The 121,635-nt window shown below is 38.4% G+C and overlaps 4 protein-coding genes across 6 annotated transcripts; 2 read left to right on the top strand and 2 right to left on the bottom strand.

Moving 5' to 3' along the window:
* Positions 1 to 1,074: 1,074 nt before the first annotated feature.
* On the bottom strand, positions 1,075 to 2,771 carry LOC110000726 (GTP cyclohydrolase 1-like). The gene is made up of 6 exons (XM_020656070.3): positions 2,410 to 2,771; positions 2,207 to 2,316; positions 1,998 to 2,053; positions 1,887 to 1,918; positions 1,707 to 1,791; positions 1,075 to 1,437 (listed from the first exon to the last, which is right to left on the bottom strand). The coding sequence occupies exons 1-6, from the start codon at positions 2,678 to 2,680 to the stop codon at positions 1,308 to 1,310; spliced, it is 684 nt and encodes a 227-aa protein (XP_020511726.2). The 5' UTR covers positions 2,681 to 2,771; the 3' UTR covers positions 1,075 to 1,307.
* A 6,113-nt stretch (positions 2,772 to 8,884) lies between these two features.
* On the top strand, positions 8,885 to 24,166 carry LOC110001052 (phosphatidylinositol 3-kinase regulatory subunit gamma-like). 2 transcript variants are annotated; one of them, XM_065955755.1, is made up of 12 exons: positions 8,885 to 9,863; positions 11,982 to 12,745; positions 13,927 to 14,064; positions 14,353 to 14,458; positions 14,600 to 14,698; positions 15,607 to 15,787; positions 15,981 to 16,106; positions 16,287 to 16,429; positions 16,547 to 16,723; positions 17,624 to 17,695; positions 18,023 to 18,184; positions 18,346 to 24,166. In XM_065955755.1, exons 2-12 carry the CDS (start codon positions 12,457 to 12,459, stop codon positions 18,533 to 18,535), a joined length of 1,683 nt encoding a protein of 560 aa, XP_065811827.1. In that variant the 5' UTR covers positions 8,885 to 9,863; positions 11,982 to 12,456; the 3' UTR covers positions 18,536 to 24,166. The 2 variants fall into 2 exon arrangements, with proteins under 2 accessions (XP_065811827.1, XP_065811828.1); XM_065955756.1 differs by having other exon boundaries at positions 8,886 to 9,863; positions 15,984 to 16,106.
* A 3,701-nt stretch (positions 24,167 to 27,867) lies between these two features.
* On the top strand, positions 27,868 to 31,909 carry ifi30b (IFI30 lysosomal thiol reductase b). Its single transcript, XM_020655525.3, has 7 exons — positions 27,868 to 28,101; positions 29,484 to 29,672; positions 29,758 to 29,829; positions 29,914 to 30,003; positions 30,456 to 30,608; positions 31,453 to 31,521; positions 31,752 to 31,909. Exons 1-7 carry the CDS (start codon positions 27,955 to 27,957, stop codon positions 31,809 to 31,811), a joined length of 780 nt encoding a protein of 259 aa, XP_020511181.2. The 5' UTR covers positions 27,868 to 27,954; the 3' UTR covers positions 31,812 to 31,909.
* A 125-nt stretch (positions 31,910 to 32,034) lies between these two features.
* pde4cb (phosphodiesterase 4C, cAMP-specific b) lies at positions 32,035 to 121,367 on the bottom strand. Of its 2 annotated transcripts, XM_020655513.3 has the most exons (17): positions 121,243 to 121,367; positions 113,447 to 113,497; positions 104,584 to 104,786; positions 50,323 to 50,514; positions 48,203 to 48,239; positions 47,809 to 47,882; positions 47,081 to 47,130; positions 46,659 to 46,771; positions 44,075 to 44,168; positions 40,277 to 40,449; positions 40,091 to 40,189; positions 39,734 to 39,898; positions 39,408 to 39,507; positions 38,888 to 39,042; positions 38,039 to 38,161; positions 37,192 to 37,374; positions 32,035 to 37,011 (listed from the first exon to the last, which is right to left on the bottom strand). In XM_020655513.3, the coding sequence occupies exons 2-17, from the start codon at positions 113,459 to 113,461 to the stop codon at positions 36,442 to 36,444; spliced, it is 2,346 nt and encodes a 781-aa protein (XP_020511169.2). In that variant the 5' UTR covers positions 113,462 to 113,497; positions 121,243 to 121,367; the 3' UTR covers positions 32,035 to 36,441. The 2 variants fall into 2 exon arrangements, with proteins under 2 accessions (XP_020511169.2, XP_065811826.1); XM_065955754.1 differs by lacking the exons at positions 104,584 to 104,786; positions 113,447 to 113,497; positions 121,243 to 121,367 and adding an exon at positions 102,605 to 103,046.
* Positions 121,368 to 121,635: the final 268 nt, after the last annotated feature.

Genomic DNA, 121,635 nt, shown 5'->3' with positions numbered 1-121,635 from the left:
AAGATATACAAAAAAATGAAAATAACAAGGGGAACACTGTACAATGAAATGAAAATATAAATATGTTTTCTTATTGCACTTATTATCTCTTATTGCACCTGAGGTTATTGCACACATATTTTTCACATTATATAATTGCACTGTTTTTTTGTTTTTAAGGTTAATATTGCACACTTGTATTGCACTGTGAGGTGGTCAACTGTCCATTGAGTCTGTGAGGTGTGGGGTGAGGTACTTCCTTCTCATCTTAATGTCCTGTGCTACAAGTCTCACGGCAGCAGGGAAAAAGCTGTTGTGGTAGCGGGCCTTTACACTTAGTACAAGTGCATTTACAGGTTGCAAAAGTTTCAATCATATACAATCGGTCTCGTGTTTCTTGTAAAAGTCATAATTAAACCCACAAAGAGTATCAAATCCGTTATTTATGTTCTTTTGGATTCATTCAGGATCTACTCCTGGTTTGTGACTGTGTGCAGGTTTGGTTATGTAATGCTCTCTGGATGGATTTGATTTCCACCCTTTGAAAAGAGCTGATTTATTGGTCATGGCGTTAATGTAAGTCAACAAGAACAAAAAGTTAACCATTAGAATGAATTTAAAAAAAATAAATAAAGCTGTGACTGTATGACTTTGATTAGTAAAAACACATTGTGATTCAAAGGAGAGTCAGCAGTGTGAAATTTGAATGTAAAATATTTCATTTCAGAATAACCTTAACATATTTGTCTGACTTCTGCGATCGAAGAAGCCTAAAAAACATTGTCTACAATCAGTTATGTTAATTCATAACCATACAAATGCAGCGAGTTGTGCACTTGATGAATCTTTCTATGATGTCCTTTTTTAAGTAGTTGTATGGGGGGATAGATTGCCTTTAGATTTTCCTGCATTATCAGCATTTAACAGACAAACTATGACTAGGGGACATCGTTGTACATCTTTTATACATCATAATGTACATGCAAAGTATTTAGCATTCCAGGATGTTAAATAGCATCTATACAAATTTACTCGTTGTATGTTGACTTAAATAACTTGGTAGTGATTGGCTGATGAAAACAGATGAACACACAGGTGAAAATAGAAATGATCATGTTCGTTTTTATTGTAAATTTTCTTTTAAACTGGACTTAAAGCACCATGAAGACATTACATTATTTCAAAACACCCACCAATGTTCATTTCCCACTGTGTGGTTTCATATTTCAAAGTATGGTTTGCCAGACATTCAACAATCAACAGCAGTTGAGTTATACTTTTTTTTTAACACGTTTCCTTCAGTTGAACTGCCTGCTGAAGAAATCTGTTCACTTCCTCAGTGTAAGGTCAAGGAACTCCTTTCTGGTCTTGGGATCATCTTGAAATTTTCCTAGCATGACACTTGTAACAGTGCTGGCATTCATCTTCTGCACACCTCTCATCACCATGCACATGTGGCTAAAACACACAAAGAAATCTTTTTGAATCACAATCAAACATGCATGCTTTACAAAGAATTCAATCATTTCTTGAAGCAATGACATTTTCAATAAATCTAGGCAATGATAAATATATTATTGTAATTGCAAAACAATAATGTGATGTAGTTTATTGCCTTACTCCTATTAAAGTAGCCATGAAACAGTAAAAAAAAACTGCTGTGTAAATCTTAATTAAGAAGAAAAATTCATCTTCAGGAATATCAATAAAATATCTGTAATACTCACGCAGCCTCAATCACCACTGCAACTCCAGTCGGCTCCAAAGCCTCAGAGATGGCTGAAGCAATCTGTTTGGTGAGACGCTCTTGGACTGTGCAGACAGTAAAACACAACATGTTACACAAATCTTAAAATAAATAATAAAGAAACTGAATGAAGAAATACATGCAAACAGTAGTGTTGTACCTTGAAGCCTCCTGCTGTAGATCTCCACAATTCTAAAAGAAAATGATGAGAATGACACAGACATCTATGTGTGTGCATGACAGCATGTTTATGTGAGTTTTTAAAACCTACCTCGCAAGCTTGCTGAGGCCAACCACTTTCTTGTTTGGGAGGTATGCTATGTGAGCCTGCAACATTCAAACATACTTTCATTATAATCAAAACTTGTGTGATCATATACAGTGAAATACTTGATTATCAATGCTATATGGTGTTTTAAAGACAAAGAGTTGTTGTTGTATTACTTTTTTAGGATTTTTTAAACCACTTTAAAAGCTTACCTTTCCAAAGAAAGGCACAAGGTGATGCTCACAGAGAGAAAACAAATCAATGTCCTTGACAATCACCATCTCTTCATGGTTTTCATCAAAAATGGCGTCATTCAGGATATCTGTGAGAAAATTTTAAGTTTGGTCATCATATATTTATGTTGGATCAAACTAAAAGTCCTAGACTGACAAACAATGCACACTACTGTACTCACCTCGAGTAGTTTCTTTGTAGCCTTTGGTGAGGAACTGCATGGCTTTGGCTGCACGTAGTGGTGTTCGCCGAAGTCCATCCCGGTCCACGTTCTCTCCCAGCTCACTCAGTATGGTGCTATAAGCGTTTTCAATGCGAGGCAGCTTGTTTGTGTCTACAGAGTCCTTGGAGTCCTTCTGTTCTCTGCACAAATCATTTTGTTTACACTGGATGCACATGTTCAGGTACTTGGTAACTACACCATTCATCTCTGTAGTATGGTGATACTCCATCCTGGATCTTTGCCTTAATTTAAGAAACTGCAGGATACAATGACACACTCCTCAGCGTACAGGGTTGGCTCAGTGGTCACTGAAAGTGCATCTTCTGGCTTTTAAAGGCTGATGTGAGGCCGTCAGACGACAGCATTACTTATGCCTCAAGACCCCTATGCAGGACAAATCAATTCCATATTATCTTGCAACAAATGTCACAGGCCAGCATTCGACTTATCTTGTGATATAAAATGAAATACCTAGAAGTTCCATGCTTTGAGTCAATGTCACAGAAGAATACAAATCAATCAACCTATAACTTAGATTTATATGATTTTCCATAGGTTGCTGATGTTGAGGTAGAAAAATAAAGGTCACTTTGCCTGAAGTCAAACTAAAACCCCGACTGGTCAAAGTTATGTGAAGTGACATTTAAAGTTTCAGATTCACATGTTCACATGAGCTCTTTCTTAAGTTGAATTATTAATGCCAACATGGCGACAGTCACCAATCTGGACCTAAAAGCCCTGCCTACACATTCGTTTCTAATGCCATGCAATGTTAAATAAAATACTGCTATTTGACTTGATATATATATCAGAATGCAGAGGCGCTATCTGGAAAAGTCATGAATGCTGTTAAAGAGCACAGGAGGACAAGATTGAATGTTAACAAGATGATATTCCTCTTAATATTTAAACCTTGTTTGAGACAGTAGAAGTAACTGTTCATATAAAATTTGTATGTAAGTTTGAAAAAAAGGTTGTGTAATATATACAAAGCCAAAATGTGAAGTTTAGAGAAACAGATTCAATTGATCATTGAAGGAATAATATGTAGATTCATGAAACCCCTTTACAAAAACTCTCGTAAGCAGAAAATTTGCCAATCGAATTTCTTGAAACAAATAAAAAAGAAAATTAGCAAATTAAACTCTTGTACTCTCCCACAGCACAAAAGACCCTCGTCCAGCACTGCTTTCCCCCTTTCTCCATGAACTGGAGAGAGAGGGTAGACTTTGAATACAGTTGTAATTAGTTAAACAATTAGTCTGCTCATTCACTAATTCAATATGAACATTTCACAGTATTTCAAGCTCATAGTTTATCATTTAGAATTTCTGATATATTCATAATGGTATTTGTGCAAATATGGGAAATATGTTCTGAATATATTCATCAGTAACCGACTTAAAGTCTGCACTGATTTGAACTTTCAATAGTTTTGGTCTTATCAGAACATCTCTCGCACTGCAGCCCTCATGAGTGTCTGGTGACAGACACACATTATTTACTTCACACTTATATAATACATAGTGATGGAGCATAAGTGCATTATTTGGTATAATAGATGATTATAGTATCCTATCCTTGATCAGAGTTCTGGGCAGTTTCCTCGACTCCTTGGCTGAGGAACGACCTGCCTGAGGATCTCATAGCTACATCCGTATCTTTTTAAATAACTTTTAAAGACCTATTTTTATCGAAAGGCCTTTTTGTAATCCTTGTTTTATCCATCAAGTTTTATATATATTATTTATTTTACTGTCAGCTTGAGTCAATCTTTGTCTTAGTTTCTGTTTTATTTTTACATTGTTTTTATTTTCATAGTTTTATTGTTGTGTATTTTACTGTTAGGATTTTTATATTTTGTAAAGCACTTTGTGACGTTGGTTTTGATACATGTTTAAGTTAAATGATAAGTTTGATGATAACACTATTATTATATAAAATAAGATAAGATAAACTTCGTTGTAAAGGGGACAGTTGTCTCAGACTCTGTCCTGCAGTTACAACAGGACAGAGCTCTGAACAAAGTCCTGTTGCAATTATCCTTTTCTTCCTTTCAATTTCAATATACAACCCCCTGGATTGTCTCAAAAATGATAAAATTGTAATAATGATCCTGAAGCGAAGCTGTACGTGAAGAACGTTTAAATGCCTGCTTGAACCTGATGTGCTCACACAGCGTTATCCAGGAACATTTCTTGAAAACCTTTTAATTAATAATTCAATAATGAAAATGAGTTAGAAATCATAAAACCAAAGTGACCATTTAGTTCATTCAGATTAGTATGTTTGTTAATGGAGCGTTCTGATATGCAGGGTTGATGTTTAACAAGATATGGGGAGATACCGGCATTCTTCTGAAGCACTAGACAGACAGCAGGAAAAGTTAACTTGTGTTCAATTAAACACTAGTGGGGCAAGTACCCAAACACAAAGAGTATATCCATCCATCAATATGACCTTCATAATACTCCCTGTGTCAGGACTAAATGTTGCCAATGAATATACACTGAAGGTAGGGAGACACAGACTTTGAAATCCAAGGCTGATTATTGTCTGAACATTGAGTTGTGATATTTTACTCTTCTGGTACATTTCCATATCTATCCTTACCACATTTTCCCCAAACATGAACCAACATTTAGAATAACTCTAAAACGACTACATCAAGAACTTAAGAATAGCACAACAATGGGCCTCAGGATCTCATCATCATGGTGTCTCAGTCTATTCAAAATACCAACAGTAAAATTCACCTGTGTTTTTTGTCTGTAGCACATGCCTGCCCATACCATAATCCCACTTCCACCATGGGCCACTCTATTCACAAGTTCACATCAGCAAACTTCTCACCCACACTACACCATACATGCTGTCTGTACCTGGCAGAAGTGTAAAGTGTAAAGAGAAGACTTCTCCTAAGAGCCAGACACCTTTAGTGAGAACTGCTCACTCACGTTGGTTACAATGAAGAACTACTGTCAGGTCAAGACCCCGGTTAGGATGACAAGCATGCAGATAGGCTTCCCTGTGACAGTTGACAGACTGTGCAGAGATTCTTTGGTTATGCAAACCAATTGTTACATCAACTGTCCGGGTGGCTGGTCTAAGATGATGTGACAGATGTGGAGGTCATGGGCTGGCGTAGTTACACGTGGTCTGCGGTTGTGAGGCCGGTTGGATGTACATCTATGGCATTGTGATGTGTGATAAAACTGCACATTGTAGGTTGGCCTTTTAGTCTGACTAGCTTAAGTCACACAAACGATATAATCAGCATCCTGACATGCCACACCTGTCAGGTGGATGGATTGTCTCTGCAAAGGAGAAGTCCTCACAAACTCAGATTTAAACACATTTGTGAACACAATTTGAGAGAAATTGGCCTTTTGTGTACATACAAAAAAAGTCTTAGTTTTGATTCCAATTCATGGAGGAAAAAAAAGTGTTGCCTTTATTTTTTTGTTCACTGTATATAGAATTAGTTAATCTTTATGCTAATGGCCAGGCGTGAATTAGAAGGTCATACAGAGGCATCAATATAAAATCATTCTGTTGCAAAACCACCTAAAAACTCACAAGTATTTCTGCATTAATGTATGGTTAACTTTCTCCTTTACCTTGCCATCTTGCAAGGTTGTAGATGTTGCAACAAACTGTCTATCACCATCTGCTCCACCTTCTCTCTACCGCTGATATGAAGACTTTACTTCTGGCCAGATACAGCTGGTAGAGTCTAGAGACGAGGGGACGGTTGGTCTCTGCCTTAAAGCCTACAAGAAGTCAAACCATTTTCTAGCTATCTAAACTTTTTAAGTCAACTGGGACTGTACTGGCATTGGCTACCGCAGACATTTACTGATCTGTTAAGAACAACAAAATCAAGCAAATATTTAAAGTAATGTTTCTGATCAGTCTCTAGTTCCTAGAAGCAAACAAGGATATGTTCTTTGAAACAAAAGACAAATGACTAACACAAAACATGATAATCTATGGAAAACAAGTATGCAAAAATGTATCATTTTTACAGTCACAACACAAATAAAAAATACAAACAACAGAGAGCTGTCTGAGCTCACTAAGATCATGCTTTGATGTAGACAGATGAAATTTGTTCCACTTCTCTGCATTGACAATCTTAGAACCCACGACATAATAGGAAACCTGACGGCTTCCAACACCAAAATCCTGTGCCTTACTTAAAGATTCTACATTCATATTCAGATTGTGCTGAATGGACACTGCATTTATTTGTTTCACAGAATATGTTTCTCTGTAAAATAATGTTCACTGTCCACAATGCTAACCACTAACACTCTCAAGTATGTGTTTGTTAGAATATGTTCAACTCTCTAGAACTAGACACATATTTTCCAGATATATGTTTGGTACATTTTTTATTTATGCCGGGGAAATGTTCAACTGGAGCTCTGACTTTGTATAACTTTTTTCTTTTAGACTTAGGCTTTTACATTTTGACTTTAAGTTTCTATTTTATCTACAAACTTTACATTTCTGTGACTGGAATTGACCAGGTCTACATTTTAGCCATCTGATACATTTCATTCAACTTAATTGCACTCTCCCATGTAGACAAACGCTTCAAGTACAACACTTGCAGTTGCACGTGGGTTTTGGTTGTTCCATGCACACATGACTAGTCTTCTGTGAACTAATTTAACAGGCACAAGATTCTCAGGTCTTTAAACTCAGATCACAGGATAATTTAAATGCTGCTGCATGGCATTTGATACAAAGGAGTGTGAAATGGATTTCTGTGGTGATTAGATACCTTTATAGCGTGACAACCTCTGGTCTTCTTAACACAAAAAAGACTTGTTATAAACACATAAGCCAAGAGACTGCATGTGTGTCTCGAGGCTTCAATCATGATGTTACGAGAGAGACTCACATTCGTCTGTGATTTGGGAAAAATAACATTAGGCTAGTCAAACCCAAAAGTGTGACCCTGGGAAGGATTCATGATGGTCACAAGGGTGGATGGTTTACATCATGATGAAGTAAATAGTTTTTTAAATCAGCAGGTTGTTCAGCTAGAAGAACTGCTTAACCATACACTGTAAAAAATATTAATTGACAAAGTCTAAGTCACGTCATCCATCTGTTACTGCAGGGGGTTTTGGATTTCCATGGGTGGCAGCTGCAGCCGCTACATCTCGTCTGCCCATCAATAAGGTCAGCCTCCTGCCTAACTATAAATAACACGTATTGTACATAAAATCAAAACAGATGAGTTACAAATAATGCACTCCTGTATATGCCAATGAGGAGTGAGGACAATAACTAATAGGACTAATATCCATGTTTTGAACCAGACTGTAAACATGTTCCGCTGTAAAAACGCTGCATTTATTGAAAGGGTGTGTATGACTTCTGGGCTCTTGGAGCCAGCCTCAATCAGACCCTTGATGAACTGCAGGATTTTGCACTTCCACATTGGCTCCATTTTTGCAAAATGGTAAAGCATGGTCTTCATGCACGGCAATAATCAAAGAAAGTATAATCTTTGTACTTTACAAAACATCTCTGCCCAGCAAGAAAATGTATTCTGTAATATAGTTGCACACTATAAAAAGCTAACACAATGAAAAAGTATTATGTCATTGTAATCTAATTAAATTTGATAACTTTTTAAAAAAATGCAATAAGACAGGGGGCGCCTGTGAATCAATGGTAGAGTTGTCTCTCAACCGGAAGGTTGGGGGTTTGATCACCAGCTCCTGCAGCTCCTGTCTTGTGTCCTAGACAAGACACCTAAGCTCAAGTTGCTTTCGCTGCTTCGTTGGTGGTGTATGGATGTGTTTGAAAGGATTAGTTAATGCTAATGGAAACTTTACATAGCTCTGCTATAAGTGTATGAATGGCTGTGAATGGGTAGGTGTGCCCTGCGGTGTAGAAGCGCTTACAGACTAGAAAAGCACTATACAAGCTGAAGTCCATTTACAATTACAAACAGATAAACAGAATAATAAACAAAGAATGTGTAGGGAATGATATTTTAAAAGCCATGGCCTCAATATAAATAGATGAATGTGTAATACATATGAGATCTGACAATCAAAAGAGTTGGCTATACATATTGTAAAAGATAACTGAGTAATCACACGAGTAAATATCAGAAGAAGTGCAGGGTATTGGGTAAAATGGCAAACAACAACAAAGACAGACATACAGCATACATGCTTTCTTTTTTGCTAACCAGGCACATTTTTGTTGAATTTTTAATGCATTGACCTAGTTTATTACAGAGGAATCTTAAACTATAATATTAGTCAAGATATAATTTTAACATTATACAAAACACTAGTTACAAACTGAATGCTTTACAAACTGTCTACAGCAGGAAACTCTAGCATCATCACCACAGGAATCAAATATCATAAGTATCAGAAACCCCATCAGAAGACGCGCCTGTCTTGTAACTGTGAGGCTGGAATATTATGTATTGGGTTGGGGTGGCGGGGGGCTGTGTCTGCTGTTTTGTCTACAGCGCCGTCACATTTTTTTAACCAGTTACTTCCACACCACTTCTTTCATTATGCTGATCTGTGAAGTGGAACGTAACGCTGGCAGAGTTGAGAGGTCAGGGGCTCCTGCTGCCTAGATACATACAGTCTAATATTAGAACGTTTCCTTGATTTGTTAGCAGCATCTCTCTGCTGACTCCAAAGCACATGGCAACAAGCCGGCCAATAGGATTTCAGGAGACTGCTAAGCCCCTCTCTCTGTATAGCAACAGTGGCATCCTTCCCTTATTTATTTATATAGGAGGGTTTTTTTTCCCACCGACTCATTCTCATGCTTCTGTCCCCCCACTGTGCTCTCAAACTGTGAAAAAGAGTTACGGTGTGAAGAGTGCTCCTGCTCTTCTACTTTTGCATTTCCTTTTAATGCATAATCTCTACAACTTCCATTTTTTAAATAGATTTTTTCATTGTATATATACAATTTTTTTTAAATACTTTTTTCATTCTGCACCCAGCAGTTTGGTGATTTATTTCCTTGTATTGCAGTGCATTGCATGCAAAAGTAAATAGAAAGAGGGACATGTCTTGGAAAAAAATCTAGGTTTTCATGAGGACTTGAAGTGTAACGATGAAGAGAAGAGGAAATATCCAGAGAATTGGCATCGTGGGAAAATGGGGCACTCTTGAGGGGGCGTACAAGAACCAAATGGAGTGGATCTTTAAAAGATGGAGGACACGAGAGGAGAGGCGGTACGGGATAGGAGGAGTGGGGGGGTGGAGGGACATAGGATGGCGTGAGGACCGAGGCCTGTGGTTGGTTTGATCTGAGCCACGTGTGCGTCCGGCCACGTCTCTTTGACGCTTCATGGATGTCGGTGAAATGTTGGTTTCCCTTGCTGCCCGGTCTCCTCTGTCTTGGCCCAGGTAGGTGCGTACTGTCCCGTCCTGCAGAGTTTGCTGATGATGTGTCTTTTTTACAGGCTCTTATCAAACCAGAAGTTGATTTTGGGAAAGTTGTGTGCATTTTTAGTCTTCATATCGCTTCGTCATTCCAAGCCTGGGATTGGGACGATGGAGAGCTCATAGGCGATGGGAAAATATGGCGTACATCAGCTGTCCCGTTCAATAACGGTCTACAACTACATTATTACCCAAAAAAACAAAACCAAAACAATTCAGATGACAGCCTCCATCACAAATATTCAGCATTGTTATTTGGATGGTAGATTGGCTATTCTATTGATGATCGATTCCAATTGCCTGGCATTCTGTGAAAGTAAAGCGCTGTGTGCAACTTACGCAATGGGACTATGGAGATTCCCAATTGCTTCTCACCAGTGTTTTCCTTCATGGATCCACCAATCCAGTGATCCTGCATAAACCAAGCGAACACAATTTATTTTGTTTTGGTAAAGTCATTATTACGACACACCAACAAAAATGTAAGAGGAAAAAATAACTAATGTTTTTTGTCCCAGATGAAAGTGTACTGGAAGTTTCTACACAAGATAAAATAGACTTATGTGATAATGACCTCAGGACTTTTTTAAAAAATGTTTCTAAATATCCATCGTAACTGGACACAATTCACAGTTAATATAGAGCTGTGAAGGCTTTCTTGCTGCGCACCATTCGGATTATTTGATGGTGACGCCATTTTCATTGGTGATCTGCAATTTTTCGTCACTCAGTAAATTCACAGAAAATTCAAATATTTTATGTTTCATAAAAACACACCAAAGTCTTCATCATCTGTAAACAATAATAATAGGTACGTTTAAGTTGTTAATTACCTGTTTTTTTTTTTTTTTATCAAATTAAAAAAAGACGAAATGTCTAAAATCATAAGTTGTATAATGATAAATGAGGTCACATTTTTCTGTAAATTAATGTCAGATAAACATGTTTACAGAAACAAAATAAATAATGCATCTCATTTCAACGCATTTTGATTTATATTAAGCGATTCATTTTTGTCACGTAAGGCAGCTAGACGATATTACAGCGTTGCATCCCTTCGCTAAGATATGAAATTATATGATATATAGAAGGGTAATAAAGCAATGACAAAAATTGAGTAGAAGATTTAAACTTAGGCTGAGCTCCATAAAGTATTTGCCATGTCACTGGTTTTATTATGACACTTTGCAGTTACTGTAAAAAAAAAAATACAGTGACCTCAAGGAAAAGAAATTCCTGTGAAATCCAGGAAATATCATATCTAATAATCTAATCTATACTTACTTATATATTTTATTTTACAATATTTTGATTTCATTGATTCAAAATTACACTCTTAACACTTGATTTGAATTTTTGTTCTTCTGATTATTATATTTCATTAGGCATTTAAAGTTCCCCAATAGTTGTATGAAAAATATAGGTTAATATCTTTTAAAGATACATTTTCACAGCCTGGATCGTGCTTGACATAACAAACCTCTGCCGTAAATCTGCACCTCTTGACCACAGAGAATTAAGACAGTGGATTAACAGGGACGCTAAGTGACGTTCTCGATACAGGTTTTTTTTTACTCTAATGGTACTCTAATTATTCATTATCCACATCACCTTGATGTGGTTCTGGTTGTACTGTTTTTTGTGATTTTTTTAAATTATGTGTGTATTTATTGTTTAACAACTGTGGATTGAGAAGAATTCATTCCTTTTATTATATGGTACTAGACTTATAAATGGATATTTACATAAATACTACAAAAAAACTCAGGCCATCTTAAAAATGGTAACACATGTTTCTTTATTCCTAAGCTCCTTTAAACATATCAGATAATTATGGTGTTAAATATTTTAGTATAAAAAATAGGACAGTAAGTGCCACAATAGGCAGAAAGTCTGAAACACAGAAGGGTAATATATATAGGATAATATAGCAGCGTTAAAAGACTAAAAATAGCTAAATATACAGTTGTGAGGAGTGCAGATTGTAACAAAGCTGTTATGCCACATGCTATCATTTCATGAAAGTTTTAAGTCCAATTGTACTAAACTAATTCATGCACTCTATATCTTTTTTTGTTTTAGGATTTCTAATATAAGATGATGGAGAAAATACATCAACATGCTTCAATCTGTCACTCTCCAGTGGGTTTACAGCTCAATGAGTATTGCTAAGGTTTCTGTGAAGCAGGCATTCAGCTTTGCTGTAACCACCTATGGTTGTTCCGGGTAGCTCACAGGTATGAATCCCTCTGGAATGACGGTGAAGCTGAGCAGCAAAAGAGTATAAGAAACTACCACTGTGTATAAAAGTGAAACCACAGAATCTACTGGCGATGTCATCGCTTTGCTCTGTGATGAGGGTATCCCAGGGGTTCAGGTTGAGGAACGCACTTTATCTCCACAACACAGGACAACCGTGAACTCTGCACAATCAGCCTCTCTGTCTTCAGCCATGAGTGCGACTGTGAGCTGATAGTATGTGATCAACAGCACCCTGGCACCTACCATCCTGCTGCTTCACCTCAATAAAACCTAGCGGGACTATTCAGTGTGAGTTATGAAAATGGCAGAGGAGGGTTTCCAGCTCAGAGGTTACGACAGCAACGACTGCGCTGAGGAACCCAAGTTTCAGCCAACTGATTTTCCCACATCATCACTAGCATCCCTCCATCTCAGGGATGATGATGTGGTCATCAAAGAGGTCACCAACCATATGATGGATAATCCTGAGCCCTTCTCTGTAGTTCCTGATACGATGTCATTACCACTTAACCAATCCCAACTAAAGAAAGACATATCAGTGGAGACTGGGTTTGAAGCTTCATCAGCAGTTCAGCAAGTTCAAGGTAAGATAGGGTACTGTTAAGGTACTTTTAATAATTTATTCTGCTATAAATTTGATAAGAATAGTTATATGTATATGACAAAAGACAAAGACGAATTGTTGAGTTCTAAATATTAGAAAATAGTATAAGTAAAGACATAAAAATATAAAAATTGTATCCTGTCATTTTACTAAAGCCAAAGGTGACATATTCAGATATCAGTTTGTTACCTTAAGTCTACAACCAAAGATATAAAAAGTACTGTGACAAATGTAAAGTCTTGGTGCTTTTCTTCAGAAACCCTAAGCAAGGATGTCTGGAATGTTTGCTTCAATAACTCCTTGACTGATTATTAAAGTAGTTCATAGTTCATTTTCTTTTGACTTTGTTTTAGCCCTTTAGAAAAATAATTTCAAAAACTCAAATTGTTTTTTTTGTTTTTTTTAATATAGCGGTTTCGACAGAGTTTCACTATGTCCGTAGGATGGGTTAATGAGTTTACTCCCTTTCTCATTTTACAATGACATACATATGATTCCTTAAGCATGCAGCTCCTTTTGCAGCAGTGATTAAATGTATCTGCTGGCATGCCATCACAAGTGCTGAAGGGATGATTTACATCAACTGCTAGCAGCATGCCTCTCACCACACACATACAGTGTATGTTTGCATAGCCACAGACTGGTAAACACAATCAATTCACACATAGATGCTTTTTAGGAAATGCCTGACGGACAGGTTCTCACCTTCCCCGCTTCCCTAGTGCCACATTAACACACACAAAGCCAATAAACAAAAACAGACACAGTGGCACATCAGCTCCAGCTCCCTTTAGGCCAACATGGCATCTCTCTGCAGACAGCTGTTGTTTGTTAGGCAAGACGAGGCATGGTGAGAAGAGGCAAGGCAAGGCGAGGTCGAGCACTGAGCAGCACTGAGTCTGGGTGAGTGTGCCTGATCGTTGAGGAGTGCCAGTTCTGGTATTTTAGGCAGTCAGACAGTGTCACCTGTCAGCAGACTAGTCTGGACAGAGTCTCCCACATGGTGCAAGACTAAGCAACACAACGAGTTCTCCCTCTGGAGCCTTTGTCATTGGGCCAGCAGTGTGTGCTGAGCAGCCACAAAGTGCAGATAGCCACAAACAGGCCGGCTTCATCTGACATCAGGAGTAACACTCTGGTGCTGTACGGTTGTTATTGCAGAGTTGTTTGAACCGGAGATGGGGCAAAACGACAGCGGGGCTCAGTCTTGTTCCCTGACAGCGATTCTGCAGGACCTCTCCTCCCCTGTTGATCATGATGTGTTTCCTGTCCCAAGAACTAACATCGCCAAGGAAGGAGGTACTGACCAGCATGTCTTTGTTCAACAGTTCATTTAGCAGACACTTTTACAATTCTGTTCTGCTCGTCATGAGCGTTATAAATGTCTTTATAAAAGCGTCTCAAATCTCACTTTGAGCCTGATCAGTAAAATTAAGATTGTTTAATAATTAACGAAAAACAATATGAGATTCCAATGGAAATGTTGTATTATCCATTGTTTTAAAGAGAAGAGACTCCTGCATACTAAGACTGGATATTCTTAAATTCTGTATTTGTAACCAACATTTTTGATTCCTTTGTGGTCAGACCTTCAATCCGAGAACAAAATAACCAAAGCTATGGCAGCATGTGGTTCCAGCTCTGATGAAAACCATCTATCAGAGGCAGAGTGGTACTGGGGAAATATCTCGAGGTATGATATATTTTCACAAGTATTGTAGATTCTTTTTTTGTACGCTTGCTAATGAAATACAACATTTTAATCCGGTATTGTTCATCTGAAACTTGTACATGTACATGTTATACTGAAACTGTGTGCTCTATGGTTGTCCAGAGAGGAAGTAAATGAGATTATGAGAAACACTCCTGATGGGACATTCCTGGTTCGAGATGCCTCCAGCAAGGTTAAGGGAGAATACACTCTTACACTAAGGTAACTGTCTTTAAGACTTATAAATTATATGCAAATCTCAAATTCCTCCATCAGGACATTGGGTAAAGTACAACTGTTTAAGTGCAGTATAGTATAAAGTCCTGAAGAAGTAAGTGTTTAAGTCTTTGACCTGCTAGAACCTAGTACAAATCACTGATGTTACCCCAAGCTCTTTTTAGCATTCAAATCAGAATTTTCCAATTTGCTTGTGCATGTCAATACATTGCTCATTGGGCTATATGGGAAATTGGGCTATATGTGGTTAAAAGAAACCACAATATTGTGGCTGTTGGTTGGTTGAACTGGGCATTAAAACAGGAAGTTAAAACTAGCAATAAAATAACATGGAAGACAGAAAACTTAGTTTTTACCATTTTAATGATACAGTATAAAAAAGTGTAAATTTAGACAATAAATCCAAGGTATTAGGGTTCCTATATGTATACTTGGGCTAAATGTATCAGCTACCATGATAAAATATCTTGATACCAAACAGTATAAAAAATAAATGATTGGAGCCTTGTTTGTGTTGTATTTTGAAGGGCTACCACTATCCCTAGAATCATTGGCTTCCAGAAATTGCAAGTAGCCAAAGAACTTGTTGGCTTAGCAAGTGTGAAATAGTTCCAAACAGATGACACTCAAGCTCCCTCCCTGAAGCCTGGGTAGCTCCCTTCTTGTTCCTAAGAGCAAAGTAGCCTCTAAGTGTGCATGCTGATGCATGACATAGCACCTAGAAACACAAAAATTTGACCCCCACTGGCTCAGCTGATCCCTTCTCGTCTCCTTAAGGCCTCTGTTACTACTGTTCCTCTTTGGAGAGATCTTGAACTTGGGGATTCTTTATCATGTACTTTCAATGACAGTTTGGACAGCTTTAAATGACAGTTACGCTTTGACCTTTGCAGAAAAGATGGCACAAACAGACTGATAAAGATCTTCCACCATGGGGCAAAGTATGGATTCTCTGAGCCACTGGCTTTTCCCTCATTGGTAGACCTGATTCAGTATTTCCAGAACAAGTCTCTGGCCCAGTACAACTCTAAACTGGACACACAGCTTCTCTACCCCCTATCTAGACACCAGCAGGTGGGTAAATGATGCTTCAAGCTATGTTAATTAACTATACACAAAGAGTGATTCTTTCAATTTATGTTTATTGTAGAGGTTTCATTGCTTGAGTTTTAATTATAATTCTGATCACCTTTATGTGGTACTGGCCAGAAATAGAAAGAGTTTAACACATAGAAATCGTCTTAAATGTCCACTCTTGTCTATGAAGCAGCAGGTTGTGATGGAAGTTGACATTGATGCAGTTGGGGAGCAACTGAGAAAACTTCAGGATCAATACAAAGAGAAGAGCAAAGAATATGACCATCTGTATGAGAAGTTTAACCAAACATCCCAGGTACAACAACATCCTCATCAGTGAAACCTCATTTCACTAAATTAACCAGTGGTTTTATTGGTTCAAAGTAGAACGTTTTTTAAGTAAATATTTGACTTCTGTTTGCTTTACCACAGTAGAGCCTTGACTGTAGGGGCTTGAAGGCCTTACGTCATGATATTTAATTTCCTCCTTCCACAGGAACTGCAGAGCAACAGGACAGCCATAGAGGCTTTCAGTGAAATCATTCGGATCTTTGAAGAGGAATGTGAAACACAAGAACGCTATAGCAAAGAATACATCGACATGTTCCTCACATTAGACAGCAATACAGAGACTGACAAGTATGATTCTTAATACCAACCCCTTCATTTTTTCATTCAGCATACCCATACTCAGAACAAATACGCAGACTGAATGTTTGTTGGAGTTCTCTTTCTTTCTCTTCTCCCTACTACAAGGATTCAAAACAATTCGGATGATCTGCAGTCAAGGGTGGAGGAGATCCATTGCAGCAAGAAGAAGTTAGAGGAGGAGCTGAGGAATAAGGCGCTAGCACACATGGAGGTCGACAGGAAGATGAACAGCTTGAAGCCGGACCTTGTGCAGCTCAGGAAGATCAGAGATCAATACCTGCTGTAAGCTCAAGTATTTTATGATCTAGATCTCAGAAGGACAGAAAGGAGAACAGTTTCCTATTCTTTGATATCCTGTAATTTCATTTAGCTTTCTCAAGATAGGTTTAGCAAAGATACAATTACATTAAATTAATCTTTACATGACAGATGATACAGCTATTATGTACTATTATGTAAACAGTCAGCTGTTCTGTTCCATGTTGCCACACCTGCTGATGTTGGTATGCTTAGTATGGGGCTTAATCATAAGCCTTATCCAATGACAAAAGTGTATTTTTAAGGGTGTTCTTTCTTGTTATCACTTAACTTGTGAAATTCTAATTCAGAAAGTATAAAACATTTAAATCTACTCTCTAGCTGTTTTTCTCCTACATCTTGTATGCCTAAACTCAGCAGAATTGGGGTTAAGTGGTGACACCAAGGACACTATTTTTGGTATTTCAACCAAAAATAGCATTTTTAGGCCAAATTTAATTCAAGAGTTAATTTAGAAAGATACACTAGTGGTGCTTGAAACATTTGAGTTTAGCAAAACAACACGGCCAACTAGCAAGACTTTGCTATATCCTCACATCGCCAAGCTTTATTTCTTCATCCTTTCTTGATAAACTGTGGTGAGCAACAGAGGGCAGCCTTGCCTTGCGTGCAGTTTGATGGTTAAACAGTCACCTCTCACTACATGTCCGTGTTCTGGCAAAGAGTCATGTGACCACTGCATATTCAAACAATAATTCAACGTTAACTGATGGTGAAGTTCCACAATCTTACAACAAAATCTCTCTGTTTTAGCTTTTTGAATTAACACAATGAAACAGAAGAACGTATATTTTAGCTCTTTGGGTGTGTTTAACATATATTTCAGTTTATTTTAATATGTTGTGTCCATGTTTCATGTTTCAGATGGCTCACACAGCAAGGCACTAAACAGAGCCAGATCAATGAATGGCTTGGTCTCAGGAATGAAGAAGAAGAGTGAGTGTTCATATTTATCCAGGTCAACTGAGATTATAGTATTTATATTAATATAGGATAATATTCATGAATCTTATTTGCTACTCATATTTGTTGTTGTTGCCACTAGCTAGAACCTGAAATATGTTTTTTTCTATGTGTACAGGTAATGTTTTATGTCTGTTAAGGATGCATGTACAAACTGACAAATGCAATGTGTGAAAAAAAAAGATAAAGTATGGCAATGAAGTATTAATCCAATATACCAACAGCCCTATGTTTTAGAATTTCAATACTAACTAAGAAAAATAATCTGGTCTAACTCTTCACCACAAAAACATCTCTTAGCCCGTACACCTTGGCAGACGATAGCCACCAGGAGGAGCAGAGTTGGTATGTTGGTGGTATGAGACGGAAAGAGGCAGAGGAACTACTGAGGGGGAGAAGAGACGGGACCTTTCTTATCAGAGACAGCCAGACTCAGAGAGGTTGCTTTGCCTGCTCTGTTGTGTGAGTAGCATCAGATAGTTTGCATTTTCAAATACTCATAATTTTGCCCCTTTCTAATCCCTATAATCCTACATTGTATGACTATTTATTTACTGATTCATCTATGTCTTATTGAAAATGATAGCTGTGCAGATAAAATGACACGTTTTCTTCCAATGCAGTGTGGAAGGGGATGTGAAGCACTGTGTGATCTACAGGACATCAACTGGATATGGCTTTGCTGAGCCCTACAACCACTACTCTTCGCTGAGAGAGCTGGTCCTCCACTATCGACACACATCCCTGATCCAACACAACCAGCAGCTGAATGTAACACTTGCCTGGCCTGCTCTCAGCCAGCAGCCCAGCTGAGACACACCAGCACGCCACTCTATAGGCGCTTTCCCAAAGCTTCACCGTACAAGCACTGAGGACGCACCAATATGGACACTGTTACCAGGCTCTAACAGAGCACCGGGTATGTGTTGTCACCTTCAAATAATTTTAAGAAATCACTTTGATCCCAATCCTTAACTGGTATGGTCACCACACCCACAAAAAGATGACCCAAAACAATCAGTTGAAAAGCGTTTCCACACTTGTTTTAGTTCTGATAAGTTAATAGTCCGTTTTGTTAGTTTCATACAAAGCTCCATTTTAAACTCCTGGCATAACTTTTTCAGCCAAGTCACAAAAAAGCTTACTCGTGATCTGTAGTTTGTTCACATAATTTGGAAAAAGTTATTGGTGTTACAGAATTCAGCTTTGAAAAAATGATCAAGCAGTTCAGAGATTGTAATGAACAACATGTCAACACTAGTGCTAGTTTCAGCATCTTTCCCATACCTGTGCTAGTGTCTAGGTAACAACATTTTAACAATGTAGTGGTTTATAATAATATCCGGGGTAGCAGTTAGGTTGCGTCCCATGTACGGAGGATATGGTCCTCCAGGCCCCAGGTTCGAGTCCGATCTGTGGCTCTTTTCCCCACATCATTTCCCACTCTCCCGATTTCCTACTTTATCCTGTCCAATCAAAAAAGGCATAAAAGGCCAAAAATGAATCTTAAAAAAATAATAATATCAGGAAAACACAAAATTTGAGTATCCCTCTTCCAGATTTTTTGTTTTATAGAAGTTATCCCTTCATAGAGACACAACGTTGTTTTCTTTCAAAAATTAAGGTGAAGTATTAATTCATGTTTAAGATGCAAATATCAGGTTTCAAACACTATCACATTTATGGTCTTTAAAATTGGTCATACATTTCTAAAAAGTGTTTTTTTTTCTCAAAAATATGCAAATTAAAGCTCTGTATCATGCTGTGCATCCAAAAGGACATAGTGCTCCAACACTATGTATTTCATAAGCTTTGAAAAATACTGACACGCGTCACTTTATGACAAATATAATCCATTCATATGGTGCAATTGTGGTTCTAAAGGTGCTTCTAGGAAACTAGATATGTGAATTATGGCCAGTGTCAACGTGATAGATACAGTGACACACAAGCACTATATCTAAAAGAAGAAAACCAATACACCACGCACAGAGAGGAGAGTGCAAAGGCTTGTGAAACTAAATTCATTGATGTCATTGGTTAGAAGTTTGATAGAACATTTATTTTCTTATTAAATGTAATCTTACAATTGTGCAATCTTACAATTTTCACAATTGCTTGTTCAGCATCAAAAGCCCTCAGGCCTTTATTCTGCACGTTTCTTCAGGACATGACAGATGAGACAAGATAGGATTTATTGGATTCTACCTCTAAAGTCTTGGGTCATTACAACCGCTTTCAAAATAAGTATTTTGTTGCAGATTATTTTTGTGGATAATAAAATAGACAATCATGGTATAACTTGTTTTATATAAGTATTGCTTTAAGCTAAATTGTACACAGCAGTGATACAGTATAGGACTAGATATTAATGTGAAACAACAGATATTAGGAACAGGCCAATACTTAAAGCCTTCCTGGGTGTTGACAACATGCAACTTTTGGAATATCAACCCCTAAAAAGCAGAATTATTGAAGTATATGTGAGGTATCATTCTGGCTCAGATCAATTTGAGTTGAGTCAGATAACTGTTTTAATTTCTCTATTTTATGTCTTGAGCCTGATGTAGATTAAAAATATGAAGTGAAATGAGTCGGATCATATGAAGAAATGTTCCTTTTTAAGTCATCATAATTTACTTTGTGTCACTTGAACATGAGTATGATGTTTGAAGTAAATGCTGATGCTCTGATGAAGCAGGTGTGTCTAACTTGGTACATGTCTACTTAATCATAAGTTCTTTAGTCTAGAGTACCCTCAGAGTTTCATCATAGAAGCTAATCACCCTTCTTTAACTAATTGTTTTGACATGAGAAGCTCTACATGTGTCTCTCACCTTAGATTAAATGTTCATGTGAAGCTTTTGATAGGGAATGTCACACAGGCCCTTCATTTTTATTATGTTGAAATAACTACGTTTTTTGTGATTGGCTAAACAGTAAAATTACCTTTACTGCTCTAAATTTGGAAGCATGTTAGCTAGCTGCCTCATAAGCTACTTGTTTGCCAGTTTCCAGCTATACTCGACCAAACTGGGTAAAGAGTATATTATTGTTACATGATAAAATTATGTGTTTGTTTAATGTTGGTACACTGTAACAAAAGAAACCTGAGAATATTTTTGATGGAAAATTACATCTATAAATAATAAATATCTCACTCTGAAAAAAAAAAATTGTTTACATTTAGGGCCTATTCATGTTCCCTCAGTCATGGATAGGTAAGCAGGGTCTCCTTTTACTAGTGAACTTTGTGAGTGGATTTCAGGAGATGCTTGCAGGTTAAAGTGAATCATTCAAACTATTTTTATAAGCTAAAATACAATTGTTGTTATATATGGAATTAAAACTTTTAATTCCATATGCCCATTATTGTCAGGCATATAACTATGTCATATTTAGTCACCGGTTTGGTTAAAAGGGTTTCCCTAAATGGCACTTCTGTCAGGTGTTCAAGGAGTTAAAATCTTAGACAGACGATAAATGGAGTTGGAACGATTGTGTCCAATTAAGTCTTGGTCGCTTTCTGTTGAAAGAGGAGCACTGACTAGAGTGGTAGTAAACGTAGAGTATGTGGGCATTGGCACTAAGATGGTACATAAATTCAAAATAAACAATCTTGATTTTTAAATGCAAAATAATGCAACTTTAAACATGCAATTATGAATCGTGATTAACCATTAAAAATGCGCGATTAATCACGTCTACATTTTATAATCGTTTAACAGCCCTAGTTCCTTCATAATGGTTTTCCATATTCTGTGAAGGTTTCTTATTTTGCTTTTACTCCATAAGTGGTGCTAAGAGCTGCAGTAGTTTTTTTTTTTTTTTTCAAAATGCACCTAATCAAGGTCGCCTGTCAGTCATATATGAGGAGTAAAACTTTGATGTCTTCTTTATTGTTAAAAATGCTAGGTGTGGTCTATTGTGCTTTTGACCACATGATACTTCAGAATAATGTTGCACAGTATTAAAAGTGTGAGGTGCAGCATTGCACAGGCTGTTAACAGAGTGCACCACATTTTGATCAGCTGTTAATGCTGTTATGTAAACATACTGGTGGACAAGAAGGATTACACTCAGTGTGTAGAGATAAGGATTATTTATCAGTAATTTATTTTAAAAGCAAATAGAATAATGTCAGGTAAGGTGACACATGACTCCTGGCCTCGGTCTTCACATGAGTGACGTTAGATCTTATGGGATACAAATTAAAAACTCTTATTTAATCATATAAGAGTGACTTGTCGTACAATAATCACGTATGGATGCACCTTAATCACTGTAATTCATGAAGGCATGTAGGTCTAGCATCTAAAACCAAATGATAGTCTTCTGTCCCTTCTATGTCACTTTTTTTGTTTTTATGTACCGAAAAGACTGAGAGCATAACTTTAACTGAAATATAAATGTATTTATTAATTTGAATTACACAGAATATATTTATATACTTATCCCGGTTAATTTTGTAGCAGAAACTTAGACAAGGTACATAGCTTGTGCACAAACAGACTACACCATTGCTTGGTGGCGTTTGGATTGAAAGCATACCATTTGCACAGAAGTATCTCATGTGAGGTGGAGATACTATGACTGTCTCCATTTACATCCAACCTGTTCCTGAAGCAGATGGACATGTGGTGGTGCTAACTATGGAGACGTTACTGATGAGATTGTTATGTCTTTGCACTGATAAAGCACAAAAAAAAAGTTTTTAAAAAGAAATTCTGACTATAATTAGCTGACCACCAAGTAGAATATATTCTTGTTAAGTCAAACATATTTGTAATGGTATACATGTGCACAATTGTTTTTTCTGTTTCCTCCTTTCTGTAACTTTAAATGTTTTATTATTGTGCTAACAAAAATGACATAAATTAGATACTGCAACCTCAACTTGTGTTAATACTGTTTTGTAGGAGAGTAATTGATGTCTCATAACATAAAAGATGTGTCATGGTCATGTAAAGTAGTTCTTCAAAATCCTCTACCTAATAAGAAATAATTACCAGAATACCTTTGCTGTTGTATAATAACAGAATTTCACACAGTTGTAGAATGATGTTGTGTTAAAAAAACAAAAACAAACTACAAGCAGAATGAAGTTTGACTTTCTCCGACTATTTATAGAAATGGGAGCCCAGGCAGAGGCTATCCTGGTAAGCTATTTAGCTAACCTGCTGACAGTTCAACATTGAAAATGTGAACTTTACACTCCATAAGACTAGGAGGCATCAAATAAACCGGAGGGTTTCTCCTTCTTGAGTGACACAGTCTGATATAATTTTGCACTAGAAACAAATGTTTTATGGCATGGAAGATTAATTCAGGCAAACCAGTGTATGCTGTTGTAATGAATGATATACTTTAATTTGCTTTTAGGCAGGACTACTTTACTGACTTTCTTGTAATTGCAGTCCATTTACCTGGGCTGATGAGATTGATAGTGAAAGATACTGGAGTTGCTGACAGCTGTTTAAGTTTGAAAAGATATGGCTCTGGACTTTAATAATACAGTGATGGTTAATGGTTAGAGTGTTTAGTGTACAGTGAAGGCTAGAGTTATGGATGGGCACTTGATATTGTCTAGCAAAATGTGTGGTAGCTTTATTTGCCTAACTCAATACTTACTAATTGCAATGTTTTGTAGGTTATATGTTGCTATACAGACATGGTTATGTTTGGGAACAAAGTTAGAAATAGCAAAGTAGAAGAACTGGTCTTACCTGAGGAAGTGTTTAAAAGTAAAGGTGGGTTTGATATTAAGTTATATATGGATCATTCCTAGTAAGTGAAGAAATGGTTATGTTGGAAAATGGTTCGTTGTAGATTAAAATAAGATGAGAAGAGAGAGGTTGGTTAGTAACTATTTATGTTCACCCAGTGCTTGGCAGCGGTTCGACAGCTTGAATATCTCCATCAACATTCTTCCATGCCATAAACATGGTGGCATCTAGTGGTAACATTTGTCAAAGAAAAACATTCAATAGTTCTGATTTCTCTAATCAGAAGATCATTATCAACTTTCTCAGTGTCTGAGAGGACTATCTAGATGATGAGCTCCTCATTTTGATAAAATACCTAACATGTCCCTGCATCACAATCATGTAATACTTGTTCAAATTATGTTTTGTAACTTTGGATTTTGTTTTGACCATTGTGGCTGTCTGGACCTGTCATTCTGCTTAGCTGCCCTTTGCTTCTAGCCTAATGCTGTGAGAAAATACTGTTATTGTGAATGTTGATTTACTGTATGGATTATGCAATGACTTTCGTCTGTTTTTGAAATAGCTTGTGTTTCTTTTAGGGGTCATATTAAAGGAAATTGGATAGTTACCATACATTTTTGTTGTTGTAAAACCTGACTACACCGACTTCACAACATCACTGTTCACATATGCACTTTGAGATCCCCAAATAAATTTGAGATGATCATTGAAAGAATTGCTGAGTCTTCTTTTATAATCTAAGGATTCCACACAGGGTGTCGCAGTACTCGCCAAAATGAATTACCGCGGTAGCCAACAGCGGAGAACAGAGGCAACCGCCACAACCGCACATGAAGCTGCCTCAGCCCACCTCATGTTCAGAAGGAAACAATGGCAACTGCACTGGTACCTAAACAAAATGTAACTTCGCCCCTTAAAAACTAAAAAGGAGAAATAACTAATTTAGATAATGCAATTTGTAAAATCTGCACCAAAAAGATACCTGTAAAACGAGGAAACATCTAATCTGAGCTCTCACCTTACTTATTTTTTTTCTTAACAACAACCCCGTGACAATCAGCGGCAAACAAAAACATTCTAGCCACGGAACAGGGTGCATGGGAACAGCGCAGCAGACACTGCACAGCACCTGGTGCTGAAATAAACCACTGCTGCCACATCTGCTCGGGGTCATGCGTCTGCTAGTGACGTTACACAATATGATTGACTGTACGTTTGTGTGATGATATAGCACATTGTGATTGGCTGTTTGTTGGACAGTTTACATGTAGTTTTGGCCAGTCTTCGAACGGAGAATATGGATGAACAATAAATGCTTTGAATCTATGGACAATTTTTACCAAGAAACACAAGGGCCGTCAAAACTGGTTTAAACTGTCATTAGTTTTGCACACAAAAAGAAGTGATGGCACGTAGTGTAGCCTACATTTGATGTTAGACGAGTGAAACATGTTACGCGAGGGCGAGGCTTACTGTCTGTTACCAGTAGGTGGCTTCATTACACACATTGAATATTGCCATGTAAACGTGTCCAGACATGGACTCTGATCAACCGTGTAACATTTAAGGCAGTTTGGACGCTGTGTGTTTGAGTTTTTACTCTTTGATGAGGAGACATTGATCTCTCTCTATGACTCTCTGACAGCCAATCACAACGTGCTACATCATCATACAAACGCAGGCAAAGGACACTGAGCAAATCTGACCATCCAAGCAAATCTGGTACCTACTGTACAATGGCAACCACAGTTATCACCATGGCAGTAAATGTTTGTGAAGTCCAGGGATCATGAATGTTCTTGCCAATGTGTACAATGAATCTTTTGGATGAAGGATTGAGGGTAGAAGACACAGAAGTTTATCCAGAACGACTGGCACAGTGGCACCGGGAAGACAGTGTGTGATTGCATTCAAAAACTAACATTTCTGGTTATGGAAACTTTCTATTAGAGATTAGTTTGAGTGAAATATATGGTAAATACTGCGGTGTTGTTCACCATTATTGACAAGTGTGTCTGGACATGTGGAAATAAAGGGTAAGCCAACATTAATCTGTTTTGATCGCATGCTTTTGAAATGTAGGATTGTAGAGTAACGTGTTGATATCCAGGCCAAATCAAATGTTTGCTGCATACCGTTGTTGGATGAGTTGGCTCATGGATGCTGGCAGATACAGCCTTGGAGTTGGTGATGCGCACCATCTTCGTGTTGGTGGCACGCTCCACTCATTTCCAGAATGAGTGAGGCAAACCTAAGAATAAAATGATCTTAATCAGAATTCTCTTTATTGCCAAGTGCACTTAACAGGAATTTATATATAAGGAATATGAGGAAGTATTAAGTCAGATGATGAATACTAATATATATATATATATATATATATATATATATATATATATATATATATATAATAAAACAGAAAATATTTACAAAAAAAGAATAAAATGTATCTAATTACCTAATTTGTGTATACAGTAGTGACTGAAATGTACAAAGTATTCATCGTTGGATGTGGGAAGTGGTTCATGATCACAAACTGACAGTGTACAAACTGCAATGACCGTGATAGTCGAGAGAGAGAGAGAACATCATGTTCATGTTAAAACTTAAAAAAAATGAATAAGCTTACATCAATGAAGCGTGGTTGATATGAAACAACTCTTACATAACATTTCACTGATGACTGATTAGTGTATTATTGCAGAAACTATTTCACCAGCCTTATAAACCGACCTGTCGTAAAAACGTTTGTCCTCATCCGACCCTGCCAAGTGTTGCATACCCCAATCGGCTTCGTAGCTGTAGCACTTCCAGTTGGTGTTGGAACTCGGTGATCTATTGACGCAAGGCCTTATTCTTGTCCGAGTCTGCGATTAGGTCCGGGTTAGGGTTCTCTGCCCCAACGAGTGGAAAATAATCTCTGAATTATCGTACTACAAATTGCAATTACAGTAGCACACAAAATGTAATGTCGACCTTCTTACCGATTGGAAGGCTGGTTTGCTTTCTTTAATCTGGTATTTATAAATACTCAACCACACTATTATTCTGAAAGTTCATAGGTGTCATCTTGTGCATGAAGAAACTTATGTTAATTCTTAATTTTCAGTCATGGTGCACTCACTAGGTTGATCTATCAGTTTATTTCCCCCAATGACTAATCGATTTGTTGATCTGTGGGTGTTTGTAGCCGACCAAGTCTTTTGGTTGAATGGAATAGTTGTGTTTTCTCACCTGATGCAGTCTTTGTTATGTTATGGACTTCCTTTAGGTACTGGACAGCTTTGTTTTTTTAAGGTAATTTAGTACTGATGTCTTTAGATTTGAGGGGCACTGCCTTGCAAAATGGTTTGGTTTAGGACAGGCTTTGCATTGTTAGCTTCTAATCAGACATTCACCAACATGGGGATATATTTACCTCCACAGTTCTCGCATACGTTGTCCAAATGGGGTTTTCTGACCATTTGCTGTTGTTTAATGCTTCTTCACAGTCTTTTAATTGGATATGTTGACAGTACCTGTTGAACTCTTTCTGAAAATGTAGACTTGATACTGGACGTTTTTCTTGGTAGAGAATTAGCCATTTAAGCTTGTGCTTTGAATCTGCATCACCTGTTAGGGTGTCGATAATTTCATGTACCTACTCGTGCTTCGGTTATGTGCATTGCAGTGGTGTAATTTTCAAACCTTTGCATATATATATATTCCAGCAAGGTCCAACAGAGTCAGGGTCAGTTTCAGTGTCGAGAGGTCAAAGAGTAGCTGTGTTCCCTGCCATGCTCGCTATTGTTGTCTTCTTTCTCTTCTCTTTCCTCCTCGGAGAAAAAACGACGCTGTAATGGCCCTTTGAGTGACTGCCCTTTAATCCTCGTCGCAAATGTAATGTTTCTGTATTTTGCCGTACAGGAGGCGTAGTCCTAGTATTACCATGAACACAAAATGTTTCTGTGACATCACAATCAAGTCCAACTTCCCTGAGCAAAATGCAGGACAGTTTAATCTACCATAATATCCGAAATTACGCAGATTCTCACCTGGGGATAGTTTGCGTTATAAAAAAAAAAAAACGTGAACATTTGGATTTGTGTCATTGTTTTTAACTTCACAAGGAAGTTTATTAGGCTATTTTCTTTTCCATCTCCAAAGAGAGATTGCGTAAAACCTTTTAATCATGGAAACGTGATTTAACACTCGTTTTTTTGTTTTGTCTTCTGTATGACCTGACCATGTTATATGGTGCAAAGACTAAGAATGAACTCCCCAAGTTTAAAAATCTCCCCAAACTCAGAACTGCTTTTTAAAAAGTTATCCAACCTAGGACTTTTTGTACCCTCCCATTTGCGGAGTGACTTTTTGAGTGTCCGAGTCCCTCTGAACGCAGCATCAGCAGTCAATTAGCCCACACCTGGCGTCAATCAGCTGACGGCGGGGCTGATTAGGCGGTTCTTAGGAGGAACATCTTCAGTCCTGTGCTCGGTGACTGTGTGGAGTATCCTCTTGTTGATGAACATGAAGCTTTCTGGACTTATTGTTGTGTTTTTACTCCTCTGTGTTGAACGGAGGAGCTCCGGGATGTCTCATCCTAAACCGTCCTGCAGTTACCCTCCGTCTCAGTGGTGTCGGTCACTGGAGATCGCAATAGCCTGCAAGGTGAGTGGATGAACATATAGCTTAGACATTAATTTGCACTGATAGAGGAGTCTGTTTATTTGTCTATCATCTGACATAAAGGGTCACAGCAGAGAACCCTTTAAAATATTTACATTAGCCTTATTAAATAATCTACAAAGTGTTATCCGATGCTCATATTTAGAGTAAAACAATGAAATAAAGGAATTTTGTCCTTCTTTACATTAGCCTATTTTTTTCTCGCTTGGTAATAGGCCTATCTCAGCTGGATGTGTTTAGCCTAATTACAACTGCTTAAAGCAAGAGACGTTTTTACAGAAAGGAGCAGCCTGATTGGTTATTTCTTTCCATTTTCTCCTACTTCCATTTTTCGACTATTATGTATTTGTTTGTTCAAGCAGCCGTCTGCTTTTTAATTGTCAATGCTGAAACATCAAAACTGTTTTATTGTAGGAATACAGTTCTTTCTAAAATGATTTACAATATTCAAAACATATGAGGCTAATGAACACTATGAGATTAATATTATCATTCGTTGTCCTAAACTGGGAAAAAAAAAAAGAGTTCAATGGAGTTCAAGGTCTGCAGCTCTGAGTTTAAATGAGAGTCATGCTCCTAAAATTGAGCACCAGTGGTTCTTCATGTGATGCGTAATTGGTTTATAAATGAGTGATGGCTGGAGGGAAAAACAGTAGTTTATTTTCCTTTGGATTTTGGCCTGAAGACCTTATCATGCTTTATTTGATAAAATGAGCAAGATTTCAACTTGATTCTGCTTTTAATAATGAACTAGCAATACACAATGACTAAAAATAAAATTGAGACTACTTTATAAGATTCTGTGTTATCACTGGAAAAATATCATGATGTGACACTGCCTGGGAAAAGGCAGGATATTTGATTTCAAAGCGGTTTGTCACATTTCAATTTGGATTTCTCCTTTGGAGATTGCACATGGCCATATTGAGATTTTTGACCTTCAAGCAAAAATAGTAACTTTAAAAAAAAATTAAAAAAAATTATTAACTGTAAAGTTCATGTGTCAGAACATTTGTGTTAGTATGGTAAGATGATGTTTTATTTCATGAACTAGACTTTGGAATTCAGCAAACCTTTGGACAAATGAAAGATCTGATCCACTCTTTACTTCAATAATGTAAAAATGTGTAGTTGAAAAAGTGTTAAACTTAAGGGTAAGACTTTTACTCCAAGAAGTTTGTGACAACAACACAAGTGGGTTTTATGTTAACTGTTGAAATCTTTCAAGATTCTAATTGATAACATTGTTTGATTAAATTCAAACAGTTAAAAGCAAAAAAAAAAATCATTTTAGTTTGATCTATTTTGAGACATTCAAGGAAGGAAAAAAAAAAGTTCCTTTGTTGTTTTTCTGTGTGGCGCAGGTTCAGAAGCAGTGTATGGAGGTGAATGCTACCAGACCAAACCAATCTGTTCCTCCAGTGTCCGTCACTCTGTACTATGAGAGTCTGTGTCCAGAAAGCAGATCCTTCATCACACAGCAACTCTTCCCCACCTGGACCATGCTGCAGGACATAATGACCGTCACTCTGGTGCCCTATGGGAATGCAAAGGTACTCTCATTCTGTTCCTCCAAATCAAGATTGTTAGACTTCAGTAATGTAAGAAATCTGAGCAGTTGCGCCTTTTCTCCTGCAGGAGATCCAGTCTGCTAACTCTCCCTTCAGCTGTCAGCATGGGGAGCCTGAGTGCAGAGGAAACATGATTGAGGTTTGTCAGTTTTGTCTCCAGCACTCTGTCACATTTCAATCACGCATCCAAAAACACGGGTGAAACGATTGTTCTGATCCGCAGGCCTGCATCATCCACTTAACCAGTCACTCAGCATTTCAGATCATCAACTGCATGGAGTCATCTGCAGATGTTGTCAGTGCTGCCCGCCCTGTGAGTAACAACAAATATTAAAAACAGCCCCTTAAAATGACATAGTTTTGGACTTAACTCCTTTTATCCCACTTTCATTTCTTTTGTTTTGTGATTAATTCTGGTGTTTTAAGTTCACAGGACAAGAACTGGAAGCACAATAAAGAACTTATTTAAAGTTTGTTCTAAATATTCCTAGCACAAGAGAGTAAATATTTGTCAGAATTATAAATTTTGTACTAAATTATTGTTTTCTTAATGTTTAATTTGATAATTCAAGTTTACAAACATTTTCTCAAGCTTGAAATTTATTGTGATTTCAAAAAACAAATGATACAGAATAAATATTTGTCAGATTTGAGTTTTTCCTTTATCCCAAGTGTTCTGAAAGTTGAACAAAAATTGTTCAATTCTTTTGTTAAAGTAATTGTCTGGAGGGACTAAAGCTGTAACTAACGGTTTTGTTGTGTCAGTGTGTGCAGCTGTACGCTCCCTCTGTCTCCTGGTCCAGTGTTAACTCGTGTGTGACGGGACACATGGGAAACCAGCTGATGCACGCCCACGCTGCCATGACCAGAGCTCTGAGTCCCCCACACACGCATGTCCCCTGGGTCACCTTCAACGGGGTAAAGCACTGATGACTTTAGGGTTTTAAGTATCAGGAATTTGTACATGCTTCTTCTTGTTTTTAAGGTAACCGGAATAGCAAGTTGTATTAACTTGTCAAGCAAAAAAATCTAAATTGTGTTTACCGAAGTCGATTTATTTTGATCTTGTTTACAGCCAACTACTGCATCCATTTTAGATTTAATGCAAACTAGTTATTGCCCCATCATCACTGCAGCTTCAGACAATTGAATACATATGAAATAAAGTACTCTTTGGTATCAGTATCACTTTAATGATACAACTGTTGGATATACCCAAACTTAAGGTAGATGATTAAATGCAGTTTTACAAATTATTGAAGTAATGAAGTCCTTGAAATAATCTTTTTTTCATTTTAATGTTCAACATCTCAAGTTACAACCTAAATAAGGGGCAAGCTGCAGAGAACAAATTACACCATCTGGTGTGATGCATATTACCTTTTACACAAGGCTTTGATTAGTGCACACATTGTATAACAATGTATTATTTCTCAAATTGTGATGTTTTTTTGAGATACATTATCATAGACTACTTTACATCTTAAATATAGTCACTTCTCTGGACATTTTGATAGAGTGTAGGTTTACAGTGAAACAGCTGAGGAGTAAAGATCCTCTGCTCAAAATGGAAATTAATTTCAAAGAATGATCTCGTTCATGGAATTGAAGTCCACTGAAAGTGGTTTAGGATTCTTGGTGGCAGTACACGTTGTTGCTAAACTGTAGAATAAAAATGGTGTTGCTCTACTTCTCTCTGTCTTCAGTTTAGATGTGGACTTCTGACGGGATGCTGACTAACAGATTTAGAATTGTGTTTCAGGAATTCTCTGAAGAGAATGAGGTTAAGGCGATGTCTTCACTTTTCTCTCTGGTTTGCCAGCTCTACAAGGTTTGTTTATAAAAATGTCTTGACTGAAACTCTACTCTGGGATATTTTGTGTCAGTAATGGTAGAGAATAGTTATTGGGGAACTTTGGAAATCTTCTCAAAGATAATAGAAAAGTCTTAATTAAAGTTTAATCTGTTTTCTTTATCCATTACAATAATGATTCTAAAGAGGAAGTGTGTTTCTTACTGTATTGGATGGTGCTGGGTTGTGACTGTGTGTTGTGTTTGCAGGGAGTGAAGCCTCCAGTGTGCACAGGAGCCACAGTCAGACTGAACAGAGGCTTCTGCTGAAGACAAACAGAACTTTAAAATGTTTACTGTCTGCTGACTAATTACACATGTCATAAATGAAATCACACCTTCAAATATAACTAACTTGCTTTTCTGTAGGTTGTTGTTTGGGTTTTTTTGTATTTTGAAATTCATGTTTCATCACACATCAAGCTGTTGATCGACACAACAGCCATAGTTCAAACTTGTGTTTTGTAGAGTCTAATGCACACACACACAAAAATCCAGTTTGATACTTGTCAATATAATTTATTGGCATTGTTCATTTAAAACACCCTGAACTCCCAAGACTCTTTTGGCTTTAAACGAGGAACAAAAATAAATTCATTTTCTTTGACAAAAACATTGGAGTGGCAGATGTATACATTCTTGTAATAAAGTTAACTTGATTTTTTTCGGCTCCAAAACATCTTATGTTACAGTACTTTGTCTCGACAGATGCTTTGAAGAATAAATACCTTTTTATAGAAGTTTACACAACACAGAGCTGAGGAAACGAGACAGCATGAACATTAATGGAGGCAGAATCAGCACATCAGAAACGCAGCGTGAGCAGAGATTCTGCTGCTCATCAACACTGGTACTGATGTTGTCCCCTAAGAGCCACTGTGCTGCTTTAACATGCTGATGCCAAACAGAGAGCATTCTGAGCACTGAGATACAAAGTGAACACTGGAGCGAGAGAAGTAAACTGTTAACATTTTGGAGTGTTGGTGTCTTTCATAAGTGAAAAAATAAATCCTTATTGCTTATGAATGATCCTGGCTGTGTTAAAATCAGAGGGAAGCACAGAACCACAGACTTTATTTTTTTAGAATTTATTTTTCATTTTCACTTTTGAATGAATGTGGCTTTTTTAAATAAAGGTTGAGTCCTGATTTGTGGCTGGCTCTCTAATTTAGAGACATATTTGTCTCCAGGTCAAAGATAATTGAACAATTCCAGCAAAGAACCGAGCAACTCTTCAGAACAAGATTAACAGTTTAAATTCTTCACTTGCTGCAGTGTTCACTCCCTAACTAAATCACAAAACTGTGAATGTGCTGTTTTTAGGCAAAATCAAGTAGTTTGTTAAAAATTAAAGAGAGTTTGTTGTCGAGGTAACTTGAATTAAAAGGCCAGAAATCATGAATTATTTCTCTTGCCGTTACATTCATACTTGGTTTTTGTGCAGGTATAGTGTTTGACCTGTGGATGGTGCTGGAGGATAAGTGTTGGAATTACCAGCACATTTAATCCAAATGCTCGACTAACCTTGCTGAGGTTTACGTGGCATTTACATCACAGGACTTTGAGGGTTTTAGACCCTGAGAGATACAGAAAGTGAAACACTGAAATGTTTTTTAACTCAATTATTTGACTTTTCTTTAAAGCAACTCTTTGTTCTGTTAAATTAGCATAAAATATTAAATACATTTTTGTTTGGCATTTGACAAAACCATACAAAGTATGAAAACTGGAAATGTATCGTTTTCTTACTTTTTCAGAGCTCTAGATGGATATTGTGAGTCCCAGCATGTTATAACAGCAGAATGGTCCTTTAACTATACACTCCAACCCCTGCCATCACATGTAAGACTGCTCATTAAAGCATACTAGCTGAGAGAATAAAATACTGAAGGACAAGTGTTTTCTACGACTACTTGACCAGGAAGTGCTTCATATCTCATGTAGTGGTTGTTGCTTCCTGGCCTCTACCTTTTGTGACGGCGACAAACACTGAACATGTACTTGGTACAGAAAGAGTCCTGAACTACACACATTCTGAAGTCTCAGCTATGTGTTTAGGAAAAGGATGAACAGATGATCTTAAGTCTCACAAAATCTAATAAATTGTCTTCTTAAATACTGTTTACATGTCTCATTAGTAAAAACTAACACTCTAAAGTCAGTGACTTTAATACAATCATAATGGTAAAATCTCTAGTGTAAAAATGTACAGCATCGTAGGCTGGCAGGTGTTTGTGTGTTTTCAACACTTATGGCACACAGTTATCCCAGTCAAGCACTTTCTTTACAAATAAAACCTGACGGAAAACTCCTCAGTTCAAACTACAGCAGATTCATTTCTGTCACAAATGTTAGAAGCTGTAAACCACTTGGCAGGGTGGGCAGCTAACACAATGGTGATTTATTAGGTGCTGTCTGAATATCGGGAAACAGCACATATTAAAAACTAAACAGGCTTTAACCCGTGGTAGAAGTTTAACTTTGGGTTTCAAAGTTCTAGTAGAAGTAGAAAGGAAACAATCAGGCTTAGACTGACATCAGGTTTTCCCCAAATTTACAAGCCAGATAATAATCACTGCTTCGCCATCTGCTTAATGTGTGTTTACAGACTCTGTGCTCGTGTAATCGAAGAAATGAAGAGTGGTAAATATCACATTCATTTGCTTGTGAGGCAGAGGTTAATACCCAGCATCGTCCCCATGGCTGAAATAATAAGTAAAGGCAGAAGTGCCAAAAGTTTTGGAAATGGTCACTTATATTAAGGCTTACAGTTAATAATGCATAATGAAGGACTTAGCTGCTTTGAGTGACAAGGTGCTGCTAGCAGTCTCTAAGGCTTTTCCTTAAATTATTTTGAATCACTGAACTTGACCTCTTAGGTATCAAGCCTCTCATCCAAATATGGTCAATTCTGACCCCTACCCCTCCGCAAAAAAGCACGATTGCAGCAGACAAAACTCTAGGCTTGAACCTAGTTATGTGTGACGTCACCTTGGCCACATTCACTTCTCTTACAGTCTGCTCCAGTCTATGGGAAAATACTAAGAAGGCCCAATCAAAGGTTACATACTGTCATATCATTTGTTTTCTTAGTGTCTCCAAAGCTCATGAAAAGAACAAAAACCCACAATGAACTGGTTATTCTAACAAGCACTGTCTGTTTAGCTGCTTATTCCTCACTGCCATAGACCTTCATTGTTTGTGTTGAATTATCTAAATGAGCCTCAGTGGTGAAATGATCGATCCCATGCAGCAGTAAATAAAAACTCAACAAAGTATTGAGGTTTGCTAAAAGCTTAAAAGATCAACTTCAATAACTTATTCACCTTTCTCATTTTCTTTTTTTCTTTTTTAAAGAGGAAAATAAAACAAAGAGTATAATTGTTACATTAAAAATGTATTTCTAAGAAGAAACAAATGGATTTGGGTCAGAAAGTCAAAGAGGAGGACTGACAGTATGAAGGAACTAACTAATGCATTGTGGGTCTTTTCATGAGATTTGCAGACACCAAGAAAAACACATAATAATACCAGCACTGTTCTTACTGAAGGATGCTTAAAGTGTGCTTTTAACTTACATTAACACTGCAGCCCAAAGCTTCTGTGTTGCTGCCAGACATCAATACATGGAATAATATTCTTGTCTTTTTTCCCCCACATTGTATAGATTTGTAGTTGAGGCAAAGCATCATACCTGGGACCACTTCATCAATACCAACTTTAAATGGTACACTAAGGGCTCGTCTTGTAATCTTATATGAGGGTCAAACATTTTGGTGCTGGTGTCTAATTGTTGAGTTAGTTTGTGAAATTCTGGCCTGCCAGTTTCCTGCCCTGCCTTCTGGCTCCTCGTGTCTGATGTTGTGTGCGATCAGTAGGGCTACAGTGGGTGAAGCCCTTTGTGTGACTGAATAGAAGAGCTGAAGGGCAAGAACGGTAAAGTGCTACTGCGGACTGGAGGCACCCTGATAAAAAAAAATGCTTTTCAAGCTTATAAACAGAGACAAGACCAGCAAATGTACAACAAATGAAGACCTAAAAACAATGACAACATTCAAATCATCTTAGGTAAAAAAATAAAATAAATCATACAGGAGGTTTCTTTTGGGTTTTCAACGTGTCGGACTGCAGTTCAGTCTTCATTGTTCAATCTCTGCGCTGCTACAAGCTGGTTTAAATATACATTATTTGATTGCTTCACTAGCCAGATTTTCAGTTAAAGGGTTTTCATTAAATGTAGAGACAGGTAGATCTCAGGTGTCTCTGGTCTGGAGGTAAATAAACAGGAAAGGCAGTTTAGGGTCGGGTCAGGTCAGGGGTACCCACTACATCCGTGCTACATTAGATTTATGTTTCTCTTCATACCCTGAGGTTAAGGCCCATCCATTTTCTCACGGCTCATATACGTCATGTATTTGGCAAAAACGATTCATCACTCACATCATTCTTCAACAAAAAAACAAATCATACTCACTTATTCCAATCAGAATCTGTACTTTCATAACCTTAATTAAAACTATGGTGCAAAATAATATCCAAGACCCAGTCAAACCACGGTGCTCCTCGCACTTCGCTGCACATGTCTGAACGTCATATGCTGTTATTTTGGAGGAAGACATTTCCTTCACCTCTCGTTCTCCCCAGTTTGAATGCAGCAGTCTTTGTCTGGGACGCTCCGAACTGAAGCTACAACAAAGCAGGACGGGACACAAAAGGCCGATCAGGCACCCAAAGAGAGGCAAAAGCGATTTGTCTTGTCAGAATAAAAAATCAGAGAGGGTGTCTCCAGTGTAAAGGGACTGTAGTGATTATACAGACTTTTGTTGTTTAAGGCCTGCCCCACCCCATCTCACTACATCCAGCGCTCTTGTCTCTTGGGTGGGGCAGGTTGTGCTGGTTGTTACGTTCCCATACGTAGACAGGCCACCCCGTCGCCCTCCTGGCTCAGGTCTCTGTCCCTGTCGGCGCCCTCCTGTCCCGGGGAGGCAAGTGTCCTGTGGGGTTGGGGGCTCCGCACAGACATGGCAACCAGGCTCAGGTTCCTGGATGGGTGAGGCGAGGGGGGGCGGTACCTGCTGCTGCTGCTGCGTGGGTCTGGCGACAAAGATGGGGAGGAGGAGTCTTGGTGCCGCTCCCCACCTGACTGGGATTCTTCATCTAGAGGGCTCTCCAGATCAGAATCTAGCTCCTCCTCATCCTCCTCTTCTTCCTCCAGAGTGAGTTCAAACTGGAACTTGTCCCCTGTTCCTCCTGAAGGGAGGGTCCCTCCTGCTCCCAAAGCAGAGTCTCCTCCTGGTCCTAGCCCAGCCTGGAGCTCATCAGGGCTGGAGGGTGAGGGGCTGTGGGGGATCATGCTCTGGTACCACTCCCTGTTATCCTCCAGCGTGTCCAGAATGTCCTGAGCGTCAGGGTGCACCAAGTCTGCCCAAGTCTCCCAAAGAGGGTGGACGATGTAGTCGATGAAACCAACCTGGGTATAGGCATAACATTAATTAATTCAGAAACATATATAACTTAAATTCAAAAGCAAACAGATGAGGAACGCTGGAACATGTCTTTGCTTTATGTGTTCAAATAATAAATCCTTCAACATGTGTTACTCTGAGTTAAATGTATTTGCCCTGTCATTCCCGTTGTCAGCAGATGTTACCTGGTTCTTCTCTATAGAGGCGTTGTGTTTGTCACACATGGGGCTGATCTCCATGCCCTTGTCCCGCTCTCGGTCTCCCTGGGTGAAGAACTCCACCATGATGCGGTCTGTCCACTTCCTGTAAAGCTCCAGTGGTTTGGTTGGGTTGCTGAGGTCGGCACAGTGGACCATGTTCTGAAGAACCTGCAGGAGAAATGTTAAGTTACAGGAGCCAGTAGCCTCGTGTATGGTGCGCGCGCCCCATGTACAGAGGCTATAATCCTCCAAGAGGGCAGCCCGTGTTCAAGTCCGACCTGTGGCTCCTTTCCCGCATGTCATTCTCTACTCTCTCTCTCTTTCTCCTCTATTTCTGACTCTATCTGCCATCTTGTCTCTAAATTAAGGCATAAAGATCCAAAAGACCTTTAAAAGAAATGTTATGTTTCTCTGATGACAAATACTGCATGTTTTCTTTTCCAGATGGTCCCCGTTTTTTTTTTATAAACCCACCACCAATAAATCTGAAAAAGTTTCAGGGATGTAACAGCAATACTTATGTTAAATTTGCCCTGATTTTGCAAACACCACAAAATATAACTAAACATACAGAGGATGAAATAGTACCGTAGTAATCCAGCAGGTGGCAGCACTGTGTCACCAGCTTCCTGGCTGAACAAAATATATATGGAGAAATGCTGCTGCCAATACCTGAGATCTAATGTTATTTACAGCTCACTCTGAGCAAATCTTTTTGAACAAATTAAAGTTTCTCTCTTTGAAAATAGTTTAATATTCATATCTATATAGTGTGCGTCGTTATTTAATGTGTATTTTTGTGATATTCAGTGTCATTAGGAGGAGTTCTCACCTGGATGCGGTCAGAATAATTGTCCAGCAGCAGGACTCCCAGACTAGTCACCTTCTTGGTCTCCACCATTGTCTTCATGTCTGCCAAGAAGTTCATGTGTTTGGACATATCGGTGGCAAGCACCTAATGAAGACAAAAACCACAAAAACGGGTCATTGCAACAACCGTGACCTACAACAACACGTTTATCTGGAGGAAGGGCAGGAGGCAGAAATCTTCAGGATTAAATGATATGATTAGATGATGTAGTCTCTTCAACAGGGGGTGAGAACTGCCCATCTAATTCTATATTTATCAATGATTACAATTGTATTTTTCCAGGGTTATTTAGTGTCTTTCTTTAAAACCCATACAAAGTAAAACGATTCCAACAAGCTACAAGAGTAACACATGAACATGGGATTAAGCCTGGTTTGGTGGGATATTTGTATACTGGGAGGCAAACCCTGGCATTAAAATAGCTAAAGCCCCTCAAAAAAAATGATTGGAATAGGATGTAGGGTCTGTCATATTGTAAGACTTGAATCTATTGTCAGTGTGTAGGTTGCACGATTTGAAGTTCTTCTCAATGTAGAAATTGAAATTTGAAGAAAGTACTTGCAGATCCAGCAGATAGGGAAGAAGAGCTGTCTGAAAAAAGGCGACCAAAGGCCAGTTTATAGAGACATCTACATGGCCTGAGTCAGACTTGATGTTATTCCAGCAACCTACTTAAAGTACTCTGTGACCATAAACATAAAGCTTCTGTAGCAGCTGTACATAAACTTTACAAACTGTCAAGGGCCAGTCCAGGTAGAGAACGGCTGCAGAGGAAATCAATATTGAATGTGAAAGATGTAGCAGTCTCACCATGTCAATCACCATCTTGCGGATGGAGTCTTTCTGCTTCTTGCTCAAGTTTTCAAAGATGTCACAGTTGTCTTCTTGGAGCAGCTTGAAGCCAACTGCGAGGTGATGATTTTCCAGCACCGAGGCATCATTGTACATCAGAGCTAGCTCAGAACCTTCAGTGATGTAAGTTGAAGTTGTTGAATAACATTTATCAGAACAAACAAAATGTTTCTGACTGTAATTAAATGTTCTGAATCAGTGCTGACTGAAGCCCAGTCTTAATAAGAGCCAGTGCCGTTACAATATTGTAATATTAGCCTGTGGCTACAAATATTAATAATACAAATTAAAATAATATAAATACAAGGTGACCTTTTTACACGAAGTTCTCTTTCCATAATCTGAAACAACAGTTTTAAATATGTGTTTATGTTTATAGTTTTCTGTATTTTAAGTGGTCTCAGGCAATAAGGGGAATCGTTCTCTTTTGTGTATTAATTATTGTTGTGGTTTTGTACAGAGACGGAGAGAAACCTACTTGTGTTGATCAGAAACTGGTTGGTGACTCCTGGGTGGTCAACATCATGGATCGCACTAGCAAACAGAGCAGCCATGATCTCCAGATCTGTGAACACCGCCTGGGGTCAAGCAAAGCACAGAACAAAAATTTACATTTTTATACTAACATACTGACATTAAACTGTTGTTTTGACCTTTTTTTTTCACACACAAGCTTCAGTGTCCTCCTGTCTACTGATGGAACTGTGGTCCATATGTTTATAAGCTGCATCCCAAAGTCCATGAAAAATAGAATTAACAAAGACATCATGAGGTAGAATAAGAACATTGTCTGTCTCAGTTCACCTCTAAAGCAGGGGTGGATAGGAGGACGTGAGTGGACTGCACCACATCGGCAGCATGAATGTTGTTGTGGTAAGCTACATCAGCATGGTAGTGGTCCTCCAAGGTCATCATGAAGGTGATGAAGGTGTCAATTGGGATCTTAAAGGTTTTCAGAAGGTCTCGCTCCTGGCAAGTAAGAGGAAGGAGGAAGTAAAGAGTCAGAGTCACAGTAACCCTGAATTACAGTCTCTATTCTGTGTTGGTGGTCAATGTGTGAACTTTAAATTGGCTGTGATTTCATTACAGCATAATCCCTGTATTTCTTTAAATTAGATATTTTATGAGGTGAGCATAATATGAGCTGAAGGATTTACCCACCTGGAAGACGGAGTACATGACAACCGTCAGAGGGCGGTTTCCAGAAAATTCAGCTATCTTGAATATATCCAGACCCCAACGGTTAATGTTCTCGACCTCCTGGAGAAGTGAACAGGTTATCTATGAGACACAGTGAGTCTATGTTTGTGTGTTTTTCTGTCTGTGAGCATTTCTGTGTGGACAGACCTTGGCAAGCATGCTTTCCTGTGATGTGCTGACTCCAAAGCGAGGGATGCAGGTAGATGCTAAGCCAGGGCTTTGTGTTACTTTTTTCACCCCGCTGATCTGTGACATCGGCCTCTTTTTCTTCTCCTTCTCCTTAGAAGGTGGAGACAGGATCTCCACGTCATGTTGTTTCTCTGTGCAAACATCGAAGCATACTGTTTAATAATATGTATTTATTTGTAAAATTGCAAGACACTTCTTCCCCACTGTCATATTTACCTACCGACTCCAACTCAAACACAGAAAGTTATGACCTGTTATAGAAGTATCTTAAAGAGGTGCAGGGTTTCTGCACACATGTCTTAGGGAAGAGAACATTCAATAAGACTTCTTCAACTGCACAAAAAGTTGTTACACTCAATGAAGCAGTTTTTTGTCGGTAGAAAAAGAGAAGAAGCACCAGGAAATGGAAATGACTTTACAGAATATGTTGTGATAAAACAGGCATTGCCTCACATGTCTTAACCCACTGACCTTTCTGAAAGCATTACAATCTTGGCATTAATCTGTCTTTCTTCCACACAGCACAAGAAAAAAACCCAGATTGAACAATTAAAACCAATCCCAGAAGACCTCTCTTCACTTTTCTCACATAGACCAACTAGACTGCCAAGGGGACCATAGTTTGTTTCTGGTCTGCACTCTCAACTCCTGCTTTATTTACTAGCTGACTACTAGCCATGTGATAAGTGTAGATTACTCATCAACTTCTGCTGTTTGCATCCAACCTAGTTTATTCTGCTAAACCACCATTGTGCTCTCATCATTATTATATTTTGCACTGACTGTTAATTATTTGCACTGACTGTTATTTAATGTCTGTTTTTGATCATTTTATTCTTTTTAAACATTGCCAAAATGTTTTAATTCATCTAGGGGTATTCTTAAATATTTTTTTCAGGCTAATATATATGTATGGGAGGGGGGCGTCGGGTTTGTGGTTAATTTGTAACAAATGTTTCATGTCATCTGCATCTTAGTAACCTGCTACTGGATGCTTTGAATTTCCCTCGGGATCAATAAAGTATCTATCTATCTATTTATCTATCTATCTATCTATCTATCTATTTATCTATCTATTATTATTATTATTATTGATCAAAGCAATCAGCAAGCGCAAACAATTGCTGCAGCAAGTACCTCTGAGAACACTGAAAACATTTCAACTTGTGAAAACAGCACCTGATACAAACTCTACTCCTAACATCACATCTATTTCTAATACTTCATGTCACAGTGGTTACTACTACCACTGCTCTACTATTTTCACTAAAACTGCCACAAGCATAATCCATCTTCACCTAATAGTTACAACTACTCTGGCTAGTACCGACTTGTCTTGTAGTTAGTCGTGCAGCATGTGAACACGTGTGCATTAGTTACAGTGCATATTTCAAAGGAAGCGTGTGATAAAAGCAAGCCAGCCTTCAACAAAGCATAGAGACATTAGGGAGGGCAGTCTGGATACACTTACAAGCTATTAATGAGCAGCTTGACTCATTTCAAACCGACTGACACAGCTGATCTGTCAGTCTACATGAACATCATTTCAGCTGAGGTCAGGCAAAAATTAAATCCTCGTAAACAGATCATTCAGATCTCTTCTACCAAACATACTGTCATTTTACCTTCATTTTACACAAATGTTCAGTTCAATTTGTCATTTTCAAAATATTAACATATGCCTTATTTTGTTAAAAATGTACATGCCTGTTTTTTCAACGCATACTGAGAGTCTGTAATAATGACATCGTCAAAAACAGGACTTTACTTTGCTCCAGTATTTTACTGTTGCTCACAATCAGTTTAAAAAACTAATTTATATGCGTCTCTTTTTGGAGGAGTATACAAAGTACGACAATGTCATCAACATGTCAAATAGAATAATATATAGATTGAAATGAAAGCAATATGTTTTGAATGTTTACATTACATAGTATTCACTGTATTTAGACCAGAGTTAGTGGGTCACTGACACAGATATATTCATGTAAAATCAGTACACCTGCACAACATTACTCTATTTTCAGACCAAAACATGGTGACCATAAATGTGATACATGGCAGCAGGAGCAGAATAACAGTAGTAGAACGCTAAGGATGATGGGTAAATCTGCCTTACAGAAGCTCAGCCTTGCCTTCAGCTTGATGACAAAGCGCTTCTTGTGTTTTTCCAAATGTAGGTATGAAAAGGTTTCATCACGACTACAGGTTGGAGATTCTTTTTAACCCAGAAAGAAGCTTGACATCCTTTAAGCAGAAACACAGAGATCACCAAAGCAAGGTCTCCAACACCAGAATCACCAGAATCTCCATATCATTTGTTGACACAAAGGTGCTGTTTAAGAAGACATGATAGTGATGAAAATGACTCATCCTCATTTGAACAAAACTGGACAATAATGAGCCCATTAGCAATCAAAGACAGCCTGTTTCCAAATATCATCCTCCCGGTAGGCAGGATTTACTGACAAATATCCCGATCAGAGCCACGATGCGAGCCCACGACAGCATAAAGATGCAGAGCGACCTGAGTGACAGCATCACACGAGGCGCTGTCTGGTCCCTCTCACCTCTCTCACAATGCCTCCTCTTCCTCACACCCACAACCATCGTGTTCATTTCCAAATGCAGCCGGCTTTAATGCTGAGGCACTCATAGCAAAACAGCATCCGACTGACAGCTCCATCCTCGTTCGGCTGGACCTCCATCCTGCCGGCAGGGCTGTTGAATACTGAGCCTCCTATTGATGCAACATGCCGTCTAATAAAATTGCACCCTGTTGCTACGACAACGCCACACAATGTGTCAGGGAATGCTGTCTGTCGGCGCGCCTCCTTCTCCTTTAAGGAAGGAGAAATCTCACGTTCTCTGTTCATTCTTATTAACAAGCAGATCTCCTCTCCGGTTAAAACATGCTGTCTTTATATTTTCTGCCTTATATTCCTTCTTCCCTGTACAATTTCTCCTTCCAAGAAATGTTGAAATCCTTCTTGGATTCCTGATACGTCTCCCCGCTGTTGTTTCCTCAAAACCCTTTGCTCCTCTCCCTTTTTTAAATGTAATGTTTTTTATGTGTTTAACATCTCCTGAAGTCACCCCCCCCCCCCCAAATGTATTTCATTCTTTCCCCCTAACTTTGACTTGACAAGAAAATTAATTGAAAAGCCTCTTTTGCTTCTTTGTGTGTAGAGCACTTTGAATTGCTCTTTGTATGAATGGTTCTCTACCGTCACGGTTTTTCTGTTCATCTCATAAAACAGACGGTAAAACCATCAATAAAGCTAAGTCATGCAAATGCACAATTAAGTTCCTTTTAGTCAGATGAGCAGGCAGCACAAAAACATAGGCCTCACTGGCATGTTTACTTCATTTTGTTTAATTCACAAAGTGAACATCATATTTTTATGAACTGAGTAATTTCAGTGAGATGACTCAAAATAGTGTTTTGATTGTTCAAATACAAAAACATCACCAAAAACTGCTGATTCTATAATTTCAGAAGTTATATAAAAGCACTCCAGTTTAATTTTAGAGTTGACTGAACATTATATGATTTATAAATATACCATTTCTACAAGGTTTTAGTAAAACACTGACTCACTTGTAGCTAATTGGACCTTGTAAACTTGCGACCGATTCAGTTCCCATAAAAACACAAGTTAAAGGAATTTTTATCAACAAGGATTTAGCTAACCAACAGCAGCTCTCCCTCCCACAGAGACATTTCATTTGTTTCATACTGGTATTTCAACTCACCTAGGAAGGTGTTTGCGATGAACTCTGACACCTGATTTCCTGAGCGGCTTGTCTCTGATAGCTGGGTCAGCTCACGGTTTAGCATTCTCTTAAACTGTGAAGACACAACAAAACCAGACACAAAAAGGTGGTTAGTCCAGGTTCATAGCTGAAACATGTACATAGATTAATATGTTATAGAATAGAACCCTTAAAGTCCCTGAGTTCCTCCTGTTCATCTTTTCTCCTTGAATGAGAAATTATTTTTCATTTAACTCCTTTCATGAACTGCCTGAACACACTCCTAGAGGACGTGATGTTTACCATATATTATGATTCACATGTCACACTGTTTCATTCATAACATTTTGTTACCTGATGAGAAGAATATATAAGTGATGTTTCAGTGATAAGTACATATTCTAAGAGTATACATACATTTTTTTTTTTTTACTTGGGAAGATAAATGTACAGAATTAGACAACATATCAGGTTATTGGAATAATAATAATAAAAATAATAATAATAAATCATACAAATTAGCAGGGATATGGATTACTCTGTGATAAGACATGATGCAACGTTAATGTTCATTACCTTAATCAACAATGAAAACAATAGTGAGTTGCAGCCTTAGTGTAAAATTAGGGGCAGACAAAGGTGTCATTCAAGCAAATTAATTTAGTTCCCCCTCTCAAAAATCCACTGAGTTGTTTTGTATAATGTTAAGTACATCACACAACATCCCCAGAGGATGTCTGTCTGAAAACACAGTGAGAAATCTGAACTGTTGGGATCTGAAAAACACTAGTTATACATATTTTAAAGAAGATTTATGAGAACAGAAGTGTTCAGTATTTTTTCAGCAGTAGCTTCCACACTGATTATGTAACATATTTGGCATGTGGTGGCTGAGGGAGGGGATGTGGAGTGGAGAGTGATGCTGCAGTGTTTATGTTGCTACTATATGACAAAAAACATTCATGAATTAAGATCCTTTAACTAAGATGTATCTGTTTATCATTCGGCTTCCTTCTTTTGTAGCTTCTGATTCCTCATGTTTTCCTCAGTCTCTGCAAACTACTCTCACATACCCACATGAATTCACATATTTACATTTTCAAACGATATTCAACATATTTGTTCTGCTGCAAACCAAGAAACAGCGCTAAAATGTCATTAAATAAATAATTAACAGAATGTCCTGCTAACATGCATGACTTTTTTTAAAATCAATTTGTTTTGCATACACACATATACATGCATACGCGAACATACTCTCGATATTCAGCCCGTGTGGGGATCCAGTACTGATTTAGATCTAATGGGCAGGATCACTCAGCGTTAAGCCCTCTGCAAAGCTTACACTGCTGCCCATCAGATTCCCCTGTAAACAAGGCAAGAATCTTTCTACATGGCTCACCTGTGTGAGTCTCCAGCAAAGACTATCGAGGAAAGCCGACGCAAGCATTTCAAACTGCGCACGCTGATGTCAGAGGTTGCTTAAATCCAAAACCACAAGCAGATAAGTTTGCTTGTTTAGTAAATAGTTGTAATCTTCACATTCATTTCTGCTCCACGCGCAGCAGAGTCGCTTTGAACATGAGAAAGAAGTCCGTTTGGAAATGAATGTTCCCATAGTCCCTTGTCCTGTGGTGGAGGTGAGGTGGGGGTTTGGGGGTCAGAGGGAAAGGGTAGGGTGTTGTGAGATGGGCGCAAACTGGGGATGTGGTCGACCATCAGGGTAGAAACGGTGTGACTGCAGTCGCTCATCCAACTACTGTCACACACTCTCAATGAGACACGTATAGAGAGAGCGGGAGGCTGTGAGGAACCCCCCTCCCCTGTCCTGCACACAGTCCCCCCTTCTCTAACCAATAAGATTCGTCCTGCTTCGGGGGCTGGGTGGAGAAGAGAAATCTGAATGGGAGTTGGAGGCAGAAAAAATGTAGCCGCCAGGTGGTGGAGAAAAGCAGGAAGGAGAAGAGTTTGGAGATGCTGATTAACTGATTCAGGGGAGGGATAGCCCATTCATGATGCCTGGAGGGTCTGACAATGTGTTCCAGTGCAGCTGTATGTGTTATAACCCCTGAATTTACCTTCATATGTCACTTACATTTAGTGATAACAAATATAAAGAAGACAAAACTTAGCTTCTTTTTTTCTTGAGGTATATTTGATATATGTTTTTAGCCAATCATATAGTGCAACTTACTAACTGTGCTACACCAGCAACACTTTCTATACCCGTACAAACAGAAAGTTTGAAGGCACTTTCACTGATCCATTCAGGTTTGCTAAGAAGTAGACTTGAAGGATATGAGAAAAAAAGCAGCTTTTTTCCAACACTTAATTGGCACAAGTTAATCTAAGGGTAGCTGATAGCTAGCTTGAGCTTCACCTCACTGCATCAAAATGATGTGGACATCTTTGCCATTATTTATAGGAACCAGTCCAATGGGTACAATGTAAAAGCAATGCTTGTTTAAATATTTATTGTGATAAATTCCGACTTTAGCAAAGTAGTTGCTAATTTAATATTGCGATAACAATGAAATTGTGCTGCCCTACTGAGAACTTTGAAGTTAAGGTATTGTCAACCCACCTTATTGGATGCCATTTCGCCAACAGAGTGTCTTGTTTGCAGCGTCTCCAGCTGGTCCAGACACCAGTCAAGTTCCTCCAATGTCTCCACTGCCAGCTTCTGGCAGGGCTCCTCTGAATGTTCAAACACAAGCATGTTACAGGTCAGTCAATACAAATGAAATTGTCTGTATCCACATTTTTGTAAAGGGAAACAGAGTGGGGATATTGCAATTTTAAATATATGTTTTCTTGGCACAATTAAATAAATGTTTATAAGCTTTTCTTGTTGGGAGTCTCAGTCAAACCTAAAGCAGGGGTTGTAACTGAAATTAGCTTTATTTAGAAAAAATGGCTTATTGAGAGTTTTGCTTAGAACAGTACAACCTTAACTCTATTTACAGTGACGTATGTGCTACAAACCTCAGATATATTAACACTGACCTGTAAGACATGGCTTACACATGGGCGGCTGGGTGCTGGTTGTAGGCCGCCTGAAACGAGGAACAGATGCAGTGTTAGTAAAATAAGAAAATGACAAGCAGCTATGTGTACGTTCCAACAAACCCAGAGTTCACTCACTACCAAGGATTCATTCGTTGCAACAGCTCAGATAGTTCCAATGTCAGAGTCATTTACAACTTAAATCTTACACCTAGTATGGTGTAGGCTTTAGTTATCATAATGCTTGGTCATATTTTACACACATTTTCGTTTCTGTGTGTTGATTAACAGAATTTATTTTCTCTCCATTAGTGCGTGTCCATAGGATCATGTTTGTGCATGTGTATATTTCAGCCTATGAGTGTGTTGCATGACTCATTAACAAGTGTAAAAAACAGAATTTCCCCTTGCGGGGATCAATAAAGTAAGATCGTCTTCTTCTGTTTGTCTATTCAGAGACAAACAGGTACGAGAGGCAACCCTAAAATGACCAATGCTTTTTTCATTGGTCACATGGAGTCAAAATGTCATGTCTTAGGTCAGTTTGGATGTTACGTTCTTCTAATTAAGATGTTCCTTACGTTACCGTGGTCAACCAAACAAAAACACAACTTAGGTTAAACATTGGGTTTCAATGTAGGGTTAAGTGTGGACACTGCACCCAAACTTAATGCAGAACTTAAACATAGCTGGTGCAACAGGCCACTGGGATTTTTTCATGTTCTTACTTGTTTCCCACTCGGTCTTGGAGATGTGTCAGAGCAGCAAAGTTAGTCCTTACTGTTCGTAGACTGGCAAGAACCTTAAAGAAAAGAGAGAAACCAGGAGTGAGGACGGCACGTGTAATTCCACCCATTATTTGACTTTTCTTTTAACAACCTTGTAAGCCAGATTGTCTTAGAATGAACCTACAACCGAGAATATTCCAATTTGAATTACCTACTGTATAAATACAGTAAAGAAACACAGATGTTTTTCAAACCACATTTATCCCAGTGCTGTCATAGAGCCACTTGGTTAGAATACTGTTTTTAAATTTTGACTTGTCAAGTTTTATGAAAGTGGTCAGTGACTACAGGAAACTCCGGGTCTCATAAAACCAGAAAAACATATGCTACAAACCTGTGCGAAAGGAGTCACGATCATGTCTTCTCCATGTCTATAAAATACGACAACAAAAAAACACAAAAAAACAACAGAAACAAACATCCAGTGAATAAGCCAGATATACCACTCGATTGCATCAAATTAATGAAGAGAAGCACACAAATAATGACAAAGAAGGTTGGGACGACACAGGGACAATAGAAAGGTTAGAGTTCCCTATGAGCAATAGTTCAAAAATCACACGAGTCACAAGCAGGGGAAAGGACATATTTTAAGTTCAACAAATATTACTTAGAGGCAAAGATGAAAAATCAAGTTTAACTTCAGTTGGTAAAGCTGTGAAACTAAAAACTTAATATGCACTTAAGTAAGACTGATAGTGTAGTGCATATAACCATTGAAGTTTTATCAAACTAATCAGATAAACCTGCATGAAGTGATGTTACAAACTTCAAAACATTTTTGAGCTAGTTATTTTAGTTTATAAAAAATGAGCTACAATCATTCGTTCTATATTTTACATCATATTTCAATTATCAAAGCTGTTGCTTTCAACAACTAGTCGACATGAAGCTGCACAGTTTGATGAGAACGTTGTTCTAAAGCATTTAACAGCTTAAATGTCCGGCTCTACAGAGATGATGAAGCTAAAGGGAAAGTGAATATTGACATTAACTTTATGACCTGATGGTGTCTGTCTGTGTTTCTTTGAGGGTAAAGCCACTCTTACAGTAGGTGTGCATCCAAGATAAATATTTGTAGAAGTTGAAATGTGCAGGTGACAAGAGATGCTCGTGCATTAGGTGGTAAGGAAGCCAATATTTGAGAAGGCATGCATGCCATTAACAGTTTGACTTAAGGCTAATCTATATTGACTGTGAAAAGTACAGACTCAGTCATGCCAGCATATCCCTGACCAGCAATATGAATTATGTAATATTAAGTGCAGGATTTGGAAAAACCTGAGCTATTATTTCTGTTCACCGTTTCCTGAATTTGAGGGTTTAATAACAAAAAACCCTTTTAAATTTATCGTATTTTTTTAACATACTGGAAAATACATAGCATAGCCTAATGTGGGTGAATACAGATCACCATCTATCAAATGTTTCTGTGACTGTCTCAGAAAACTCAATATATTTATTCTATATGTTGTTCAGGTTGTGTTCAGGGAAAGCTGATGTTTAAAGTGGAATTCTGAGTGGTAGTGCGGGGTGTAGGGGGGGAAATTGGGTGGTAGTGGTGGTGGGGATGATGGTGGTGGTGGGAGGGTGAGTTTGGGGGGCGGGGTAGGGTGTGGGGGGGGGGGGGGGGGGTTAGTGATGTTGACTTCTGGCAACATGTCACAGCCCAAAGAGGCAGGCAGAAAATGACAGCAGTCTTCACATTTTGTCTCACCGGGGCTGCCAATTGACTTCCCAATGCTTCAATCCTTCCTCCCTTCAAAACAAAGGAGCGACAGCTATTGGTGGTTGAGACTGCTAGCTGCACACAGAAACCTTTGGCTGCACAAACAGGCAAGAACTGGATCAAAAGCTAGTTCTGAGCTAAGACTACAGCTCTGACTTGACTTGTATTTCCTAGCTACACTTGACTGCTCTTCTTGTTAACAGAAAAACATGATCTCTGCCACCAAAAACATCTGCAAAGCCAAATGCGAAAATAATTGCAATGTTTTGAGTATCAAAGAGTAAAGTATAGTTTCACATAAAAACATTCGTATAATACATTTATGTTTCCCCTGGTAACTGTTCTGTAAACAAAGTGTACTAGATGTATTCTATGTTTAAGGTTGATTCCATTATTTAATTATTATACTATTTTTCACTGCTGATGTACATCACTGAGTGACTTGTAAAATCCAGAGATTTAATTTCTTTGTATCAAGCACCTAGTCTGTTGTTAAATGAAAAGTTAAATAAACAACTTTTAATATTCATATTTAAAGCTTAATAAGTTGTGAAGTTAATTGGCTTGTTCAAGCCTTCATTAATCCACTGTTGTAATTTAGTTTGTAGTGGTTTCTTCTGGATTCAGACCCATAGATTTCCTCTGACTCTAGCTAAGCAGCTCCACCATGCAAGAAGCATGATGTTAGGCTACAGGTCATAGGAGAGTATCTTTGAAATACTCACAGGTCGCTGGCAGTGGACGAGTTGCGTGACATGGTTTTGGGTGAAAGGTCGAAGTCTGAGTCGGAGCGGTAGAGGAAGGACTCGCGGCGTTGACTGTGAGGGAAGTTGGCCTGAAGAACCAGACCAGAACCGGGGCTAGTCTGAGAGTCCAGTGGACTGCGACCCACTGACAAGCCATTCTCCACATCAAAACTGCAAAGAGAGAGAGAATAAATACATAAAATGACTGTTGATGTTTACTTCATGATTCTTTAAACTGCATTGTTTAAGGTAGTCAGGTGACAGCCTAGCAGCTACTACTACTACCTTTTTAAACAGTGCCATGACCGATGACAAACTCCTAATAACTAACACTAAATGTACATGATAAATCGGAGGTACACATAACAACCACAACAGTACAAACCCTGTGACCCCCACATACTGTGAGCTGTATTTTAACACATGGAGTAAGAAAATAAATAAGACAAGGCTGAGATAAGCTAAACGATAAAGTCTCTGCAGAGTGTCTGAAGATGTACGTGGAATATGCAGAAGGCAGCATGTCCCATTACCAGATGGTATTCCAAATACACTAGCATGTTTTATTGCAATAAATGATCTCAGACAACGACAAAAGAAAGTGACAGCAGGTTTATTTATTCTTATGTTTTCAGTATGTAAAAACCAACCCATTCATGAAAATAAAGAAACAAAGTGTATTTGATGCTGTTTGAGGGATATAAACATTTTCCCCTCACAGTGAACGTCTTTTTGAAACAGTCTACCTTGTGATGACTTGCTTTTTCACAAACGCACTCACACACATATATTTCCCTCTGCTATCGCTGTATGACGTCAGCACTGACTTCATGTGAGGTGCGTCAGAAGAGCTACTTGTCCATACAGCCCCCCCGCAACTCTCTAATTTTTACCCACCTCCAAGCCTCTTCACTGATAAGACACCCCCATTACTGAACAAAATTATTTATGTCTATGCGCATCAATTTAAAAAATACACATTTTGTGTGATTAAAATGAAATCTTTGGTATTTTCATGAAAAATCTGCCTTTGGTCCATTTGGTTTCAGTCTATCTACTGTAAGCACACAGTATAACAGCCCATCTCGGTTCTTGAGAATTGCAAACATTCAACAATTTTTAAAAGTGAATTTTCAAGTGACTGTTCAACCACAAAGGAGTGAAGAGCCTTGATAGAGAAACATTAGAGTCAGGTTCTTTCTATTTTCTTCTCTGATGACTGATATTGGTAGTGAAGGGTTTATACCATAATACCATTAACATGAAAATGATTTCTTGCTGATCTTTATGAAAATGTTTTTGCACAGCTCATGTTCCCTCAGCAGGGCTCTGCCTTTCTCACAGACACGCTGACTTCATAAGAGAAGTAAAGATACTGTTCATTCTCCAGAAGAGTCGAAGATTTAAACCAGCAACCTTTTGGTTACAACTATTCATATTTTGAGATGATATAAAATGAACATTCAAAGAAATTCAAAGCACTGTTAAGTGGATCCCACATAATTTATTTTACAAAACAAATAGTTTTCTGGTTATAACAGCCCACTCATTCTCTGATCATAACAAATAATAGCTAACAGAGCAAAGGACGCCAGCTTCTACAGTATGCCTATTTTTAGCTCAGTGTGCCTCAGGCACTCCAGCAATAGCAGTGGCTGATAAATCAAAGATGGCTATTATGCAATCGATGCTGAATGAAAGGCCTAATTCACAGAAGCAAGAGAGAGAGAGAGAGAGAGAGAGAGAGCGAGAGAGAGAGCGAGAAAGGATCGGAGGAGGGAGAAGGTGGGGGTTATGAGGAAAGCTGTATCCAGCACAGTGATGTGGTACAGCATCTCCCACCTGATTGGTGTGACATGTCAATGGGGGTGGGGCTGCAGCAGGGCTTACCTCAATGATAACCCTCCCAATACACACCTAACCCAAAACCTATTTTACACCCCACCCCATGGCTTGGTGTAGCCGGCTGTGACGAGGCTCCATCAGAGGAGACCAATGACGTCAGAAGCTAAAAATAGATCTGCCTGCCAGGAAAGACGGGCACTAGGAGACTCGTGACAGTGCTTACGTAGATGACCCCCCCCCCATCCCCACCCCTCCCCCAAATACATATTTGAACATATGAAATGAGATTTTTTTTTAGTTTAGTTCCTCTTGATGGCGCCTTTCAATCCATTATTTAGCAACATAATCGATTTCTTTCATGAATCCACCTGAATCTCTCAGTGAACAAGGGCACTGAAGCTCAAGGACACTTTGACGATCTACATGGCCACTGTCAAGATGTGATCAGGTCAGATGGTCTCATGTTATACTGTGACCGTAGAGCAAACCATTGGATTAAATTACTAAACATGTTCATTTGTAATAATTAGTACACTGAAAACCAAGATTTATGGATTGCAATAACTGTGTTGTGTATCTTTTGAAGGCAAACTTTCCTACTATCCGTTCTATCTTTAACTGAAGAACAAACATAGAAACAATTTATCCAAGAAACACATTTAAATAAGCTTATTTCATAGCAGAGTCTCCATCACATAAATGGTCCAAGGTTACAGACCTGATGATACCTATATTTAATCTGATGCTTTCTAAGACTGCAACAAAGAATGCACAACACATTTCTAAACACTAAATATGAAGTAATATCCCCTATACATCAACACATTTTTATTTACAAAAAAGGTTTCAAACATTTCACATTCTACAGATTTGATATCACCATTGAGCTTTTTAGCGGCTGCAGTTCACTACGTTTACTGCTGATTCAAAACATTTATTCCCATTCAAGAAGCAGCAGCCTACAGACTTCTGATAGGCAGACAGCGCCCACTATTGAAGGAAAAAATGTACTGCAACTTCTTTCACTTATTCACATGTCCTCATCTTGTAAAGAATTGTTTTTCACTGATGAAATAGAAAAATTAATTTGAGAAAATGAATCTAAAGCCAAATAATTTTCAGATGTGCAGGAACATAGAATCTCTTACCTTTCACTAAAATGTTAAATCTAAGGACGTTACATAACGGATCCTAGTTTTTATCTTTTGAGGCCTTGATAGGTTAGCTCTTCCATGATATCTCTTACATTGCATGTTTTTTTTACAATAAAATGCTAAATAAGTTGAAACAAACATTTCATTATTTGTCTGTAAAGTTAAGAAATCGACTGCATCTTATTTTCATCCATCACTAGTAAAATAGAGAAGTAATGGAGAAGCAATGAGGGACGGTGGATGACACAGCTCCTCTAGGGAATATTATGTTTCTGGGGCAGGAAGGGAAAAGTATGTGAGTAGGAAAGCAATGCAAAGGATATTAACCTATTGAATAATGCAAGGGATATGAAGCAAACAAGTAGAAAAAGTGAGATGTTGGGGAAAAAAGGAAACATCTTTAAGAGTTAAAGAGTTTACATTTTTAGTCTGTGACGTAGATAGAGATGAAAATGTTTCCAGCTCAAATACATTTTTTGCCAAAATGAGACTGTTAAGATGCCGACACCAGACTTCAAGAAAAACACTAACAGACACTACTGCTTTCATTAGAATTTTTACAACTATATTACTCAAACATCCATCAATGCGAGTACAGTCTGTAAAACAGCAACTACTTGCTTCTGTAATTGGGTAAAACAAGCCTCCTTTTTACAAACAGGCAGGCAGGCGTCCTGTTCAGTCACAGCACACACAACAAGTTGACCTTGGTGCGTCTCCTGCCTCCAGCATTGTTTTCCATGTCTCTGACGTAAATGACAGCTCCCTTTTCTCTCTTTAACCCTGTTTTTTTTTGTTTTTACTAAACTTTTCTCACACTCTACCACACACAACCCACAACTAAGTCTGCCTTTGTTCCCAAGATGTTTAGTTTGAACCTCATTACAATTTGGAAGGAGAAGGATCCTTTTACTTGAAAATAATTTAGAATATTTAAAATAGTTTATTTGCTTTTGCTAAAAGCTGGTGGATGAAGAGCCATATGAAATATTTCTTTAAACCAATTTATTAACCATTATATATATATAGATCAATCCACAGGGAAAATATCAACAATGTTCGAAAGCTAATGTGACTTAAAATGCTTCCAGAGTGGTAAACATTCACATTACAATGATATTCAACATCAAAACACACCTTTCCATAAATGTCTCTGTAATAATGCTCCTCATTGAACAAAGTACTTGAGTTAGGGTCACTTGGCTTTAAGGCTTTTTCCCAAGCCATTTTTTCAGTTATATCAGTACGTCATGTTCTTTAACCCGAGACAGACTTTATGACATCTTTAATAGCTTTAACGTTTTAAACAGCACAAAACACAACACAGGAAATATAAAGTATGACCAGTTCCATTTCCATGCATGTGTGATTGTGATTCACTCATGGGAAACCAGGGCCGAGGGATTCAAGGGATCCATGTGAGAGGGGTACAGAAAACAACATTCAAGGACAGATGTTATTTGATGGTGGATGACACAGGCCCAGGGTCAGAGGTCAACCTCACACACACATATACAATCACGCTCCCTCCGGTTTGCTTCCCTCACAGCGTGGGAATTGTCAGAGGGGCCCAAAACATCACATCATGAAGGAGGCGAGAGGTGCGGAGGAGAGAAGAGGAAAACAGACAATATGAGTGTGTGTTCATGAGATATAGATGGGGGGGGGGGGGTTACTTAATGACTCCTTATTGATTTAAAATGAAAAGCACACTTCAAGTATAAAGCAGTAAAAAAGTTACATTTTAGAAGGGTGTGTGTTTTTGGGCATGATGTGTTGTTGTGGGGTGTTTTCTTTGGGGGGGGGGGGAATAGGTGTGAAGGAGTAAAGGGAGTTGTTTGCTTTACACCTCAAGCCTATCGTACATTTCATCTTGAAACAGCAGAAAAACAAACCGCCTCCCCCTCACCCAGCCCTTTGTCTAACATGTCTTTCCTCTCCACTTCCACTGTGTGTGGTACGTGTGTTTATATAGTCATGGCATTACACACAGGAATGTTGGCAGGACAAGAACAAAGATGGAAATTATTTATGGAGTCCAAGACCTGTTCATGTCAAGGCAAGCAAGTAAAAAAAATCTGCCAACTTTGTCCAAACAAGGCATCATAAGCAATGAGTTAACCTCACTTCATCTTCGGTTTTTACAACTCGTCTCCTCTTCACTAAACGAGCAGTACAGATCCCCTTCTCTTTAACTTTACATTACTACCATGTGCTCATCGGGCTCAATATTTTCTTTCAATATGAAGAATCTATTTTTGTATAGATTAGTCCAGAATGAGTAAGACATCTCCTTGTTGCAGTAACAAATCTGATGATCTGGTGCTCTGACTGGAAGACATATTCTGAAGAGATGAGTTTCAGCTGATTGATCGATTCTAAAAATTCAATTCAATTTTATTTAGCACATTTCATACAAATGTAAACTCCATGTGCTTTACAGAAGACACAAATAAACAAACACAATACAAACTCATTAAAGAAAGGTCAGGTCAGGATGCCCCATGCCGTAGAGGTTAAATGGAATAGCTGGTAAAATAAATAAAAAAAGCCTCAATCTGAAGTGGCTGAATCTGTGGAAACACACTGTATGAATTTAACAAGGCGTCATTTGATGACAAAGGTCAGTTAAGCCTGAATTATGACAAATTATACACAATAACACAGTACACAATATGCTGAGAAACTGTTGGACACTGAAAAACAACACATTTCTGCAGCAAAAATTGGTTTGATGTGAACTGTGTGGAGGTCACACATAAGAATTCTTATAAGAAAAAGGAATGAATGGGATAAAAGCCACCTATGTTACATCAATTAATCCACTCAATGCACTTCTCATTACATAATGCTAATTTGAAAATAAAAGAACGAATGAGCAGGCTTTCCATTTTTTTTTGTATAACATGTTTTTTTTTCCCACCAAGTGTCATGCAGTTGTGAAAGCATTAGAATCCATATATGGAATCATCACTACTATTATGCGCCCACATTTGATTCAATAGTTGTAAAACACAAATGAAAGAATTGTAGACTACATTTCCAGTCTAGTGTACAGAGTAGAAGCTGAACTTCATGAAACATCAACCTTCTTTTTTTTAAAAAACAAACTATTTCCACTGTTGTATTCAACCTCATTGGTTAGAAGCTGAGTGCCACACCTCCATGAAGAGCCTGTTGATCTTTCCATCCACCTGACTAGCCAAACAGAGACAACACTTTGAGTCCAACATCTGATCTCAGAGCATGCTTCTCTAAATATAGCAATAGGGAGGCGAGTCAAGCCAGCTGCTGTGTTTATTATTTTTCTGTGTGACCTTTGACCTACAGGCAGAGGAAGGACTTGCTTTTGAAAACAGCAGACCTCTGTTTGGATTGTCACAAGAGAATAAAAGGATAAAAGAAAGGAAGTAACATATGGTGGCACGGCTGAAAAGTTACAGGCCTAGAAGCTCTACTGAATTTCTGTTTGTGGGATTGTTACATTTTGGTGAAAAGCCTAGAATGTTAAATAATAAAATTAATAATCAACGGCACACATGAGGCAAAGCCTAACACAGAGATGCTGTGTTGTGTTGCACAAGAACAACTGCAGGGAGGGGGAGCTAGTGCTCATAGGTCTTGATTGGGACGCCAGCTAATGTGGTGCATTATAGGATGTTTAGCGTAAGTGGTGTGCATACTTTATTTTGGCGGGCAAGTTATGATAGAAATATCTTGCAGGTAGGATATAGTTGTACCACAGGCAAGATGACACATGAACCCTAATGCATTTGGCTTAGTCCACATTACTGCAGCCTGCTTTATCCCAGCCATACGATGCTGTCATCAATCTTTCTCTGCATTTCCTATCCATCTTTAGCATTTCTATCAAATAAAGGCATAAATGGACAAAAAAAACGAATGCACATCTGTTTGCTGTCTTTGGTGTTTGATTACAGAATGGTTCTACAACAAACCAACAAACTACAGTTGCTTTTTTAGCCGACTGGCTTTTAAGAATGAATGTAACTTGCTTAGTTCTTAAGAGGTTAAATTTCAGATTGCAGCAAGCCTCTAAGATTGGTTCACTCTTCAGGATGGGTATTGATCATGGAGTCTATGTGCAGTGATTAGCTTTGTCTCTCCAGCTGGGGAGAAATCCATACAGTGGCTGATCAGCATTAACATCATTAGAGACTGGTTAGGAGGGTCACACACTGGGCCAGAACCACCCAGAACCACCACACCCCACACACACACACACACACACACACACACACACACACACACACACACACACACACACACACACACACACACACACACACACACACACACACACACACACACACACACAGGCAGTGTGTGATTATGGCCCCAGCAGTGGAGATCTAGATTTGGCTCCAGAATCGACCTGAAAATCGAACAACCTTACATCACACTGGTGCACAACTGGACAGGTCAGTTCTGGGCACGAACACATGCACACACACACACACACACACACACACACACACACACACACACACACACACACACACACACACACACACACACACACACACACACACACACACACACACACAAACACACACACAAAGGTCTATCTTTGCCCAGCAACAAGCCATACTAAGTTTTTCTCTAATCATGTTCATACAGCACTAATTGGCTTCTTTCAGTATACAGTGATTGAGTCCAGCGGTAAGATGGAGTGTGCCACTTCCTCTTCTAATTAGCCTAGGGCAACCAAGGAACAGCCAATCACATTGCTACTCAACAGCTCAAGTCAAAATGATGGAAGACTGATATCTCTAATTCCTTCTCTGCCTTTTCTGTGTTGATTCAATCAAAACGTTATTAAAGACTCGGGGTCCAGATAAGAAATGGCAATAACTCATTAACAATTTGTCCAATCATCGTCAATTTTGGTACAGATGATCAGGGCCTGTCTAGAAATGGGTGTACCAAATCATTTTGATCCTGACCCATAGGAGGCACCAAAAATATCCCAAATGTGTACCCATATATTAGGTACAAATTTGTGGGTGAGTACCAAGTGTCATATTAATTGATGAAAGTGGGCATGGTCGATCACATATTTACTCATAACTCAAGATGCCTTTAATATATCCTGTTTAAACTGACTGAGATCAAAATGAAGGACAACTCAAAACCTCTGAACTTCACAAGATGCTACTAGTATAAGATAGACTTATTAATATTGATTTTACTTTGATGTTTGTGTTTTTAATGTGGTTTGTCTAGTTACATATTCATACCAGTTAGCCTATATTGTTCGATTTATTAGATTTATTTGAGGCTGAGATTTTAATTTATTTACAGTGCCTTTTTTAAAATAAATAGCAACAGTATGTGTTGAGTTAAACTTTGAAGGTAATGAAATTGTGTAAATTTAATTTTCTTTCTTTGAAGGTTATCAATCTAAAAAACTCTAAAATTATTTTTTGATGTCAACTGAAGCAAAGTGGACAGTTATTTGTTGAGCATAAAAAGATAAAGTGGATTGAAAATATAAGAGGCAAAAGAAGAGTGAGTTGTCCTGTGGGTCCTTTTAAGGTGAGACAGCCCTTTTCAATTTTGTGCAAGTTGAACGAAAGATCCTACTTGACACACACTGAGTTTCATTCAAATCAGTGAAAGGGTGGACGTATGGTGGATCTTTCAGTGAACAAAGATTGAAATGCTGTTGGCTTTGTGATGACGAAACTAGCGTGTGATTGGTCTACCTCTGCTTTTTTTTAAACCCAACTAAACCAGATGTTGAGTCTTAAAACCTGCTTAATGCCATAAAAAGTGCTTGAACCCGCTTACTGCCACTATTAATTGCTTATTATTAACAGTTGTAAGATAAGTAAGATTGTCATAAATAAAGGCATTTGAAAAGAAAATATTAAGGCTGAGAAACTGTATAACCGAAACCTATCACATATACAAATACCATGTATAAACTCCATTATGCATTTATATTTTTAAGTGTTACTAAGCAGACAACAGTTATATAAATTTGCAACACTTGAGAATATCACGTCTCAAGGTATTCATAGCGATGATCATTTTTAACTCAGACATATCTGTAAAACCTCTTTAATGCCTTTTGTAAATGATTATAATACCTGGACCACAAACACACCCCCTGAGGCAAAACCCGATTTTTAGTTTACATAATTGTTATACTTGTTTTTTATTATTATTGCTTTCTCTACCTTAGCTGATGCCTGCATCTTATAAGCACTTACACATAGGAACACAGCCCAGTCGTTCATTGCTGTATTATAGGTTTTCTTTTTTTACCTGTATTTTCAGATTTGTGTAGAAGTAGCTGAAACAGAATAGTAACTTTGCTTTTTAAAGTAAAAAAAATAATTTGTTCAAAATCCCCTCCAGTGCTTTTCCCTACCTGTTATCCGGCAGTGTGGGTGGAGCCCAGGAGTCTACACAGGTGACCAAGTTCACCTGTGATAAACAGCATCGGAGCAGTCTGCATGTAGACGCCTTATTTCCTCATTTGTTTAGATTATTTGAAAGTCCATCAACCACACTATTGTCTAATTCTGAAACCACATTATGGAACAGAACCCCTGTGTGGGTTGTTCATCTTTTCCTGAGTTGGTCAGTATCCCTGGAATCACGGAGATTTCAGAATAACACTCAGTCCACTGTTCAAGCAGTAATATTATGCATAAAAAACACACAGTCACACACACACACAGTCACACAAGCACAGTCACTCTTGTCTTCTGACGTCAGTTGTGGTTTCATGGCTGTCACTGCAACGCCGATCGACCTGCTCTCAGGCCTACAATTATTTCTGGACCAACGCACTGCTTGCTGCAGTTCTGTTTTTCCACGAAATAAGAGACCAGAACCTGAAGGATGCTATGATAGACACTAAAAAAGATACACACAGGAAACCAGCTGGCTAAGCTAGTGGACGCAGTAGGTTTTCTCTTGAGATATGTTTGTTAGAGGAACAAAGAGAAGTGACTTAAGAGGCCCTAAGTAGAGGCGTCCTGCAGTTCAACGGGTTGAGGCATCAGCTGTGAACAGGCAATGATTTGGGATCAAGTCCAGGGACAAGCCACTGTCACATCAATATTTCCTTTAGTCCTCAACAAGGGTCAAAAATGTTTTTGTCACGAAATGTCACTACAGTATAATGTGTTTGATGTAATCATTTAATGATGCAGGCCAGTTCCTATAAACAGTACATCAAAAAGAAGAAAAGTCAAGGATAACATCATCATGACATAACATGATTTGACAGCTGTAGGGAAAACCACAGGCAACTGTGAAATGGCAAGGATGCTGGACAAGAGACTTATTATACACCCAAAATGCACAACAACAGCTGTGTGTGAACATCACACCAAAACCATCATACATTGAGAGTTAAAGACATACATACAACAGGTCATGATCTCCAGTTTAAATGAACACCTGTTTACAGAGACTGACGTTCCATAATTCTGAGCAATTCTTCAGCATGAAAACAACTTAACTCTCAGATCACTCTGATATTCAGCTGTCTTTGGTATATCATGTAGACTAAATATTCATGGAGGTTTAACTCTTCAGAATCGTAGGGAAGGGTTGCCTAATTTTACATAATAACTTTTCCAACTAGCAAGTGGTATCATGGATTTTTTTTATAAATCATAAAACCTTTTAAATCCAATCCATGTAAAGCTCTATTACTATGTTGTAAGTAAAAGTTTTGTTCTTTAGGTTTGTCCTATATGAACAACACGCAGAGCCGCTACACGCAGCTACTAGCAAAAATGATTCATGACGGGTGGAGGATAAGGAAGGGGTGAATGGTATTAAACTGCCCTAAACAGCTTAGTGTCATGGGACTTTTTTGCCAGCATTGTGTATTTATCACAATAAAATAAATCTTAGTTATTTAAGAATTAGATATGATCCAGCATTGTTTTCCACAGGACAAAACTGCAATACTATTATTCTAAAATAACAAGTAAAATTTCATGTTTTTATATTCCTAAGCAAGTGCCTAACATGTTCATTCAGTAAGCTGTGGGATACAGAGAGATGCCTGATACTAATACTGAATGAAACTTAAAGAGTAATAGCTGCAGTTTCAGGAGAGAAATCCATAATCAGTGTAGGTAGGTGAAGTCTAACCAGCTGCAGGAGGGGAAATATGAAACCTCTGATACTGTCAGCTGATACTCTGAGCCTACTCTCTTTAAGCACAACTTGAGTGCATCACCATAACTGACGTGACTCTTTGTTTACATTATGTGGTACCATGCTGACAGCGCGCAGTGACCCTTGACCTCATGCGTTTGAGCTCTGTGTCATGTCTCACTGTGTTGACACGGGCTGAGGCCCGAAGGGTGGACCAACCAGCTGTGGCACCAACAGAGAGGTCAGATCTTATTACTGACATTTTGGGAGGGACAACATGATGTAACCTGTGAGAGACTATGAGTCAAACTGTGCTTCACCCCAAATATTGGCCTTAAATTAAATCAGATCTCAGCCAGACACTGCGATCAAGACAGAAGCTCCCCCAGGGGCAGCTGTGGCTCAGTGGTAGAGTCGGTCGTCTCTCAACTGGAAGGTCAGGGGTTCAACCCCCTTGTCCTGCAGCTACATGTCCGATGCGTCCTTGGACACTTAACCCTAAGTTGCTCCAGCTGCTTCGTTGGCGCTGTGTGAATATGTATGAATCAGATAGTTAATGTTTGATCGATGTATGCACATGTCGTTTCTCTGTTTCTCTATGCATGACCAGATTTTCATTCTGAGAATAATAAAATAAATTAAATTGAATTTGCAATATTGAATACTTGTGGATTGTTAATCTGCCTATAAAAGCTGCTACCCCAAACTAATTTAATTAGTTTTCTATTGAGTGTTTGTGGTTTGAGTCTGTGAGAATGTTTTTGTCCCAACAAAAGTTCCCCTGCATGTATAAGTCAAACAGAGGGAGCACAATGAGCTGCTAAAGACCAGCTGACCACAGCTGTGAGTTACAGCTGATTTACATTAACACTAACTTGTATACAAAGTGAGAGAACAGTTCCCTTTGTCTTATATGCAATGTTCTGAGCATTTTTCCTTCCAAAAAAACAGCTTCAAGCTGGGACAACCCGAGTTACCAATACTGTTTAAGATACTGTTCAACTTTGACAAAAACATAATAAACTTTTAATAGTAGTCAATATAAGGAACTTTAAAACACTATTGCTTACATCTTTACTGATAAAATCAAGAATAAAGAAAGTTTGACAAAGATAAAATGAGAACCAACCACTAACCTGAAAAAACACAGATCAAATTAGCTGAACTGCTTTTTACTAAATATACTTTGCAACGACAAAGTAACAAACTTGCCTATTTGAATTTTATTTGTGTGGGCAGAAATAACTAATAACTGACCAGACCCTCCCCAATACATAATACAGTGGGACACATTAAAGGCCAGTGGAAAATGTCAAATGTGACATTTCATACGGCAGTGAAAAACACAATTCTGCATGAGTTAAGAGACTTTTCATCATGACTGTCACCAACATGCTGAGAGAAGATCCTCTCTGCTACCACCAAAACAGTTTTTTTTCTTTTCTAAAAGAATCAACAGCAGTCAAGGCTTCGATGAGAAATGTAATACGTTGGGTTGGTTTTAGCGCAATCCAAGCATCCCAGACCTTTCAGGCTGTGCCCATCAACAATAGCCCTTACATCAGTTATCGGAAAAAAAACAAGTTGGTCTAGAAAAGTATTTTTCCTACACTGTAAAGTCCTGCTCAATCATAACCCTTAGAAGCAGATGTTAAACATCTGCACTGATGGATGTGTCTGTTAGCCAAAACTAATTGTAAAACCTTTAAGTTTACAGGGGAAGCTATGACGGTGGAAGCAGTACGTTTCCGTATAGAAACTAATGAGAACTGCAGGGTGCAGGTTAAAGGGGTTTGACCGGTTATAATGTGCACTCTACTTTTCTCTGTGGCTTTTTGACTGTGTTATTACATGTGGTTTATCCATCAGGCCTATAAATACTCCCCACCCTGCGTTCATTAGAAATGTGCCTTTGAAGGTTTTTTTTATTGCCGGGTTGACATTATAAAGACACTTTGATCCCCCTCCCTGCCCAACCTGGCTGATGTCGTCATGACTTTCTAAAAGGCCGCCTGCTACATTAGTCAGATTTTCTTCAATGACTCTTAAAGAAATAGTGACTTTCAGGTTTACTCATGTGGGGATCATGAAATGGGTTTGAGTAATGCATGAGTAAGGGGAAATTATTTCTGTTCCACTCTGACTTCATGCCCTGCTTTTTTGTTTTGTTTTTAAAATACATTTTAAATTATTGTTGTTGATTTGGTTATCTTTTGTATAATTTGTATTGTTACAATTCATAATTGAAAATGTAAAACTTAAATAAACATTAGTTTATTTGTATTTGTTATTTTGGAAATACTATAATCTGAACTTTGACCCCAGCCACTGACTGTGTCTACACCTTAAAAACTTCTGCCACTGCAAAAACATTTTTTTTACCACTGCATTTGGCACTGAGGATTACTAGTGCTATTACTATAGCATCACCAGGTAAAGAAAGACAAAAGAAAGTGTTGAGCAGGTTTGCTGTCTTTGCATGTCCTTGCTCTTGTATTCTTGTCCTTGTGTTCTTGTAATTAATAACTGAATTATGTGTGTGACAAACAAGCACTGTTTTATGGTGTAGATAAAGTTTAATTTGATTTCAAGCATTTCTGCCTCAGTAATGAAAAACAATTAATATTTTATTGTGTTTGCCACCAATATTTAGTGAGTGAGGATATATTAAATCACTCAAGGCTCCACGCCACAGAAACCCACAGATGTTCAGCAGATCCTGATTCAGCTCTTCCAGTTTCCCTAACCAACTACTTGTAAACCACACACACATATTTTGTTCAGTCTATGCTGAACACTGTGCTGTCGTGGATTTGATGTAATTTTGACATACAGTACAGGATTCAAAGTATTTAGTTCTGAGAGGTAAAGAGAATTTCTTCAGTCTTTAACAATCTCTTTTAATGCAATTCTTCTTACAGATGACAGCTTATCATTAAGCAATTAAGGAAAAGAGGATCAAACCTAATTCTGAAAAGGATGACTGTATAACACTGTTTCTTTAAAAGGCATTAAATAGATAATTAATACTCATTACGCACTGGGAAAAGTACCATAAGGTCACTTCATGCGTGCATTACACAGACTGACTGTACTGTACATCAAGTAGGATTGATATCAAAATCATAAGGAGATACAAATGCAAGGTCGCTACAGAAAACAGTTCATACTGAGCAACACTGATTAACTTTTAATCTGGCAGAAGCAGAAATTTCAAAGATAGGGAAATCGCTCTCCAGCCACTCCTGTAACCCCTGACACGGAAATAAGAATATTATCGGTCAGTCATGTTGTAACTACACATTTTATTTAATAATAACAGTAATAGTTAAACTCTTCAGTTAATTGTCAAGCAGCAAATTTAACCAACTAAACAACAACTTGATAATAGTGGGGATTGCTACAGACATATGAGAGGTGGTGGATGTATTAAGATTAACACAGCTGTATAAAGAGCCTAATTTACTTCACTGAAAGAAAACCTCTCATGACATAATCTATAATATAGTAACTAACTTCATGGCTTTATTTTTACATCCTGTTGTGATCATCCATCTAATGCAAATATTACCATAGGACATACAGACTTTTACTATATCACTATAAATCACTGTTACCACATAATACAATTATCTTAATGTATTATATGTGTGGGTGAAAGTATTGTGAAACGTATTCAAAAAGAGACAGCCATGTGCTAAGCTCTGGAACTATGACATCTGAATTGAAGCACATCTGTCCTACCGCCTGCGTTTCTGCACGATGTCAATTGGCCGGTTGACAGCACACGGTGACCCACAGATATTCCCATTCCTCACTGTGAAGTAACGATCCTGGACCGAGGGGGCCAGATACACACAGTTAGTCGGTAAACTCATGTTTGAGAATGTTTTCTTTTCCCTTTTGTTTTGTTTTCTGCTAATCCTTCTCTTCCTCCTCCAGGCGCTCCTCCACTCGTAGGCGCACTCTCTCCTCTCCCTTCACAGCACACCAGGTTTCCATTGACCCATAGACAGGCGGAGGGAAGCCTTCCTCGATGTATTTCAGCATCATGCCGCCACTCAGAAACCAGTCAAGGGTGAAGAAAGGAAGGCGGTTCAAAGGCTTGTGGCTTTTAGAATCATATCTCCAGCAACACTCTGTTTAATGCAGTTTGGAGAGCTGAGCACAGGGAGTTGAGGCTGTTTGATTCAAATCCACAATGAGAAGTTCAGAGCTCAGCTTTCTCTCTTTTCTGGAGATATACTCCTCCCTCCCCTCCTCTCTGCTCCCCTCCCTCTGTCTCTCTAAGACTCGCTTTGTGTGTCTCCGCCAGCACATGGAGGCTTTAAAAAGACATGAAGTATGTGCATGCGTATGTGCAGTATGTGTGTAAGCAAGAGAGATAGAGGGGGGTTTTGGTTGTAGTAGTTGTGTCATGTGTGTGTGTGTGTGTGTGTGTGTGTGTGTGTGTGTGTGTGTGTGTGTGTGTGTGTGTGTGTGTGTGTGTGTGTGTGTGTGTGTGGGCTATTTATATTTGCTTTCGTTGGTAGATGTGTGGTTTATGTGTTAATGAAACGACCACTCTTAACAGGAAATTTCTCAGTCAGCTTAACACCTGTGGGTATCATTTTTTTTTAACCGTTGCCATGTCTAGCAATCACACACACACACACACACACACACACACACACACACACACACACACACACACTCTAACACACAAACAAGCTTGACTTACTGCACGCAGTACAAGTTAAAACTACTTTCAAGTCCTCGCAACCAAATCCTTGACCATCATTCAACGGCCTCACACCCTTCAGCTTTCTATGTATCCTTACAAACATTGTGTTTTTTTTTTAATATTGCATGTGATTGCATTAAAATGTTTTTAAATCAATGTATACATATTTATTGATTTTTTACAGCTGGAACTTTAATAGTGATTTTTTTCACACACAGCAGCCGATGTAACTGCATAATTAACAGGACATTTCTGATCTCCAGCCTGCAGAGACTTCTGGCAGAGTAGCACGAGTCATTCTCACCAGAGGCAGTGGATGGACTTTTTGGACCCATTGATCTCACCAACTGATCGGCCCGCTGCTGTCGAAATGCAAGGCAAATATTTGTCTTTTGAGACACAGGGCAGACGAGCGAGTTGGACGTGTCGATGGGCACATGGGAGAGGAGATGGTGAAAGGGGGGGCTTTAAAACGCCAGTCAAAAAGAACATGTTGCGTAGAGAGCTACCAAAAAGATGATGTCCTCAAGATATGGACAGTTTCAGATGCTAAAATTATCATCACAATGGTCAAACTTTTGCTTCTGTTCAACGTGCCAGTTGACCGTATTTACTTCATTGTTGCTGGATTTAATCTTTCTCAACACTTGCCTCGAATCTTAGTCATGATTTGGCTAACAGAAGTGTCTTTTCATGTAAACTTAACTCATTAAGAAAGCTACATTTAATTAAACGTAGGCCTTTCTACTACAGCCTTGTAAAGAATTGCCTAACTATGATTAAAAATGTGTTCTATAAGATCTGTTATCTGCTACAGGCTGACTAACATCAGCAGGGCAATACCAGATTGTACAGCTTTTATTACCATATTGGTCGAAATGTATGATATTTTTATCTGAAAAAAAGCCACGTATCCGTACAGCAGGTGTTCCCCTCATGACTGACGCAAGCCATCACTCACAGCTGCAGTACCGGGGGGGGACACGGTGATCGTCGTAATCATGTGGCTCAAAGGAGGTCAAGTTAACCGACAACTGATGATGCCAATTTTCAGATATACAGTAGGTTACCAATGCAACAGAGTTATTATACAACTGTTAAGCAACCAAGAAATAGGGTGATGAAGAGCTTAATGTTTGAAGAAGGTTAGCCCCAAAAGACCATTTTAAAAATGACAGTCAGAGAAAATCATACCGTGGTGTTCAAAGCGGCCTTCATCATGAGATTGACAGGAGAGTGTTTGACTATTTTTCTGAAAAACAGAACGGGGGTATGCAGCACCTGCGCTCAGACTTCAGAGAAGCTACTGTGTATTCAGGGCTGTGTGATTAGCTTAAGAAATAAACACTCATATCCCATGGAGCAGATGGGCAACGCTGACCAAACACCTGTATTTTTTCAAGAAAGAAAGATGAGAAATCTGTGATTGTGAAGTCTGACTGAATGAGGAATTAATTTAGTTTAAGTATTTAATATAAAGATACTGAAAAACATGATTTTACATTAAATGTATTTAAACAATCATCTTACCTCATTTTATGTATTTGTGTCATCATTATCTTTGAAATACATTTTTCTTTAATAAAAACATGATTTGGTCCTCTCAAAGTTGTTTTTCCAAAAACCTATTACAACCAGAGTCATCCTATATTTGGACTGATAAGGTTTTATGGGGCACACAAGAGACTAAATTTTGGGGCCAGCTGATGACTCAGTTGTTTAGAAATATGAAAACAATGCAGGACCATACAGAAGAGATTCTCTTGCAGTTGTGGAGACAAAACAAGCTATGAAAGTTTCCAGCCCACATAGATCCAAGAGGGGTGCTTGTAAGGGGAGCCAGATGGCCTAGCGGTTAGGTCACGCCCCATGTATGGAGGCTGTAGTCTCTACAAGGGGGCACCCAGGTTCCAGTCCGATCAGTGGCTCCTTTCCTACATGTCACTCCCCACTATCTCTCCCAATGTTCTACTCCATCTGCTGTCCTATCAAATAAAGGCATAAAATAACTGGATGTCTTCCAGAGGAGACTGTACAAAAATGTGCAACTTTAAACCCATATTCAAACATCACTTCTCTCTCGTCACTATGACCTCTGGCATGTCACTTCACCTTCAAGTGTGGCCAGTGGGATCAGATAGAAACACTTTCTATTTCTAGCATGGTCGAGCAACTGATTACATGAACAACATCTTACCATGCATCACCGGACCTGAACAAACTGCAATCTTAAGCTACTTTGTATTCTGTGTGACTGCACTCATTCACGTCAACCCCTGTTTCACCTTTCACCTGTGGAACTGGGTCAGAATCTGCTGTACCAATTGGCTACCTCTTGCTCATGAACAAAGACTCACCTGGGAACATCTTCACTTTGGGACAACTTGCTACCAACCAAAAGCAGAAATCTACATTTTTTGGGGGGTTCAAATTTGGATGAGCTGACCCCTCATCTGAAATTCTTCACTAGCAGCTGCAATTGACAATTGTTTTCAATCACAGTTTAATGAAGCCAACACAACTACATCATCCATAAGTAGAGACTAAATACACGTGCACAACATGACAAGAAACAGTTTTGGTTGACTTGTTTTCCAGTCTTTCAAGAAATTAGAACAAAACTCTTCTCCATAATCCTGAAAAACTTAGGAACCTTGCAGGTTAACATAAGATAGTCCTTAAAACCACAAAACAAGTTTAGATTCATTGGCTATGATCTATTTTCTTGAATTCTGCAAAAGTAAAAACCTCAGAATCACCTTTTCGACACTCTGGCATGAGCTTTTCCAGTGAGGCTGATTGATGTGAGAGTCCAATAGTGTGAGTAAACCCTCCAGACAACCAAAGACCCCCCATAAAAAAAACACAAAGACGTGCCTGCCAAACATCCTTTCTCTCATCCTGATATCTTCCATGTTTTTTTTTTCTTTGTGTCCATTTTTAATACCAAGAAACGTAGCCAGTTGTTTCTTGCTCTGATTTCCAGTATGACTTTGAGATGTCTAAAATAAAAACCTTGTATACCCTTCCCTCCGATGCTCTCCTCCCTCATTTTGCCACGTGCTTGAGAAACATGTTGGACCTCATAACAGATGCAGGGGTGGAGGTTTGCTGAGAGTGAGCTGTTTGAGAGGCCGCGGTGTAACTGTATCCGCCAGCCAAATGACTTCTACAGTCCAGCTGGCTGCTGCTTCCTATGACAACATCACCTCTAGTAATGAGAGTAAGCTGTGAGGAGAGAGTGTCATGTAACTCTGTGCATGTGGACAACTGGGTGCAACTGTATGAAGATATACTTTATAGAAGTTATGACCTTTAATTAAAATATCAGTCACTCTGCTGATGGTATGAAAAAAAAAAAATATCCAAGTTTTCATTTATTCTTCTTCAAGTCAAATTCCAACCCCAATCCTAATTTTAAAGTTTAAATTTACTTGTGTTTCACAGCAATTCCAATTCTTTATTTAGACACAGTAACATATCCTCCAGACTATGATCATGTATGGTGATTGTAGCTTTTCTGAAAGACCAAAAGCTTATCTCCACTTGTAGCCTACATGGTGCATTTAATTTAGTGGCAGAAGAGCAGAGGTAGAATTGCACCACCTAGTGGAGAAATCTTTATGGTGACACTCTAACCTGACTGCAGTATACAAAGGTTTTTGTTTCCCTTTACTACCACTGTGGCCGGTATTTAGTGTTTCACAGCTAATAAACCAAACAAAAGTAGCTTATCAGACAGCTGTTGAATGTTTGATCAGGTACATTTTAAAATTGTTATGTGTGCTGTGTTTATGTGAAGTTCACATCCTGGTATGAGCATGATTGATTTAAATGTAACCCCAGTAAGATTCATTTTATCAGAAATGTTAAACTTTCACTTTTGCACATTGCAACTTCATGGATAGCTTTGGTTTGTAACTCTGATTTTGTAGCTATAAAGTAACTTTCACATTGGCTTTAAGAGTCTATCATGCTGGTAAGTTCATACTCATTATTTACAAGTGTGTGTAGGGCTGAAATAATGCGGCCTCTGCTGCACCACCCACAAGACACACAACCACACATGCTGTGTTATTTTAGAGGGTAGTGTCTGTTCATGGCTTTACTCTTTATTTGTCTGAGACAAGTGACCAAGCATACTTCAACATTGCAAACAACACCCAAAGTCACCTTCACCGAGTGCAAATTAAGTAAAACCAATTTATGTAGAGTGTTTATATTTAGTTAACTTGTAAGTAAAGTCAGAGTAAAGTGCAGATTTAGTCTCCTGAAGGTGGGTTGACTCTCCAGCAGAGGTCACTCTGTGCCTGACAACTAAAGTATGCTCACATATCAGAGGAAGCCATAGACCACCCTTTTCCAGCATTAGACCCTAAACATACATACTCTTTGTCACATCTCAACTTCAAGGGCAAAACTGAATCAAGCCAGATTCTCCCTTAACAGGTCTTCCACAAGTGAAAACACAACAATTGCTTTGGCAACACAGCCTGAAAGCACCAACAGCGACACTCTGGTGGAACAATCAATATGGATTATGGGACGGGTGGCTGTGGTAGGGTATGTGAATGTTTGTTTGGGTGAGTGTATACACGCAATACGAGAACCACATGTCACATTCACGTGTTATGTGCAGCCAGGCTGGCGGGGCTAGGGAACTATTCCAGGCTCAGGGGTTTATTTTGGGGGTCTGTTGTGTTATTGTCCCCCTTTCCACCTATCACTCATGCTCTGTTGTGATTGTACTGGGTCAAGAAGGAGGCTCTTACTAGGAATTCATTGGTCTATAAGCTAGGACCAATGAGGGACTGACCATGCTGGCTCAATTATGGAGATCAGAGATCATTTAGCTTGTTTCACATCGCTTTGATCTGTAATCCTGCCTTTTTTATTTTCTAGTTTTGTGTTATGTGTTCAATTTGTCCATTTGTTTTTCAAATTTGTATCGAATGTGCTCTGCATTTAAAGGCAGATTTTCTACTTTAAAATTGGAGAGGCAGTCACAGGTGCCACAATAAAATACACTTCTATTTGTCAGGAAATAAATATGTGCAGCTTCTAAAACGGCATGTTTCCTGTGATACAGTGAAGGTGTGGCATGTATTTGTGGTTGTATGGGAGGGTGAGTCAATCGCTGACCGAGCAGCAGAGCTCAGAGCTGGGTGGTGCCCACTAATCCTTGCCTAGTTAAATGCTCACCAGGACTGATGACAGGAACAAGCATGAACAAAAGAGGGAAAACACAAAAACATAACACGTTGTTTAAAGGCTTTATATGCGATTTTTGAATCCAGCAGATGTCGCCCTTGAGCACCAGCATGAAACCAAAACAACTTGCGGTGCATTGTTGTGTTAGCATGCTAATGCTAGCAATCTTTATTCTGCTCGTATCTTCACACTGCATGTAAATTTACCCAAAATGACCGTGTTCTAGAAACACAGTTAAGCAGTGAGTACAGTATGTTATTCTTCTTTTCTCTAGTCCCTCAATTAAACAACTTTTATTCGTGAGGGGAGGAGTCAGTCGGCCGTCCCGGCGATGTAAACAAACTGAAAATATGACTCGGAAAACTCGGAAAACATCACAGACAGTGGGACTCGGGTGTTACACCCATTGTAGACAGTCATTACTCACAGAGTTATTTTCAGAGGATATAATTGATTTCTATTATATTTAAGAGTGAAAAAAATATATAAAGAGGCATATAAAGCCTTTAAGAAACACATTTAAACATTCATCCATTCTGTCCATTATAGATGAACACATGGAAAACATGTATGTGCTAACTATACACATACAAAAAATAGAAAAAGTAGTGTGTTCATGCCACAGTCTCTCATCGTAGCTCAGCAACAACAGGTGGGGCCTTCTAACCAAAAACAAACTCCCTCTGCTCACACACTGAACACATTGTATCAAACACACCGATGGCATAAAAAACCTCAATGCACAGAGGGTCGGTAAAAATGCATAATCCACAATATAAGGCACAATCACTTACAAACAGGATAACTGCTGCATGTGCATGATTTAGTTCAAATTCTAATCTCTGTTCAGTCAGAAACTTTTTTCTCAGGGTCATCTTGTTGAAAAAACAAAAACAGGAAGTCTGCTAAATGAAACTTGCCAAAAACAAAATAAGCTTCCTCTTAAAAGCTGTTGGGTAAAATGCCAAAAGACAAGAAAAGCTCAAAAAGCGCAAAGTCACACACTTCTCCCAATATGCATACAAAATGTTTATACCAGACTGCATCAGCACTATTAAATACCCGTTAAGACTCCAAGTGTGGAACATTTCCCCTATACTGGTTCCCTATAAGTCTCCCTTTCACTATGTAATAAATCAACACACCAGGTTTGGGTTAAAACAGTAAGCGTATGATCATAGAAGTAGAAATGTGGATCCGGAGTATTGGTGGAAACTAAATAGGAAAAAGACAAAGAACCCTATTGACGAAGGGGGCAAAGACAGTGAGGAGGGAGAGTGATTAACACAGAGGTGAAACCAGAGTGGTTCTGGGGCAGACAACTTTAAAAGAAAAAAGCTTTAGGACTAAAGCTCAAACCTGACACATAGTTGTCATTCTCTTTCCTAGCTGAGTTAATAAAAACACCTCTCTATTCCAAAAAAAACCCTTTTTTTTATTTTTTACTCTGCCTTAAAATTAAAATGTTAAGATTATGTTAACATTGCATCAGCGGTTACCTAAACTTCAAAGAATTGTGTGCAGGCTACGTGGATATAAGATTAAAAAAAACCTTTGTTACACACTCTACTACACTGTATTTTGGTGCATTTTCTACCATTGAAGCAATAAATTAAATGGTTAATGTTCTAGTAAACTGGTTTACACTTGTACACCTTTACACAAATTACCTGTTCTCCGATTGTTCATCCAGACACCATAACCTCATAATCAATTCATTTTTTAAATCTCAAATTACATTATATTTGTACTTCTACAAACTATGTTGTATGTCAAATTAAAGGGATAGTTCGGTATTTTTGAAGTGGGGTTGAGGTACTTGAGTAAGTATATTAGCCACATTATATGTTTCTCTATTGACAAAATGGGCACAAGAGTTAAGCTATACATTGCAGCAAACGGATACATTTGCCACAAATAATTTCACAAATTTTAAGAGAAACCAAGCTAGAAATCACCATTGGTATAAATGTATGCTACATTGAAAAAAGATCACAGCGCTTTACTTTTCTGTAGCAAGCCCCTTTGTTTTAGCACTACTTCGGCAAACCACACACATGTTCTTCCACCTGTGAAAGTCTGTGAACAGATGGCATCATAGACATAATCTACTTCCATTGTATCAGGACAATGGATATCCAAAAATAGAGGATTCAGTATATCATAAAGCACTTTCTATTAACAAATACATGCTAGTTCTCTCAATCACTTTTCAAAGATTAAGATCGATTAAGATCAAGCAACTCCTGAAATAAAATAAAAAATCAGTAACAGCCATCAATAGTGCAATGTGATGTCACTGGTGTGTTAAACACTAAATGTACACTGATCTGTTTTAAATGGACTTGCTGTAACCCTACAGAGCGTGTAACTGCTCTCTGCTGTGTGAACCCTCCCTCTCATGGAGATGAGTGCTGCAAACACGCAGGGTGCAAAGTTTAGGAACATACCCCAAGCACGAGTGTCTTCTACCGTGCCCAAAACCAGTCTGCGGCCCTTTCCTTCCCAGTCGGAGATCTTTGTTCATTTTTCCTTGAACTCCTGACTCACATGAGACTCTCAGTGTTGTAAAAAAAATCGGTAGAACATCTGCACTTAGCCTCTTTTTGAGTTTCTTGAACTTTTGAAAATCAGTCTGAGGTTTTTCTCCTGTGAAATGTCTTAAGTGTACCCATGAGGTTTTTTGTAATGTGTTAAATTAATACACAGAAAAATTCCAGTTAGGAAACAAAAACAAAGGCAGAGATGATGGACACATCTGATTAATCCTCAGTGCCTCAGGATGCAGGGAAAACCAATGAGAACTTTTACAGACTTCTTACTGGGAAGCTCCTGGCAAGCCTCAACAGAGCAGACTGGCGTGTGATATTCAATTAGTCTCTCCAGAAGAAAGAAGCAGAATCGGAGCTTTTGTAACTGAGAACACAGCTGCATGAAGGGATTAACCAAAGTTGTCTCTTCAGTCTCTGGTTTGCTGTCATTCTACATACTTGTGCCAATTCCAGACATGACACTGACTACATTCCTCAAAGGGTACTTAAGCACGGACTGTCCAGAAAAATGCAGATGGTCTTCTTCTTGAGGGAAGTCTGAAAACTTTGTGTTAGCCGGCTTCTCTGTCGGTTCTTCACTCTGTTTGCAGGAAAGAGGAAGAGCTGAATTTTTGCTGAGAGGAATGACACTGCAGGGTATCGCGCGTCAGCAAGGTTGACCTCTTCCTCCGACAGTGTGAGAGCTTGTGGAGTCCCCTGAGGTCGCTGTGGAAGTTGAGGACAGCCCGCCAAGTCCTCGGAATCTGTCAAGAAATCTTTTGTGTACGGGACATCCAAAGTCAACACAAATGCAGGAGTTCATCTGAAACAGTTTTGTTGTCCAAGGCTGATCCTTTTTTCAAGCAACATTTCCAAATATTGAAGACACAGTCAAAGCAGTGAGTGATGCCTCTTTCTGAGCTTTGCAAGACTGAAATTGCTCCAACATTTAGAAAGCTTAACATTTTGCTGTGTTCCAACTTGCCAAAGAGAGATCTGACTCCACTTTGTGGCTGGCGGGTGTTTTTGTGTCTGGCAGAGCTAGCTTTGCTCAGCCTTCTTTGACACGTGAGATGAACGGGCCACCTGACCCGACACCCTCCTTCTGCTGCCCTGCAGCTACATCATTACAGGGGGTTATTGTTAGAGTTGGTGCTGGGCAGGCTGGCAAGGGGCGTATGAGGGAACTAAAGGGCATGTGAGAATTCACAGTAAAACCTGTTACACTGAAGTACCAAACACAGTCTTGCACTGGAAAAAATGTTAAACTGATGTTTGTTATAGTTTTGATTACAGATCAATCAACAGATATTTTTTATGATGGAATGATTTAAGATTGTATCGACTGAAACAAATGATTATTGCACCTTCTCAGAGCCCAGGATGACGCCTTAAATATCTCGGTTTGGTTAACCTACAGTCTATAATCCAAAAATAATGGATTATGTATGTTTCAGTGACAAAGTAGCCATGTGTTATTGTTCTTTCTTTCTGCTTCAAGAATTTAAAAAAACTATCATTATCATAAAAATACAGTAGTTGCCATATTTTTGTCTCAGTCAGTTTGTCCGTCAGATAAATAATTACAGTTCCAGTTTAAATAAAAAAATGATAATAAGGAGGACAAACTGACAAGTGTTCACAACTAGGTATTGGCGCATGAATGTATGTTCATTTGGGATGACCTGGGGGATCCACAAGGTGAGGTTTTTTTCTACCTTTCAAACTCTACATGAAAAAAGAAATCTGAGGGAAAATCCTAACTGCTTCTGTGAGAGTTCGCCAGAGTGAAAATTACATTTGTATAAGAGTGTGAGGAAAAATTTCACAACTTCTCAGTACTCATTAACTTTTCACACAATAAATGACAGCAACGTGGAGGGTAGAACACTGCATAGAGCTTTAGCGAATACACTATTGACTCAGAGGTGAAATTACACTCCTGCCATATACACATCCTCCATCTGAAACACAACAAATTCCCAGCAATAGTGATTTAACCTGCAGGAGACAGCAGTGACATCTCACAAATACAGAGCTGTGATGATTATGTCCTTGAAATAAAAGTCTGAGGAATATCCGTTGATGTTATTTTAAGTAATGACAACTTAATGCTCTGCCCTTCAGACAGAATACTTATTTTTATACTTATTTTGTTTTCACTCCAGACACTTTTATGGCTATCCAAGCAAATTGAGACCACAGGAAAAATAATATGGAACATCTGCAATGTCTTTTTTTTTTACTAATTCAATGAGAGAAGATGTAAAAATGCAAACAAGTATTGTACAACACTATACGTTCCCTACAACATATATCTGTTGGTATCTTTTCGACGGTTGCAGAGCCATGTTTCTATCTGCCAGCACTTGAAGTTTAATCACTTCAGCTTCAGATAAGAAGATCAATGTTTTGTGAAAACAGTCAGTCACCACAACCACTTCCCTTAGCACTATGTGAAAACTGCAAACTAAATTGAGGTTAATGTAAGAACAAACATGATTATCTTGTTAATGTGGTATCCTTCTTTCTGCATGTCATCAGTAAATGTATGTAAAGGATGTCATAACAATAAATAGAGGTAATAACAGTTGCATAAACTGGTTTATTATGAATGGTCGTTGCACAACTGCAACTTCCAAGGAGACTGATCATTTTGTTAATGTATTTCAACACAGCACAGCACTATTCCCTCAGTCTTCAGTTGTAATTTTACCACGGCTAGCACCAAAGAGTAGCTGGCATAATAAATGAAGGAACTGAAACCACTAACTTTTTTCCCTAGCAGCACCCACAATATAGATTTCAGAGAACTTTTCACAAGTGCTTACTGTTGCTAGGTTACGATGGTTGGCTTGCGGCTCTTCCGGTTCCCTTGAAGTTGATATATTAATTCCTGCCCATCTTTATTTTGTTTGGTCGGTGAGCGAGAAGTGAGCAAGAAGTGACCGTGACGAGCGCGTTTCCCGAAAATTTAACTACTTGACCGCTGAGGACACTAAACTGAATGGTTTTGTACAGAAAATGGGCACTGCCAGTGCAAAAAAAATGCTGTTGGTGGACAGACCGTAACCTCTCCAGCTTCAGTCCTCTGATCTCTTTGGATTCATCCAGTGGATTTTAGCCTGGCTCTTAGCTGCTAAGTTTTCTAACTGACAAGTGAACAATGTTTGAGATGTTGTGGCACATTTTCATAAACAGGCACTTTTTCACTCAGAAAACACAATCTACTGCCCTTATGCATTGCAATATGAAAAACCCTCTGCTGATATTAACAATTTATAAAAGAGGATAACTTAAGTCTCACACACTGCAAGAACTTGCAAAGTCCTTTTATACTTAAAGTGGAAGAGTCCACCACTAACACTACATACAGGTGCCATCAATGTCGCCCTCCCAAAGAAACTAGACTCTTCTTTAAAACTCTGTTTGGTTGATCATCTTGACTGCATAGACAGAGTATATCTACTTCAGCTGATAGCACATGAAGAAATTGGCATCCCTTATATCACACACAGTACCAACACATCAATACAATTATCACAGGTCAGTGCAGTTTGGCTCCATCAACACAATAACTGCAAACCAATACTTAGTAAAACAACAGACAGGGGCACAACAGTGCCAAACACTGTAGGGTGAAAACAGACTCATGTCATCGTGACTTGAAAGTAAATCATTTGTTTTTGGTGTGTCCTCACAGTGTTTTAACATTTTATGTAAATGTTAAACTGGTTAAGCTTGTTCTATAGTTTACCTGTACAGGAAGTGAATTACTGCAATGTTACGGCCACTTTGGAGAAACAAGCAGTAACCTTTATATTGAGAGTATCAAGCTCAAAGGATCCCACCCCCTATAGGACTTTGCTTCCATGAACCAGAGATCTCAAGTAATAAAGTATTTGCATAACTCACTCCATGACACAGATGGTGAACTTGGTTAACTTGACATACACTCCTCTGAAAAGGGGCTGTGAGTTAGATTGTCAAGGGCGCTTTCTCATCTGAGTTTAATAAGGAAGTTGTTGGTTGGATGGGCTTCAGCATTAAAGGGATTAATGAAGTCATGAGAGGAAGCAAAGGTTTGGATGATGTCTGTGGTAGGTCATGTTCATGTGACGTCAAATTATAATATTAATTCTGGCTTTTAGCTCTACTCTTAAGTGTTTGTGAAACTAAAAAATAAGGCATTTAAAGGCCAACACCTCTGAGAACTGAAGATCTCTGCAGATAACAGATCCTCATGACTTAAGATAATATTATTGAGGTGATTATAAAAGGTTATAAAAATGGTGTTAAAGCGTTATAAATAATTTTCTTAAAATAATTAAAATTAACAGTTGTTTGCAAAGTAAGTCAACACCCATCACCATCATGACCCTTTACATTTTCCTGTTTATTTACAGACAAGAATATGAAAGCAAGGGGTTAAAACATTACTTCCCTCCCTTGAAGCTTCGCACTTAATTTCATCAAATGACCTACAGGTCAAAGATTTGTGTATGGAAAATCTATTTTCTAGGTCACTACAAGCCAGCACTGCTTCTGCTTGTACTGCCAAGAGATAGTTTCAGTTTTTAAGCCAAAAGAAAATATATTATATAAATAGTAACTGTAAAATTGTGTCTGCATCATTACACAAAAAACAATTATGCTGATCAAATATTAATTTATTCAATGTCACACTCTTCTAATTGTAATCAGCTCAATCTGTTCCAACCTCGAAAATAGCTACATGATGCCTGTTTGTAGTCATGAGGGATAAGAGAATAAATGAAGATACAGCATTAAGCATCGGCCTTGTTATTGCAGTAAGTAAGCCCTCCGAACTCCTCTAAATGAAAACCTCAGGTCAGACACACAGTCTATCAGTTGCCAAGATCCTTTCCACATCTATCTGACCTGTGCCAGGCCTGCTGAACACAGCACCGAACACCTAAGGCACAAACAAGGCACCCTCTTTCATTGCAAGAACAACTAAGTCCATTGATATGATACTGGTCCCCACGTCAACAAATCACGGCTTCCCAGTTACCTTGCCATCAGACAATAGACCTTTTTTCTCCATCAGCAAACCCATGACATTCATTTGATGATGTGGAAAACAGCTTTTCTAAAACTGAGACATTGCTTTATCACCTATCAGCCCCTAAAACAAATGCATGTGCTTGAGTTTATTAAAGTACAACAGGGTCATAGTGCAAAAAATATCTCAGATTAAGACCTTGGAAATTCAACTGATATCCATGAACAACTACAACTTCTCTAAACACAACAACATAAATCTTGACCAGTAAAGGACTTTTGATGAACCCATTACCTGGGTGTGTGTGCCAAGGTGAAGCGCCTTTGCAGTGCAATGCTACGGTTCATGAGGAGCTTGCGGAATAGCACAGGAGAGTGGCGAGGTGAGTTTCGAGGAGAGTCACAAGGGGACATCCTTGGGGATCCACAAGGCGAGCCAGATGCTGACCGTGGTTTTAGCTGGCTGGGCTGAGGGCTGCTGAGTGGGACGCAGTCAGCTTCCCCGGAGATTTCCCAGAGGGCCTCACTCATGTTGCTGTAAAAGAGTTTATCAAAGGCTGAACTCCAACGCTGATCTCTAATGTAGCACTCAAATTCCCGACAGGTAGTCATCCATCTCAAAGAAGCCGCATTTCAGTCTTGTAGTCTTGTCTTGTAGTGCAAATACTCAGTAACACTTCTGCTATTGTTCAAAGTCTCAAGATCCTCTTTTACTTTACAGCTTGCAAAACTTCATTTCCTTTCCTCACAGAGCTTTCTACAACACTGATGGACACTGACACAAGTGCAGGAGTGAGCCCTCCCTTCAGCAGAAAGCTGTGTTTACATAGCACTGAGCCCTGCCTAAATATGGCCAGGCCTGAATTATAGCGTTGTTAGCTCATAACACAGATGAAGATGCATGGTCCAGCACCCCCTTCATGCAGCAGTTAAATGACATACATCTCTCTCCTTCCTCAGTCCATCAGTGCAGAAAAGAAAGACTCACGATTACATCTCTGCCAATGCAGACACACACAGAGGCTGCAGCCTTGAAAGACTTTCTTCATGCTGGTCAGTGGGGCCCCTCTCTTTCTAAAAACAGAGCCTGCTTGAGATAACAGATAACCCTTGTCACTTAAACTTTGAGTTATTCCTCAAGTGAATAGGGCTTTCCCAGCAGGGCTGAGGGGTGATGGAAAAAAGTGAGATCAACCAGTGTTTCATCTTTGACCCACAGACAGCAGTGACCTAAACTTCATCAACCCAAAACAAACCCAGGGAATGAGCCAAAATACACAAACTGAAGTCCTAAATCTGCTTGCACGTAAACATTACCCCTCTGATAAGCAACATACTGTAAACTCATGTCTCTCTTACCTTACATGACTACAGTAACAGTTCAGGTCTTTTACTCAATACTCAGTCAGTACACTTCACATGTAACAAATTCCTCATGTATTCATACATCAAATAGGTTTACACTTTAACTAGGTCTTCAGCGACCATAAAGGTTGCAATGTTTGGCTTTGTGTCAGCTGGATATGGGTAAAAGGAGTATCTGTCTTGATGTTTATCACTGCTAATCTTAAAATGACAGCAGACAAAAGCAAATATGACCCTTAACTTGGAAGATTATGACAGTAATTTGGGTCTGAGAAAACATTGTTTTGTAAGAGCTGGTTTAATAAAACACATTTGTGTCTGCGTTTGTGAATCATGTGCTGATTTTACAATCTTCTATTAGAACTTTTTCATTATTTATAGAGATGCACCGATTGCAATTTCTCTGGCCGATTCCGGGAAAAAAAATGGAAAATGTCTTTGATTTAATATATTTATAATAAAACCTGACTGTTAAGTAACTTTTTGTTACAAAAAAATATGAAAACTGCTGCAATGACAATCTCTAATGCCCACTCAAAGGAATCTCCACTTGAAGATTTTGAAAATCAAACCCTTTGTTACAGGTACAGGTCTGTATTGTACTTTAGTTTAAAGCCATTATTTATATGTTGGAAGTGTCTATGTAAAGAAAAACAAACAAAAGGTATTCAATGATCTTTTACAATAAAACATTAACTGAATTCTCTGCATTAAATTTTCACATTCTGGAGATTCACACATCCAGTAACACTCTTTATCCCTTTAGGTTTAAATCTCATCAAAAGATCAAATTTTAAAAACAGAGAAGTTTACTGCTTTACTCTGTTCAGCTGAATTCTCCCTAACTCACTTACAGACTCTCACCTGTCTGCATCTGTCTCTCTCTGCCTTTGTGATCGAGTTTAAATCATGTTTATCCGTTAATTATCGATATTAATCAATCGCCTAATATTTCCTGCAAAGTTAAAGGCTACTTCTAAACGTGCTCATACACTGGGGTTTTAGGTGTCCCTCCGTAACCAAATAATATTACGGAGATATTAATTAAATATTGTACCGTTCTGCGCTCCCCAAGCCTGCGAGAGTGAGTGAGAGAGAGAGTGAGTGAGAGAGAGAGAGAGAGAGAGAGAGAGATCGCGGGAGCGCGCACACAGGCCTAATACTACATGTACCTACATATGGGCAGCTCAGACGCGCTGATCTGCTACAGGCAGCGAGGTGGGGAGGGAGCGAGTTCAGGGAAACGGTGTGTGTTTATCCTCCTGTGTCGAACCTTTTTCTCCTCTACTGATCGGTATCTCACGTCTACACTGTCGACATGTTCGCTTTTTGTGTGTGGCTGTCCCTTAGTGTTTGTGTCGCTGTGCGCAGCGCGCTCCACAGTGCATGAGACGTCTCGTGTGTGTTTGTGTGATCGGCCTAAAATCGGCTATACTTATGAGGACCGGCCGGTCACAGATCAGTGCCCATCAGGCTGAAAACCGGCCGATTCAAGTCACATGCCGATCGATCAGTGCACCCTTAATTATTTACTTTTTTTTACTACTTAATACCAGGTCCTCTTACTTTTTTTTTACTGCCTTTTGGCCTACTTTGACATGTGATCTGTGTACAGTGCAGACATCATATGGCCATGACCATTTAATGGCAATCAAACAGTGACAACAATGCCGTTACATCTTCACGGCAAAACATAAAACTAGTCCAACATTTGCATGAAGTCTTGCCAAAGTGACCAGCAGATGGGGCTAATGCACGTTCACAAACACACACTTGCGCAGACAAATGCCTATCAGAAAACTACCACAGAATGTACATCACTTGGGAAAAATTAAACTATAAAAAACTATATTTTCCAGCATGGGAGACCACAGCTCGTTTTCAACCTCTTACCCTGGAAAGAGTCCACATCATAACTCAGTCTACCATCTCATCTCTGACTAAATTAGTTGGCTGAGTGGGAGAATATAATTGAAAACTGTAGACACCGTGGGCACAGTCAATCAAACGGTTACCATACTGAGTCAATGGGGTTGGAGAGACGAGAAGCTGAATCCCATTTCTTCTCTTAAAGTGACTAATGCCAGGATATGTGGAACTATTTATTCGGCTGAGTCACATACGCATCTTCCTCCCACAACCAACACACACACACACACACACAGGTGCACACACACACACACACACACACACACACAAACACAGAAAAATCTGCATTAAATACCTGAAAAGCCTCAAAGCCTTTACAGAATGCATACTTCTTCATCCATACAGCTCAAATATCTGTAGGTGAAACTGCATTGCAGTGCCTCTCACACTCTCAACCAAGGACTCCAAGTAAAAGAGATGGAAAAAAACCTGACTGCAAAAATACAACTTCATTTAATTGATGCTCTTCTCTCTTCCTAAGCCAGCATTGAAAGCTTCTCTCTCAAGGATGTATTTTTTTCTTCTTCTAAGCACTTAATATCAGCAGTTAGGCTCCTTTAATCACTGATTCTTCTACTGGTGCTTTGTGGAGGATCAAATAATGGTACTTGGATGTAAATGTATTTATGGACAAGATTAAAGCTGCAATGTTAATCTTAGTCACAATTACCACATATTGTTCTAGTAATGTTTAAGTGATTTTTATAACAATTTAGGAAGTAAACCCTTATAAAGGCAGTGCTGTGAGTGGGTGCAGCGAGGTATGGTTTTAGGGGGTTAATGTGAGACAACTCCAACTCTTAACGATATGGGGTAAGTCTTCACTTTTAAAAACTAAACAAGCGTGCTTTATGACTCAAAGGAAAATAAGCGTTAGGCGATGTTGTTTGTATGATAATTTCCCTTTTGGTTTCTGTCTTTTCAGGTTATCTTTGTCAGCAAGAACATACAGAGCATATTCATATATTCCATTTAAAGTTTCTGGGTTTTTTTCTACTTTGTGTTTGTATTGAGAGATGAATCTGTTGTTCAACTGAAATACCAAATGATATGAAAAGGTAAAAAAAGGAAAAGATATAAGGTTACATATAAAAAAAAGCAACACACAGAGCCATGATAAGCTTGTCCAGATGGATACATCCGAGTCCCAGCCAGCTACAGGGGGAGCCAGGAATATGAAGAGGCTCATTCTGGACTAGTTTCTGTGGTAAAGGCCGAAAGCTGGGATCAAAGCCAGAATCCTATGTTTTGATAGAGATTCTTACCAGGCTATCAATGCTTTCCTGATTTTTTGTCTGTCAGAGCTTGTTGTGGAGTATTAACAGAGTCTTGTTTGGGTCTGTCACTGAATAACTGTTTGACTGGAAACATTTCAAGATATACACCGGTACTTTCGGTACTATCATACACCCTGCGCAAAGCATCCATAGCGTGCAACGCGTATGTCTTTTACCAATTTCCTCTTGACAGAGTTGTAATTTTAACGCGCAGTGTGCACGTTGTTTATCGAGCAAATCATCTTGCAGTACAGTTAGCACCCATGGGTCTGTTTGTCTAAACATGAGGTGAGGTCAGGAGAAAAGCTTGCGCGTTTCTATCTTGAGGAAGCAAAAAACGACTGCACCTGAGACAACCTAAAACCTGGTCCAAAGTCAAAGTCTAAAGTCGTGTCGTGAGTACCTGATAATTAGAGGACTCATGAGAAACACATAAAAGTTCACAATGACATGTCCACTGAGCTTGTTCCACACACACAGGATGCACAAAAGCGCACCTACACCACAGATTTATTTCACTGCATTTGCTGATACATTCAAACTGAGTTTTAAAAGGGGCAGAGGGCTGAGAGACAGAAAGCTTTTGTTACTGTTTCTGTTTGTTTCCAGACCATCCTCTGTGCATGCTTGCTTTAGTGCATGTGTTGTCTAATACACCCAGAAACACATGCACAAGCACCCACACTCACAAGCTCTCATGCAACAGAGAGTGGGATTTATAATAAATAATCACCGATAATGAAGCCGACTGATATTAATAAGGACTGTCTCAGTCTCCTTTAAGCACGCATGAGTGAATACAGCTGAGGATTCCAGCAAAGACAACAAGTACATAAATGTATATTTGATGTTGAGCACCCAGAGCATGTCTAATGGTAAACAACCCTATACAGACATTAATGTATTCCTTTGCAGCAGATTTATCTCACATGCACTTAAACATGTTTAATGAGGTATTTGTCAATGTAATTAGCCACAAAAGATGCTGGTCAGTGTGGCCCCTTTAAGAAAAGACCAGCCAGAGTGCAGCCACGAAAGCTAGGCTATACAGCCATACAGAGAGGGTTGTTTGCACTAAAGCTAATTTTAAGAAACACTGAGCTAAAAATTGGTCGGGGTAAATACAGTGTGTGTGTGTGTATATATATATATATATATATATATATATATATATATAAACAGTATAAACTGAAAAAATGAACAGCAATTTACTTTTCCGCTAGCAAGTCACTTGGATTTAGCTCTACTTCGCTGTATCACTTACAGTACATGCTCTTGCCCCTCAAGCATGCTGATCAGTCGTTTGCGTCTATGGTGTGACAACTCAACATGAATTTTGCTGAGTAGACTTATATTTATGTCATGAATTTTGATATTATTGAAAGCTACAAGTGGGACTAGGTAAACACAGTACTTCACACCTTTCTGGATCAGAGGATACCAGCAGCATACACATGTCATGTCTGTAGTCTGCGACACTCACCGCCCAGAGTTCCCTGACATATTCAACGTTGATGTTTTACGAACCATCTTTAAAATTTCACAAATTCAATTGAAAAACCAGACGAGTCACATTTTGGTTTTTGGATATTGATACAACCTATGATCTGCACAATACGTTCACTTGATCAATATATTTAATTTTTGCAATATAGCCTACATTTACCCTAACGTTGTTTTTATAGCTCAGTTTTTCTTTAAATTAGCTTAAGTAAGTCGAGCAAACGACCCTGTCTGTATAGCCATATAGCCTAGCTTCTTTGTCTGCACTCTGACTAGTTTCTCAATAAACGGGCCATGCTGACCATATACTTACTATTGACAAATACCTCATACAACCCAACTTCAAAAATACCGAACTATCCCTCTAACATACAACAGGAAAAGTGTGATTTTGCTTTTGAGGTGACCATGAATATCACATATATCCTAGTAAGCGCATCATGTTCTGAGAAACTTCTATCAGCCACATGCAGCTCATGAAACATTTTTCTCTCACAAACTAAACTATGCTTTATTTGTTGTCTATTACATCAAGGACTAATTGAGTTTTTCTCTCTTACATTAGAGTTTACAGTGACCTATACTTTAGGGTAAAGTGAGGTGACTGATAATAAACGCCTGGCCAGATATAGCAAGAAAAAGAAACAACCATGACATCTTTTATCACACAGCATCAGATCTGTCTGTCAGGGTCTGTTGTATCTCCTAGGCAACGGGGAGCTCCTCAATGGCAAACTGTATGTTGTTATTCAAACAGGACATCTGAGACTCTACCTCCGCTTGGTGACCTTGTGTAAAGCGGGGCCTGCAGCAACAGAGTTTATGTAAAAACATTTTTTTTCCAAAGGTCCAGGAAAAGAAATCCTTTAAAAGTTCATATTGTTAAAGTCATTATGGCTATATTTAATACTGAAAAGTAGATTAAATACATAAAAATACCCGGGAAGGTTCCTTGAGGAACACCTCATGAAAGGTTTGAGGTAGAAAAAAAACATAATATTTTTTTATTTAAGAGAAAATATTTAAATTCTCTGACTTTTTTTTGTCTGAAAAAAAGATCAGGAAAGAAAAACAAGGAAAGAAGCCCATATGGCACAGTTTGTTCAATAAACATTGACTAATTGACTCTCTGGTGTTGTTAGCTGGGCCATCACTGAATGTTTGCCTATTAAACCATGGGGCAAAAGTCAACAGTGACAGAGGCTTTGAGGAAAGCACAATGCATGGAGGACGTGAGAGAAAGCAAGATAAACTAAAACAAATATTTGTTTAAGTTCCTGTTTAAAACAGGGAAGATACTTTAAAGCGATTATTATTCCTACATACCACATTATAGTGCAATTTAGCGTAACAAAAAGTTTCTTTGAGTAATGTTGTAATTATTTAACAGTCAAGACCGTTGTGTTATCACAAGATTTAAACTCTGGCGCAGAAATAAGACATATCTACTAATAAAGTTTGAACAAAACACAGCTGAACTTGCAGCATCATTTTATCCCATCCCATACTACGAAATGCAATGGTTTACTTGTGTTCCTGTGAGTAAGAGTGTGATCTCTGTCTGAATGACTTGTTAAAGAGGTGTTAAAAAAGTTATAAGACCAAAGTCAAAGTCTGAATCTTAATGCAATAACAAATGACACCCATGTTAACACACCATGTCCTAATAGTCTGACACCCTCTCAGCAGATTTGCTCTACAAAGACAGTGTGAAGGGTGTAAGAAATGTTGTGTTCTGCTCCCTCAGTCACATAGTTGGTGTCCTTTCCTAATCTATCCCGTACCTTATCTCATTTTAAACAACAAATTCTAGTAACTTGGGGCGCCAGATAGCCTAGCGGCTATGTTGCGCCCCATGCATAGAGGCTATAGTCCTTGTTGCACGGGCAGTGGGTTCGAATCCGACCTCCGCCCTATGCTGCATGTCATCCCCCTCTCTCTTCTCCCAATGATTCCTGTCTCTCTTCAACTGTCCTATCCAATGAAGGCTAAAGTGCTCCAAAAAAAATCAAGATAACAGTCAAGCTATCCATATATGAAACATGGATTATAGCTTCACCTCGCACTACCATCTCCAAAGCCTTCAGACAGTTTCACATTTCCAAGCAACACATGGCTTTACAAAAACACATCACCTGGTTAGAATAAAAAAGACGGGGTTTAAAAAGAACACACCACTGTACGGATTACGTAACTCCTTCAACCTAAACAGGCACGTGTTCAGTGGCACAGTAGGCAGATTTAATCATGTCTCTGCCGTCTCTAGGGTATATATTTTTTACAGTATAAACGATGTGTCATATTCATCTCCTTGAATAAACTCAGCATTCATCACTTACAATAGTATAACATAAATGTGTCAGGGCCAGAGGAAATAATCCAAAAGGAAGAGAGTAGAAGGAGTAATGTTCTCTGGTCTCAGCGAAGTTGTGCATAAATATTTACCACAACCAGGTTGACAAGGAAAAGGTTGATAGCTATAGACAGTGAAACCTCAACGAAATATATATAACTAAAAAATGTTTTTAAAAAGAAGACGCATGTTCAGATGCAAACAACCAGCCGACACCATAAGAAAGGACACCATTTGGATCTCTTTTAGAATGAGGTCCAGAAACAGGTATAATGTTTATTTCCATAGTGCTTACAAAGAGAAATCCAAGACCGCTAGTTCGATACAAAGGCTTATTCTGTCATTATTTTATCCAAGTTTAATTCATCAGACTGGGCGTGTAAGGTACGCTGTACTTCAATCAGCATATAGACCACTTTAGGGGATTGGCTTTATTTAGAAACGGCATATGTTTGTGACTGTCGGGAGGTGGAATGTTTTAACACCGGATAGTGAGGAAAGTAGCACCAGAATGTGTTACTACATTCTGTGATAGTGACAGCACACTATCATTCCAAGCTCACATCAATAATGTCACCCGGTCTGCTTATTTCCATCTACATAACATTAATCGCCTCCGCCCGTCCCTCACTCCCAGAAGTACTGCCATCTTTGTCAACACCCTGGTTACATCCCGCATTGACTACTGCAACTCCCTTCTCTTTGGTCTCCCTCTCAAGTCCATCCACAAACTTCAACTGGTCCAGAATTCTGCCGCTCGCATCATCACCAGAACGCCCTCTGTTAATCACATCACTCCTGTCCTACAGCAGCTTCATTGGCTCCCGGTTAAACATCGCATCACCTTCAAAATTCTGCTTCTCACCTTCAAGGCCATCCACAACCTCGCTCCACTTTACATCTCTGAACTCCTGCACATCAACATACCTACCCGCACTCTCAGGTCTTCTTCTTCCATTCAACTCACTGCACCACCCGCCCGCCTGTCCACCATGGGGTCCAGGGCCTTCAGCCGCTCTGCCACCCCCCCCCCACCTCTGGAACTCCCTCCCACCACAAATCCGTAATATCGACACTCTCTCCATTTTCAAATCTCATCTCAAAACACATCTTTTTAAACTGGCATATTCAGTCTGATCATTCTCCACCCGTTCTCATAACTCCTTTACATCCTGTACATTTGTGTTTTTTAATGTTAATTTCATCGTTGTGTTGTTACTTTGCTGTTTTTTATCTCTGCTCTGTAAGGTGACCTTGAGAGTTTTGAAAGGCGCCTTTAAATAAAATGTATTATTATTATTATAATTATTACTACAGCTGAAGAGAGTTCATTTCCACATGTCCAATCTGCTGCTGTTACATTACACTGCTTCGTTTACACTACACGTTGCTCATCAGCAGCACTGACAGGTGGTCAACCTCCAAGTTTTCTGATCAAGTCCTGCAGATGATATCAGGGTATATGTCTTTAAAACATTCTGATAATGTTTATATACTGTATATATCTCTACTCTCATCATTATTCAAAATAAATTATGAAGACATAGAACAGAAGGTAGGATCAGCTTTTGTGTCATGATGTAAGTATCTAACAATGAGAAAATCAAAACAATCCCGAATACATAACCGAGGCTGAGTGGGCTGTGCTGGTATCTTGTTTATTTAATTCACTGTCTCAGTCATATGTGATGTTTTCAGTGTCAACAATCTCTCCAATTAACAGTATAATAAGCACTCCATAATTAAAATAAAACTACAGTGAAAGCATCCATTCACAAGACACCATAGGAAGAAAAGGCTAATCCAAAACAAAGAGTACCTCATGGATGAGCAAACCTTTTGATGGGCCCAAGGGTGCTGGTTCATTGATAATGTATCAACAAGAAGGTCATGTTTGGTATCACTTTCTGGATGAAGACCCTCTGTGAGACTATGAGGCTGACTGTCACTAAAAGGTCGAAACATTAGGGGGTTTCAGCCTTTTGGGAAAATGTTTTTTATTACTCTCCTTGAAACATGACATTTGGAGCCTCTTGCTATTTTTCTCCACTTGACATCTGCAACATTACCAGCTAAAGGTTTCTATATTCATCTTATTCATTTATTGGTACTAAAAAAAGGTTATTAGCACTGTGTTTCATATTCCAGACATTACAGAGTGAATAGAGTTTAATTAGATGATATTTAGTAGCGTCAGTAGTGGATACAAATTATAGACAACAAAGAGATGAAATAACTCGTTCTGACAGCACTGTCATCAGAAATGATGAACACCTCAGTAATCAGATGAAGACACACACAAGATGAAGTTAAATAAGTTGTATCTAAAGAACAATAACTGGAAACATCAAAGAGAAACTGGCCATTTCTCATATTTTTTCAAATAGGGTACGATTTTACTGAGGCCTACTTTTATCCTAGAGGTCACACCCTATAAAATAATGGAACATGTGACACATGTGTTACTTAAATACCCGTGCCTAAAGGTAGGTTTTTTTTTATTAAAAATTATTACCTAAGAGCTTAGTTTATAATCATAGATATATTTATAAGATGACCACATCTACAGTAAATCAGATTTTATTTGATAATATAAAAGTGCTAAATTAAGAGAAATATAATAGCATATCATTTTGGACTGGCATATCAAATGTGCATTAGAGTGCTATTGAGTTTTCTTGGATTTTGCTCTTATGGCCAAGAAGAAATCCCAGATAAGAAAAGGTTGGTTGTCAGAGTCTTCTTAAAAACGGCGTACTGTAAGTGGGTTTTAGGAGAAAATGTACTCTTGAGAACTGTTGTTAATGAGGTCCAATCTTCAGTGCAATTTACTTGAAAGGAAACCAGACTAAAAGAAGAAAATGAATGAGTTTCTGCTGTCTGATGTAATTTAAAAAAAAAAGTATATTAAATGGAAGTACAGACAATGAGAATGGAGACATCTTAAAGCTAGTTTGTTAAAGTTTTAGCCAAACCACACAGAAAACTTGGTGCTCAACAATATTTACACGCTATTTAACTTGACACCGTCCAAAGAATGAACTGGGGCAGATGGTCCCTTGACTTGTGATTATTTGCTGATATCTCCCCAATTTAAGGTGTGATTCACAAAGAATATTGTGTTAATGACATTCCTCTGAATTTGCTTGTGTTAACCATCTGATTGTTGAGAGGAGCTGTCAGCACCTCCACTCTCTGGAAAATAGTCACCGTCTACAGATGGTAAACTTTGCACTACAGACCAGATTCATAGTCAGTTAAATAAAAAAATCTTCATTTATGCAGTTAAATAAAAAAAATCTTGATTTAATACACTTTCATTCAATACAAGGACATTGATGAGTAATGATTTGTTTCCCCTGTGGTCTGAGCAGGACTTAATTGTGCTCTTCGTCTAGTACACATTGGCTTAGTTAATAAAATCTGATATTATGCTGTTAAGTGTCAAGTATCTTCCTGTGTAGACAGGAGAATCCTCCATCGTCTCTGTATGTCTGAGCAGAATGAGATTTAATCATTATCATCTCAACCAGAGAACATGGCCCATCCTCCTCTTTACATCACCTTATTGTGATTCAAGCTGTTAAGGTGGGCTTATGTTAACATTTCAATCTTGCCTAATGCTGTTTAAATTCTGTTAGGAATAAATTAAAAAAAACAGATTAATCCTTTATTGAAATGATAACTATGTCTTGGTGTGGGTGTTAATTTCATTGCAGTGTAGCAAAACTCATTGTACTATATGAAGTGAATTTCTGAATATGACACAGATTCTGACTTCTGACCCGGCCTCCCCTGCCCCCCCTTGAAGGTCAAGTTAATAAAAAAAATTCAGATTCATTTTTGGGCTTTTTGTGCCTTTATTGTAGAGATAGGATAGTGGATAGAGACGGAAATCAGGGAAAGAAGTCATTCAAGGATACCTTTCCGATAGAACAGCACAGCAGTCATTAAAAGTAACGCATGAACACCAAGATTCCTTCGAGTGTTTGTGTCACCGTCCGTCTGCCCGCACCCCCTCCCCCCCAAAGCTGTAAACCTGGGGGAAACACTGCAGCTCTAGTGATGATATATGAAAACCGGTCAAACATGGCTATGAATAGCATATTTAGACAAAAGTATTTATCCATTTAAGTCAAAATGGCTCATCAAGTTAAACAATTGCTTTGATCCTGACAGGTTTGTTTTTGTTTAAGCCTACATTTTATCAATATAAAAAAATCTATTCAATATTCAGATTATTATTCATATTTCTGTCATGTTTTTACCACACATTGAGACAAAGGTGGGGGTTATTTATTTTCTGTCCACCATTATTTATTTTGTTTCTAAAAATAAAAGTTGATGTACGGTAGTTGATTTGGTATTATTGATATGATGAACAATACGCTGTACCAGCATCAGGTTTACTACTATCAGTTAAAAGGGAGTTGGCCAAGCCTTCCTGTCTAAACAGGAAGGAAAATCTTTTTCTCTTTTTATTTTGCCTGTGTCTGACTAATTGGCACAGAGATGCCCCTTGACTCAACACACCAGAGGATCTGCATCAGTGTGATGAATCATTATGCCTACTGCCTCCTGTTTGCTTTTAGAATGGATCTGTTATCCTTTCCTCCAATATTACCAGCTCAACTAAAGCAATTACTGATATTACAGGTTTATTGTTTCTGTGTGTGATGGTGAGGAGGGAGATACAGGGTGGAGGAAAGGTGATCATTTTAAATATTTGCATTTAAATACAGCTGATGCATACAATGCTTTTTGTAAAACCTTTCATAAAGTATTCTTTCTAAATGTACTTTAAACTGGAGACATAACTGTTACAGTAACGTTTAGAATAGGCCTGTCTCCGACTAAGGATTTACACAGTTGAACCTGATTCCACAGATTTTGCCTATCGTTGACTGATTATCGCTTTGTTGTTGTTGTTTTTTGTGCTCATAGATCCATTTTCTCATTTGAGTTTAACAACATTATTAAACTATTTGTCTTCTGGACTTGGAACACCAATTTATTCTATGGCATGACTTAATCCATCCTTGTTCTCACTGGATGGATATAACCATATTACAAATGTCCAAAACCAATGGCACACACGCTGAGTGAGTGCAGAATTAACTACAACAGCAGCCACAATCAACGCATCTGTAAGACCACAGACAAACAAACGTCTTTTAACCTACAACTTGAAGGTTTACAGAACTCTCAGGATCATAATAATCCAATGCGGAAGTAAAATGCAAAATCCTGCATTTCGTCAAGTGTCCACTTGAGTCTGGCTCCAAAAGCCTCAGAAGTAACACACACTACAGCCACTACAGTTTTTACAGGATAAATAAACAAGGTAATAGCCTGGTACAAAAATCCAATACGGTATGTAAAGTTTATGATTATTATTGTTTAAAGACAAACATTAAAATCACATCATTAAAAGCAAACAATAGAAATGCTTTATAACAGCAAATCCGTACTACATTTAATGGACCAGAATTACTAGTCTGTTAAACAAATTATTAATGTTGGCCCTCGATGCTGCTCCATATGCTCAAACTGCAACGCAACTACCAGCTACTAGCTGCTTATTGGGCCTACTCTCCCTGCTCTGCTACCAGGATGTAAATAAGGAAAGGAAAAGCATCTTGTAGGAACAGCACTGTATGGGCATCATTTTGATCTAGAAAATTGAGATAAACATGTATGTAGGCAGTGTCAGAATCAGCTGGAGTATTGACCAGATTACAAATAAATCACCCAGAACCATCCTTATCGTTCACACAGATCCACTTCAAACATCTAATCTGCACGCTGCATTAACTGAACTCTACCGCTAACTGCTCGTGGGTCACATCCCTGAATTGCGTCAGTATTTGGCGATGCATTTTAATGGGCTGTGCACATAAATATGGAGCAGATGAACGAGCATGACAGACAGACAAGGAGGTCTGCATTACACTGTACAGAATACCACATATTTCTGTGCACACACAGCTGTCCTACTGTGAGTTGAGCTTAGGCATAGTTAGACAATTGAGGACTCCATGTTATGTAATATGTTGTTGTAAAAAATGTTTTTTAGAAGCTTTAACTCAACTCTAAATGTGTGCTCTTTTGTTTAGTAAAACTTATTAAATTGAATGTTTGCCTTGTCAATAAGCATTGTCTGACAGTATTAATAGTATGAATTAATTAATAGTATTTATATTATAGAAAAATCAAACCTGCAAGTTGGCCTGTAAAGGATAATTTTCACTATGTACAGTGTAATTTTCATTCTGTGTTGAAGGACAAATGAAATAAGGCTTTCACTGTAGCCTCTTTGAAGAATACGGTCAGTTCAAGAGCAGGGATACAAATCTCTATTCTTTTCACCGCTATTGTTTGGTAATTCACCAAGGCTTATCATGAGCAACTGCATTCATTTTTCTCATCTGTTGTACCTTGACTGAATCAGTGGGCATTGTTTGCACATGGAGAAAAAGTGCTTTACTCATCTCCTGTAGTGCTCACCATGCTATTGTGCTGTTCATGCCAGATGGAACAGAAATCCTATTTGCTGATTTGATCGCTTTCTACTCAGAAATATATGACACATTACCCAACATTCTCCACTACAACAGATAATTTAGATTTTTTTTCAAATATTGGGTTCACCTTGTATCCTTTATACTCTACTCCTATATTCTATTTCTCAACTGAAAGCTAAACTTATTAAGTGAAATGATACTTCCCACTCGAATAATCCTCTGACCTATTTTACTGATCTAGAAGCAGCAAATGCCACAACTAAACGTCTAGGAAACTGCTCTAGTTTTGATACCATGTTTAAGTTAAGGGGACATATAGGATTTTTCCTAAAACTAAACAGATGTGTCTTCTGGCATGGAAGGGGACAGGGACAACATGTAAGCTCTACAGTGACCAGGCTGTGAGGAGACATTGCTTGCTGATGCGAAGAATGTACCGCCTGCGAGTGCCATTTGGATACATTTCATTGTCTATTGTGAGTGGGATGCCACTGCAGGGATAATAAAATAACTCTTTGTGTCACAGTGTCTGTTGACTCATTGATATTATTAATTTCCTGTTTATCTTGCATTCAGGGCACTATAATTGTTATAGACTGAATGTCATTCCACTGAGGGTCTTTAAAAAGAATGTCAACGGCTCTTGACAGTGTAAAAGGCATCACTTCAAACTATCACAAGCGATCTGCACCAATTAATATAAAATGTTTCTAAAATAATTAGTTTTAAAACACGTTATGTAGTTGCTTCTAAAGTACTTCCTGAAAGGTTAGAGTGAGGTAGGCACGCAGAACCTGTGGATGAACTGTGAACAAGTAATGTTTGTGTTTATGTAAACTATGCATAGGTTGAAGGTAATTTGAAATGTGACATTTATATTTCCATTTCTTTTCCATCATTCATTTCAACGCTTCACTTTTTCTGAGGTACTGTAATAGATTGTTATTGTTATTTTGCACAGAGTAAGGCAGTTACAAATATAAGAGCATCACAGGCCCATGAAACATATCACCATGAGGAAAACCATGTCAAGTTTATCAAGCAGGCAGCGACAGCAGTTTCTAAGAAATGCCGGCCGTGTTTCTGCTACAGGCGACTGGTCTGCCAGGGATTTCAGTAAACACTGTCAATTCTGCATGATCCCACTGCCAGCCTTTGGCAAATGCATAAAGAGCAGGAAAACAATCTCTATTTTTCAAATGTAAGTGCTTTATACGTCACAAACTTGTATTTTGAACCTCAGGCTGACATTTCTTCCATATAAAATTGATGCAGGCTCAGCTCAGTGTAAGACAGTAGCCTACTTGTAATTCAAAATAAAGGAAGAAAATGTTGCATTTTCATCTGCTCATATGTTTAATTGAGAGATGTCTCCAAAGAAGAGTAAAACTGATTTTTGTGTCCGACTCTTGGGCAAAGTTCTGGGGAAAAATAAAAATGTTTGAACTTCCAAGAGTTAAAAGGAAGACTGGTTTATTAAAATCACCATGAAACAAAGTATTAAAATAATTGATTTCAATGATTTTTTCCAAACTCAACATTTAAATAATTGGCCCCTTGATAATACTTGAGATGCAAAGTTAATGTAAACCAGCTGATGGCACACAAAGTATATTATTAAAAGATTTCCTCTTAATTCTGGAACTTAACACAAGCTTTTAGGGCACCTATAAGTCTAAAAATCCAATGATCACATGAGGAATTAGGTACAGCAGTTATCTTAAAGATTACAGGTGACGTAGTAACAAAAACCTTCAAAGTAGTAGGGTTCCCTTTTATGGATTTCATCTCTTTCTGCCATATAACCCTTCTCTAAGAAGAAAGCAAACAAACAACCCAGCGCTTCTTCAGTCACTCGGGGTACCTGATTGTTTTTTGGGGAAAATGACTGAACCTCATTTGATTTACATTTTGACTATTTCTCCATCTTGAGGAAAACAAATTGAGGGGAAGAGAAGCAAAGCCTCAGCCGTGCTGTGTAATGAGAGGATAAATTAAAATCATGACGCATCGTGAGTCGGTTCGAAGGAACTAAATGGCCAATTACATTTTCAGGTCCAAATACAACAAGAGGTAGGGTCTGCATCTTGACTATTTAAGACATTTTGAAGTGTTATTTTAGGTCAATCATTTCCTATTTGTTATTGCCATGTGAAGAGAGCACAACTTTAGAGCATGTCTTGAAATCTACTGTACACATCAGAGGAGTTATCCTATTCTGTACACATAATGCAAGAACCAAATATGAATCTGGAATGTCTCGTACCTTGAAGCAACATTAATTTTTCATACTAGACAGACAACACCAAAGAAATATTGATATTTAAGCACTAGTATAATCTCAGCACCTTTCTGAAAAGTAGCACGTTATGGGTTTTTGGAGGTTGTCTTCAACCTTTCATTTTTCAAATGCAGTCTCCAGCATCTTGACTAATTACTTTTTGCAAACAGCTCAGACTAAAAACTAACTCGGAGATTTATCAGTGTCTCCCGGGACTATTGTGATTGTCTTTGGCTGACAGTCTGTAGGAGGGGTGCAGGCTGCTCCGTGTTTCCTTTGACAACTTTTCAATAAACCACAATGATAGTTTATCAATGTCCTCATGCCTTCTGGGCGCTTGTCTTCACCTTTCACAATCACAACTCTTTATCAGACCCCTCAAAGGGACACATCTGACTTCTTGGACACTTAACGAAAGCACAGCTGAGCGTAAAATTGGTCATCAGTGAAGAGTGAAGTGTGATGGATCCAATTACACTGGCTGTAGAGAGTTATTAGGAACTGAAGGCAATTTAAGCTTTTTGGTCTGTAAAACCCCAGTGTTGATTTCTTCACTAGTAATTTGATTGAAATATAAAATGCAGAAGATAAATCAAACCTATATGTCTCTGTACAAATAGAAATCATCTTAAACAATAGCCCAAAATAGGATCTACGATGATAAAATGTCCGTGGTAACTGGTTAACTGCTGAGTAAGACTATGCAAAGGCATACTATAGAATCACTTCAATTATAACTTAATTTATCAAACATCCTAGACCACAGAATATCTATTTAACTAATTCATGTGTATTTTGGTTTCTTTATGGTAAAAAATTAACTTCCCTCAAAAATCACAAAAGAAGAATAACCCACAACAACACACTCCCATGTGTATTACACTGATGCTGGGTTATAAAGGCAGAATCCATCAGTAGTCAATCATTTTCCTGGGAAATTATCCCCCTGTAGTGGTTGCAATGATGCAAAATTATGGTTATTATGTAAAATCATCCAACAAGAACTGACATCTGCAGGTCAGTATAATTACCTTTACATCATCTTTCACTAATCTCAGAGAAAAATACAATCCAGTCACACTGTTTTAAAGGTCCCATATTATGCTTTTTCTGGTTTTATATGCCTTTTAGTGTGTTTTCCCAAGTGTCCTGTGCATGTTTAGGCACATCTATGTGCAAAAGTCCGCGGAAACGCGGCTTCTTCTACGTCCTCCTGTTAGCTGTAGCATTAGCTGCATGTAACGCTCGGTTCTAGCCCCCCTCAATAAAAATGTGTCAGTGCGGCGTCATTGTCAGTGTGAGATCACTGATCTAAGCCCGTTGGCTCGTTGTGGCAAGCCCTGCAGCTCATGTTGAAATTTCCGAGAAGCGTGCTGAGCAACTGACCAATAACGACAGAGCGGATCGGCAGACCAATCAGAGCAGACTTGGCCCACGTGGGGTTTAACAGTGTGGGCTCAACAGAGTGTAGCTGACGGACTCAGAGCGTAGAGGGAGCAAGGAGGAGCAGTACATGAAAACAGACACTTTTTTCGGACTTTAGCTATTGTGAACGTACAAAAGTAGGTACATAGATTAAATATACGAACCCCAAAAAGGGCAAAATATGGGCTCTTTAACATTACTTAAAATGTGCACAACATTCATTTTTTTCTGGTCTTAATTCTTCCCTCACCCCCTTTGATACCCTACTGGGAAACCCAGATTCTCCCTGGAAAATAAAGGCAGGCTCCATAGCAAAAAGTGTAATTTTCCCAATCCGACATAAGAAGTGATTTTAAAGAAGGCCTTTCCTGTTCATGTGGACACCTGATCCAGAAAACAGTTTCAACTACTTTCTGCCTGGGAGAACACACCTTCATGAACACACTGAAGACATAAAAAGCTTTAAGAGCTCAATCAGCAGTAACATGTGAGTGTATAATGTCCGTGTCTCAGTTAGTGGATTCATTTACTTGTTTAAAGGTAGCTAAGCATGTTGGTTCTGTCTGATGGTTTTGTCAAACCAACAGTTGAAAACAACAAGATAATATGGTTTCATGTAAAATAATGTCTTAGAGAATTCAATCCTCACTACCATGAAGCTAAGCCGGTAAGAAACTAGGATTTATAATCCATCTGTTGTAATTTTACTCTGTTTGGCACATGACGACTACACATGGACAGTGATTATGTAAATTAATTGTTTGTATATTTCACAGCTAATTGCGAGTTTAAGTCAACGTTGTGTCAAACTGTGTGGACAATTTAAACAAAAAAGCTGAAGATTGTTTCTCCAACATCAGAGAAACATAACATACCCTTTATCATAAGTCAACCATTCTTGATTCCAGCATCCATACTGCCCATTACAGCCATCATAATAAAGATATGAAGATAGAAGAAATAGGCTTTATTATGACCTTTAATGTTTTTATGTCAGATCTTACATAAATAACTCCCACCTGTATGAAGGCTGTTTTATAATTAAAAACACTTCTGAGTCATACGGACTGATACACCATCAGAGATATTCTCGGACTAAAAAACAAAATTGTATTCAGTGAAGAATTACAGTAACGCCAGGGGTGTTTTTAATCTATAAAGGTGGCTGACTCATTTCTCTTACTCCTACCTACAGCTCTACCTGTTTGAATTTTCACTGTCATCATTCAAGGTTGGGTAGTCACAGACTTTCACACTCAAAAACGTCAGGAAATTGATGTAAAACAGTCAAGGTTGCATGCTAACAGTGATGGCAAAAGCAAACCTGATCCAAGGTGCAAGGTGAGATGACACTGGGATGCAATGATTACAGAAAACAGTACCATTATAGACCCAAGAATAATCTTGGTTTAACGATTATCACCATTATTGTATATTAATGAATTTAATGAATTACAAGGGCATTCTTTAAAAATGTTTATCTATTGCTGCCTTTTGAGATCACAGAAATAACCCAGTGATCAATAGTTCAGTGCAAAATACTAAAGATAAAATAACAACTTAAGTTGATTTATTAATATTTAAAATGTGGTATCTTAAGTATAATTATCAATATAACACTAAGATTGCCTTTACTGATCCCCAGGCGAAAATTGTTCCCAATGTGGGAAATAAAATACTGTGTTACCTTATTTTTACCCTGTATTTCAAAAATAAATATAATAAATCTTCTAAATAATCTCTGTTCTCAACCTTATCAAGATACAGAAACTGCACTGAGGCTCCATTAAAATAATTTATCAAGATCTGAAGAATTCCTTGATCCCAAATAGAACATCTATATTACAGGCGCAATACATTTAAATGCATCATACCACTGTCCCTTAAACAAACAGTTAAATGTCAAGGCAGGACTAGTTGTGTATACTGATTATAGTCATGTTTCTCAAAGTATGTGGACCCAAAAATATAGCTCTATAATATTTCAGACTACTATGAATACACAAACTAAAAATGAATACAAGTTACCCTAAAGCCTGCTAGTTAAGGCCCATACAACCCTGACACAACATGCAGGACAATGTAAATCCTTGTATTACCATATTTAGGTCTTTAAGTCTCAATTCTAGATAAAATATTTAACTTGTACAATTTAAAGAAAAAAAGATTCAAAATGAGTCTTTCCAAAATGTGTTCTCCACACCAATACGTCCAGAAGTATTTCATTACACATACCAGTCACTGAAAAATTCCCATGTTAATACCAAGATCTGAATAATAATGTAAATTATTTTGCAGAGTTTATTCTTCACTGATGTTGAACCATCTGACAATCTCAAGAAAACAGAGAACTTAAAGTGAAACCTTTTTTTGGTCATTATCTTCTCAGTACTCTATCAGGGGAAAAACAGCACTTCAGCTTGTGTGAGGAAAGCCTCTGAGGACGATCAAGCCACAGCATTGCTTGTTGACAGCAAGATGTGCCTTGGGAAATATACACTTCTGAACTGACAGTGGTTTTCATGCCTGTTAAAATCCACCATGGTCAATCACAAGACCACCTTTATTGTCTCTTACATGCACGTTTGCCACTAAGAATGGAAGGATAAGCATGGTAATGCAATATTAAGATTGGCAGTGATTTCAATACTGACATGGAATACGACTAAATCAGGGTTAAAACGATTGAAACAAATCTCTTTCCAAAGAACATGATAAATACGTCCTTTAAATAAGTGCTCACGAAGCACATATTGAAAATAGTATTTTATTTTAAATAAAATCGAGTCATTTTAATAAAATATTAATTTAGTCTTCTATTTTCTTTTCTCTCTTTTCCATATTTCTAAAAGGAAGGCTTCCTTGTCTAACGAAAAAGACAAAAGACAAAAGACAAACAAATACCAAAAGAGGTGAGGCACAAACAATCTATCTCTTCCCAAGCAGCGCGTGGGTATGAACAAGAAAGAAAGGACAAAAAAAAAAGCGGAGGGAGTCAGAGCTCTTCATCAGCTTGACTGGTGAGGTTTGCAGTTTGCTATAAGCAAAACATCACTCACATCTCCTCTATCATTCTCAGAGTGCAGGGAGTAAAATATAATGCTCAGCCTGCAGAACAGGTAAGCAGCTTCTACAGGAGACACCCACTCAATCACACAAAGACACATATTAGTACTGGATAAAATAATCCTTATCTTCTATTACATGATTGGTCAGATCAATTTAAACAAATTAGAGAATAGATTATTTTGTAACTCTAATTTCCCCACACTTGCAAAACTATAATTGCATGAAATTGCATTTCCAATTTTCCAACAGCGCAATATCAAACCCATTCACTGTGTTTCTTATTTTCTGTTCCCCACTTAAACATAATCGTGCAACAGGTCTGCAACAGTCTTTTGAGTCCGATGCCATGGCAAAGTACATCTTCTTATAAAACATTCACTGGCTATTGGGTGCAAATTACGCACATTTTTTCCTGAGAGCTACCATTAATCTCAAAGCTTTTCAATGACCACAAACTGCTAATCAAGGGTGGGTTGACTGCATTCAAAGGTCATAGATAATGAATTGCTCTTCAACCCAATACACTTATGCACTGTATTTTGTATACAATCATTCTTCATATACAAAACCGTCTAACAAATCATAATAAACATCCTAATATTTTCCACAGGGGCAATGATAAACAACACATCTAACTGCTGATGCAGTGATTCAGAAATGAATATCTATGACATGCAGTAACACGGACACTAAATATACAATATGGGCTACATACCTACATACCTTTAATTGAAAAGCTACTCTTGTTTAGCTTGGTGAGGGTTAACCTTATAAGCCCTTCTGTATCTGACATCCATTTTTATTCTTCTTATTTTGTTCCATTTGAATACAGGTTATTATCAGAACTGTTGTGGTTTTGTATTTCTGTGTGTTAGATTTTAGACAAACATGAACTGAAATTAACTCAGGTGCCCCTACATTACCTACAAGGCAAACAAGACCACCGGGAATAAGACTAGATACTTCTATAAAATTATATTTAGTGCCTGTCGTCACTGCTACCAGGTGGTTGTCATTCAAGGGGATTACTAGCATGCTTTCAGAACACCATTTGCAAGGTCAGTGATACTTTAGTCTGTTAAGAAAGCAGCAAATTTTTAATTAAAAACATTACTCACACATGTACAGGACAGAGACACAGAAAGATATGACGCAGGGTTTTGTCCACAGGTGTCTACGTGATCTATGCAAACTACAAGTTTTAGCTCTTCACAAGATTTTCTAGTGTTTTTGGTAAATATTTCAATAAACTTGACAAGCTATTTAGTGATTTGGTATCTAAGTGTAATGGCATTTGTTAGCATTCAGAACCCTGATAGTTTAATAGCTGAGCCAAATTAGATTTTTCAGCAGGGTTTTAGGTGCTGGTGGTGAGGAGCCTAAAGGTGGCACATCATTTTTTTATTAGCCTGCAGAGATAAATGGACCAGACATCTTGGAGAAAATTATTTAAAAAAAATAAGACATTCATTAACCATTGTTCAGCCTTTGGCGCTCTGTTGTTTGGCCTAAACCAAAAGGGCACATGAAGTGGGTTGGAGATGTTTGAAGGTTAATTATGGGGTTTTTTTGTGCATAAGGGTGGATGCAAATTAAGTAGGCCTTCCATAATGACTTCAAAGCCATAAATATTTAAAATACGTTTTTGTGGATTATGTCTTGGAACAATAGGTGAACATATCACAACAGAAAAATATCTGGGAGCTATCTTACAAATTCTTCCAAACAACAAACTTCTCATCTGTCATTTTTGGTGTGAAGTTCAGACTTGGCATAGCCTATGTCATTGGTAAGCTACCCTTTATAAATCTATAGAAACATAAATAAGTTGAACTGAACAAATGAGCCGGTTTAATGGTGCTGAGTTTGGATACTTAAGAGGAGAGGGAGGTTACCGTTTCATTGGGGAGGGCCAGGACATGCGCGGTTTCTTCAGCCCGGGTCGCAGCTTCTCCAGGGTCCGGTTGCGGCACAGGTATCTCTCGTTGTCCGAGTTGAAGCGCTGTTTGATTCGTATGTGAGTCCTGGGTTGCCGCCAGAGATGTTTTGGTGGCTTTGCGAGCCCTGCACCTTCTCTGCTTAGCGTTGCACACTCCATTTTTTTTTTTTTAACTTTAATTTTGTTTGTAGAAAGAAAATTGACGAAGCCGAAGGTTGGAAGGTAAAACAAACGAAACCTGTTGGCTGTCTTGAGAGTTTGAAGAGGAAACCCCGCGCCTAAGAGCGTTTACCGACAAAGAGCGATGCGCGAGGCATGTTGGTGTCTGCTGCTGTCCACGAGCCGGAGTGCTGAAACGACTCTCAGTCCGTCGGTAAAAATCTCTCTCTCTCTCCCTCTCTATATCTCACTCCCCCCCCCCCCTCTCTCTCTCTCTCTCTCTCTCAGTCTGTCCGTAAAACCTCTCTCTCTTGCTCTTTTCTCTCTCTCTCTCCCTCTTCGTTATTTCTCCATCCCTCTCTCTGCTCTGCTTTTCTGTCTAGGTTTCTCTATACTTTTATTACTCATCTCTTGCTCCCCATCTTCACCTTTCACTGTGCTTCTCTGCCAGTTGTCCTGCTCACTCCATCTGTTTCTCTCTCTGCCAACTCTCAATTATCTCTGCTCAACCAAAGCCAACTCAAATACAAATGTACATTGCAGTATGTCAAGCTGTTTATACTTTATCTGGTAGGACCACCATACTTTTTAGTCTTGAGTCAGCTATCAGAGAAAAACTGGTCTAAATTACATCAGATAACTAGAGAATTTAGCACATTTGGTAATATGAAGAATCCTTACTCTGCAAAGCCATAACATAAATGAGTTTGTGCAACACTATTAACCTTCTCAAGTAAATATGGTCTTACCGCATTCATGCATTGAAAAGTATGAACATATCACTGCATATTACAACTAAGTATTGTAGGAAAAAAGTCCACAGAAAAAAATCAGTTAATCCAAAAAGACGGTTGAGAATATATAGTTACTACGGTATAGGGACCTACCATACACACATGTTTATTTTTCCAAATGTTTAGGTATGAAGATCATGAACTGGGCAAGGAGAAACACGCTAATGAAGATACCAAAGACAGAAGGAGAGATACAAACACCTATGACATTTAGAAGACAGGCCTCTTCCTTCTGCAGCAATTACCAGACATCTATTAATAGGGAAGTAGTGAAGAGTGCTTCGTTTTATCACCTGAACCTTGAAAAGACATCCCATTTTTCTTCATATTTGTGTTTGTATGTGTGTGTGTGTGTGTGTGTGTGTGTGTGTGTACATTTTCCCAATAACAACTCAAAACCATTTAACAGAAACATTGACTGTGATGGGCTGCACTTTCTCTTCAGAAAAAGTGCACTCAGTAGTGTTTTCCCTGCCTCTCTTATTCAATCTGCATCAATGAAAAGTTGAGCCTGACTTGGCTTCTTCTCAGCCAAGATGGTGGCAAGATGACAGAAATACAGGGATTAAATACATAAAGCAGCTGCGGCAACTGAGAATTGCTGTTACCAGGAAGGGTCCATGAACATAAACGTATCATTTTGAACAAAAATACAACACGTGTTAGACCAGACTTGTTGTGGACATAAAGATGCACTGTCATTCAATCACTCACACTCAAGACCAAATGCTATAATCTCTGTAAGGCTGACACGTGGAATACATACTAATGTAGGGAAGGAGTCAACAGTGGAGAATTTTCTACAAGATTTAGAACCAAAAGCAAGAGTGCTTTTGTGCTATGTACCGTATGGTTATCAGCATGATGTATGTATACTCAACAATGATATGAATATATAAGTGTGTACAATAAAACAATTAAATAATAATCAGCAGCACAATAAAAATAACTTTACTGTCCTGTTGTATGTTTTTTCACTTACAGGTGCTCATCATGACTGGCCACAGCTCTTCTGTACAGCACTTCCAGGCGGTCCAGAGGTAGACCAGGTAAGGTAGATGCCCGGCAGGTGTCATGTCGGTGTTCCTGAGAGGAGTGTCTCCTGCTCAAAGGAGGCAGCAGCAGCTGACCAGAGAAACGCCGCCGCACTGCTTGGTGGATTGCTGGCAGCGACTCCCGACGACTCTGCAATGATGAGAGAGAAACAACATAAGGGTTTAAAACTTCAGTGTACAATGTGTAGGAGCATGAGACTTAACAAAGCATAAATGAAACACTGGTGAACATGCTGATACAGAATATACAGTACGCTCATGCAGGTTATATAAACAGTCCTGCATTAATATTAACATTTCAGATTATAATGTTCAGTTTTTTTTTGCTTTAACTGTTTTTTAGAGGAATTGATTCAACTAAAATGTCAGCTCGGACGCTGTTGTTTGTTTGTAGTGTTGTTAAATAATATAGTTATCATTCTAACAGGAGTTTTCTAAAACTTTGCTGCCCAGATTTATATTTGAAATATTAGTAAACTCGGTAAATATTACATCAACAAACCTCAGCTGAATGACATAGAAAATAAAGATCTACTAACAAAGGTTGTTGGGAAGACATTGACAGTTCAGTAATTAGCAACAATGTTAATAGAGGACATTGCTGTTCTCAGATGATGAAAGCTTGTGACATTGATAATGATCTGAACTTTTCAGACTCTATAGAACAGCCATTTGGCCAAAATATGGTTTTGAGTAAAATGTCTCAAAAACTTAAAATGGGAAATTTCGTAAATGCCAAACTAAAGTGACAATATGGACATGATAAACATATTTCATAAACATTGGCATATTAGCATTTTAATTGGAGCATTTAGCATTTTATTGCTAGAATTTAGCTAAAAGAATTTCTATGCCTACATACATACTTGTAAAACTGTTGCATTCCTATTGACGCTTATGTGTTTGCTCTTTTCTCACTTGTACGTTGTACATTTTAAACCCTTCTATAAATTATTATAAAAGAGTCTCATAAACTATCAAAGTACAATGTACCCTCTACGCATTCTATCGCTGCAAAAACACAGATGACTCAGAAACCCATTAATAAAAGATTAGAGATGAGACTTTAATGCCCCACAGAAATTATAAAATATTATCTAATCAGTTACAATTACCATGAATCTGCAAAACATTGCTCTTTGTTGATGCATGAATATATTATTTACACAGTATATAAATTAGTTCTGCCATAGAAACCTAAATTGTTTTGATATCTTATGAATAACTCAGTGCACAAACAAATCTACACATTAATCCAGTGACATCAAGCATCTGTCCTGTGGGTGTTGCAGGCATTGCAACACTTTTAACATATGACTCTTATAGTAAGTACTTTGTTTTCTTCTTCCCTGACAATAAAACTGCCTTTTTTGTACGCTGTGCATGCTAATCCATTGAGTATTCACTGTAATGGATTGCAGCAGTGAGAGGCATCAGACGCAGCGACAGCAGCTTTGTCTGACTGACAAACAACAGTGTGCCAAAACCAATGTGTGATTCTGCCTGTGTATGTGCGGGGTTTTTTATGTAAAAAAAAAAACAACATATAACGAAAATGACTTTTCCCAATTAAAGAGTGTCAAATGAGATTTAGGTAGCCAAGAAAACACATTAGCCCACAAATCCATGTCCATTTCAGTAAAGCCTTTGGCACTTCAGAGTCTTTGTTTGTGTGTAATTTGTGCTTCATAGAGTTCACAGAGTCATCACCTGGTGGTTCACAGAGACATCATGGATATTGATCCACCCTCCAAGAAGTTGGAAAAGCACCTTATTTCCCTGCCCGGTGGCATCAGGTGTCAAAGCCAAACATGAATGACAGGCCCACCTCTGTCTCTGTTTTTATCGGAAATCTATCCTACTCTTTCCGGGGATCTAAAGATCTGGTTTTATCCACTTGTTTCACCTTTGATTATTTTGTCCCAGTCAAACACTTTAACATGGGGATTGTATTGAGAGCTACACTAACTTGAAATTGATGTTAAAGGTCCCATATTATGCGTTTTCTGGTTTTATATGCTCTTTAGTGTGTTTTCCAGGGTTAGGGTTAGGGTTACACACATCTACTGCAATTTTTGCACATCTATGTGCTCCGGGCAAAAAAAAAAAGTCCACGGAAACGCGGCTTCTCCTACGTCCTCCTGTTAGCTGTAGCATTAGCTGCATGTAACGCTCGGTTCTAGCCCCCCTCGATAAAAATTTGTCAGTCCGACGTCATTGTCAGTGTGAGATCACTGATCTAAGCCGATTGGCTCGTTGTGGCAAGCCCTGCAGCTCATGTTGAAATTTCCGAAATGTCCTGACAGAGCGGATCGGCAGACCAATCATAGCAGACTTGACCCACTTGTGAGTTTCTGGACTGTGTGATTGTGCACCCAGCCCATTTAGCTTCACTTTTCCCTTGTTTTTAGTGCCTGTCTTCCCTATCTTCTGATAAGTTCAGCCACAGATTTTCCTTTGCCTCATCTGTTTTTAGAATTGTGATATTTAGCAGGTGTCTTTTCAATGCCCTCATTAACTGTTAGCCTTTAGTAGTTTTATAATGAATACCTCCTTTGTTTGAACTTTACTAGAGATGTGTCTGGGTGCTCATAGAAAAGGGACAAATAAAGCTTTGTTTTGTAAGAAATGTAAAGAAGAAGGCTAACAAGATCACCTTCAAACATCAACAAGTATTACATGTCTCTGTAATGTTGTACAGTAAACTCTTGGTGAGCACAATTTTCTGAGTGTCACTCAGTTAGATTGATAGCTATGAGCTTGTTGAATAAGCTCGTCAGTGGACCTTGTGCTGAAACTGTTTTGTCAGCTGCTGCTTTATAACCAAGCTCATCTTTTAAGCCTAAAGTGTCAGGAAAACGGGAAAGTGGGACACAGGTGCGAACCGAGGGGTGTCTTAAAGTTAACCAAGAAGGATCCAAGCGATAGATTGGAGGGGGGAACAATGAAAATAGTATAGTTTAGAGCCAAAACACTCTAACTAATGCACCGAAAATTATCAACTAAACCACTTCTGCCAAGCAGCTGACTCAAACACAATTATCCAGGAGACCCAGAAACAATTCATGAAAGTAAAGGCTGCCAGGGAGGCTTTAAAACTCAACACAAAAGGCTGGGGAATATCAACTACCCAGCACCCCAAGTTATTTTGGCAAGAGACACAAATACAAAGAAAGTTATTTGTTTGTGTTTATGAACACACAGACAACAAGAGACCACACAGGGAGAACCTCTCACTACCTCCAAAAGTGAGATAATGAGTCAGCACAGAGCACTGAATTCCAGGAGTATATATAAGCTCCCCACACCTGGTTTTAATCAAGGCCAATCAGCCACAAACACACCTGACTCTGCACTTGAGTGCCCCAGTGAGAAGCCAGAGACTGTGTCCTTACATATAGGGACAAAAAAGTGCTTCACAATCAGTAGACTTAGACTCTGTTGTTTCCTTACTTCAAACCATGGTATGGTATATACAAATGGTCAGTAACCTGATTTCTCTCCATATTTCTCCACAATTAATTTTGGATACATTACTTCCTTCTGAGTGTGTGTGTGTGTGTGTGTGTGTGTGTGTGTGTGTGTGTGTGTGTGTGTGTGTGTGTGTGTGTGTGTGTGTGTGTGTGTGTGTGTGTGTGTGTGTGTGTGTGTGTGTGTGTGTGTGTGTGTGTGTGTGTGTGTCAGAGTCAGTGACAGGACATACTCTAGTGAGATCTCATTATTCTTTCCACACAAGAATGCGTCAGAATTCAACAAAGAGTTCATCAGTGGAAATGTACTGATTCAGATTTCTGGCGAACTGATTCAGATTTCTGGCGGAAACTCTGTGTTGCTTAAAAATCTGGATGAGATTATTTTACACAAGAGGTAGTGAGGGTTTAGGACTGGTATCTGGACTGAAGGGGTGAGTCAATCAGGACACAGTCCATAGAATGTTAAATCAAAACATTATTCTACTTTATACTTTGAAGGGTTTAATATGACACAGTTTTTCATTTAATCCATAAATTCAAATGTACGCTGAATAAACCTGGTGGAACCTGGTAACATGTTGCATGTACAAACACTGTTGTTATTGGTCAACACAAATTAACATCCAGCCTGAGAAGCAGACAATTATGTAATCCAGTACTTCATTTGTTCTGGCAGATGAGTCTGGTCCCTCTACTATTAAAACAGATTTCTGTCTGTCCTGATTCAGGTCAGGCCAATCACAACTGAATATCCAGTATAGGGAAAGTTGAATTCTGTGAACAGTTTGTTATCATATTAAACAAAGGGAAGATTATTTCCCATACATACACTTTCCAGAAACGTACATTTTTATTCAGAAATTTTCAGAATTTATTTATTGGAAATAATGGGGCTATTTGAAAACCATCATAAGGAAGAATTTCTATCAATATTTTGGGGGAATTGTCATATAAGATTTTCACACATTTTTACTGGCAGTTTTTTGAGAACTGAACAGAAACCATTACCACAAATTATCAAGGCTTTTCATTAAAAAAAAATTGAAACATTCAAGGGAAATTGTGGAAATATTCATAGGAATGATATTGTTGGTTCCAGAAAATATAATTGGAATGAACCCATTCTTGGAATTTTTCAGAAATGTTCATTGTAAATTTCTGGGATTTTTCCAAACTTGATGAAGACTCTTATGAAGCTCCCAATCTGTATAATATTTTAACTTTTTCTTATGTATACTGTTACACATTATACTAAACAGGTGACTGTGGTGCAGGAAGATCTTTTATTGTTGTTTTTATTGTCTGACTCATTGTTTGAATATTTTGTAGAAACAAGCCAGTAATGTTTTTCAAGCCCTCACACAGCTCACACTGATGTATTTCCCCTTCAGCTGACGTCCTGAGTGTATGATATTTTTATCTGACAACAGCCTAATATAGCTTTTTTTACGTCAGCGCCTTCCTGCTTTTCTTCAATATGTTATTTTCTTCTCTTTTGTTTAGCTGAGTGAGACATTTTCCTGCAGCCAATCAGCAGAGGAGAGGAAGCAGCTGGTCGTGTGTTGTCACCTGGCTGAGCCGCTTCCCTGTCACAGGCAGCTAGTCAGAATGAGATGAAGGCAGTGAAGCTGGTGTGTGATCGGATGGGACAGCAGGTGTCCTACCTTTATAAACCAATGAGCTGTCTGGTCTGATCTTCAGCATGCTTCAGAATTAATCGAGACTGCAGCACTCTACCAGTGCTCACGATTCACACTTGAGTCATAATTTCAGCACAGTGTGGCAGGGCGCAGCCGGAGCCAAACCTCAAACATCAGCTGTATCAGTGTTCTAGTCACGGAGCAATGATTTATCACAGCTCATTTAAATAAGGATTTCAATGTAGAGCAACCAAAACAAGTCGAGTAATGAGTAAGAAGCAAAATAACATTCAATTCTCAAACCTTTTAGTACCCAAAGCAGAATTCTAATTTACTTTTCTTCCATAGGGTATAAAACCTGTGTGCCTCTTGTATTGATTGGTTTCTTGCATAAAATTGATTTCAAATCAAATAGTCTTTTCCCTCTTAAAACTAAAGGACCTGCAACAAAACTTTGTGTAAACCACTGATGACTTCAATGGAGGAAAACATGTTTCAAACTTAAAGCAATCTTTGACGGCCTACAATCTAAATTCCTGTTATCTTGCATTCATTTGGTAATCTCACTTTTTTCATGGTTTCACATGGACACACTCTGTCGCCATAAGCAACTTGTTTTTTTTTTCCATTTGCAGCTTGTCATTCTTTATTATAACAACAGTCTGTTTTTTTCCAGCATAGATTTATGATCCAATACTTTCTTCTGCCTATATTGTCTCACAGTTTCTCCCCCCTCTCTCTCTCTCTCCCTCTCTCTCTCCCTCTCTCTCCGTATTTTATTTAGCAGTGTCTGTTGATTAGCCTGTGTGATAAATATGGAGACAGCACTCAAGTGCAGTTAATCAAGCTCTTGTGTCACTAAGCAGATCCTTCACATCTTTCAACAGTCTTCATTAATATTTTGTTGCAAATAAACAAAGAAAATGGCTTTCATAATTCAATTGTTGCTTTTGTGCTCAGAAGAAACACATTGATGGCAGCCAGAAGTGTAAAGTGGCTTGTATTACATGTTGTCTGTAATCAATGGAACCAATAGTTGAGTTTTAAAATCAGAGGATATGATAAATGAAACCCCAAACCATTGTAGTAACTAATGTCATGTCCACACAAACACACAGAGTTACACACATGCAGAGGCAAGCCCTGGCAGCATGATGATGTAATCAGAGATGATAAGAGCATTTCATTGGGACACGCTGATTATTCAAACGCTCATGAGCGCAATCAAGCAGCCGCTGTTAATCTAATTGTGAAAATGAATATTAATTCATCACAATGGTGAGAGGAGCGGATAAAAATAACCTCACACGAAGCGCTGGTGATGTCTGACAGCCAGGAGAAGTCTGTTCCTCTGATGCAGAGCTGAAAACATTTACCTGTATGAATAATGACGCCCGGAGGTGCAGAGTGTATGATTAGCATGAATCCATAAAAAGCCTGCCTCCAATCAAGCCTCTCCTTCTGAATCTCATCTATATCTTGCTGTATGCTCGACTTGGTCGTGATTAACTCAGCAGGCGGGCAGGAGCAGAATGTCTTCTTTTAGTCACACTCAAAAAGTTAAAGGATAAGTTCAGTATTTGTAAACCTGCCCCCTCTTTTCAATAGGCTGCATTTACTGCAAGGTAATCCTTGAGGTCAACTGTGCTCAACCCGGGGCGCTGGTGACGCAGTGGTTAGTGCGTGCGCCCCATGTATGGAGGCTGTTGTCCTCCAAGCGGGCGGCCCAGGTTCAAATCCCATCTTTGGCTCCTTTCCCGCACATGTCATTCCCTACTCTCTTTGTCCCTGATTTCCGACTCTATCCACTGTCCTATCTCTCTAATAAAGGCACAAAATACCCAAGAATAAATCTTTGGGAAAAAAAATAAAACTATGCTTGACCCAAGTGTGTCCACTAGACGTTTTATGTTGTTGCCTTAGACGGTGAATGAAGAAAAATAATAAATAAACTACTGATTACACGTCTTTTAAGTCGTCTAACTACTCAAAGCACTTTACGCTCAAGTCTATTCGTCCAATTCAAATACACTGTCACACACCAAACGCACAGGTTCGAGAGAAATTCAGGATTTACCATTTTCCAAAAGACACTTCTATCTGCAGTCAAGAGGAGATTGAAATCAAACCATCAATCTATCAATTAGTGGATGATACACCGGCCCTCCTGAGCCACAACAGATGGGCCCTTATTGTTATATTTTATGTCTGGCAACGTTATGGGAGGAGACAGGTCCATGTGACACAGAAGTTTCACTCGAGAAAATATCTTGCTGCAGGAAGAGAAGGACTGGTATTTGGACAGAGGAGGTTGAGATCCTTCACATGAGGTTTTCAGACACTTTGAATGACAACATGAGCATGCCATTGGCTACAACATGCATGCTAATTGGACATGTCTAGCTAAGGTTTGCCCACAGTAATCATTTAGCAGCCATCACAGCCTGTTTTGCACCTGCCAACTTAATGAGATCTACTGGAGCAATGTCAAAACTTGTTGTACCTATCACTCATTCAGAGCCCCCAATAGGTTACGTCTGACTGCAAATTTTCCTAAACGTGTCCGTGATAATAAATATGAGTTTGAGTTAATCAGAAAACAAAGAGTAAAAGCAAATTAAATTTTTACCATTTGTAATACTGATGGAGGCATTTTATTTGTTCTTCATATCGCTCCAGGCTTTATTGCACAAATGTGGAATGTTAATTGGACAGAGGATGGATCCAGTGAACTCCACCGAGTCTACTGATTAGTTACTGAAAATGAAAAGTGAAGATGAAAAAGTTCTGTCTGATGTCAGGAGTTGTCTAATGATGGGAAATATGTGAAGTTCTCTTGTCAGCATGGCTCATTGAAAAAGCTCTGCTATAAGACTGAGGCCATGTCGCCAGAGAAAACTTTGAGAATAATTGTTCAGCCCCACCATAAGGCGGCCCTATGGCGCCATCAACAAATCACAAGTTGACCCAATAAAACCCATCATACACCTTACCGAAGTCAAAGTGGAGGGGTTAATTATTAACAGACAAACTAAATGATTAAACAAAGGTGTTAACATGGGTCAACAATAACACAATTAAACAAGTGGTTACTGAAGCAGCACTTTTAGATGACGATCTAGTTTGGCCCATTCTCTAACACAGCATTGTTAAAATTAGACCTTTATGGCTTTATTAATGATTAAATAAAATTCTCAATGGTCAAATAAATACCTTGAAATTCTATTTTACATTCCATTTAAACATCACTCTTTATCAAACAGGTCTTTAAAGCAAACTCAGAGAATGATTGCATTTTTTTTCTTTTACAACTTAAACTTTTTGACAAACTTTATGATTTTTTAGAATATTTTGTCATAGTCAGTTATGTGTGTTTGGGTTTTCTGTGTGTGTGTATGTGTGTGTGTGTGTGTGTGTGTGTGTGTGTGTGGCTTCATTAACCTGGAAAAAAGAACAAAGCCCTGAAGTAAAGATAACATTTTAACGGTTGTCAGGTCACTCAGTTTAAACCGAGTGATTAGCCGACAAAGAAACCCGATGTGACGCACAAGGCTGCAGAATCACACTCACGTGATGATCTTGTGGGGACTTACAAATTAAAGTTTAAACTGCAGACTTGATAAGGCAGGTAGAAGGTGTGTGTGTGGATGTGTGTGGGTGTGTAAAATCTTATTTACCTCAAACCGAGACATTGATTCTGCTTATTTGTTGCAGCAGCAGGACAGCAGCTAAAAGAAAGAAAGAAAACAACAGAGGTGGTTTTAATTTGAAATGCACCATTCTAAGAAGTGCTGCTCAAAGACATGTCTACAAAGCAGATCTTGTGAAATGTTCTACGAAAAAATAAACACCCCAAGGTTCTGTCTCATGAGACTCTCTGTTCTTGCTCATGGGGGAAATGAATCATCCATCACTTCATTATCTGCAGAGATATCTGACATTCAACAGTCATTTTTCTGGGCAAAGAAAATAACCTCAAAACCATTTACCTCGGAATTGAAAAGGTTTGCAGTCATCATTCACAAAAAATGGGGAGAAATACAAAATAAGAAATAATAAAAGAGATTAAAAAGAACTCTCCTACCAGTTTAGAGGAACAAATAGCATTTAGGAGGACTTTAAAAACTAGGCGTCAATAGACAAGGGCGGCCATGTTGCTCAGAGTGGGATTCCCAAAAGTTGTTGTTGTGTCTTACAGTTATGTTCAAGGTTTAAGTCATGTTAACGTCGCACATTTTGCTGAAGTAGTCAGTTCATTGAATTGCTTGTGCAAATGTTAAAAAGAAGCTAATGTTCATACACTGCGTGGATTTAAGAGTAATGTGTAAATAACAGTGGAGCTGGAAGGGAGATCTTTACGTGTGAACATTTCTGCAGTGGCTAGATCCGTCAAGTTTAACCTCAGGCTCAGATAAAAAAAAATTAAAAATGAGCGTTATCTAATATGAATAAATGCCTTTCATTGTATCAGTGATTGATTCTAAAACGTAAATGTGAACTTGGAAGTGGCTGAATGCTAACATTAGCGTTAGCTGAAGGTTAATTCAATATGTATTTAAACTCATAATATGGCCCGTTGTGTCTCCAGATTTTTAGTATCCATTGTCTGTGTACTTTCTCTTCATCTGGGAGCTTTGAGATGAAAACAGTTGACTTAAACCTGGAGCATCAGCAGAACAGTAAGACACGTCTAACAACAACATTTGGTCTCCCACCCTGAGCGTGACATCACAGCAACATGTCCGCCGTTAGAATATGGTCTATAAGGACGTTCATCTTTAAAGAAATCACATGACTCACTCAGACCACCTGTCAACACCGTGTGCTCCATTGTGATAGGTGGATCTTTGAGAATGCCTGACACATCACAGAGGGTAAAAAAGGCTTTCTATCCAGCCAGAAAAGAACATGATAAAACCTTTTTATTACCTTCACTTACCGATATGTTTATTTATAAGTTACACACACAGACACAGTGCTTGGCCTACATGAGTTCATAAAATTATGCTGTAAAACAACGTTAAACACAATAAAACAGGAATGATTACACAAACTGGACAGCAGCAAACAAAACGTTTCGTCTGGTCTTAAATTAAATTAGCAGAGATTGACTTTATAAGAGCTTTATATGAGGGACAACAAATCATAAAATGCTTAATGGACTTCAGTTGTGCTTTTAACCTTAGATCAGTGCAAAGTGGTTCAAAATTGCCAACACCCAGGCCCCACAGGTTCCATTAATGACACTTAGGATTTGGGTGAAAATGTACATTATCACTGGCAGACACAGATGTTTTTTAGACTGATATATATTTAATTTTGACTCATCTGAGGCCAATAAATAGGTTAGCACTTCCTCTTCTCGCTTAAGTGTTTATTTTTCTAGTCGATCAGAGTTTCTCTTATTTTCCCTTTGCCTGTATACGGCATTAAAAAGTTTCATGACAACAGGTGATCCGCGGGTTGGGGGTTGAAATTGAAAATTGAACAAAAGGTAAGAGGTAAACTCAGCAGAGTTTAAAGAAAAAGTTTAGGTTACCAAAAAAGGCTTTTTTCAGGGAGCAAAGAAATGGCTTCACAACTTGCAGCTTTTCTGCAGAACTGGAAGTGTGTATGTAGTAAGTTGTTACACCGTTTTGGGCTCAGCATCTTGTTACATTATAAACCAGTTATTTCATTTCGAGTTTTACTACATTTCTTTAATTACATTTCGGGTCTGACTGCACTGTGGTTGATCTCACTGTTTGACTCTCGGCATACTGTTTGGGATTCTGTCTCATGAGATGGTTTTAAAAGATTTGTTATGTTGTCATCCAATATGCAAACTTTGCAAACAACCGTTGTTGCGCCATGAGGGTTTGTTGGAATCCAAACCAGTTCCTTATCATGTGGAGTTATTTTAAGGGACTGACTCTAAAGTTTCGTTTTCATTTTCAGCCATGAATTACGCTTTGTTGTGAATCAAAGGGCGTGGGGGCAGATCCAAGCTAGTTCCCTATGATTGGTTAATCTATGTGTCTGCAGGGAAGGAATGAAACGGAGTAGCTAATGTGATTTGACGGAGAATAAACTATTTGGATTCTTGATTGTCGACAAATTCTAATCCTTCATGATCTAAAGTTGTCCTACCACACACCCCGCCCTAAGTAGGACAAAAATAATTGATACTCTACGAGTGTAGGTTCTCGTGCTGCAGGGGGGGGCGAGATTGCTTTGTTGTTGTTGTCGTTCTTTGTAACACATTTCAATTTGTGTTGTGTCAGAGGTTTAATAAGGACATTCTACTTTGGAATTAGACGTTATTTCTTTACAGCTCAAGGGTTAGCTGTGGCTGAGATTATTCTACGAGGCGATCGTGAAAGGTGTAGATTATTAAACATCCCCCTGAGTCATGAGAGTCGAATCAATCAGTCACTAAGGTTTATTTTGGTCCTATTCTCACTCTGCATTTCAAATTATAACAAACAAAAACAACTTCTCCTCTCTGTGCTTTCAGTGTTTTCAATTTCTGATTAAGGGATATAAGTCTTAGGTGAAAATCAATCAATATCGACATAGTTTAGCCCAGGATGGAACTGTAACCTCATTTATTTTATCTATTTATTTATCTGCTTGCCATAAAATGTGAAAAAGGGAAGAACTTTTACACCATGCAAAAACACAGACACTCGCTTTAAAATAATGTTCTAGGAAGAAAGCAACAAATTTGCAAACTTTAAAATAATAGGCTTTTTTATATATATATATATATATATATATATATATATATATATATATATATATATATATATATATATATAATACTATAACTGCATAGGCAACTTATTTATGTTATCCTGCAGAGGTTACAAAATGTTTCTTAGTCCCATCCAACCTAAAGGTGCTTCACATCGTACCTGCTTCTCCAGACAATTGTCATGTTTTGTTTTGCATGCAGTGAATTCACTCCGTATTGGCAGCTGTGGAGTCCTTCAGTCCAACATATATTGGCAGATTTATTAAAGGGAGTGAGACATTTTTATTTCTTCACCTTCAACATGAACAATTCTGAGAAACATATACATCTTCACTGCTCCTCGTCAGTCTGCTGCAGCTTTAATCAAACCTGCATAAATTCATAAATCAGCAGACTGTCTAAAGCTCAGAGAAACCCCACAGCAAACAGGACCTGCTGTTGACATGCTGGAGGCAGATTACAGCCTGCATAAACAAGGGTTTAATGTTTGAAATGTGTAATTATAAATGTAATTGAAAAGTCTGTTGGTTGTATATGCACTATATAGTCTAAATTAAAAAGACAGAAAATACAGGAAACAATCTGCAGTACGGCCAAAACACCATTTGCATTGATTTGGTTTGGCAAGCATGGTGACTTTAAATAATGCTGCATTACCCATACATTTCAATTACAAACCACACCCATCTAATGTTGGAGTTTGGCAGTGTGTGAAAACAATCAGTGCAGACATACTGTATGCAGTCAGTTGCTAAAAAATGAAATGCTTCCATGCCAGTTAAAACCACAAGCTTCCGCTTGGCAAGGGGTTACATTAGCAGCTAGCTAATCAGCGTAGCTCTGGATTCTTTTCAGTTCAACCCTCCTCTCCAGTGTGGCAGGACAATACTGCACTGTGTCTTTATGTGGAAAGAGGCTGTCAGAGGTGTGAAAGCATTGTTCAATAAATACAACGCTAAAGTTCTCCGTTGGATCTCAACATGTACGCTGTAGCTTCTGTAACCAAATTTTAAGCTTGTGATCAAATTTTCCTTCAAAATGTACTTTTGGAGGTGCGCCAGTGGCCTAGTGGTTAGTTTGCATGCCCCGTGTACAGAGGCTACAGTCCTCAATGTGGGCAGCCCAAGTTCCAAACGGACCTGTGGCTCCTTTGCAGCATGTCATTCCCTCCTCTCTCTCTGATTTCCAACTATATCCACTGTCATATCCCTCTAATAAAGGCACTAAAATCTTTTTAAAAAGTACTTATGGAGTCACAGTATTGTCATGAAACAATGTTCTTTTACTTGTATTATAAAATTCCAAAGAACCAGATATCTTCGAACCCAGTGGTTAATATGTCGGACTGTTCAACAGCGCTATTTCAACCCAAGCTCTACAACTGTGACTCATGTAACGTTGTCAATGTGACTAAATGAATCTCACTTTTCCTTCCAGAGCCAGAGCCGCCTGACAAAGCGCCTCCCACTTTGCCACTTCATGACCTGTTAAAATGTCTGGTGTGAAAATGGCCCATTACTGAAACCATTCAGAGAAATGTACAGGCTAGAGCAGCACCCTCTGAGGGCGTTCTAGTTATATGAACCCTTCTTCATTTTGAACCTTCAGGTACAACTGCATTCCTCATTTATTTTGCCTCTTGGGGGTAAAGACGCATGTAAAAAAAAAAAAGCTTTTTGGCTCTTTAGTCATCCTGGATGTCTCCTAAAACAGTCTTAAAGATCGTCATTGATCAACTTAAACGTCATATTTGATAGCTTCAGCCACACTGCATTAGCAGTAACAGTAATCTCCGTCAGTGTCTGTCTTAGACTGTCTGTCAATCTTTCACTTCTCTGACTGCCCGTATTTTCTGTTGTGGCATTTACGTTCAACAAGGAAGAGTTTCTTTTATACCAAGAACATGTTACAATGTTACAATTCACTGAGCAGACGCTTTTACCCAAAGCGACGTACATCAGAGAGTAAGTACAACACTAATCCATTCATCGCCACTGGGAGCAATGCAGGGTTAACATGCCCAAGGGACACATTGGGCATGTTGCTAAACTGGGGATTGAACCCTCGACCTTCCTCGAAAAGGAAAACAATGAATCAATTATAAAAAAATGGTGATCAACTTTCTGATAATGGATATATCACTGCAGAGCAGACCTTGACACAAGTTTCACAGAGTCATCTGACATTAACCTCTGCACATTGCCTCAATGTGAATACTGGAAAAATACCACCTGATGTAGATTACTCCATCTGTTACATAATTACATCATTTATTATCATGTTCCACATCTTTTCCACTGCTCACCGCTGCATTATAGTCTTGGATATACTCCTATTTGGTTTATCAGTTTGATATTATTTAATGTTTAATCTTGTTTTACATTTTAACGTATAGAGTAAAGTTGAAGTGAAATGCCTTGTGTGTGTGTGTGTGAGCATCTGGCCAATGAAGCCAATTCTGATTCCGATTCTGACATTTCATTAAATTCAAGAAATGATTTTCTTGTGTCTGTGATGGATTTGACAGATTTATGTTTCTCTAAACGTACTTCAGGTAACTCTTCAATAATCTTACCAAAATTAAAACACAAATATATTCCTTACTATACTCCAGCAAATTATCAAACATAATCAAGATTAGTGGAAAATTGCCCTTACAATGAGCCACAGCATATTTTCTTTCCACATAACAAGAAAAAACAAATCCATTTTAGGTTTTTTGCTTTTGTGAATTCAAAAGTGAACATGTTCTTAATTTGATTATTTTCCCTAAATTGACTTGATAGAGAGCGTGTCATCTGCTGTGATAATCCAGGCGTTACCAGTGTGTGTGTGTGTGTGTGTGTGTGTGTGTGTGTGGTCAGCAGAGTCTGTAATAATTAACTATCTCATCAGACCTGACCTTGTCTTCAATTCTACAACTAACCGTCATAAAATGAACACCCAAGGCGTCTTTTGATGACGCATAGCAGATAGGCTTGTTAAAACATGAGCTGATAAGGCCCACAAAGACTCAATGTTCAAAACACACACACACACACACACACACACACACCCCTGATTTATTGGTGTGTTTCTTTTTACTCTTCTCTCTTCTTTTCTTGTGCTTTCTGCCCCCCCACTCCTGTTCTTTAATTTTGCCTTTTGCCTGCAATTCTGCCTGAGACCTGATCATCTTGTTGTCCACTATTTTGATACAGTTTGAACATTTATTTTAAGAGGCAAAAATATAGATTTATCTTGATTTGACCTTCTTAAATATTTATCTTTTCTGGTTTCTTTGCTCAATCTATCATCAAATGAAAGGACAATAAAAACTAAACATTTGAGGACAAGATCTAAGGCTTTATAGAAAACACTTCCTCTCCGTTTTTAACATTTTATGAACCAAATCAATTCAACTTATTGAGAAGACAAAACATTTATCGAGAAGAATGAGAGTCATCTTAAGATGTAGCCTTCCTGTATTTCATTACTCACATCAGCTTTGACTAATAACTTCTTCCAAAGGAAAATCCTCAGCTTAAATTCTAAATAAATCATGCTTCACAACAGCTGCTGAGGCAAACTTCAGACTGAGTCATATCTGTTTTTCTCTCCTTCCCCCGAGTGATTTCTTTAGAAGTGACATAGAGGTCAGTCAGGCGGACAGTCAAAGTAGATTTAGGTCCTGCTCTGCAAATATTTGCAGATCAAACAGCTTCAGATGCTGATGGATAAGACGGAGTACGAGCAGCTCGGAGCTGGAGCAGCACGCCATCTAATGGACAAAAAAGAGAACAGTTGTGTCTTTTTCCTTTTGCTCTTTTTTAAATTGATGACATTAGCGGAATCCTAACATCAGAGAAACCGATCTGCCAGAACAACGTTTACCCCGAGGAGCCTGATAACTCTCTGCAGATTTATGTAACTGTTCTGTATGTGTAACATAATCACAGTAGGTATACTCATTAGCCTACAACTCTGTGTGTGTGTGTGTGTGTGTGTGTGTGTGTGTGTGTGTGTGTGTGTGTGTGTGTGTGTGTGTGTGTGTTTTGTGTTTTGTGTGTTTTTTGTGTTTTGTGTTTGTGTGTGTGTGTTATATGAAGACAGAATAAAGGAAACAGATATGGAGGAAGGAAGGAGATAAAGACAGCAAGAGGGAACGCATAAATATTTTGAGGAAATACATTCCATGTTGGTTTGCTCATGATGCTGAATTATTATTCCAGCACTTCAGCAGACACAGCGCTGCTCACATTACATTGCAACACTATTGTGATTGGAAACTTCTGCTACTGTAGGCTACTGGACATGTGCTGCTTTGATCTCCAGATAAACATTAAGGATAGGCTTACTATACAAATATAACAACAGGGCGAGTCTATGTGGGAGAAGCCCACTTAATGCACACCCAGTACAATGACAAACTTATTATACAGGAATAGTATAATACGACTTTTTAAAGCTTTTAAGGAAGTTAAAACATAGAGGCTTATAGAATGAGGTTATAGTGTCGCTTCACTGTTTAAAAGTGGAAGATATGTTAACCAATTTGTTCCCATAGGTTTTGTATGGGAGTAGCGAAATGAGGGACTCAGATGTATGAACAGCCTCATTGTTGTCATTTTAACTTTTTTTTTTTTTTTAAATAGAAACAATGACATCTTTAGACCTTTTTTTTGTCCACATGTAGACAACTTCACGAATACAAAAGTGCAGTCTTGAGGTAAAGTTTAAAAACGGATTTTCACTCACCACCACCAACAACCGGCCGTCGTCTCTCGCGGGGTTTGTACTTTCAGGTAAATTCCTTAAGAACCCGTCTTGGGCGTCAGTCAGGTAATACTGCTACAGTCATCTCTTTTTTTTTCCATTTTTATTGCTGCAGGTCAATCAGTTTAGTTAGACTTCAAACTCTTCAAGATGCAGCGCTTCGTGCCCCGCCGTCACTGTGACGTCGACGCCCGGGTCATGTGACAGGAAGTGTAGCCCTGGGACGTAAACAACCGTACTGAAAAAAAACACTTTCCAGCCACGAGTTTTACGTGTCTTAATTTCACCACTTTATCATGCTTTGCAACATATAGCCATCTAGATTAAAAAGCAAAAAAAAGTTATCCAAAATAAATCCCATTTTTTTATTGTATT

The sequence above is a fragment of the Labrus bergylta genome, chromosome 6, assembly GCF_963930695.1.
Source record: "Labrus bergylta chromosome 6, fLabBer1.1, whole genome shotgun sequence".
Classification (NCBI taxonomy): Eukaryota; Metazoa; Chordata; class Actinopteri; order Labriformes; family Labridae; genus Labrus; species Labrus bergylta.
Note: the sequence above shows the minus strand (reverse complement) of the source record. Positions and strands in the feature narration are given on the sequence as shown.

Bases quoted from the DNA above. Each gene is read 5' to 3' on its own strand.
- LOC110001052 (XM_065955755.1), top strand. From the start codon at position 12,457: ATGAAAATGGCAGAGGAGGGTTTCCAGCTCAGAGGTTACGACAGCAAC. The intron at 14,065-14,352 runs GTACTGACCAGC...CTTTGTGGTCAG, and splicing joins TAACATCGCCAAGGAAGGAG to ACCTTCAATCCGAGAACAAA. The intron at 14,459-14,599 runs GTATGATATATT...ATGGTTGTCCAG, and splicing joins TACTGGGGAAATATCTCGAG to AGAGGAAGTAAATGAGATTA.
- LOC110000726 (XM_020656070.3), bottom strand. From the start codon at position 2,680: ATGGAGTATCACCATACTACAGAGATGAATGGTGTAGTTACCAAGTAC. The intron at 1,919-1,997 runs GTAGGTTTTAAA...ATTTTCTTTTAG, and splicing joins GGCCTCAGCAAGCTTGCGAG to AATTGTGGAGATCTACAGCA. The intron at 1,792-1,886 runs GTACAACACTAC...CTGTCTGCACAG, and splicing joins CTACAGCAGGAGGCTTCAAG to TCCAAGAGCGTCTCACCAAA.
- ifi30b (XM_020655525.3), top strand. From the start codon at position 27,955: ATGAACATGAAGCTTTCTGGACTTATTGTTGTGTTTTTACTCCTCTGT. The intron at 30,609-31,452 runs GTAAAGCACTGA...ATTGTGTTTCAG, and splicing joins CCTGGGTCACCTTCAACGGG to GAATTCTCTGAAGAGAATGA. The intron at 31,522-31,751 runs GTTTGTTTATAA...TTGTGTTTGCAG, and splicing joins TGGTTTGCCAGCTCTACAAG to GGAGTGAAGCCTCCAGTGTG.
- pde4cb (XM_020655513.3), bottom strand. The intron at 46,772-47,080 runs GTCAGTGTTAAT...TTGAACATTCAG, and splicing joins GTGTAAGCCATGTCTTACAG to AGGAGCCCTGCCAGAAGCTG. The intron at 39,508-39,733 runs GTGAACTGAGAC...GCTTGACCCCAG, and splicing joins TATCCACCCCTGCTTTAGAG to GCGGTGTTCACAGATCTGGA.